We start from the raw sequence: 126,454 nt of genomic DNA, 5'->3' as shown, positions 1-126,454 counted from the left end.
TCTAGACTCAGGATAACTGAAATTGCAGTGGATCGAGGATTTTAGCCTACTACTGTATATATGAGTTTGTAATATGTAAGTGTAGATGCATACACATACACATAAATGAAAGTGAAATTTTTAAAGCCATCTGTTTAGCTCCTGCTGACTTGAAAAAACAATAAAAATACTATGCTTCCGGCAGGATGACCAGCAACACAGTTCATGCCGAGACAGATCATAAGCTTTTTTTTCTACAAAGAAAATGTTTTTCATTGAAAGCTTAAATGACTGAAGAATGAGACATTCTGCCAAGGCTAGCCAAGTGTTAAACAGCTGCTGTAGAGCTGGAAAATAGTTTATTTCAGCTGTGAACTGCATTAAGGCATGGTCTAAAGGCTCTTAGCTTTTCTATTTTTGAGACCTTGGTAGGATGTATATATAACATTCCTTACAAACCTGAGAGCATTAGTCATGTGTGGCTCAAATAAGTGAGCTCTGGCGGTATATACCTATGTATGTTTAGAAGGTATATAATATGTGAAAACCTACCCTCTGAGTGGAACCAAAATTTCATCCAGTATCTCTCCCTGTTTTTTGCTTTGTTCTCCCCCTCTCCCCAATAAGCTTTATGTAAGGCCTTCAGTAGGTATATTTTATATGAACGAAAAGGAGATGACATTACAAGAACCTTATTTGTTAGATATTGTCCGTATCAGATGATGGAAGAAAATATGAAGAGTTAAACACACAAACAGAAGAAAAAGGTTGTAAACTCTTAGCTCTGGAAAGACTAGGCAACAGATCTAAACAATCAGCAAATGGCAGTACAGTAAAAATGCAAGAATCTTTTTTAACAGGTTTGAAAAGTAAATAAAAAATCTCTAAAACTTTCAAAAAGCCACTAGATTAACATGAGCACTAATAATAGAAAAGTTTGTCACATAATGTATACTTTAATTTTAAAAGCTGAAGAACACTTTTTTCTCATTTAAAAAGTGTTTGCTTACTGCACATTTTTGGTTAGCAAAATTGTGTTTGGATATGCAAAATCACATAAAGGACCTGTGTTCCCGGAAAATTATTAACACACCATGTGGAGTTAACAAAGCAGCATGTTTTTTCATTCCTACTTGCCACTCAGTACTAGGATGGTAAGCCATTGTCTGCATCATATGTAGAATATAACTATAGTTTTCTGTAAGATGATGGGCTAGAATTTCACGGTCGCAAGGATTAGTGGCAAGGTTTGTAACAGACAAGGAAAAACAGATTCTACACTAGTTAATTAAATCATCTATGTTTTCAGATATCTAACCAAGAAACAGAATGGAAAAAAATAGAAAAATAAATAAATAATAAATGATGAAAAATCAGAAACAGCAAAGCATGGCTGTGTGAAAGTTGGAGTAAGGTTTGAAAGTAAAAAATGATAACTTCTAAGTTTGAGCCTCTTCAGATATGACGAGATATAATTTATAATTTTTAACCTTTTCAGATAAAATTTATGAACAAAACAGACCAGAGATCACTGAGGTTCTGATTGTGATTATGGACACTGTTGGCTGCAGCCATGATCTGAGAGTGAAAATGTGTACAGTTATGTGACCACTCTCCCAAAACGTGAGAAGCAGCATGTACCAAAGTTAAGACAGTGAAAGGTGACAGTATCTGTAACTTCTCTTTCACTCTGAAGTGTGTCTCTTTTACTCTGTAGTTTACAAGGTGCATTGATTCACTAGTATTCTGCAAAGATGTCATGGTTTGCCACACACCTCTATTAATCTTTCCCTTGCTCATTTCTGATTTAGTGGTTTATACCTTCCAGTTTGACAAGAAATTACATGTTCTGCACAGACTTAACACAGCTAACACAGAAGGACACTGGAGAGACTTAATTCTCTTACAATCTGGATCTTTTTTTGAGACACTGAACAGAAATCTTCAAGTTTCTTTCTGCATGATTATATTAAAGACTTAGATTGTGTAGAAATGTAAAAATCACAGGCTATGAAATGGACCTGTATTTCGAATTACAGTCCACATTAGAATAAATGAAGCACAAAAAGTAAATAGTAAAAGAGAGGATCTCATAGCACTGTTCTCCTGACTTGCAATTTTGTTTCTGCCCTTGCTGATAAAATTCAAGGTTGGAATTGTGTACCTTGCGGAAGCAAAGGATTTTGCATCCTCATTGAAGGCAAAAGCCCTTGTCATATTAAGTCTGGAATACGTAAGTTTTACATTTATCCTGTGTATAAATAAGCTTCAGAACTGTGAAATAATTCAGTTTATGAGGAAATGCATCAGAGTGGAGCAGAAAAAACTGTCAGATATAAGTAAGGCTGAAAAGATTTTAAAGGAATAGTACCCATTTTTCCCTTCTGGAAATGTGATTTGTGCTAAAGAAAATACATTTTGAATTTCTGTTAGATAAAACTCTTATGTCCCGAAGTTATAATCTGTAGCTCAGCATACTGAAGGCTTGGGAAAAAAGAAAGGCCTCAACCTCCTCCTTCAGTGCTGTAAGACTGTTTTATTGTTACATTTCAGTACAAGAGAATAGCTTACTAGAAAATGCTAATGAACAATAAAAACATACCTAGTTTGACCAGCACAGCAAATAAGTTCTCTCTAGTTATTCTAGTATTATTTTTTAGTAAGATGGATTGTTAAGGATGCCCATATAACAATCATTGTCCCAGGGTTTATTGACCTGCCTTACTATGAATTTAAATGTTTGTTAAGTTGTGTTATGTATATTAATTCATATGTTTCAGTTTAGTGGAAAACCTCATAGTTTGTAAGTAGCTACTGTAGGATTAACTACTGGATTGTTGATGTTCTCTTGAAGGTAAATATCAAGAGAATGTATTTGAGTAATGCTAGCATCTCTATTTAAAAATCAGTTTGTATGATAGGTCTCCAGCATATGAGACTTCCTGTACTCGGATACAATGATACAGCAATAGAAAAGACTTCACTGATAAGTGAAATAATGGGATTTAAACTTATCCTATGATGATGCAATTTTGTGATAAAACTCCTACTCTCCCTCCTATGCCACATAACCACAAACAGTGTGGTTTGTTCAGACCTACAAGTGTGCTGACTGACTAGTTACAAGGCCACATTGAACGACAGTGTTGAATTCCTGCTGCATCCTTTCTCTTAATGGGACGATTAGCTTTGTTCTTTCTCTTTCTCCAAGCTCAACTTGTGAAATTCAAAGGAATTAATATTTGAAAATTTTACCTTTTATTTTGGTTGAAACTGCCAAGAGATTCAATGTGTTACTGGAAAGAGAAAGCAGGAATGCAAGATAGATGCTATGGGCTCTTTGACTGCACAAGTCTCATTTCCGTAGGAAACAAGCAAGTCATAGAATCATAGAATGGTTTGGGTTGGAAGGGACAATCTAGTTCCAATCCCTTTACCGTGGGCAGGGACACCTTCCACTAGGCCAGGTTGCTCAAAGCCCCGTCCAGCCTGGCTTTAAATACTGCCAGGGATGGGGCAGCCACAGCTTCTCTGGGCAACCTGTGCCAGCATCTCACCACCCTCACAGTAAAGAATTTCTTCCTTATGTCTAATCCAAATTTACCTTCTTCCAGCTTAAAGCCATTCCCCTGTAACAGTGATAGCATAAATACCATACCTTCTCTAGCCCAGGCCTCTGAAAACGCAAGATGCATTAGGAAGCACTTTTGTATAATAGTAACTACAGAGATATTGCCTATGTAGTCAGCAAGCAGCATGATAATATGTTAAACCTAGTGAAAGACAATGGATGCTATAAATAATGATGACAACTACCAAGTAGAAATTGTAGCCACTGAAGAAAAAGAGCAGAGAGAAGTACAGACTCATGGGGGAAAGATTATAGCAGTTGACACCACCCCAAAAATCAGATTAAGAAATTATGTAATTGAGCAACATAGGATTCAATACCTTATGCTTGGCTCTGATTGTCTTCTGTCAAAAAATTCAGAGAGGGGCATTTTGAAGATGACAAAGAGGAAAAAAGAAAAATCTAATGAAAAAAGTAATTTGTCGAATAGTTTAGAAAGTGAAGACCATGATTTCATATCCTTGGTCTGCCACATATTTCATGTCTGACCACAAAAGCATTCTTCAAACTTTCTCCACTTTAATTTCCAGTCTGCAAAAGGAGAATAATTCTATAGCAAATAATATAAACAAACATTTAGATTAGATCTATTCCTACTTTCTATGCTCACTTGAAATCTGAAAATACTATTTCACAGCACTACCATCAAATGATAAGATTAAATAATTGCATCAAATTATAAAGACAGCTAAAGCAGAAAACTGACTAGAACAAGATAAATACACTAAAGATTTTATGTCACCATCAAAAGATATAAAAATATGTAAGATAACTTGATAGTTATGGACTTCAGGTTGTATCGAGCAACTGGTAGGCCAAAGTATCTCAACTAATACACACACTAATTTAGCTATTGAAGGTCTCATATTATTTTGACTTACTAGTTCTGTAGTTCTTGTGGGTTTGCAGAGACTTATTTAACTGCGTTCTATGCCATATGATAATACGAAGTGCTTCTGAAATGCGGCCAACCTTGAAAGTAGAGCAATCGCATTTATACAGAATCGCAATCTAAATTAGACCTAGTTTGGGTTATCTCCAGCCATTCAAGCTTTCTACAAACACTATAGACAAAGTGAATGGGCCATCTTCTGTATTCTCTGATAACAGAATACAACGAAAATGGAAGGCAATATGCTTAAAAATGTAGAAGGAAATGTTTGAAAGCAACACATAATGTAAGGAAATAGAGTCTTTGAGATGGTTTAATAAAATCTGAAATAATTTCTTTACATGGTTAATGAGAATCTATTGAACTACTTTGGGCATGGTGTGAAAACTACTATGCAAGCAGTCATGTTTCAGGGCTTAAGCCAGTTATTGAGACCAGAATCTGATAAATAACTAAAGCATGTTAAGAACATGTGTGGTTTCATTCAAGGTGATGGAGCTATTTATGCTTAAAGATGGTATCCACTTAAGTGCTTTACCTGGCTCAGGAGCCAATAGTTCAGTTGTAGAAAGATGATAAAACTACGGGCAGGTTCTTTGGAAAGTGTCTATTATGTCTTTCTTTTGCTTTCCCCTAAATCAAATAGTATTAAGTTACTGTCAAAGGCAGGATATTATGATAGATGGACAACTGGTCTGATCCAAGTAGCAGTTCACATTCTTATATTTTCCTGTAACTAGCAAATTTTCAATGCTAGTTTTGTTTTTCCTTTTTCTGTGATGCACAGAGGAGAAAATAATTATGAGCCCTATCTTCTGCATGATCTGTTTGATCTCTAAAAATAGGTGTATGCACTAGGAAGTGTAAATTACTAGAAATGTACATACTAGGAACAGACAATGGAGATTACCTTTTTTAAACATTATATAGCATCCAGGGTTTTTTAAGTAGATGGGAAAAACATTTAATTCTTCAGCAATGATGTCACTAAGCTTGTAGCCCAAATGCTGTTCTCGTTCTTGGCAAGTAACATTAAACAAAGAATGTATGGTTTTCAAATGCTGCTCAGATTCAGCAAAAAGCATTTAGGCAAACAAAAGCTGTTGTGTCTAGAAACTGTTGTTTATCTTTAGAATGGAGCCATGTTAATAGTTTTAGTATGCTAAAATGTGAGGTCCTAAATGCACAGAATAATCAAATTCTGATCATCTGACTAAATAGCACTGTCATACTGTGATCTAAATTAAGACTGTGCAAGAGAAAGAGAAGATTTGAATGCTGAAGCCTCAAGCTCTTTGTAAATTGAACATAAATTAGGTACTATAGAGATTTTTTATTCTTACTTTCCACGGAAAGTACGGTTGTGTTTCTAACTTTTAGCTGCATTTTCTTGGATGTGTAGAGAAAATATATGTACAATACATATAATATAGTTGTTATGCTGCATCAATATTCAAGTTTACTGATTTGATGAAACTGATGTCTGTCTTTCCTTGGATCTTGAAGGAGATGTACATTGAAGAAACATAGTGAGTTTTGGTTCAAAGTGATTAATGTCCACATCCAAAATCATTAAAGTCACTAGTGGGACCTCTGTGCTTTCAGTGTCCTCTATTTTCTGATGAGTGCTTATAATTTTATCAAAGCATATGATGGTATTGAGTATGAATAGAGTTATCTTCATGTCTATTTTATAGAGAATAAACATGGACTGAAGCTTTTAAAGTGAGTATAGTGAATATACAAAGAGATGAAGTAGATCGAGCAGAGTATTCTTGTGATGATTTACTTGACTGCCAACATGAATTTTCAGTTTTAGTTTTTCTGTTCTTAAACATATATATTTAATTATAAACTGATGTATAGTGCCATTTTTGCACAGAGCTGTCCTTTTGTAGTTGGGATGGAAGACATTCCTGTGAGGATGACAGAGCACTGGAACAGTTTGCCCAGAGCGGCAAAAACTTCAATGGAGTAAAATTCTTCTGTGCAAAACTGAAAGTTCTTATCCTTTCTGGGAAGTGTTCAGGGTTCCAAAACTTAGTAATGTTTTCAAAATCTATTCAGTAGTTTTTTTGTGGACAGAGTTAATAATTTTACTTTCATAATGAATCCACCCATATGCACACATGATGTGTAGGTTTTCTAAAGACTCAGAAACTATATGGTCTTGGTGGTTGCAGGGAATCAGAACCAATATTCTTCCAATATTCTTCATTTAAATGGGAAAAAGCACTCCAAGCTGCATAAATAGTACCAATAGACTGCAACTGAAGCAGCCCTGTAAGACAGAGAAGGAAAGGCACCATTCTTTGGAAGACAGAAAGGGTGGTTCTTTGTCCTCTGCTGCTATGAGACATTGCTCTCTCCTAGTTGAGGTAGAATATTCCAGGTTATTTTGGATATGAAGAGCAAATCTGTGACTCAGTGGATTCCCGCCTTCTCAAGATTATGGAAACCATATAACTTAAAATTCGAGAGAGTCCTGGAGTTGTGTAGATGCCACACAACTTGCCATTTAAAATTGTGGGGAAAAAAAAGAAAAAAGAAAAAAGGTAATTCCATCTTTCTTCCATCTTTTCAAATGACACATTTTTTCTTACTTAATGACATAATCCAAGACATAGTTGCTTATTTTTAGTTGTTATAGCAGGCCTATTACCTACAGAAATGTGTATTTGCCAATGTCACATTCCAGTTCACAGGCACACTCCCAGTGATTAGGGATTAATAAACTTTCCTACAGCATCATACAAAATCTCTTTATGATCCATAATGCATTCTTCCTCATATAAAACTGAAATTAAGCACCCTGTGGATTATATTTTCCGTTTCTGAGACTCTGTGTATGTGAGTCTCGTGTGATTATTTTGCAGTTTGCTATGCCAGTTACTAATTTATCATTAATACTTTCTGTAAAATTATATCTAAAATAACTAATGATGCTTGCTTCATATATATTTGCATCTCAAATTCAGAGTCTAAGAATGTCTAACTGCTAATTTAGCTTTGCCCAAGATTGAGAAATCTGTACGTACTTTTTGTTACCTGCTTCCTCCCGTGTAATAATTCCCTGGCATCTACTAGATGTAGAGGGTCATTCTTTATCCAAGTACCTATTGTCACAAGCCCTAATGGAAGTTAATAAAATTGTGCCTTTATGTGTTTATTGAATGTGGCCCAGGCTCTTAAAATAATGTACAGAAGACAGAAGTGTGAACACACTAGGAAAACAAAAGAGCAATTTAGTTTCTAAAAAGTACTTTAGACAATCTAACCTCCTTTCTGCCTCCGTTTCTTTTTTTTTTAGCCTTTGATGTTTGCCCTAGAAGACTTATTTACAAAGACTATACCGGCTCAACTAGAAATCACTTTGGAGAGTTGAATGCAAAAGGAAATTGCAATAATGCAGTTGGGGTAACACAGAGCAAGAATCAGCTGCAGGCAGGAACTTTTAACATACTGAGGTAAAAATAGTTTCACAAGTTTGCCAGTGTGCTGAATAGACCAGTCTAATACATTGCACCCTTACATTAGCTCCCTAAAATGTAACACAACCCAAGTGTACCCAGGGAAGCAGATGTTCACAGTAGGAAATATTTGCCATTCATTGGTAAGGCAAGTCATGACCATTTATGTATACTTTTTCTGTTAAGTAGAGAATAGTCTTTAATGCTGAGGTGCAGTATTTCCACACAGTTACAGAGAAAGAAGAGATTTCTATTGGGATTCTTTACTTTTACAAGGTTTCTTCTTAAAAGAGTCTTCTCTTTTGGAAAATTCTTGAATCTCACATTATATGATGCACTGAAGTGGCAGGTAAATTGAATTGCAAACGTTAATTGGAGATAAGCCTCCGTTACTACGGACAGCTAAGGATTCCTAACAGTTTGGCTAGAAGCATAACTATAGATGCAGAATTGTAGCTTACACTATACGTTCATAGAAGTGTTAAAAGCTAAGGATTGTCTTTCCACCATCCAGTTCATAAATCTAGGTATAAAAATGTTATGAGATACTGAATGTCTACTTGCTCTACAGAAGATTGGGTGGGAAACAGACATTGGCCTGGCTACTTGAATTATTTAAATGAAGCTGAATGGATGTTGGGTTTTGCAGCTATTTTACAAAAAATATTTTTGTGAAGAAGATGGTTTTTGTTTGAGATGCCCTGCAAAAAAATCAAAGCCACAACTCATTACAGTCTCAAATGACTACAGTACATTGTAATTTTAAAAAGTAAAAAAACCCAAACCACAACAAACCCACACTTCTTTTTTTCCCTTTTCAATAGTGTATAATTGTAACTATCATTATTATAACCACTGAAGGTCAAAAAGTTCTTCACTCATGCATAGCTTCTATTGCAAAAGACCCAGCAATTGCCCCTAAAATATTCTGATTTTCCTCTTGTTGCTATAGCTGCCTCTTTCAACCATGCCGGCGAAGCTTACGGTAAGAATGCTGTAATTGTAACATGCTCCTTGCTGTCTTAAGTAGTTTTCGCAGCAGTACTGTCAGACTGTTTGTGAAGCTTACCATATGGTTTCCACGCTTCAGTGCTGACTAAACTTTGGCTAGTACCAACAGACATGAACAACACATCTTCAGAAACTCACGTTCTTCACTCCTTGCAGCTTGCATCAGTTCATTTTTGCAAAAGATCTGTAATAAACTAGTCTTCATTAAAACATGAGAAACTGAAGTGAATTGTTCTCTTGTATGTAAAGCTGTTGCTCACACACAGGACACTAATCTGTGACTGCTTAGATAGCGCTGTTTCTCTTTGTACACCTCTTGAATTTATTTTACAGTGAATTTAATAAATTACTATTGATAAAAGTTAAAAAGCTGAAAATACTGAGGGTGCTAAGCAGCTCAACTATTATCACAAACAAGACAACTAATTTATGTGAACACTGACATCTTCCTATTAGCCTGTTCTCCATTTGTGTGTTCAGCTCTCACTGTAGTTTTCTGCTCTGAGTTTTAATAAGGACTATTTTGGCACACATGTGCTTTTGTTTGGCCTCTAAGAATTCTGTTTTCCATTTTGTCATACATGGTGGAGTTTTAAATATATTTAGGTGCTAGTTCATGTTATATTCATAGACAATTGAATGCCTTAACAAATATCTTTACAAATGTAGCCACCCTTAATATAAATACTAATTAGAATTGTATACACTACATGGGGAATGTCATGATCCAGACAATATTTTTTCACTCATCTTTGATTTTGCACCATTGGGAGTTTTCATAGATGAGCCTCAGAGACTAGTCATCCTCCAGACAGTAGAAAAAGAAAGTATATCTATTTAGATTCTGCTTTCTATGCATTATAAGTCAATGTGGTATATAGAGGATAGAGGTGGTGTAGCTGGCCATGGAACACTGGCTGTGGGATATCACTTAAAGTAACTTTAGTTAATATAGTTATTTTCACGGTTAAATGCTGAATTTTTCTTTGAAGATTTTCCTAGGTACTTTAAGTAACCTTTCATCTGGATAGAAAGGGTTCAAATAATAACTATATAAATTTGCTTCCCAGACAATTTTAGCCTTGCAGGTTTCTAGGTTTTCACAATTAGTTGTTTAGTTCTTTTTCTTCTCATGAATTAAAGAAAAAAGAATTAATTATCTGACTTTACATTTTTGGTAAAACCTGTGATTTGGCTTACAGAAGGGTACCTGCAATCTGATCTAGTTGAAGATGTCCCTGCTCATTGCAGGGTGTTGGACTTCATGACTTTTAGAAGTCCCTTCCAAGCCATTCTGAGGTTTTATTACTCCAGTGAAAGTAAAAGTGAGCAATCCAGTTTACCACTTATATAAATCAATACAGCTTCATCAGCTGCTGCTTTTGCATACTAACAAATCTTCTATTTTAGCAGCTTAAAGACTAGAAATAGCATAGCTATGTCCACTGCTCACATTACAGTAGTATAGACAGAAGATAGCAGAGCCATTTCTCCACCCTGAAAGATGTTAGTGTTTCTTGTTTGAGCTGACCCTGCGGGTTTCAGAAGCACAGAATGGCAGGATCTGTTTTTGTGAACCTTGCTCACTGAGTAACAAGGTCTCTTTCATGTGTTCTCAAACCTGAATGGAGGTTCAGAAGATAACAATTCAGCTACACATCTGTGCAAGAAAGTTAAGAGCAGTAAGACCATTCCACATCTTTCTCAGCTTTGGGATTTGACAGGCAAAAGAAAAAAGTGCAATGTACTCATTTGGTCTCCTTCCAGACCAGGCAGCCTGAACATAAATGAGGAGGATTAAACATAGCTTTGGTGAGCTACTTGAGGAGCTCAGTTACTATTAGCACATGACAGCATCAATTTACAGCTAGTGCAGCCATAAGTCAGCTTGTATTCCTCAGAAGTGCCAAGATAGCAAAAAGGAATTTCTTATTTTCTGGACCATAATTATTTCCCCAGCAGTCTGGCAGGACCCCATCCTTATTCCTTGGGCCACTGGAAGGATGGCAAGGATGCATCATCTGACACTCCTTAAGTCACTGCCCTACTTTCTTTGCCCTATTGCCCCTATATTTGTAAAAACATTACCTGTTTGGCTTTGGAAATACTTCATTAGCATTTATAATGTGTAGTCATCTGTTCCATGCAAAATTCTGTTATAAATTCATAATAAAGATTAAAATGAATGGAAACCTAACTAAATATGATCTACATAAGGAACTCAATATGCTTTCTATAAAGAAAATTTCTGCCTTACAGACCTCTGGGTCATCTTTCAGAGGATCAACATGTTTGTGGTTGATGTTGTTCCAGGCAATATAGTCTGTGTAAATATGTAATGCATTTAATGAAGTCCCTCACTGAAAGCTTTTAATAAAGCTACTCAGCCATACAACTAAAAGGAAGCTCCCTGCATAGCTAAACAATTGTCTAAAATTTTGACTAGGCAAGCTAAGTGTATTAAAGTCAGGTTTACAATGGACTAGCCATTTGCAAAGTTCAGCAGTGGTCTGTGGTAGGATTTACTTTATTCAGCATATTCATAAATAACCTCAAGCAGAGGTGAACATTTAGATTAAAAGTTTGTGGAAGATACTAGGTTATTCAGGGTAGAAAGCAGAAGACTGTGAAAACGAACTTCTAAAACTGAAGGACTGGGCAATAAAATGGCAGTTGAGATTCAGCATAGATAGATGTGAAGCAATACACATGGTGATATTGAATCAAATCGCATGTGAAATCGAACCAGCTGTTACCACTCAAGAGCAAGATTCTGAGGTTATGATCTTTAGTTTCATCTTTTTGATTCATTGCTCAGTGACAGTCAAAAAACCAGGTCAACTGTTAGGCATTTTCAGGATTGAAAATAATAGAGAGAACACCATTATGCCACACCATTGTGCCATCATGTACATTTCCTTCAAAACGTAGTTCAACTGTTCAAATATAGTACCAGTTCTGATCCCTTGATCTTAGAAAGGAGGTTGCAACTGGAAAATGTTCAGAGAAGTCAAAAAAGGTAATGAAAGTATGGAGTTTCTGTAGAAGGGATGGATTAGCATGCTAGGCATTTTTAACTGAGACAAGGGTAATTTAGAGGGTTGATGGCAGATCCACAGAATCCTGGCTGTCATGTGGACAGCTGATGTGGATCAGCTGTTCACTGTCTCTTCTCGTACAAAAACTAAGGACTGTCAAATGAAGCTGGCTAAGCCAACTTCAAAAAGTATAATATGGTAGTTCTTTATGTGAGGGATAGAAAACCCATGGAACTGCTCACCAAAAGGCACTGTAGATGCTCATATTTATATATATTTTAGGGGAGAGTGGACAAGCACTTAGAAAAGAAAATCGCTGAAGATTATTAAACAGAAAGACTCCATTAAGCTCAGGAAATTGTGTGAACTGAATATAACTGCAGGCTGAGGGACTATTGAAGGGAAAGTCAAGTCTGTTTTTTGTCTGTTGCTCTTTGCAGAGTAACCACTTACAGCTACTATTAGAAGAGATACTAGACTAAATGGATCCCTGGTTTGAATTAATAGATGCAGTTCTGATCTTATATGAGCCTTATTTCTTTTGCTCAACTGCTAATGCTGAGCACTCATGCTGAGAATATAAGAAGCGCAAATAATGGGTTTATGTTTTAAAAACAACAAAGACTGAAGTCACCCAGTTAGAGATTGTTGGGCATGTAGTGTTTTCTGTTATTAGGCTATTTAGATATCTAAGTGAGAATTTTCATTAAACATTAAGGGAGTCTGGCTTCCAAATCTGACTGAATTGCAGTCTGATTTAGATATTTAATTGCTTTTGTTCTTGAAAACTGGGACACAAAATGACATACAGGAAATATTAGAGAGTAATGATTCCAGTTAAAATGATGTTGACTTTTGCACTTTAGTAAGGGATCCATCTCTTATTTTTTAAGATTATGAAGCTGCTATACATACTTTCAATACATGGTGAGAAGAAACTCATGCTTCTGTTTTTTCATCTCCAAAGCCTACAAAAAAAAAAAACCCCAGAGTTCAAAATCAAGCTGATGTTAATCATGATTTTCCAGGAACATGACTGTTCCATAAATGTATTCTGTTGTTAATTCAAGCAGAATACTGCACTCTGCATTTGCCGATTCATTGAGGCTCCTATACCGCTTCAGAATGTGTAACCCTTTAGAACGTCTTTTCTGAAGAATCAACTTTTCAGCTAAGACTCAACAAAAAATTATGTGGTTCCTTAATGCATATATTTCTTAAAACCTCAAACTAAACAGTTTAAGATCTAGAAGAATATTGCTGTCCAAGATTATATTAATACTTTCATATATTTCGGCTGAGAATTTACGTATGAATGGAAGTTCCCAACGCATATGCATTAGATTAAGATTCAGTCCACCACAGCTACAATGTATAACGTTTTCTTTAATGAATTCCAGGGATTTAAGAAGAGTGTATTTTACATTATTAACTTCAGCTTAATTCTATTAATGGCAATTAATCCTGTTATTTGTTCAACTTCATGACATTTGTGCAAGTTTAAGATTTTGAAAAGAATATCATTATATTAGCATAAAACTACTAATGAAAGGATAAATAGTGAAATCACTATTTATTCACTGTCCACCCAGATGCTGCCACACTGTCCATCATTAACATGCCTACGCAGTTCACAGTTAAGTCTACTAGTTAGCACACTAGGACTCTGAATTCCACCTAAAGACTCCTGGTGACTGATTAGAAAATTAATATATTTGTGTATATATATATCCGTATATATGTGTATACAGTGTATCTAGCAATCTAGTATGTGCATACAGTATATCTAGCAATCTAATATAAGATTTCTGATAAAATTAGGACTTTTCTTCCTACATTAAAGCTTTTGCTTATATTATGTGTTGCTTGCAGTGTACATTAACCCTCAATAATTGTAACCTTCTGTAAGGTTAGCACATCACTTTAGTTCTTAATGTCAGATTGATGTGCAATAAAACATCAGGTAGTAGACATCAGCCTGTTTCTTGGTCTGCACAGCTAGTAAATATTGAAGTGCAAAAATACAAATATTTTGAGTTGGAATAAGATTGGTTTTTAAGTTTTGAATGGAAGGGGGAAAACTCATTAACAATTTTGCTACCAACATCAGCGAATCCAGGATTCAAGTCTAAAAATGCAAGCAGTGTAAATCATAATTTTGTTATTTTCAATTTTTTTTCCTCCTCTAGCTCTAATAAATAATGCTGTTAGCCAGTTTGCATGATGGCATTTAGAATTTCTAATACTTTAGCATATTACTTAAATTGTAAGACAGAGTGCATCAGTTCCTGTCTGTTGGGCCTTCATTCAGGAAGATGCTTAACATAGATTGTCACTTCAGGTACTTAACAGTTACACTGGTGTTTAAGTTCCTTGCTGCATAGGGGATTTGTTTCTTAAAGCAATGTGCCACTTTCGACCTAGTACATGATATGTGTTTGGATTTGGGCAAATTGCCAAAAAGGCTCCACTATATTATCTTTCTTATATTGTTGAAAATTGCCCTTAGTACATCAGAGGGTCTAGTATAGACAAATCTGTTTGAAATTCAGATTCTAAAGTGGTTGCAAATGGCTAGTTTAGCAGCAATGAAAATTTTAGTCTATGGCAGAAGTTACATTGCCTTGTTTTCTTTAGATCTGTAGGACAGATGTGAGACCTGTGCCCACATGGTCTGAAAGTAGTCTGAAAATTGTACTTCCAATCACTATAGTAGATTTATTTTCCCGTTCCTCAGTGGGCAGCCAAACTAGTTGTTTGAAAGGAGACACAACAGTTATGAAAAAAAATATTTGCTTTTAAATTATCTTGGGATGTTACAGTTGTTTTCTTATTCTCTTAGTACTTGTAGAAGATTGAAAGAATTGTAAAAATGCTGTTTATTTTTATTCTCATAGTAATCTTGGTGTTTGTAATTAATTTCCATAATTAATTTAATGTACAACTCAGAACTAACAGTAATTACCAGTAATGCTTTGAGCACACTATGGACATCACAAAACCAGAAATAGCATTTGTACCTTTTGCCTCCAACTACCATTTTTCATTCTGACCCCTCCAAAGTCCACTTCTGCTACTTCCTCAAGTGGGAACCCGTTAGACCCTTACAGACTTGATACAAACAATCACAGAGCAAGAAGGGAAGGCCCCAGGTTCCAGTGCAGCAGGGAAAGTACTTCTGTGAGTTGCTTCTGTCCCTTTGTATACCTTCATTACTAGTCATAAGACATCAGCCTCTGGTTATGCTGAATATGTCTCGCTATCCCTTCAAACAGCTGTACTTCATCTATTTCCAGCATTTGGTGATACTGCGTGTATGTATTTACAATCTGATGGGAACCGAGCAGTGTATGTTGGTGTTTGCCTGCTCCAGTTCATGGGGAAAAAAATATTACTGCACTCTGTAGCGATGTTGCCACCTCAGTGTTTTGTGTCATGAGGATATGCTCTAAGTCTTCGTGCGAGCTTGTTGCATGCACTGAAAATGTCTATGGCTGTGCCTTCTTCTGTCCCCGTCTTGTGTGAAGGTCTATGACTACATAACATAATATAAGGCAGATATGGTGATTCGTGTCATCTTCCTTATCTTCCCTCCACCAGCCAAAGTTGCCTCTCCTGCCATTTGTTCAGGGTGGATACTGTTTTGTTTCCTTACTGAATGTTGAAGATAGATAGGACATTGCAAGCTTGAAAGGGTAGTTTGGATGCTTCCTTCGAAATCTTGAAATATCCTGTAAGACAAATTGGTAATAATTTACCTGTGGCCTTTACTTGCCTGTTTAACACAATTGTTGTAAGAAGACGACAGTTTGCTTTTCTCCATTTCACCTACATGGATAAGCCTTCTGAGCTCTTCTGTTTGGAGACTTTATAAGAACCCACTAAAGAAACCAGGGATTAAATGAACAGAAAAACTACAGAATCTTTTTAATCTGGTAGGAAGATGACTCGGTGTTAGAATTCAGGTGTAGCTGCCAGTTGCACTAAGTGAAAAATGGACACCAATTTGCTTGTAAGTGAAAAACTAATTTTTTGTGAAATTCAATTTTCAGTTGCAACTACCCTTCTCCTGAGCTGAGGCTTCTAAAAGGGATACACCTTCCTCAATGTCCAGCAGTTGCCTGGCTCCCACCGTATAACACAGTATGTCAAAGACTACTGTAACAGGAAAGGAGGCCAGACTCTGTAGTATTGTATATCAGAATAATTATAATGAGCTATGGATCCAGCAATGAAAAGTGGTCTTGAAAAAGAAAATAGGATCTCGCTATTTAAAACCTTTCTTTTCAGAACCAGTTTATCTCAACTGCAGTATTCAAATGCAAATCTTAGTACTTACAAGACTATGAAATTTAGAGTAAAAAGAATTTACACAGTAATAAATGACATCCTAGAATAATAAATATATGGCTAATTAGTATATGTGTACTTACCAAATGCATGCTAGTTTTCATTTTTTTTGAAGGACAGAGTATGTCTAAAGTCATCTCCACAATATAAAATATTTCTCATAACAAGGATTGGATCCTATTTCTTGTGAAGTAAGGTGAATTTCGCCATAGACTTCAATGGACCAAACTCTTACCCAGATGCTTGTGATTTGAGACAAAGCAAAGAAAATGAAAGAAAAAACCCACTGTTATTCTATCTTACTCGCAAATTAGCACTTATGTTAATGACTAACATGAGACACAGGACAACGGATAATAAGGCTCACAAAATACTGCAATTTGGAGCATGCCAGAATTTATATGTTCAATTACATTGTTACACTGCATCATAGGAAAAAAGTCATATAAATACTAATTCAATTTTTTAATTGAGCACAAGTGTTAGTATCTCAGTTAAATAATTAGCAGATAGTAGGCTGTTAAGTATAGGGCAATCTCAACCAGTTGGAATGCGTTAGCAATTGTTAGTTGATTCATTAGTCTTTGGACCAAGCTTGCGTGAAAGTGTGCAAAACTGTCTTGATTATTTGCAATTAGATGTTGTTATTTTTTAAAAGACCAAATTTCAAATAAAGCATGTCCTCTTTCAATCCTCTGGGCAGTAACTATTTCCATTGATTTCTTTAGTGCAACTGTAATGTAGTTATCATGATCCTTCTGCCCTTGAAATTAATGGCAAAATTCCTGCTGATTCCAGCAGCAAAACCAAATCTACATCATAACTAACCACAATTCCCCTACTCCTCCTTCCCTCTCTAAATGTCTTGTTCATTAGAGAAAATGATCTTTAAAATGTTTTTTAATAATCTCCTGAAAGACATTTAGCTCTTTCAATTCAAATGTACTTTATAAGTGTCAGAAGCTAAGAAACAGGTTGGTTGATATGAGAAACAAAATACTTTTTGAATAATGGATTTCTTTTCTGTGCTTATGCCAAACCTATGGATAGAAAGGAGATATCTACATGGTATATAGTATATTGCAAACACTAATGGCATTTAGAAAGATCTGTATTAATGCAGTTTTCCTGCTTAAATGTATCCTTTGTGTTTTACGTGGTACTAGTTAAAGCTTGTTATTATGCAAACTAAATGAAAGAGCCTAGTGAAATAGGCTGTTGTCAGATCCCACATGATGAATTGTGACTTCAGGCATCTCTGTTTAAATCTCTCTGCTAACCTGTTCCCAATTAGTGACATCTGGGACCAGATTTTCTTTCATTTGAAGCAGAGGCTTTAAGAAGATTGAACTCTGGGGGAAAAAAAATAAAAATAAAAAAAAAAAAAAAAAATAAAAGAAGACATTAAAAAAAGGAGACAGGAAATGTAGTAACAGAAAGAACTTTAAATCCAAGTCCTGTATATGATTTTACAAGCGGTGTCAGAATATTTTTAAGTATTACAGCTAAGCGTAGTGCTTTATACCATGATGTGTTAAAGTTCTGATTTTACAGTGACTGGTATTTTTCCAAGTCTAAGTTTCAAAACTTTGGTTAGGATTTCTTAAAAGGCTTTTCTTTTTCTTTTTCTATTTTTTTTAAAATAAAGATATGAACTAGAATATCTTTGTAGAAACACTGGTAAAATTCCAATCCTACATATAGAAATACAGAAATATGTAGGATACTACACCTCCTTATTTTTCCAAGAGTTGGAAATCCTCTTCTGTTGTAAATTAACACAGTTTTGTTGAAATCAGTGGAGCCATGAGGATTTACACATTTGAGAACCTTGACATATATATATTTACTTCCTTTGCATTTTTGGTTATGATATCACTTCTGTTTTTCTTCATGCCATGGGTGACTTTTTAGACTATGTATCTGTTCAATCTTTCCCTGACATTATGGCTAGAGTGCAGGAGTCCTGAGGCAAAACATCTAACTTGCTGAAATGTGCAAATGGTCTTTTAAACAAGAATTCTTCATTTTGAGAGACACTGAACATTAACCTCCCATGCATTTCAGCTGGAACTGGGGATGTGTTGATCCAAAACCCAGGCCAGCATAAAAATGCATACATATATACATAAATACACAAACAAGCAAAGAAATACATACTCAAACTTCATATTTATGTGGTGTTTCACAAATAGTTATGGGTGCTTTTCATATGTGTTACGGTCAAAAGGTAGTGTGGTAATTTAAGTAATTTTTGTGTGTGTGTCACAGAAAATACATGTTCTATTCTTTTGCTAACTGAGAGTACCTAAACAATTAACCGTATAAATAATTATATGTGCGATAGTGATAGCTCCAATTGCAAAGGAAATGTCAGCCCACTGTCGTACGTACAATGGAAAACAGCTATTCTGTTTACTTTTATTTGAGCCCTCTGAAGTAGAGAGTAGCCTCCAAATAAAATACAGCCTGGGTGGTAAATGGGAATGCCAAAGCCAAAAGTAGCACAAGCTGTGTAAAATGTGAGCCAGACAAACTCACACTGGTTGAGCATTTTCTCGTATTCTACAAAAAAGAGTACAAATTTTGAACATTATCACATGGGACAGAGATAAGACAAATCATTCTGTGTGCGTTCTAGTTCTCAAGTGGAATATAGCCTTTGCAATCATAATATATAACTTAAAATTGCTGCAGGCTACTGTATATGTTGCTCAACTGTGTCTGTTAATAAGAAAGAGATTGTAACAAACCCTTTTGCATTACTCTAAACAGAACAAAGGAACGTTAAAGTCACTTTTTATTAATCAGTGTGCCACAGAAGTAGAGAGTAACTGTGGAATACAGTGGTTCCAGGACAGCCATAGCAATCACCAAAATGACTGTAAAGAAAAAAGAATTGAGCAAAATCCCAAAGAATAGCAGGTATGAAGTAATTAAAATGAAAGAGGTATTTTGAGGCTCCCCTGCCATCATGTGTCTGGATGTAAGGGCCATATATGATGTAAGACTGTAGGAAAACATTTAGAAAGTGCTGTGAATACTCACAGTTAGCTTGGAAGAGCCATGCTGAAGGCATATAAAGGCTGACAATTTTTTTCTGGTAAGTACTTTTTTGACCTTGCTATCCTGCTAGCTTAATAGTGAGGACTCTATACAGTCACATATGCAATGAAGTCTCACAGCTGTCCTGGCTCTGCTATTCAGAGAAGACTTGTGTTTCCAACAAGAAAGTTCTCTAGTTAATCTTCCATTTTAAAAGCCCTCAATCGGATGAGAAGATGTTAGCAACTTTGATGGCTAACTTTGATGGCTCGAGTATTTTAACTGGCATCTAAGGCAAATACTAAGTATATTGTATAAGGAGGTGCCATGGAATGTAGGAAGAAAGAACAGATGAAAGGAATTCTTTAGGTTTCTCCTTGGTTTTTATTGAAAGTACATATACCATTATTACTATTATTAGTTACTGTTTATATCAAGGCAGTATTAGGAGTCTGTCCTTCCAAATAGGATGGCACAGTGCTAATGTTTATAATCAAATAGAGGAGTAATTCTACCATGTATAGCTGTGCCTGAAACAGATTACTTTTAGCTAACACAATGAACAATAGTCGCGGTGATTTGACAGTAGATTTGCCTGTAGTCTACTGAAAGTCCCTACTACTGTGTCCTCACCCCTGATTAAAGTGAATATGGGATACGCTTTCTGAGAGGCACACACTCCTGTGCCTGTTCTTCAAAAAAGTAATTTCTGGAGAAAAATTCAATGATGACAAGCTAGCTAGCTTTCTAAAAGGAGAATAGTCGTTTCCTTGTTCACAGAAGAAATAAACTCAGAATACAGGAGAAACACACTGTTCCACCTTTTCAACAACTAAGGTTAGGTTTAGACATATAAAAGCAATGCTGACATTATTGTTCATGTCACCTTCCCCAATATTGAGTAGAACAGAAATCCAGGAGTGAAAAATGTAGGAGCTCCAGCATGATTTTTGTTACTAGAAACAGAAGAGCAAAACAAAAGAGAATTTGTGAACATTCCTAGTATGGCGGGCTTGTCTAAAAAAGGAAATAAATAGAAACATAGTAACAACATTGTAACAACATTTGTTACACAAATTAGGTTAAAAGGACCTCAAACTGTGTGAGCTGTCAGAAACTACATAAGGAGGAATGAGTAGCATGTATGTGAAAAAGATTCTTTGACCCATGATGGAGTCTGGCAAAGGTTAGCTTTTAAATAGTGCTTGAGAAATGGTAGTGAAAGACTACAGTTCCCGACACATACTTTGTAAAATGAAAAGCATGAGTGAGCTTTTCTGTTTAGGACACTATATATAACACAGTTCAGCAAAGAATTTAAGGACACTAAGGTGTGTGAGTAATCCCACCGAACTTAATAAGACTATTAAAAAATGATGAAGTGTTCTGCTATATTGAAATCAGACTACGTACCATCTCATGGGAACAAGGCTTACAGCACTCCAATAGAAATATTACCATTTACTTCAGTGGCAGTTACTTGCAAAGTTAAAGCTATTCTTAGCTTTGCTGGTTCTTTCACTTAGGAATAGAACAACAGTAGTTTAACATGTACTGCAAAATTTCCCAGAGTTCAAGAGAAAAATGCATCTAAGTAGCTAGAGACACTTACCAAGGGGACACAGAGATCTATTCAGTGACCCCTAACACGTATCTGCATTCATTATGTTTATCAAAGCACTTTAAATGTGGAAGATGCTCAATGTATCATAGAGAACTCCCCATGGTTGGATTTTTAGGGGTTTTCTTGCACTATGGCAATGTTTCTGAACTTTCTGTTACATATTGAAGGCAATTTCTTGTTATCTGGTGACAGTTCAGGACCTGGATTTCAGTCCTTTTGTAGTGGTCAGGGAATGAGCAGAATTAAGTTGCACACAATGCATCATATAAAATGTAATGCAACCAAACCAGTCATGATTGCAATGTATAGCTAAGCAGTAGAATGTGCAGTATAAGGTCAAGTTATGATTGATACTAATGAAACAAACAAAACACTGCTAGCTTTTTGTATTGCTACTGCTAGGTGGAATAGATCTGAGGAGCAAGGCCCAGTATACCGAAATGAGTGTAGAAACTTCAGTAGATTACTGAAGTAGATTGTTAAGTGTTTGATGGAAAGTGTGGAAGTGTTACCAGTGTGTCTACATACTTTGTGCGTACATCTCTTTTAAGTTTAATTGGTTTTTTTCTAATCATAAAGTCATCTATATCTTTTGATGGGAACAAGCAAGCTGAATGGTCTGGTGTAATGAATGGTCTGCTGTAAACATACCTTTAAATCATCCTTAATTCTGGTAGCATCAGGAGATACAAAATAATATACTAGTATTTCACCTAATTTTGTATATTTTACTGTATTTATAGTGAAATGCCAGATCTAAAGGCAAAACATTTAACCAGTGTTCATTTAAGAAACGTGAGTTTCTTTCTGAAACTGAGAATGAATTTTTTTAGTTTCTATAAAAGCAAAACTGTCAGTGAAAACATTGGAAGATGTAAGTCTGCATGGGTGCTTTCATTTATAAAGTGAGGAGGTTTGTTTTACTGCAGGGTAAAAGTTTGGGGCTAATTTCTGATGCTAGCTTTGTCTTAATGTTTTGGCAAATTCTCAAGAACAACAGCCTTAGTAATTGTGCAAGGTCAGTTCAACTTGTAAGCAGTCTGGACCGTGGTCATAACAGAGGCAGGCCAGTTTCTTAGGCAATCTGGATTTTCCTTGTAGGGAAGAGTTAACAGCAGTATTGGCCCCAGTGAAGTCAGTGGGACTTTTGCCAGTGATTTCCATAGAGCCAAGATTTTGCTCGTCTTTAGCAGAGCTATTAAATGAAGTATATTGCATAAACGAAGGGAAAAAGTGAAAGCCAAAATAAAAAAACTTCTTATTCTGGATTCATGTTAATGATTCTGCAAATGCTTTTCTTACTAGCTATCTGCTTTATGGGAGTTAAGACTCAATTTATATTACTCCTAAATATACAGAGTTCACCTATTTAATGGGAAATCTAAAATCTTGAAAGAATCCTGTTTTCTGACTGGGAATGAAGCTATTACTTCCATGCAAAAGTTAGTTAGATCCTCAAAATGACTGGCCTGTATGTTTGCGGAACGTTTCAGAAGTAAAGTACAAATTATGGAATAACTATCAAAACAAATGTATAGATCTACTATTCAGCTGGATATTTGCCTGTCTGTACATTTCTAAGTATAGAGAAAGGAATATGAGAGCTATTCTGAACACTAACGTTATTCTAATGTAGACGATTATATAGGATGCTGCTTTGAAATGGGGGAAATAGAAGTTGAGCTAAAATTGCCTTAAATTACTTCATGACACATTCATGAAAAGTTAATGGCTCAAGTTAATGTTATAACATTAACTTAGTTAAAAGTTAATGCTAGTTTATAACAGCTAACTCTTATGTAGCTTGTTTAATTTTATGGAGCAAAACACTTTACAAATCAGGTTATTCTTATAGATAAAATGAGGCACAGAGAGGTAAAGTATCTTGCCAAAAGACACCTCATAAGCCAGAGGGAGAGCTGAAAACAGACCCTTTCTTAAAGTCTGCTCAAACTTACTGTTTATCAGGCCCCATTTCTCGCAGATAATTAATTCCTAAATAATCAGAACTTGCATTGGGCTGAGGGGTCATTTCTGAGAGCAGACTGGATGTTTTTTCTACCTTGTGTTGGTATAAATTGCTGCTGTCTGTATGTCACATCCTCTTTTTCATATATTGCACTAGGGACCGTTCTTCCCTCTTGTAGGAATATCTCATTGACCTAATCCCAAACTCTATGACTAGACCAAAGAACAATTGTGAGATCACAGTTGAAAGAAATAAGAATGGGAGGAAAAGGTTTTCTGGAGTAAAATGGGTAGTACAGGGTGGTTGGTTTGAGGTTTTTTAGATGGAACCTAAATTCTGTTTCTAGCTCTGCTTCCAGAGCTCAACCAGGAGCTAAGAAAAGAATGGCAGAGTAGTCACTTGAAAGCAGAAAGCTAATTTTTATGCAAAACTGTAAGTACACTACAGCTTTTCTTGAAAGACTGAGCCAGTCTCCTCATCCGTGTAGGCTGTGGCTAATGATGTAGTATATGAAAATGAAAATGTCTGCCCTGAGACCTAGGAGCCACAGGCTACATGCAGCATGGAACAGTTTAACCCATTAGGTTCATTTAATAGGGCTAATCTGTTTACTTTTCTTTTTGCAGCTGTCCAAAAATATTCTGATCCATTTACCCTTCCAATTAAGAGCCAGTGTCCACCAACTTTGCATATGCCACATGTCAGCTGGTTTCTATAGAATCGTGCCAGAAAATATGGTAAGTTTGTAATGTTTTTCTTCCTAACAGTTTGCCACACTACAATGACTTTTCAATTAATTTGTATTAGGTGCCATCCCATAGCCACCACTCAGAACTGTGTAAGCATTGTGTAAATGCAAGGCTCACTCCCTGTGTATATTATTAACATGTGTTTGTAGAATCAGGCCACCAAGGATGATCTTGGGTTCCTGGGGCAAAGATATTATAGCCCAAGGCTGTAAAGTCTAAAAGATGTGGTGCATGAGTAAACAATGTTTGTGAACCTCTTTAAAAGAAACTAAGACTGAGGAAAAGAAACAGAAGTTGTCTATGAGGCTGAGGGGAAAGGAGGAAACCCAGTATACACGAATTTGTTGCAGAGCTGTATCAGTGTCCATACTCTTTCCACTGACTGTCTGCTTATATTATACTGAGTTTAAACCATAGTTTCTACTGGTAAAGATAATTTTTTTCTGGCAGGCTGGGACTGTTTGCAGATGGATAGGATGGCTTCTTTCTTTATTAGCCTTATGCAAAAACTTTTGTAAATAATACAGCAAATTCATGAAACAATTATGAAATAGCTGAATGAAGCAGATTTTAAGTCATCATGAGGGAATGTAGAAGACTGTGTGCTCCTGATTTTAAGCTGGTAGATAGAACAGACTCTGGAATTTTATTTGTGCAAATCTGAAATGTCTTATATTCACTTGTACATTTTCTGTTTCCCAAAGATCATTTGGTCACATGCTTGAATATTATTTTTATTTGACAGGGATGGAGCTCAGATTTATTAGGGATGTCAGGAATTGAAATGACCTTTTGCCAGAATTGCCATTTACTTTATTGGTGGCTTTTCCCGACCCTTTATAATGAGATTTTATATTTGTTTGAACAGTGAAAATAACCATTGCTACAGATGCTGATTGACAAATTTAAGAGTCACCCTCTGAGTGACTGCAGCTAAAGTATTGACTGATCTCTGCTGTTGTTAGATTTGTGAAGGCCTCAAGCAAAGTCTAAGGCAGATGCCATTGTCCCCTCCAACCCATGTGTGCATGGCTCGCACTGCTCTCCACCTTATCCAAATGGAGGCCAGCCTTCCTAGGCCTCAGGTCCTGGAAAATGCCTTGCCTATTCACACATAAGACTAGCTCTGCCTGCAGCAACATGAGAGAGTCTAGAAGGGGAAAGAAAATTTATGGGAAGGGGGAGATCTGAGAGACTGGGAGGATGCATCTCCAGAAGGAGAGGCAGGAAATGCCCCATGAATGTCAGATTGAGTTATTCCTGATTTCTACAAGTAATGCCACAGGGGAAATGACATGGATCATCAAAGCATTCCTTTATACCCCAATAAACTCCTTGTCTTAGAAGCAGACCCTATACATATTAATAGAAAACCAGTGTGTGTTTCGAGTGTCCAAGATGATAGCTGTATACATTTTTCTTCATCAGACAGGAAAGAAAATGTAGGCAACACTTACAGAATGGATGCAAACTCTAAAATGGGTAACAACTCAAAATGCTTAGAACCAGTGCTGTTGCAAAGGGATCAGGATTATGAGTCCCAGCCTGGAATATTTAAATTATTCATGCAAAGAGGAAAAAAAAGTATTCAGAGATTAATCTAGCAGTGAAGGAGTTTGTCTGTACAAGAAAAGCTCGATAAAGTAAGCCAAGCCTCTTCTAACAGTCTATAGGTATTTGAAACTTGGAGCCCAGGTAGATACCCTTGTTTGGATATAAGCATCTGTATTGCTACCCATATGGCGTATGTGGCTTCGGCTATTGGCATCCACATACGTATATATATGCATACATGTAATATTACTTATATAGGTACTACATATGTAAGAAGGTACTGTAGAGGTATTATATATAGTAGGTATTACTACACAGGTATATATATTATATTATTTATTTAAAGAACAGTCCAAATTTAAGATGGTTATAAATGTCATCTGACATTGCAATTATTCTGGAAGAAGTCCTGAGCCAGTCTTGCCTGGCTTTGCAGAAGCTATCATAAGCCATATGGCATAAAGGTGGTGGCTATGTCAGCCTTCTTGCTAGACTTGGATGCACAGTTTCGTACGCACTAGAGAAAAGAGGAGGCTCTCAAGTCCTCGCACCTTCCTTTGCTTTCTTAGGGCCTGGCATGACTCAGGTTGGTATCCAGTTGGTGTGGATAGTCATTAGTTTGGGATTTGAGAATGAAGATGAGCCTGTGGCTTAGGGAACAAACTGATTTATCTAAGGGGAGGATTTATTCCAAGATAATCCCTAAAAAGGATACAGTAGGTGCATATGGAGCGACCAGAACTACACTACCCTAAGGTGTTTTGATGGTCACTGATGATGCACAAAGCACTGAGGACATAGTGACTATAACTTCAACATGAACACAAGCCCAGAGATCTATTAAAAATTAAATTAGATTTTTTTAGATTCAAAATAAGCAACAAATTATTACCTGTAATGCCATTAACAGTTTCAAAAAATAACCAAGGAATACAGTCCATCCATCTCTGAAAGTTCTGACAAGTTTTTCTTTTGTAATAATTGTGTTGTAGTTCAATCAGAAAACCTGCCCATACTGGTCAGAAGGACAGGCAAGATAGTCAGGATGGTGCCCATAAACCTTAAACATCCAATCCCGATACCAAGATGCTAAACCCACAAAATTTCCAAAATTTCCAATATTAAAATGATGATGTAACACAGTTGTTGCCACGTATCTTTTGGACAGAGGTCCTCCTTATCATCCTACTTCAGAAAAGATTTGGGTAGTGTTTTCTCCAGGAAAGAAGATGAATGCCAATCATACTTTGTACATACTAGTGTTTGGAGCTCAGCTGAGTGGGTCATTTGTACTCCAATAGCCATGGATTTGCCTAGTGTACTGTTTGGGGTCTCATTTTTATGGTGGGAGATGGTAAGATTCACATGGGCTTTTTTTAAATCCTTGTGCATCTGTAGCAGTCAGTTATGTATTCTTCCTATTAAGAAAGAGGCCTTTTTATGCATCTTTGGTGTGGCACATTTCCATAACAAGAGCCAGTATATTTTTGCCATAGGGCCCAAGAAGAAAAACTTCTTGGGCTCTATGGCAATGGAAATTAAATCTAACTACAGTTAGATTTCATTTCTCTTTTCTTCCTTGCAACATTCTTCCTGAAAGCGGAGAAGACACAACAATTTCCTTTCCCTTTTGCTCAACTTCTGGGACGCATGGGTGGAGGAGAAAAAACCAAGATATATTTTATTCTGCGGTAAAACAGAGGAGCTGAAAGGCAGAACAGCTGGGACTACAGGGCACCTTTGTTCATTAGGCAGAGGTTGATGTCCTTACATAGGCTTATTCAGGCCATCTCAAAAATTCCTATTCCTATGAAACTAAGTAGCCAAATGACAACTCTGAACTTGCTACCATAGATGGTTAGATTTGTTAGAGTAATTATAAATTCTTTGTCAGTCTACTTGTATGTATCTACTCTCAACAAGCGCCTTGGAAATGACTTGCGCAATGGTTTGTTACGCTGTCATTACTCATTAATCTGAGCTTCTGGAAATGATTTTTATTCTTCTGAAGTAAAAATAAAATCCTCATTAAAGAATTTGTTTGTTTTAAAAGCTACACAAAGGATTACAGGGCTTTTGCAAACAGATGTAAGAAAAAATGTGGTTTTGCAAAATGTTCTCTCTCATAAGCCCTTACTTTCTACTGACTTCCAGGACCTTTAAATTGAGCCTGAAGTGCATGGCTTAGCTCTCTGCAAAGCCTGGGGTCAGTAATTGGAATCACATGTACTCAAGGCCACTGAGTCTGATTGTAAGTGAGAATGCCAATTTATACTGGAAACGTGTATCAATATTATGCAAAAAAAAACCCACCCCAAACCAAGGAAAAACCTACTGTCAGATCTGCAGATGACCATAGCCATGATGATTTCTAGAAATATTTCTTAAACTGTTCCTTGAACTTGCTTTATTTCTGGTAAACAGGTTGTGGTGGCAAACTAAACAGGAACAAGGAACAAACTCACTCTGGAGTAAGAATGTCCACACATGGTGTTAATCAGGGTAACTGTGGACAAGCTATTATGTGTGACTTTGCACTGTTTTTGTCAGTAGAGTTAGAAGGCACCATGAGAAGGCTGGTGAAGCCAGGTTCAAAAGCAACAAAAGGAAAATCACACAGTCGCTGATGGATCCAAAGTGTATTTTGGATGATAAAGGTTTTCAAGAGCTCATGGGGAGACAGGGTAAAGAAGTGGAATAGAAGTTCACTGGGGGCTTCTAAGTGCACAGAAGCCGTGTTCCACTGAGGAAATGCTCCAAACTCAAAGCAGCTGAAGGCTGGCAGCAGTTGGGAGAATTATCGTGTGTGTTTTCCTTGTTCATACTCTTCGTTTGGAGACCACTTAGGATCATTACTGAAGACAGGCTACTGGGATAGTTGAATGCTTGGCCATATGGCCATTTTTATCATAGAATTGTACCATGGTTTGGACCAGAAAGGACTTTAAAGATCATATAGTTCCATCCCCCTGCCACAAGCAGGGACACCTTCCACTAGACCATGTTGCTCAAAGTCCCATCCAGACCCATTTATGTTCTTGAGTAAGAAAAGGAAAGAGCAAATAATCCGGTGCTGAACAAAACATGCACACTTTCAACACTTACTGCCTTAAATACTTTTCCCAGTTGGACATTTTGAGGAGAGATATTAAAAAATTGTGTTACTGAGTAGCTACAAGGGGAATGGTCTAACCAGAGTCCATGTGGCACAAATACCAAGTAAACACAAACTGATTTCCAACTGTTTGAGTAAAACTGAGGGCAAAGTATAGAGGGGTGATGAACTCTCCATTTGTTTACATGCATGTTTGTCTGCAAATATCATCCCCCCCCCCATTATCTTAAAGATCTTGGCAACAGCATAGCCAACTGGGTGCTTTCAATTCCAGCTCTTCCTTTGACCACTGTCAGTGTTTGTGTTCCTGTTTAAATAAGATAAGGAGGTTAAAAAAAAAAAAAAGTAAAAAAGAAAAACGAAGGGGGAAGATGGGGGGAGGGAGGAGAGAGCAGAGCTGACTGCCACATTTGGGTTGAAATTCTCATCCTGACTTTTTAAGGGAAGGGGAAGAAGGGATTTCATTGAAAGATTCTAGAATATCTTTCCCTTTTAAAATCCTTTTTTATTGACAAAAGTTGTGTTGGAGTGAAATCCACGGAAAGACCAAGAACGGGGGTTGAAAACCTCCTCTCCAGAGGTTAAACCTTTCATTCTCTGTAGGTGGTTTCTTTTGTTTTGTTTTGCTTTGCCTTTGTTTGTGGCTTTCTCCTCCTTGGCACCGAGAGAAGTCGCTGCATTTCTCCTTCACAGAACCAGTCACGCCGGCCCTAGGTTCACGCTGAGGATCTGTAAAGTTTTCCGAGCTGAAGGGAGTCACTTTTACAGCGAGTGCGGGGGGTGGCGGGGAGAGAGGTAGGGTATCAGCAGCAACAGGGGCTCTGCCGCCGAGCTGTGGTGGCGGCTCTGTTGTGCTGAGCACTTGCAGGCGGTATAATTAACCAGGCAGGCAGTGAATTAAATCTTTGTAAAGCCCACCGAGTGGGGGGTTCCTGCAAGCTCTTTTCCAACCGGTCTCAGGCGGCTAGGATAACATCAGAAACAGCAGCAACAGCAGCAGCAATAAGCAAAAGGGAAGGAGCCCGCTGGACGCTGCAGGAGAGCCAAGCCAAGCTCGGTGTGAGTGCTCCCGCTGACGGGCAGCTGCGGGCAGCCGATGGACAACCTCCGCGGGGCCTGGTCGCTGCGGCTGCTCCTGCTCCTGGCGCTGGTGCCTTCGCTCCGGGGCCAAGGTAAGTGCGGGGAGCGGCACGGAGCCGAGCCGCGGGCGCTCGCCGGGCTGCGCTGCGCCGCGCTCCCCCTTCTCCTGCCGCCTCCCCGGCGCCCGTGGGCCCGGCTCTGCCCCCGGGGCGAGCGGCGGGAAGTCCCGGCCAGGAGGCTGCGGGCGGCGGGACGCCTCGCTGCCCCGGTGGTACCCGATCCCGGTGGGAGCGGGCCGCCGGGCTCCAGACAGCGAGCGGTGATCCGCGGCTGCGGGTCCGCAGGGCACTTGGCAGCGGAACCACTGAGCTTCCCCTAGTGCCCCCCCACCTTCCCCGTACCCCTGAGCGTACCGGGCAGGCTTTAAAGCGCCGCTGCCACGTTCAAGTGAGCTGAAAGGCGTGGCGTGCACCGGTTCTGCAGCAGCTGTCCACTGCCGTCGGCTCCTGCTGCTCCCCCGGGACCGCCGCCCCCCGAGCGGGTTAGCTCTGCTACGGAGGGTCGATGCGAGGCTCCGCCGGGACACTTGGCCACCGGGAGTTGGTGAGTGGGTCCTTTGCGAGGCCGAACAGTGCTGTCTGCCCGGAGAACCCCCGCCCGGGGCCGGCCGGGCCCCCGGGGGCGGCTTCAGGGCTCTTGCAAACCGATGTCCCAAGAGCGTCACAAATGTCCCATGTTGGGGCAGTCGGCGCTGCCGCCCGCTGTCGCACGGTGCCCCTCTGCAACGAAAGGTGCCCGGTGCGTGTGGATGTCGGGTTAAACTGCACACCGAGAAAGTGATGTGTCCTGAAACGGGTGGTCAGGAGATGTGTCAGGTCTGCAGGGGACCAAATTACATCCTCCCAAAAAATGGGAAACAGGAGCAGGAGTTACTTGAAATCTCAGTGGAGCAGAAGGATTAACAAAACAAAAGATGCAGGCATTTTGAAGACAAAATGTGAAACATTTATGAATTATGGTGTGTGATGTGGTTGCTTTTGAAAGCAGGGATCTGTGTCCAGGCCATGGCTCCCTTTCCATACTATACACTTTTCCCCTGTTGTCTCAATATTGTGTAAAAAGAGGATATGCATTTGATTTAATTCAGTGTACCAATCCAATGCAAATATAAGTGGTAAGATATGACAAAGAAACTGCTTCTCATATGGTGGTAATGAATTTATCACAGTTAACAGGTAAGTGACTTTTTCTATTAGAGTAACCCCAAGGGGGCCATTCAGACTTGAGGCCTGATTGTGCTGTAGTCCAGGCAAACATTTAGAAACATATGGTCTCTGGCCTAGGACTAACAATGGTAGACAAAAGCCAGAGAAGTAAATTGTTGCTATCATAGTATTTTGGCTCTTAGGTTTTCATATAGAAGAGCACTGCTCACAGATATCCTTCAGACTATTTGCTTTTTGATACAGAGATATTAGCCACTCCTTTTAAAGAAGGAGGGACAGAATAAAGGTTAGAAAAGCAACATTTAGTGCCAGAATCCTCAGATAGCTCCTACTTTCTCTCAGACAACAGTATATCAGCAAAACTGTGGCTTTGATGTATCACAGTGAACAGACAGTAATTTTAAGCATTCCACATTATGGTAAAACATGGAAGAATTTCATCTCGTAATCTCTGTACATTTATCCTTAATTACTGGACTGCTTCTTAGAAAAAGGATAAGTAATTAGATATGTAAGTTCAGGTATCCACAGTTGGGGTTTTTTTTTAACACAAAATATCGCCAAATTTGGCAGTAAAATGTATACCAGGTTTTTATTCTCCAATAAAAATCTATAATTTTACTTAGAATTTCTACATATATGGAATTCTGAATACAGTACACTAGATAAAATTAGATTTAAATGTCTAAAACCAGATGACAGTCTGCTTAGGACACTACCTTTTGAAGGGTAGATCTCACTCACGTGAAATAGTTATTAGTAATTGTAATTGCTGTAAGAAAGATATTTTTTTTCTGCATTATTTCACATGGCCATCTGTGTTTTGCAGGCAAATGAAGTAATTACCTTGTAAGATCATGTTGCTTAAGTGCAGGCTCTCTGGGAGAGAGCCTCCGTTCCCCTGTGTGACCAGAATAAGGGGGTTTGGGGCAAAGACAAGCTCCTAAGTGCTTTAGTGATATAATTGCCAAGTTACTAGGACAACATATTTCTGAAACACAGCTTCCTCCTAAGCTTCTTACCATCAGGTTTCTTAATTGCTTTTCCTTACTAACAAATCATCAAATCATCAGTATCTATTAATGAAAGTCCTCATTCTGAAAAAAAACCCCAAGGGACTGCTGCCTTCAGTGGAACTGCCCAGTGCTTGTGAATATGGATATGCACATCATTCTTTGCAAGAGTAAGGGTCTTAAAAACCTTCTAAATTTTATAATGCAATCTTATTTTATTGAAAAAATTGCAATTTTTATAAACCACTTTTTCTTTTTTTTTTTTTTTAATTCCCTTATAATAAAAACTACCATCTACTGAAGAATATGAATTGTTCACATCATTATGTCCAGTCAGTGTGTGAATAGTTCATCCTCTAGCTGTGTCTTTGGCGTGTCTTGGTACTACAGACACAGACAGTTTAACTCACTAAACATCTGGAAACATGTCTATTCAGGGTGAGCTTAGAGTTCGTAATAAAAAAAATGTTCCACTGACTTTGTGGAATGAGTTTTATTTTAAGATTATGATTTTTACATGTGCATTTACAGCAATAAATTTGTAAGAAGTATATGGGTGGAGGTAGAACTTACAAAAGGCTAAATCTGTGTTTTCTTGCCTGCTATCATAGATGAAATCTCCCCCCAAAATCACATAGTACCAAAAAATACAGTTCTAAAGTGAGTGCTATCTCTAAATTAGTTTTCAGTTGAGTTTTGTTTTAATAGTCCATTTTCAGACATGACATTTTGTTGCAGTCAGGGGAAGAGCAAGATGTTAAAACTCTTGGTTTTCATCTCTGTAATTGAAAGCAGACTTGTTAGTGAAATCCAAGATGAAAATCCATAAACTAGCTTATCAAGTTACTGCAGTATATTTATACATTCTGTCATATTTCAGGCATTATCTGATAGCAGGTCAATGCATTTTCAAAAGTAATTTATTTACTGTTGCACTTTAGCCCATTCTGCAAGTTTCGTATCAACTTTACATGTGTTTTTAATATATAGTTTTGAGTATTGAAACCAACTTGTTCTGTAATACTTTTATTAACGTTTTCTGAAAGATGGGTGTTAGCCCTCTGGGAGTTGACAGAAATAGAGTTACCTGGGACTGTGAAAGAACTTAAGCTTGGTTTTGTGAGTTATGGATAGATATAAAGAAGTAGGTGGCAAAATCAATTCAGTAAACAGAGAATATGGATTTACTAGATTTAGTAAAATATCTGTAGAGAATAAAAGGGGATGAGACAGAGAAAATCAAGAGAGAGAGAGCTGAAATCCAAATAGAAAACCATCAGAGCATAGTCAGGAATTTTAATGGTAGCATAGAGTGGTTTAGTATGAAAGAGATAAATGAACAAAAGCTTTTGAGAAAAAGGTAGCAAAAAGTGATGGTTGGCAGTGACAGGGAGTAAGGAAAATGAGCAAAGTTAAGAAAGAACAAATTAGGCGGGTCGTTTTAGCCAGAATAGGCAAAAGTTCTTGTAAAGCACTCAGGAAATATCAGGCGCATGTATTTATGTGTATATTTGATGGAAGGAAGTATGCCAGCTGTTGAGATTTTAATAGTTAAGTCATCACATACAATTAAACTGGGAGGGTGGATAACATTGCTCCAAGGTAAGATGTAGAGATGAAGGCGTAATATTGAGAAGACTGAAGGCTGAGAAAGGATGGAAAAATTGTCCCCAAAGAAGACCATGAAGGAGTTGTCAGAAGCAAAAGGGAATACAGAGGAATAGGGCACAAGAAGCAAAACCACAGAATATAAAGGAGAGAAAGAGTCATTACAGATCAGTGAAGAACCCTAGAAAAATGTAAAGAATTTCTGGCCATAATATTTTGTGAGTAAAAATTAGTTTAGAAATGCTCAGAATAATATCAAGTAAGTGGAGAAGGAGTAGTCAAAGTAGTACTTACAAAGATGATGTGCTGAGTAGTTTACAGTGACAGGGAGAGTGAGTACGGTAAGGGGAGAATTGTGACAGAAACCTGCCTGTTTATACACTTGGTGAGGATTTTTGTGCTGCTAAAATAATTTCTGGCAAGTCAGTAGAACAGTCCAGTAAAAGTTAGAAAAGTCTTCTCTGATCAACTGGATGCACCAGTGCTAATGCTCTCCTGAATACACAGATCTGTATTTGTAATAGACCGGGTTGGATGGGGCTTTGAGCAACCTGGTCTAGTGGAAGGTGTCTGTGCCTGTGGCAGGGGGTTTGGAACTAGATGATCTTTAAGGTCCATTCCAATCCAAACCATTCCATGATTATATTTGGCAATGTAGTTAATGAAGTGTCTTGCCTTCACTTATTTAAACAAATAGTGCTATTTTCCCCCCAGCACTCATGAGTACTTTGTCTCTGCTTTGTACTTAGTATAACCTACTTTATACTTAAAAGTTTTGAGAAATTGCCCTTTGGATTTCCAGTATGTACTGTTGGATCTTAAGAAGAAACTAAATTTCTGATTCTCAGGAATTCTCACAAAAATTCTTTTCAGTAAATCAAATTAGTGGAAAATCTTCCTTCAAAAGAAATTGAATGACATCTGGGATGAGGTTTTGGGTACGTACTACACAAGTCGAGGAAGTATGTTGTTTTCTGGATTATGGTAGCACCCATAAGTGACCCATGCTGGACAAGGATGTAAGATGTTCCCCACTAAAGGGTTCACTTTTGAGTCTAGTCAAAATCTGGATTGAGACCTTAAGCTTAGTAATAAAGCAATACCTAAAAAAATCTTCTGTATCAATGCCAAAGTAAGTGTATGGATATTGAAATACTTCGCTGGATATATCCCAGCTTTTTAAGGTATTTCCAAGTTTTTAGTAAGCACTGGAAGGATATATTGTACAAATGCTACCAGCAGTACATCCGTTCAAAATACTACAATCTTCCAGCTTTGAAGTTCTTATCACTGACTAAATTTCAAGTACGGAGTACTTCTAATATCAATACTTTGGCAGAAAATCTGGAACAGCTAGACACTGGTTTGCAGCTCAGTATACCTAATTTAAAAAATGAGGAAAATCTAATGTAAGAAAAAGTTTTAGTAATGTTTTCTCCGAAACAAAACCTTCCCCAAATCATTGCCATATAATTACATGCAAAAACTGGATCTTTATTTTCTTCCTGCTCTGTAAAGTCTGTGGTTCCTTCCATATTTGAACCTTGTCCCATTGAGCTATAAAGCTTTTCCCATCTACTTAGTGTTTCCAGACTATTCTTTAAATATGGCAGTAGTAGAATATGAGAATCTTTCATCATTGTCCTTTTTTCTTATATATATAGATATACATATATATATATTCAGCAATAAACATGCCTACACAGTAGATCTGTTTCACTTAAGTGGTATATAAAAGCATAGTTATTCTTGCTCATTTTCTTGCTCAGATGAAAATAGAGAAATCCCAGTGTGAAAATGTTTTTCTGTAACCATTTTTCATGAGAAAATACAAGAATGCTTGAGTGTACGTATGTTCGATACTCTTGAGACGTGCTGCTTTGTCTCAGATCCTTCCTATTTCAGTTGCTTTAATTTGAAAAAATATATATGTATATGTATATTTGGGCTTGATCCAAAGCTCTTTAACATCTATCTAAAGACTGTCATTTACTGCAGTACGTTTTGGATCAAGCTCTTTATACAAATGAACAGGACTAACAATAGCTTAATTGTTACCTCTTATATAAAACTTTCTAAACACACTTTTTTTTAAGATTTGAAATGAAAAATCAAGAAAAGATAGACAGTTTTTCTTATATGAGAAAGAAAATGCCACTTCAAGCTATCAATATTCTGTTAAGTAATTTCATTATTTGCATGATTTTTTCATACAGGGGAGAGTGAAGGACAAAATTTAGCACATGCCTGTCAGAAAGAGCAGTTGCTGTTCTTCTTCCAATTATGAGTCTTTTTCCTAGGTTCACCTTGTCATCTTGGTGAGACTGGGTTCTTCAGGCCACCTGTGTCCATCAGAGCTGTGAATGCACTCTTTTTTCATGTTTTTATGAGTATGTGAAGTCTAGGATAGCCATTACTTATACTAAGCTGTTTACGTGATGCTGACTTGGTGGACTGTTGTTATTAAGTTTCTCTCGATATCTTCATGTCTTCTAGAAATCTTCAGAACAGCCTTCAGTCTTCTACTTTTAGTATCTTTCAAACTCCAACGTCCTCACAGAAGTCCCAGAAATAACCTATCCGGAAAGATGAAGAAGTTCAAGTTAATTTGTTCACAGAAAAGTCATCCATATGAAGCAGCAATCTTCAGACACATAGAAAGTTGTTGAAGTGTGTAGGATCCTGTGTATAAGAGGTAGTAACAAAAGATTAGGTTTCAATGGACTTTTGGAGTGGACAGTGAAGTCATATATTATTAAAAATTCTCTGTCATTGCCTAGAGTGGTTGTGGGATCAGTCCCACTTGATATTGTTTTGAACAACTAGATAGGAATCTGCCTAGAACTGACCAAATTTTATCAGTTTTGCCTGAGATTAGTGGGTAGGAGAAGATAAATTCTTGAGGGCTCCTACATCCCTATCTTTTATGGTATTGTGATATATATTCAAGATGCCTTATAGTCTTCCTGCAATAGATGGAGTCATCTTCTCTAATTTTTTGGTAGCCAGTTGCCTACTTTTTTTGAAAGATTTTCTTACTAGACCTGAAACAAAATAAAAAAGCCACAGTAAAGTACTTACTTTCCCCACCAGAGAAAATAAGGCATGTTGCAACATAACATTGCCTCCCTTAGGACTGTCCTTATCACCAAACATAGCAGCTACCTCATCACCAGCTATTGCCATGAATGATTTTAAGAGCTGCTTTTATAAATTGCAAACAGACATCTCAAAATGAGGTTTAGCAATATCTGAAAAATCCCTCTAATTGTGTGATGGCCACTGCTGGTGCTACCAGAGCCACATTCCCCATAAATGAGTGTTCTCCAGACCTAAGAAAATTTCCAGTAAAATGTTGGCTGTTTTAAAACAAACCACAAAACACACTAACATACCAGGCATTTCCTTCAGGGTGCTGTTGCTTTAGGTTAGTGTGCTAACTGAGTTTCTTCAATGATTCAGCTATCCTGAAATAATCACACTCAGCTGAAAATTCATCTGAAGGTAAAGGTTCAAACTCTTTAAGCCTAATCAGGGAGAATATCATATTTCTTAGCAGCACATGAACTGTAAGTGATTGTCAGGCCTTAAAGATCCAATATGACCTCCACACTTGGAAGAGAGAAGCGCTATTGTCATAGGCCCTCTTTGAAGGCAAACAGGAGAGGGACAGCCTTGTGGGCTGCAACAGATGCATTGGAGGTTGCCTCCTGGCTTGTGCTGTTGTGGGTATTTCAAGAAAGGGCATCTTGGCTCCAAGTTTCATGTGTTCATTAGGAAGTTTAGGTTGGTATATTCTTTAAGGGAACCTGTAAGAACAACCTAGTGTGGAAGGACTAAAACCAGCTTACTGTTGAAAGGTGACTAATGCCACAGCTTAGCTGTATCTATTCATCTTACCCCACTGGTGTATTGGCATATTTGATGTGTGGTCTTGAGGTAAACAAGAATGTCTCTGCAGAAAAAGAGAAGCTCCTATTCTTTTTAATTCTTTCTCTGCATATAAAATGGAGGAGGGGTGTTTTCCTGCCAACTCCAGCCTGAAGAGCTTCAGCAAATATTCACATCATCTCAGATGGAGAATAGTAATGCTTTCCTGTATCGCCCCATTACTCCAATTCAAACCATTTGTTTCAGGGAATCATGAGGCCAGATTTTCTGTTCTATGTCTTTCTCTTTCATAGCTTCAGGTGTCCTCCACCCTTTACTCTGTGTGCCTAATCCCTACGTTTACACACAAGATCAAGATGCAACAAGGCTGTACTTATGTTAGTCTATTACCAGTTGGACTTTTGAAGTCAGCTGGCTTCCCTCTTGTCTAAACATATCTCTGGGTCTATCTGATGCTTTCAGTGACCAGCCAGAGTGTTTTTGCATTGCCAGAAACAGCATTTCTACAATTTGTTGTAAGGACAGCCAGAAACTCAAGACTACAAATCCCAGCTGCCAGCACTTGACTGCCGTCCCTGCTAGAAAAGCAACTGACTTGTCCACCTAATATTAGCCAGGTGTCATTGTTCCAAGAACAATTGCTTTGGCGTAGCAGATCAGGCCAAGCACACTTTGTTTGCCCTGAACTTATAGCACAGTGGAGCCTTGGCCAAAGTGGTGTGCAGTCACTCTGGTTTTTTTTGTCACGAGACTACAGATGTAAAGGGAGGTTGGAAGACAATGTGACTCTGAATAATACAGATGACCAATCTGTCATTTTGAGGATCAAAATCTGTATGTAGACTTTAGGGTTTTTTCAGCTGACAGTTAGATGGATGAGCATCACTAGTAAGAGATTTTCTTGAAAGGACAAGAAAAGTTTCATCAGAAAAGTATGCTGCAAAAGTTGAAAGTATTTTTCTTACTGGAAATCTAAAGAAATGCATGTCTGTTGTAATCATGAGTTCCAAAAATTCTGGATGACATCCTGTTACTGAAACATGTTGGACTAGTGCTGAGCTTTCACAGCGTCCATCTGCTGCCTGTGTCTGCATATGCTGAGGAGTGATAATCATGTTCTGTTTTCTCACATTCCATAGTGCTGAGACTCTGACAGAGTAAATTGAGCAAAGGGAAAGACCTGCACCACACTTTACAAATGTAATCAATTTATGTCCTTAAAAGATTGAAAACACCTTAATAAGGAAGTGTGACTTTGACCACTTGACCTGCACTCACTTCCAAATCCATACCCAGTTGGTTATGCGGGCTGGGAAGTCAATGAATTTGATGGTCACATCACTTATTGCACTGGAGAACTGGAAAGCTTGACTAGCACTAGCTTGATAAACCCACCTGGGCCCAGGTGTAGCTTTGGTTTGGTAATACCATTAGCTTTATAAATGTTCTATAGATCAGCACTGAGTAATGAACAGCTATCTAATCCTGGACTATACATAGGCTTTTCCATCAGCAGCAGTTGTAGAGAATAGCTGCTATTATAGATTGTTACTTAAAAAATCAGTCCCTGTTTGATCTAGCTGGAATGCTACTGCAATGAAACTTCTCCAGTCCTTTTTACTTCTGCTTATTTTTTTTGCACAATTCCCAGAAACAATTCAGGGTTTCTCATTCCAGGAATCATGCTTTTGGGTAACATTCTTAAGCTTATCTTTCTTTTGCAGAAAATATTCACTGTAGCAGCTGAATAAGCAATTATTACATCATAGAAGTCTAAGGTTATACAGATTTTAACCACATTCCTTGCTTTGAACTCCCACACAGTATGGTAATCCTGTTAAGATTAGCAGGCTACCTTTTTTTAAAACAACCATATGCCTGTACACATTTTGTTGATGTAAGCATAATTCATTGCTAGAACATGAATGCATCATCTGCATGAAATATTTGCATTTGTGTGATCTTTAATCACTTCTTATCCGATAGGTCTTTGTCACAGGTTTTGTAAATTAGAGATCGGAGTTCCAGATGTGTTTCTACTGTCCTCTTCCAGAGACTCCTGAAATCTGTCTCAGAATACTGCATGTAACACCTTGACACGAGGACAGGCATCCTCAGTTTTTACCATACAAACACAACCCAAGTTCTTTTGGATGCCCTGCTGCACATACTTATTTGCAGGGACGAAGTAGTGATAAAGCTACATTTGTTTTTACCCAGAATAGGCTTGGATTTTCTCAATTGGTCGATCATACTGCAAAATTACTGTATCTGAATGAAAAGGAAGTAAACATGCTACCATCTTAACAGATCTCTAGTTTAGCTTTGTATTTCTCTGTCTTGCGATACCAAAAAGCTGAACAATTACTTCACTGACTTACAAAATGGACCAGACAGTCTATTCCCACGTTACAACTTTCCTGTAGGGTTTCTCCCTCCAAATAAAAGGGCACATTTCAGCTGAACACAGACAATATAATCAGCCTTTCCCAGAAGTGTTTTGTCTCTCAGATGCCTGAGATTTCTCTGGCTCATTTGCATGAAACATTATGCACTTGGCAAAACAGTTGAAGGGGCACCAGGTTCAGCAGAGCAGTACTGTAATTTCTATTTGATCATCTTGGCACTCCAGCTCTGAGGGGTGCCACGAGCAGTAAGAGACACATGGTCACATTCAGAGAAAAGAAACCACATCACTTTCTGCGCAGTAAGTGACATTCTCTGAGATGTCGTAATCAGTGTAGTTTCTACCATCTGCTTCCCGCTTCCCTTTCCTTTCAGATGCCTTGCATTAGAAACCTCTAGTTATGAGAAACTGAAGAGAGGCCATGGCCCCCCATGCTGTTGGTCCCCTGAAGAGGGTGTAAGGAGGCACAAATGGCCTTGGTATGAACTGCTTGCCCAAAGGTTTCCAACTGGGAGCCACATGAATATGCACATGTACGGTTGAATACACAACACTGGAAAAATACAGTTACGAGACGATAAGTCTGTCCTGGTTCTGAATACGCATTAGCAACTCTTAATGCCAAAGTAGTCAGAATCAATTCCAGTGCAATCAGGAGCTGACACCCAAAGCGTGAGACACGCACTTTTTCAGCTTTTGAAAGAGCGGAGATTTGTCCACTAATGACCATTTTTAAAAGCAGACTGCAAAGCCAACCTAGAGAAAATGTTTTTCACTGGTTTATTGTTATGTTTTAGAAGAATGGCCTTGAGGGTGGAGTCCTTTTCTTACTGCTTGTTTTTCACTTCCCTCTATTCTCAAGAGATTTTTGGCAGAATCTTTGGAGGATATGAATTGTGATGTCACCAAAACAATGAGTCTGGACCACAGTTCTCCCTCAAAAAACTATCCGAAATCCTTTTTGCCTGGATGCACTCCTACAGGCGAGCTTGCTTAGCTTGGCCTGCTTTGATTTCTTGAGTTATTTGGTTGCAGTAGAGGTGTGTTGCCAGAGTTGGGAGGGAAGAACTGGTGTCCAGAGCCAGGGATTGTCCTTCTGGGGAGGAACTTGGCTAAAGACCCATTTGTACAAAGCCCTGCAAAAACCTGCAGCCAGCTCTACACTTGAGTTAAATGTGTATCATTTTTCAGCACAGTTAAGATTGATTGCAGACAACAGCACTAAAAATATGATTTGTAACACATTGTATGAAATTTGATGCATATAGCATTTGTTAGCAATACACTGGCAGACAGAGTACACAAGACAGGGTCCCTATTCACAGAGAAAAGATCAGACACAAATTCATGTCTTTCAGCACAGGCAGAAATTTATTTACAAGACTGATTTTCTCTGTGGCATTATGAACTGCAATTAGCTTTCAGACACTGGCATGAATTCTGGACATACCGAGGAATTCAAGAGAAATATTGCCTTGACTTTGTAATGACAGAATTTTGACCATTATTTTGGGTATGTAAGTAAGACTAGAAGGGTGACCTGGGTCATAGAGCACAGAGCTCTGTTATAAACTGACATTTAATGTAATTCTGTTTATAACTATAATGATTTTCTTATTAAAACACATTTGGTTTACTTGATCCCATAATTCTGATTATTGTTTACTACTGTAATATTTGTTGACAGGAACCACATTCTTTCATAAGCTTTACTTATCTAGGCTTCCGATGGTCTATTTCTTCCAATTTCTCCTCATATAATAGGGCTTTGATTCCTTTGAACATCCTTCTTGCCTTTCTTTACACATTTTCCATTTTAATGTAATCTTTTCTAAAGAGGGATAGCCAGAATTATGCTTAATTCTCCAGAGCTTTGCACTGTAGATCTGATAATTACCTTAAGAGTACCTACCTGAAGATGAATAATGCATTCTAAGATCTCATTTAACTCTTTTTTTTTTGCTTTGAATTGTTGGATTATAATCACTAGTCAAGATATATATATTGTTCCCTGCAAACAACTGAGTTACTGGAGGAGATTATTTCTGCTTGCTTTCAGCTGCTTTATCCTTTCCCACATATGAAGATCTGCAAGTTGAGGTACTCATGTAAACTCTGATGTGTGTCAAAGTAAATATGATCATGAACAGATTTAATTATGTTTCCACTTATTTTGATAGCTGCAACAGGTTAGTGGGAGGGTACATGAAGAGATGGAAGGAGGCTGTAAACCCCATTCTATATCATGAGCACCTAGGGAATGATAGCTTTGTAACTGGTGTAGGGAGAGCCAGAGGAGATCGATGCTTGTCGTTACTAGGCTCTGCAGGAAGTAATTTGTGAAGATGGATAGTCTTGAATATAATGCAGTTGCTTATTGAATTTTGCTCCTTTTAGATGTGCTTGGAGCAAAACTAAGAATGAGACAATCATGTGAGGCATTTTATGATCCGGTAGAGAGATGGTCTGGGAATGACCCATTGTGCACTCCCTGTTCTGCCACCAGCTTGCTGTGTAATGGGGGCAAGTCATTTCATCAATCTTTATTTCAGCTTCTCCATCAAAAAGAAGTAAATGAGATTTGCCTTCCTCTGTGCAGCACAGCAACCTACAGTAATTAGCCAAAAATCATTTAGGTTGGAAGGGACCTCTTGAGATCATCCAGTATTTGAACAATCTCACAGTAAAGAAGTATTTTCCTGTGTTCAGATGGAACTTCATATGGTATAATTTGTGTCAATTGCCTCTTTTCCTGCCAGTGGACAGGATTGAGAGGATTCTTCATCCCCTCCTGTCAGGTATTTGTAAACATCAATCAGATTCCTCCTGAACCTTCTTTTCTCCAGGCTTAACGGTTCCAGCTCTTTCAATCTCTCCTCATGTGAAAGATACTCCAGTGCATAAATCATCTTGGCGGCCCTGCACTGGACTCACGACAGTAAGTCCATGTCTTTCTTGAAATAGCGAGCCCAGGACTGGACACAGCACTCCAGATGTGGCTTCATTGATGCTGAGCAGAGGAGAAGAATCACCTCCCTCAACCCACTGCCGGTGTTCTGTCTAATGCAGCCCAAGATGGTGGCCGCCTTTGCTGCAGAAGTGTGTTGCTTTCAGTGTCCACCAGGACACCTAGGTCCTTCTTTGCAGAGCTGCTTTCCAGCTGGTCAGTCCTCAGTGTGTACTGGTGCATAGAGCTTATTCCTCCCCAGAAGCAGGACTTGCATTTCCCTTTGCTGAACTTTGTGAGGTTCCTGCCAGCCCATTTCTCCAGCCTGTTGAAGTCCCTCTGGATGGCAGCACAACCCTCTGGTGCATCAACTACTCATCACAGATTTGTATCATCTGTGAACTTGTTGAGGGTGTACTCCTTCCCAGCATCCACCTCGCTGTCCGCTTGCCTAACATTGTCAGTTTGTCTACGATGATGTTATGGAAGACAGAGTTAAAACCCATACTTATGTCAAGGTAAAAAACATCCACTGCTCTCCCCTCATCCACCAAGCTAGCCATCTCATTATAGAAAGCTGTGAGGTTAGTTAAGCATGATATACCCTTTACAAATCCAAGCTGACTTCTCCCTATTACATTCTTGTCCGTTATGTGTTTGGACATTGCTACCAGGAGGGCTTATTCTGTCACTTTCCCAGAGAGTGAGAAGAAGTTGACCAGCCTGTAGTTTCCCAGATCTTCTCTATCAAAGATGTGGGAAACGACCTCCTTCTTGAAGATGGAGGGAATTTGTTCTCTTCCATTCTTCAGAAATTTCTCTCATTCATCATGACCTCTCAAAGATAATTGTGAGTAGCCTGGCAGTGACATCAGCCAGCTCTCTCATGCAGCCTGTCAGGGCCAAAACTTGTGAAACAAAGAGAAAACATTAGAAAGCTGTCCCTCTTGATAATCAGATTTTATTTTTTTTTACACAGATTGTTTATTTGTTATACAAGGAGCTGTTCAGTATCTGCACTACAAGATAATTAATAGGAAAATGTGACTCATGTTTATTCCAAGTTCTGATACACCTGCTGTGCAGTGAACTTTTGCACTTGGAATATGAAGCAAATCTGTAGTGCTTGTCAGTTCATTAACAGTATTTAGTTTTATTAAATTAGAGACTTTTGCAAAAATATACTCTGAACAAATAATTATCTGCAGTATGCTTTTCCCCTTAGTTTCAGGGTTGTTATAAATTGGTATCTGTATTAATTTTTCTTTCACATGTTATGTGATCAAAATATTTTATATTTTTCTGTCTCTCTGTATAGTACTTCTGCATTTACAGACATGCTTTGAGTAAAACAATTGAATAATAACCTCAGGAAAAAATAGTTTTGCAAACTAACTTGTAATGAGATTAATCTATCTTCCGTATGAGACATTTATTTGATTTCATGGAATCAGAAAATGGTTTGGGTCTAAAGGGACCTTAAAGACCATCTAGTTCCAACCCCAATAGCACCATTAATGCTGTATTCTTCAGGATTTTAAAAGGTTGCTTATTGCTACTGCCATTTTTGATAATAAAGGAGTGCAATCTGACAGATCATTTTATTGTGCAGTACTCTTACCTGTATGAACTGTTTTCTCCTAGAGTATCAGTCCCTAGGCTGTGTCTTTATGTGGAAGGTTAAGGGAAACTGCAATTTGCTTCACTGAGGAAGGAATGCCTCCAGCATTTGCGCTTATTGCAAGGTGCTAACGGATGCCTCATTTGGCCATGGCTGCCTTATAGATGGGTGCACTATTCTGTGCGTAGATTAGGAAGGGAAAAATGAATGGACTCTCTTTTTGGTCTGATTGTTTAACTGGCAGATGCAGTACCATTTACTAAGGTTGTATTAAATATATTGTCTTTTTCTTTCTTTCTTCATTTCTGCAGATCTGTCAATGGAAGAATGCTGTGACAAGGGCATTGAATGGGCAAATAAAAACAGGATATGTGCTTCTCTACCCTTAATATCTGAGTCCAGAGAATGCAGGTATACAGTTATGTATTATATATTAAAATACAGTTCATATTTTCATGTAAAACCATGGAAATCGCAGGTATGAAAGCTGATTTAGAAGATGAAGCACCCAGCTCCTAAATTCAGCTTTTTCAAATCCACCTCTAGCCTTGGGGAATACCTACTGAGTACCTACTTTTTTTCCATTATGTCCTTTAAATTTTTGCTGTTGTTCCAGCATGGAGTCATCCAGCTCTAATCTGTTTGACATGTACTGTCTCTTAGGCAGAAGAGTACTATACTCACAGTCAACACATCTCAGTGTGGCTTCACTAATGTCAGCAAAGCTTCGTCAGTTTATATGGATTATGAATCTAGCCCAGCAATGGTCCTGATTCTTGAACAAAAGTTTATGAAGAAACACAACATACCCTGTACATGAATAATCTATGGATTGAATACATACATATGCATTTATGTAAGACAGCCTTTTAAAACTGTTTCTTCTGTGTAGTGCCACACAGATAATTACCCTGCAGTTCTTAGTTGAATTGCTGTGTGTGGCCACTTAAAGCTTAAGTCAAGATTACTGATTACATAGAGTGTCTGACTTTTGTCAAATGTATTTGAACATAGACAATAGTAACCTTTAGTTTATAAATAGATTTCTTAAATCTATTGACATTTAATATGATACTAATTTCTATTATGTAGTCTAGCAAATGAAATAATTGAAAGGTTACAATTATTTGCACAGTATTATTTTGTATATACTGACTCTCTTATATGGTTGGGACATTTGTATTTTTTATGTCAGTGATAGTTTGTGTTATTTTTGCTGTTAAATGCACTTGTTACATTTAATTTGTGGAGTTAACAGTTTGCAATTGGTAATTTGAGGGACAGTTTCACACAGGACTTTGTATTTAAGACATGTTGCTTCCTTCTTTTCAAATGGATTGCAAAGTGATTTAACCTCAGTAACTGTAGATGTGTTGGATTGATCTTTATTATGGAAAGAATGTGTCTTGCAGGCAAGTCTGTCCATGTTCTCTGACTTTTGCATTTATATTGGCATTGAAAGCAGGCTCTGATGCAGAATTGACAGATAGGACTTAAATCCCAGTTTAGGAAATACCTTGAAGAGTCAGAAGAGTTACAGACAAAACAGAGGCAGGAAAAACAGGAAACCGAGTTTATTGAACAATCTGGGAGTGAGAATCTCGATGATTTAATGATCATTTGATTAATGTGAGTTGTGATTTTGCTGTAAATGTCATTTATTCTTTTAAAGTCTGCCATTTTAGAGAGCCTTTAGGACTTAACAGGAACCAAAAAAAGCTTACTAATGCTTCATCTAGCTTTTGTGCATAATTGATATGTAATTAATAAAATAATAGTGATGTAATGGTAACACAGAAATGAGTAGGGGCACATGTTCTGTGAGAGGCTTGAGCACTTATTGACAAAGAAAAAAAATTGAATAAATGCAGTTCAGTTGCATTTATTCATGACTGTATAACAAATAAACATATTTATGTTTGAGTGAAGTTTAGCTTAAAACTGGCCTCTATGTGAGAGGTACAGAAAAATCCCTTTACAATGCCATTTCAGACACAAAAGTAAGGGCCAAATTCGACTTCTAATTGCTGGTGTTACTGGAGCCAGAATGAGCAGTGAGGGAGCATAATTCCTTTTGCAAACACGTGAGGGTAATGGCATTGATTTTGTACATTTATTCCTACTGCTCAGAGATGAGGGAAGAACCGGGTTCGTTGCACTTGCTGAGGTCTAAGCAGGTGAGAATATGGCACAGGATGCCTTATTGGTTACAGATTTTCCAAAGAACTTCCTTCCTATTTAAACACCTGCATTTAAATAAACACAAATAAATGCTTATTTAAACACCTGGCATTTATGTGGTTGTTTAAACTCCAGCTGGGATCTTTTGACTGTCCAGTGCAGCACAGTGTTGGACAGCATAGATCGTCTAACTTGGAGGGCTCTAAAAGAACATGGCCTCTTGAGTGTACAAACCCATATTACTTCATACCAAATAGAGCTGTTTGCCCTGCATATTTTAGCTGAGGTTTGCAAGGTTAGCAGTTGAATGCAAGGGTAAAATACATTGTGAAATGAGCAGTTTTGATTAAGAAAAAATGATTTTGTGCAGTTACTTTGCAAAGACCATGCAACACAGAACAGATTGGATGCGAGTACTTTCCCCAGCACACATTACAAGAATTTACATGCTGGTTCTGAATCCTCTGCTTAGAATAATAATAACATAATGGCATCTCAGATTCAGTCCTTCTCTCAAAGCAAGCTAGTTGCTTTTGCTTTTCTTCCATTCATGTGAGCTACAAGCTGCCTTAGTGAATTAGAATTGCACCCCCTTGATCTTTTCCCAACAATTAAAGCACATTCATAGTAATCAAGAAGGGTTTCCATATGAGCACTGAAATTCTCATACCTCCCATGTATCCTAGAAACAAACTGACAGCTCTGGGTTTCAACATCTTTTTAGGATCCTTGCCCCGAAACCTCTTGTGGTTCATGAGGGCCTTGCCATCCATGTGAGTGTCACTTGCTGAATATGGTACAGTTCAAAATGCAGATGTGCTCACTTTCTTGTCAGCACAGGTGAGCCAGGCCCTTTGTGAAGTTCACATGAATTTGTAAGATCTACTTGGCTTCTGTTACTCAGTTGCCTTTAAGTTGAAACCAGTCTCCAGGCTCAATGTCCAGTCGTGTCTGCAATCTCTTACTGTGGTTGCTTGTCCCACAAATGAGTATACCTCATCGTATTATCACTTTGGACAACAATGACATTTTTCTCTGTGTCTTCATGACTCAGTAAATATGAGTGTAGAGTTTTAATAAATAATATCTTTGGCTGTCATAACAGCAGCTTTTTGCCCAGTCGTCCATTTTCTCGTGATGTGGTTAAACTCACAACAGCTGGAAAGAGCTGCCTTTTTCTGGGGGAGGAACTCCACTGCCCAATAAATCTTCATCCTTAAAAAATGAAGAGTTTCACCTGCCCAGAGCTTTTAGCAAGTGAGCTTAATTCGTGGTCCAGAAACAGTCTATCTCCATATGAGAATTGCATGCCTTTAGCACTAAGTAAATTCTTTGGAGTTACATTGGGAATAACGTTATTTATTATTAGTGTTGCAAGAATGCATAAAAGGAGAAGCTACAGAACACTCTGCTAGGTACAGTACAAAAACAGAACAAAAAGGTCATCTGTTTTCCCAAGTAGAGATAAGTGGCAGCACTTGGATACAGACTCAGACAGGAACACAAGGAAGTAATAAGACAAGAGTGTTTGGAGTGGTAGGTACCAGATGCTTGACTGCTGATAGATGTTTATTGATTTACACCATTGTAAGTCTGGAAGAGCTTGAGATTTTGGACATCAAAGTTGTGACAGTTTTATGTATAAAAAAGCTGTTTAAAGTTACTTCTGGAGAAGTTGTCTTTATCAATTATCTCCTCTCTGTAGTCTGCTAAGTGTGCCTCACAGTCACTAAGATTTTTTGGCTTCAGAGTCAGAGGGATAGAAGAACAGTCTGCTATGATGTGGTCAGGGTTTTATTGCCACTCATTTAGGATAACTTGGTTACTTCACTTTTGTGAATAATGTCAGACTCCATCCTTCTCTGTCACATGATCAGTATTGTTTCTCTACATAATTTATAAGATAAATATAATTTTACCCTTTACCTTCAAGAAAACTTTTATTATGTAATCTACGGTTTTTTATGAATTGCAGCTGATTCATTTTGAGATTTGTTGAATCAATTATTTTTACTTGAATCCTTTGTTAATTTATAAAACATGGGCAAATGTATGTATTTTCATTGTTGAGGCACTCTTTATTATTTTCATTTGTCATACTGTGTCACTCATAATACCAGATCTTGCTCTTAATTTTCCTGAATCCATTTCTATTGCATGTTAAACTGCAAACTGAAAGGACTAAGAGTGGAAAACCCAGCTTGTCTTTGCAAAATAATTCTGGCGTGGAATCAATCTCTTTTTAATTTGAATATTTTTTGTTCAAGACCTTCCACTGTGCACATGACTAGCACTGACACAGTTTGAAGACAGGCTAATGAGTAAAAGGGTAAGAGGGGAGAGGGTAATGAGATGAAATGGACAACAGAGACATTGTTTCAGAGAAAAGTTACATTTTAATGCTTTTGAGGAAAGAAATGAAAGGAAAACCAGATGATTATGAAATCTGTGCTGATTTAAGACTGCGTCCTCTGGGAAGGAGAATAATAAATATGAAGGGATTGTGGAGGTAAATAGGCATGTAGATTTTCAGCTGGAAACTTATTCCATGAAAATGAGTAACATCAGTTAAATTTTAACAGAAAGTAAAAGTAAAAATATAAAACATGATTTCTTAACTTGATTTATGATCAAATTACCTAGTAATGAAATAAGTTTAAGTTTAGATCAGCACCTGCAACAAAGAATAAGGATTTTTTTAAACATCCAAGTGATTTCTGTTCACTAGTGAGCCATGCATAAAACTTGTCTTTCAAAGATGCATGATTTTACCTGAAATATTCTGCATGAATGTCAGTTATGAGGCCTCATGCTCCTAGATATTCCATATTTAGTGTCTTAAGATTTCAGCCATATTGTAAATACCCATTTATTTCAATAAAGTTCTGCTGCACTATTTTAACTGAAAATCAGAATATGGCAGATAAGGTAGAAGTAGCCTTTGGCTTTTTTAATTATTAGGAGTGATTAAAAAAACCCAACCAAAACCACAGGAAAGTACTCTACTTTCTCTTTTATAGAGACCAATACTGTATGCTGCCCATAGACATGAAGTTGATAGGAATGCTACACAGGAAGAGTTAAAAGTTTTTACATGATGAGGCAAATCATTAACCTCTACTGGCTGATCAGAGAATCGACTGTGTTGGAAAAGACCTTTAAGATCATCGAGTTCAACCATTACCCCAGCACTGCCAAGTCCACCACTAAGCCATGTCACTGGGGGCCTCATCTACATGGTTTTTGAACAGCTCCAGGAAAGGCGATTCCACCACTTCCCTGGGCAGCCTGTTCCAATGCCTGAGCACCCTTTCTGTGAAGAAGTGTTTCCTAATATCCAATCTAAATCTCCCCTGGTGCAGCTTGAGGCCATTACCTCTTATCCTATCGCTTGTTACTTTGGAGAAGAGACTGACCTCCACCTCAGTACAACCTCCTTTCAGGTAGTTGTAGAGAGCGATAAGAGATGGCTCCTTTACTCTGCTGTGAAGTAGAAAGTAGGTATACATTATATTAGGGTCTGAGCCAGGGAGACACACATAACTTAGCAAAGACAGGGATGGATACGCTTCATCTCAAAAGTATTGGAGTCTCAAGAGCTTGTGGTGATATGCTTTATCGACCATCAGCAAAGGGAAAAAGATAGTCAGCTGGGCAGGCTAAGCTGCAGCCAGCAGACCAGTACTGTGCAGATTTTTCTAGCATTTTTCTCTGTCATCTGTCAAGTATTTCTACCTCTGTTACAGACATACAAGTGATTACAGTCTCAAGCAATATTTGCTACCAGTGCAACTTCACTGTAGGATTTGGGCAATGAAGTGTGATTTTATTGTTGTTGTTCTGAGAATGAACAAATGGTATTTTAATCTAGTATTCAATTGGTGTTTAATTCCTTATTACAGTTGGGGTGGGCCACATGACTTATGAATACAGCTGTGGGAAACATTTTAAGAAACTTTTTTGTTTTGGTCGAAATTGCCAATTTGTCAGAGATTTCAAAGAGATTATTTGTATTGGGGAGAAAAAAAAAAAAAAGGCCACACTGGAAATCAAACAGACCTACTGAAAGACTGCTGTTGTTTGTTTGTTTATTTGTCTGTGGCTAACAAATCTAACTCCTCAACAGGACTTGGAGGGCTAAGGGAGCTGGGAAGTCTCAACTCCCACACTCTGGCACTTGAAGTTCAGGTTTTACAGACTCCCAAAGTCCTAACAGTCAGACCACCCCAGAGCTGGGCAGGGAATGGAAATTCTTCTTCAGAGAGAATTTCAGCAACAAAAAAGCTACATATTCTTCCAAACTGGAACTAAATCAAATATCAAAACCTTCAAATATTCTGCCAAATAAAGTTACTGTCCTTCTTGCTATGACTTTAGAGCCTATTTTTGAATAATTTGTTCATGACTTTATCCTGGGTTTTGTTCCTATGTATTGAAATCTCATAGCTGTTTTTGTCCAAGTGAGAACTGCACAATTGGACCATTGCAGAATCCAATAAACAAGAATTGGGAATCTTCAGGATTGTAGCTTTACAACCTTGCCTTAGGATTGTAGTTAACAACCAATATGCAAAGAGATGCAGAATCTGAGCCCAATATTGACATATCCCCTGCTTTCAGTGGGCTGGACTGGATGACCTGGCCTTAGAGCTGAGGGAGTCCCTCACACCACTTGGGAGCTGAAAGCTTGTCCTACAATCATCGAGAGCAGGGAGGCTACTCCAGAGGTGGTGCATGGGAATGCACATCTCAGGTGACGGTAGGAGAAGCCTGGAGCTCAGTGGTGCAACTAGCCCACCCTTCTTCCTTGCACTTCCAAAATATCTAACAGTGTAAATGAAGGATTTTTAGGAGTAAAGGGTAATTGTTTGCTGAATATCTATACATAATTTTATGTATTTCTAGGCAACCCTTGAATAGATTTTACTCGTAAGTTCACATAACTAGAGATGAAGGGGGAAAAAAATAGGCGAATACTCATAACAACAAAGAGAATGTGTTCAGTGTTGTCGGTCTGTAAGATATATAATATTTCCCATGCTGCTGGGTATAGAAGTGCATTTATAGGGTTTTTCTGTGCACTTCGTATAGAGCTCTAACATATCAGGGCATGACTGATTGTACTGTAAACAGAATTTATCAGCTTGGATTGCCTTTGGGATAGTTTGCTTTCCCCCTAGCAACTCACATACCATCAGTTCTTAGTGAAACTGGGTTATCACAAAACACATGGATATGTTTACATTCTTGTATGTGTAATCTGATTTGCTATTGTTCTTTTTAGCTTTCCTCTCCGTTTCCCAGTGCCTGTTACAGGAGGTAGCAGTGGAAGAGCTTTAAACAGCAAGCTCCACCCATGATGCTACCCAACAAAGCTGAGTTATGCTAAAATCAGGGTGGAGAGAGGGAAGATATCTCCTTCAGTGGTCTTTGCATTCAAGTGGCAGTAGCAACAACAGTGGAGTACTTTAGAATGATTATTTTTCCACAGGAAGGAGTTTTAGTGAATTTTTATTCAGTGAAACTGAGATAAAATAGAATGATTTTATGAGCAGTGGAAGTAACAAAGCTGAGTTTCTGCAAGTTTTTATTCTTTCTCCTCTGCACGTCTTACTGCCCTGTAATACTGTTCTCGCCCCTGTCTTTCTTCACTTCTTGCTCGCAATACACTCTTCTCACTATGATTTTCCTTGGTATCTTCACTTCTCCCCATATCTCCATTTGCCTCACAGAGCAACACTCTGAGCTTCCTTCAACGTGCTGTGTCTGTTCATTTGAGCAAGGGGCTGCAGGTGCAAGTGTAGACTGGCTGCAGGATTACAGACTGTCACTTCTCCCTTCCATCAGTGCACCGATTTGGTTCTTGCCATCCTGTCTTCAGCCATCAATTGTCACAAAACATGGAAGAATGCAAGACCTGAAGACCTTGAACCCTGTGGCAAATGTGGTTGAAGTTATTCGTTTGCATAAAAAAACCCATTAGGGCAGACTGCAAGGTAGACAGGCTGTTTAACTGTATTATACATATCACCTTGACATTCTGCCCACTCCTAAGAGCATTTTTACTTCGTAACTGAAATGTGAACCTCTTTCCATAAGACACGTGCTAATTGTCAAAACTTGCATTATCTGTTCTTGACCTGTGTATGACATTTTTCTCCTATTGCATCCATCCCTTTGTCAGTATGACTCAGGTACAGTGCTGCCGCAGTCAGTTGGAGAAGCAGTACTGTTCAGATGGGATTGAATTTGCCAACGTGCGTGAGGAGTGTGACTCAGATATTGGTGAAAATTCCACCTGTGAAGCTGACTACTTCAAGGTGAGAAATAAGAGATACTCCTGTTCATCTTTAAGAAATGGTATTGACTGTCTAGATTAGTAGTAAAGGTTGACCCTGAAGGTCACCATACTTGGTTTGATGCACATAAACAAGTTTTTACCCCTCTTACACCTCGTGTCTCTGTAAAGGCTGTCCACTTTGTGCTTCTTTTTGAGCGAAACAGTTCCTTGTTGAGTGAAGTGGACTGTTTCATTGCATTTTAGCAGAGGCAGGGGGTAGAATGCAAGAGAGTGGAAAGTCTTGAATGGGTAATTGGCTATGAGACTAATCTTGCATAAAGAGAAGACATCAACACTGTAGGAAGGGATGGGTGAGAAACTCGGCCACATTTCAGACTTTAGCTTTCATTAGAGCTTCATGGCCTAAGGTCAGACTCCGTGGTTTTCAGTATTGGTGGTCCAAAGGGGTAGGACTGAAGTTAATCCTCTTAGTGTACTTATTCTTCCAGCTTGTGTATGTGTCCTTAGTTAACACCACTTTGATTTACAATTGAATGGAGAGGTGTAAACTTGTCATAATGGTATTTGATATAAGAATAGAAATGCCTATTGTTGGCATCTTTAGTAAATCTATGCCCTGCCCTCCGCCCTTGCTACTGTCTTTGCCATTCATTTTTTGAAAGGGAGCCTATTCATCTCGCTCTGCAGAGTGCTTTTGGAAGAAAGTTCTACCAGCAAGATCTTGACCTTAATCATGACCCAATCATTAACAGCTCTGGTCGTGTTACAGCTTTCTTTCAGTGGTGAGGGGAATGAGAGTGATTTTAATTTTTCCCACTGCTCAAAAATGCTGAATGTTTGGGTCATTCAGTTAAAAAAAAATCTATATAGAAGATGGCAGATAATGTCTGACTCACAAGTTTCATCTCTCTTCAAAATGACATCTTGATCATGTTCCTGGCAGTAGGATGTCACTGGTGCCAGGGCTTTGAAGTGATCCATGTTCTCACTGTGAGCAGAAGAAAGGTAACACATGCTGATGAGGGTGGCATTGTTGGGTTGTCACAAACTTGTCTACATCTGCAGCCTGATTCTGTCCACTGTGGAGTGTGTCCCCTAAAGGGGCCATACGTCTCCTGTTGACCATGTCCAGGGTACGCCCTGTTCCTGGCTTAGAAATTCCTCTGTGCAGCCTTTGCTATTAGGAAGCATGTCTATCCCAATGTGCATGTGGCATGAAAAAATATTTAGCCCTATGTGTCAGTACTTTGAAGGGCTATGAAGAGATGAACAAGGACTGCAGTGGCAAGTATTCTGCAGATTCAAGTGCTTGCAAACAGAGGCAGGTTTATAACAGCAGCACTATTTTAAACACATGCCATTGGACAACTCTAAACCAGAATGCAATTGTTTAAGGAAATCCACTTTCCCATCAATTGACTGATATTTCCCTATGTGGGCATGTCAGCATGAGGAAGAAGAGTTAATGATGTTATTTTTCAAAATGGCCAGACTTCTTTAAAGATGGCAGGTTTTCATGTTGACAGCTATATTATTAAACAAAATGAACTTGGCCTTGATCTCTGGCCCTGAGAATAAACTGCTCAGCACAGCTCATGTCACGTAACTGACATCTTTCCCCTGCAAAACACAGTGCATGAGGGCTGTTGGGAACACTCGCTGGCCTGTGCTAACCCCAAAATATGCTTCGGCATTGTCTGAGAGGATGTTAGTTGCCATTAGAGCTTCCTAATATTTAAACATTACAGATGATTGCAGGACAATGCCAGAGCCCATATTCTGTCCCTGTTTAATTTACTTGTATAAACACAGTCAGTGTTATTTAATTGTTGTCAGCCACATTCTGCCTCCCCCTTTCCCCGTAATAGAAATATCTTACACTTAGTAACTCTACTGAATTAGCTGTAGGTGTGTCTTTGTAGAGAGTCTCTTTTCATCCATGATGGACATAGATGATTTATGATCTGATATGAGTGAACAATTCATGATTTCTTTTGTTGAATACAGTTTGAACTTGATGACCTTGACACATATGATGTATCTTGCAGTTGTGCCATGCTGTAGCAAACAAGCTTTTACACTAACACCAAGCCCATCTGACATGGGCTTGAATCTCATTTTGCCTGAATTGGTCCATTTCTGTTTAGCTTAGGTAGCATGGGAAATCTTTTGGATCTTCGTCTCCTTCAAGGAAGCAGAAAGAGTGATTTAGTAATTCAATTAGTAGGATTAATCACAGTACTTTGCAGCAAATTAGGCAGCTAATCTTTCTTTTGAATCTAAAACTTGTGTTTGGAAAGCAGATAAAAAGACCATATTTTGAAAACACTTGCCTCAGCTTTTACACACAAAGGCAGTAGGCATAGGTAATGATGGGTAAATACTCCTCTGTTTTTTTGGAAGCATAACTTCTTGAAAAAAAGGATGCAAAAATTAATCATTAATCTTTAAAATATTAATCAAAAAACAGTAATCAATTTCAGATTTGATTCTGGTACAGGCAATGTAGAAATGGATTTATAAAAGGTTATTTTTTTCCCCCAAGATCAACATAATGGCCTTATCTCCCCAGTTTTGGAAAGAATATTGTGTTTGTGTATACTGGGTGAGCATAAAAGTTTTATTGCTTTGGACTATTGAACTTATTTTTAATTTTTGTTTAGATCTTCAAAAGTCCTGAAAAATTCCACTGGCTGACTTATTTTTTTCAGCCTGTTTTTCATAGCATCTACTAGTTAGTCTGGATTTCAGCAAGTGAGAGACCTCTTGTGGACAGATAGACAAAAGCAATGTTAACACATAGTTCACACAGATTTAGTAACTTAAATAGTATGTCTCTTAAATTTTGGTAACATAAATAATAAAGAACTGTTATACATTTTAACTGGTTAAAAGAGCTTATTGATGATAGCAATTTCAGGTGCTTCCTAATTGCACCAGAATTAAATCTTCAAGCTTCTCACATGTAACTCTTCCCTTATTCCTTCCATCCTTATTCCTTTCTGTGAGAAAGCAAGGTATAAGAGCAGTCAAGGGATCATAGGACTTCAAGTAGAACACAGGTTTCTATCCAAACACAAAGGCATGGCTCTGAAGCTGCATGGGCTTTTGCTAATAGCAGGGGAGAGGCAAAGGAAAAAATGTTTGAGGTTATTATCAGGATCACTTAAGAAGCAAAGGCAGGCTTATGGACAGTGAAAGTGTGTAGTAACAACTCCATCATTAAGTTGTACTATCCATGAAGGCAGTGATGGTTCTAGCAAATGGGTAAATGGTCATTGCAATATGCCTCCAGGCTGCTGGCAACCTTTGGAAAATGGCTGTGAACACATCAAGAACTGAACTAATAGAGAGTCTAGAACTGCACTTTGAACTAAAGGATCAAAGTCTTTCAGAAAAGGCTAACAACCCTGGAAAAATTAACGTGAAAAAAGAAATGTTGAGATTAATCTTACCGGGATAGTGATAGTTATAATAATACTGGAGTGCTCTGTGAACATAAGTTAAACTAGCCTTATCACTGCTATACTGCTACCATTCCACAGTGGGAGAACTGAAAGAAAAGGTGACTTTCTAAGTTCAGAGGTGATATATGTGGAGTTCTGGGTGTGCTCTAAGCACCAAGCCATTTGTCAGCTTATCCATCTTTTTCCTTTAGTTGAGCAGGAAATGTTAGCCCTTAGGACCGCCAGTGCAGAATCTTCTAGGGTCAACATTAAAAGCTAGTTACCATAAACATCAGTTAAGAAAACTTTTGACGCTTTCCATCTTTGGATTGTTTTGGCTGTGGTATAGCAACATAAATTGTTATCAAGGTGTTAAATCAAGATGTGTCATGCACACTTAGAATAAATATAGGTTGGAACAAATGGTTCTATGCATATGATTACGGTAAATGAAGATGCAGTTTCTTATAGACATTGTGAGACGTAGCAAACTGTGTAAGTGAAGATTCACATTAGCTGGAGACAGAGGTCTTTCAAGTGGTGGCTCAACGTGGACAAAATACAGAACATAAGCCTATTCAGCACTTCAAGAATGGCAAGATTAATGGTCACTCTTTAAAAAGTCTAAAGAAACACTGTAAATCCCAATTTGAGCATTATGTGACAAGACAAAGAAATAGAGTGAGTCACTTCATATGTCTAAGGGTAGAAGACAGTGAGGATATCCAGAAGTATATGATGTCAAAATCTGGCAAGGCATCAGCTGTATCCAGTAACTTAAATAAGGTTTGTTATCAAAAATATACAAGCTTAAGTCAAACAATGGATCTGTAGTGCAGTTTTCATTTGTCTTCTAATTTATGGTCAAGAAAATTGGAAATCTTATCAAAATTATAGACAGATGTTAAAAACTTTGAGAAAGATGCCTCAGGAAAATGTTAGACATGTTAGACAGAATAAATATTCAGAAATGTTGCAATTCTTGGAAGAGACCATCAAGTATTTATTTCTAAAGTCATCCAGAAAAGCCAGAAAAGATGGAAATATCCCAGACATATTAGTGATGAAACCAGATCATCCACCACTGGATGCAAGTAGTTGGAGAACCAAGTAAAAAAAGTGAGTAGTGAGGAACCGTCCCACTAAACAGTAGTTAATAAGGGAAAACATGTATCTTAATGTTAGATTGGGCATGAAAACAACAGCACAGCACTGGCCAGGAAAGGAGAGTTCCTGCTGTACAGCAGTCTGCAGCAGGGAGAGGATTTGTCTATGTCTTTAAAGACAAAGTGCAAAATAGCATGCTTAGATACTTCAAAATGCTGTAAAGAAAAAGAAGATTGAAGAAACAAGGAAAAAATATTTTATTATTTTACTTTCACACTGCCCGAGGTTTTAGAAGAACCTTTCACTGCAGTATAGAGGGAGAAACATACATAACACCTTGTAGAATATAGGCAGGGTATACATCTGAGAGTAATGAAAGAAATGTCATAGTTGCTTTCTTTTCAGTAGTTGTGGTGCTTAAAGCGCCAAATTACAGACGTTTAGTTCAATGTTCAGTTATTTGATATTCATTTGTTCTGTTTAATGGTGCAGGCTATTTTCCTCAAGCAAAAAAAAGAGTCTGGAAGAATAATTAAAAACAAAAGCTTAAATCTGCTTTTACATGACAGTAGCAGTAGCAGACCAGTTCCAGAAAACTAAACATCTTTGCTGATTTCTAACAGCATGGAAGAGAACGGAATAAATCAGCAGTATCCCCTCAAGTTCAGCTAAAAGGAAGCCTCCATAGGACTAACTTGCTCTGTGTTCAGTTCTGCGGTGTATTCCGGGGCCATAGTTCAGCAGGTCTGGAAGAGGCAGATCATGTTTCATTGCTGGAAGCCATGTCAGGACTGTGATGCTTTTAAATAATGTTTGACTATGTAATCCGTTTTTCAGAGCAGAACAGCTTCTCTTTATGACCTGTTAACACTAACCTTGGACGAATCATGTTTGTTGGCTTGTTTGTCTGCTGGTTCAGAGAGGGGTATTTTTTGCTGGGAAGTTGACTAGGCAGTTTAGTTATAAACTGAGTCACGCACTTCATTGATCATGTCCTGTTTTAATTGAACTGGACATAAAAGGGAAGCAGAAGTGTTAAGAGGTTCCACTGTTCACTGATATGTGAAACTGGGCTATGCAGGCAAGGAGCAATGAAATTCCATATACCTATGCGAACCATTCTGGTCCTCTGCATCACCTTGCACACACATTCACACATACACAATTTTTGTGAGAACTGGATCCAGGTTCTGTGCTTGGCTGGATGTAGGCCTGATGCAAAGCTCACTGAACTCAACTATGGATCAAAATGTCTGAGATTAAGTATACCAGGGGTTCTTAAAGAGTTTGCAGAAATTTTTCCGTCAGTTTGCCAAGGAGATAACACTATTGACACTACTGACAAAATTTGCATTGATTTGTGCAGGGCTAGGATTTGACTCTCTTTAAATTATTATTTATTTATTGACAGGTATGCTGCTACTGTTGTTTGCTGGGAAAGACTGCCCAAGTTCAAGGACAGAGTTGTGAACCCAACCCAAAGATAGGATACCAGTGTGGAATTGTCTTCAGAGCTTGCTGTGTGAAGGGTCAAGAAGGCATCGATCTGTCCATCAGTGATGATGCTCCTAAAAAGGAGCAAGGTATGTTATGTTGCAAATATAAAAAGTGAGGCACAAAATGATATGAGGTACAAGGAGTGCCTGTACTTTAAATTATTTCTGTTGGAATGCTATGTGGACGTACTGACCCTTACAGACATGGTTTTGGTGGGTTTTTGCCTTTTTCATTTAGCAGACAGCCCTAAAATTGCAGAAAAGTCATGCTGTGTAGTGTTGCCTCCTTCGGGGGCAGTTGAGCACTGAAAACTTGCAGTCTGGCTTGCAGATCACCAGTGACAGATTTTAGGAGACATCATCCTAACCAAACACTTAAACTCAAGCCCAGACCCTACCACAAAAGCTCGCTTTGGTCAGCTTGGGCCAGTGTGTTATCAGATTTGTTTCAGATCTTTCAAACCTGGCTTATGCCAGTGTCTGCCCTTATCAAGTAACATTTGGAAATGCTCTTCCAGTTTCTTTGTGTGCCACTGTTTCAGCAGGGGAATTCCCCTTGTCCATTAGCTCTGGCTGAAGTGACTGGACTGGTAGATACCTGGTACTTAGGCCACTCTGCTAAGAAGAAAAATTTTTAGACTCAATGTACCTGCATGACATGAAAGATATGTCAGCACCTGAAAATCCAGATTGTGAGCACAGCGTACAGTATTTCCATACTTACCCTTGGAGGCAAGTGGTGTGCATAATAACCACTGTGCATATGGTTAGTATGGTTGTAGTATGGTTATTGTGGCAAATATTGTGCATTGCAAAGATGAGTCTATGTCAGCAAGCAGGGCAGGACAATGTTCTCATCATTAAACTAAGAAATAAGCAGGTAGTTCAACATGTCAAATATCCCTATCGACAGCAAAAGTTGCCTGTAGAAAGGCAGAGCGAGCAATACGAATAGACACTTTTGCTAGTGATAAGGGGAGATCAGTCTCCATTTTGCAAAGCAGCTCCTTGGACTAGCACCTTGTGTTTGTGTTATGCAATAGAAAGACATTCAAGGCATTCTACTGCAGAGGGTAAGGCAAGCTGATTTCTTGTATTACACTTCCTTGGTCATGTAAAGAATAGTCTTTAGTACTGTGTCCCCAGAGACCTCTATAAAATCAAACCAGATTTGGGCAAACTGATTTCCTTAGCTTCTGTATGACCAAAATGCCCCTATAGCTTGAGGACTCAGTGTACCAACTCAGCCTTGTGCCACTGCACAAATCTTGCTTTCACTTCCATGATTTGTTATTTGCTTGTAAGAGACTGCTGGTTGAATAGGCTTATGGACAATCATATGAAATGAGACCAAGTTTCTCTTTCAATAACCAGAGTATTTGGAGATTGTGTTTTCACACATCTCACTACCATTTCCCCTGTGTTCAAAGTGGAAGGATTGGAGGAAGTCCATTAGCTAGTCCTTTGGGCAAGCAATGGGTTCAGGCAGTGAACCCATTTCAGCCCTTTTATGACTTCCTTGTAGAGAGAAAGAACTCTTAGGACACATGTATGTAACAGAAATACCTCTGATCAAAACTCCAAGTTAAGGTATATGAAGTACATTTGAAAGAATGCCATAAGTAGGTGCCCAAAAATTCGGTGTGGAGTTCTTTTTGGAATGAAGTCTAAATAAATAACTGAGGTTAATCTGATTTTCATTATAACTGTGAGTACCCCAAGCTACTATAAAGTTAGTGGAAGCCAAGCATGTCTCAGCAACATGTCTTATGAAAATGAGGTTAAACACTGGTTAAAAGCCTAATGTTAAGAACCTGCATTTGAAAATCTCAGCCTAAATTTAATCTATGATCACAGCATGACTTTCATATTCAATCAGTCAGATGGAAAATGCCCCATGGCCATGTACATTTGAATGGCAAATTTAAGTATGAAATAGCTGTAAAATATGTAAATAATGTTCTTTAATTTTGTCCTGATTGATCCAAAACCCTGGTCTGAGTCCCATCCCAAGCAGGTAGCTTTTTACTGTGAGAAGAAAAGTGCTTTCTTCTCTAATGCCTATTTCTCCTCTTTTTAGTTGAAATTTCAAAGGAAGAACTAGACCAAGAAGATCCCTATCTGCATGATGGCTGCAGAGGTAAGTCAGGTGACTAGTCTTGTTAGCCAGCTCTTTTGTGATTGTCTCCAATAAAAATGTAGCGAACTTAGATCTAGAGATTAGCCAAAACCTTTTGCCCAGGCTAGTTATGGGTAAAAACAACAGAATGAAGATCCTTTCTAAGAAATAGTAGGCCATTATATGTGGTGCCTCAATAGTTCTTAAATACAAGGGAGGCATTGTCCTCCATAGTGGAGTTCATTTTACCCAGCTAAAGCTTAGACTATACATTTAACTTCTATTTAACTTCTAGTGGGTAATACCTCGGAGGTGTTACCTATTGAACCTGTGGAGTACTCTGAATTCTTCAGAATATGGTGATGCTATATTAAATATGTGCATTCTTTTGTTCTCCTCTTGGGATGATCAGGGTGATTGAATATGAAATGAAGCTTGTTTTCTATTTGATACATCATCTGAAAAAAGGAAAGAAAAGCATCTATTGTCCTCATTATTCAGACTGTTCTGCCTCCTGGGAAGAATGTGTTATTGGGATATTGTTCTGCAAAGTATTGTGATTTATTGCTTCTCACATGGGATTTACATGTCTATAAACTTAAACCAGCAGTGATTTATTATTTTCTACAAGCATTTCAGAACTAAGTAATGTATTTAGGATAAAATCAATTTAATAGACTTATGTTCCAGTTGAGAGATGATTTACTGTGTGGCAAGTTGCATAGCTATTACACTCTGGAGAGGATGGAAATGTCTACTAGGTCATTAGCTAGTCAAAGCCAACACTGGCTCTCCTTCTTGTCTCCAGCTGCTAATTATAAGAGATGACATAGAAGAATGTGTTACATATTTTCCTAGCATTATTTCTTTATGTATGCAGTTGTTGCATTTGTCAGTTAATCAGCTGCCTGCAAGAGATGGATTGGTATGACTAATTACAAATTGAAGTTTCTGTCTACAGTATGTTTTCTGATAAACTTGGCATGCCAAAATTGCTTGTGTTCTTCCGAACTTCACCAGGGGAAACTTAAATTTCCTAGGCAATGGAAGTTTCAGCAGTTTGTTTCGGAGCACCTTTGTGGTATATGAAGAAGTGAATTCTATTCTTCCAACAGCTTCAGGATAGGTTTTACTGTGGCTGACAGGAGCTCAAGTATTAGCAAAGATTAAGAAAGCAGTAGCTGTCCATCTCAACCACAAGACTATGGTTCCTTCTAATGTCATTGTCTTTGCCAGTACTGTGTACACACCTAATTTTCTGTGGTGTATTAATGGCCCTGTCCTCATTGGAAATCTTTACACTTAAAAAAAATTTTAATTCACTCAAAAGTTTAAAGTATTCCAGCTGCATTGCCCACATTGATTGTGCTTATCTCAAACCTTTTGTTATAATGCCTATCCAGCTATTCTGAAAAATGGAAGAGGACAGGTTCTATTTGTAATAAGAATATCAATACTCTTACAACAAATGGTTGGAAGTATATAACCTTTTCTCTATTGTGAGAATATGAAATGTTTTTAATATTAAAATTATCTTTTAACAAGATCAGGATAAAGTTTTCTTAATGATGAGCTAAATTTTGTGTAACTGTCCTATTATATTCTCTCTTTCTGTTTGCCAGAGTAACCTCAGCTTTCTTTCTCACCCTTTGTGACTCCTGCACACACCTCACTATGTCCTTAGCTCCTCAGTAGTAAGTCTTGGTTCTTTCAGGTTCTCTGAAGCCTTTGTCATTCACAATAGCCTCTTCTCCCTTTCATGTTTCCTGCCTACTAAGTAGGAGAAGAATGCACACTATAGCTAATTCAGGAGTATGGTCCTAATAATGATGGGCTAAAAATATAACCTAGTGCAGCTAAGGGTGAAAATATTTCATTAACTTATGCTGATGCATCTTGTCTTATTTTACAGTAATCACCATTACAAAGTTTTAACTTCCAGCCAAAATCTGAGGTGTCTGAGCTCATCAGCATTTTTCCTTCAGCTTCTAACAGTGATGGGCAATGAATGACTCCTTAATATACTTCTTTTATTCACTTTTAGAGCTAAAAGAATCCAGTGATTACAAACACTTCTTTTGTATATGTGCATGTTTAGTTATCTACTTTTCTAAATAAATCAGAAAGCATCCTGTAAATTAATGGTTTGTTTCAGTTCCTGTGAAGAGCCTGTTTATATAAGACTTATTAAAATATCCAATTAGGTGGTGGTCCATGCTCTCAGCAGTGCAGAGACACAGGATCCAGTTACGTCTGCTCCTGCTTTGTTGGGTATCAGCTTCAAGCAGATGGTGTCAACTGCGAAGGTAAAAGAAATTGCCACAGCTATCAACATCGTTGTTTTGAAAGAGCAAGACTAGATTAAAAAAGATGCAGACAGAAGAGATCAGAATATGCTTATGCCAGCTGGCAAAAGAGGTGACATCATAAAAAGTTGATATAAATGGAGGGTTGGAATGAGAGTTGTGGGAAGATGGAATTAAGAAAGAATCAGTAGAAGAGAGACAGGATTTAGAGAGAAGAGGCAGAATATACTTAATTTATTGTTATGAATAAAACCAAAATAAAATACCTGTTCTCTTTTGTAATAGTAGGTAGTAATTGATAAGGCAGATGAAGTAGAGTAGGATTCTTCACTTTGTTAAGGACACAACTGACAGAAAGGATGAAAGATTTGAATATCATGTGTGGCACGGGAATAGGCAAGGTCAAGGATTGTTAAGTGTCTTCCAGAAGAGCTAAAGGCACATCAAGTGAAATGGTCTGGGATAGGGCTCATTGCATTTGACTTCAGACATGTGCAATGTAGATATTTGCTTCTGAGCAAATATCAGCCTAGGCTCTTCTTGTTGCTAACTGGGAGAGAAGCACTTATATGGCACAGTGAATCTTGCCTGTTCTGCACAGCTATTCTAGAATGACAAGCATTACTCATCAGGAGTGCCTTTTTCTGTCATTGACTGAGAAGGGAGTCTAGGTAAGTAGGTCAGATACAAACTTCAGAATATAAAATACATATTGATGATTGGTCAGATTAACCTAGTGTGAAATATAAAAAGGAAAACTTCTACATTTGATACACGTGGATGCCGAATGATTTAATGTTTCTTATTGACTTTTCCTTCTCCCTCCCGCCCAATAATTTTGCATATTCTAGATATTAATGAGTGTATCACTGGGACACACAGTTGTGGGATTGGACAAACCTGTGTCAATACATTAGGATCCTTTCGCTGTCAGCGGGACACGAGCTGTGGAACTGGTTATGAACTAACAGATGACAGTCGTTGCAAAGGTACGTCCTGTGCAGAGAAACTGAAATTTTCCAGACTTAAGTGAAAAAATAAGTACATCGTCATGTCATGCTCTTTTACTTTTGGTAAATACATATGTTAGCTGTAGTTACACAGGGACACAGAGACAGTGCTAGTTCTTCTGGAACAGTAGTTTTCTACCTGTCACCTTGCAGATACCAGATCAGGCTGCCTGTGGACTACTACAGAGACTTCCAGGAGAGATAATTACATTTATTTTACACTAGTAATTTGTGTTGTGCAATAGGAGCTGGTCTGGGGATGGAAACAGTTGATTTTGAAGGCCCAGCACTCACATTATACACGATTTTCTAGTGTTTACTTCTGGCTAGCTCTAGTCCTGTCCTGTGAACTAGTTTCTTGTTAGCGAGTGTCTAAGTCCTGCTCCTGTAGCACGTCTAATAGTTTAGTTTCACCTGAAAGAATTAAGTTTGCACACTTTGGAGTGTGAAATGAAGTGTGGCAAGTAGAGTGACAAGGTGATTCAGTTTGAAAATGCTAAGGTAGTTGCATCTTTTAAAAAAAGTAAGCCTTTATCCTCAGGCAGTTTGAATATGTTACAAAGGGATTAATTTCTTAATCACAACATTTTTAAGGATTTAAAAATGCAAAAGAGTTACAGGTACTGTTTTGAACATGAGGGTAAGAGTCTTCTATTCTTTTTTTACTGAAGAAATGACTGATTTCAAGTTGCATCTAGCTCAAAGTATGCTGTTACGTGCATTCATAACTTCACCTGACATGTTACCTTTGCAGAAATTATTATTAAATTAGCAGCAGGTTCCATTTGATGTGGAATAGGTTTACACTATGAGAAAGTCTCTTCCCCCAGAACTTAGAACTGTTTATAAACAGACTAATTTCATTCCACTGAGTAAATTAACTCAACCAAAATTATGGGTGAGGTTATATTGTAGGAACTGATCGGTGATGAATAATAGATTGACTAAAAAAAGCTTACTCCAGTGCAAAACCTGCAGAACATACAGGCTTTGTTTTTCAAAGTATCAGGGTCTAACTTTGATCCCTTTGAAGTAAAATTTTTGCTGATTTGAATGACATCAGATTTAGGCCAACAAATAGCTTACCTGCAAGTATTAAATATCTTTCTCTTCTGGAATAAAAGGAGTACAGATAGTAAATTATGCATGCCATTATTGTTAGAAATTTCTTATCTGGAAAAGATCTGTTAAGACTGTTAATTACTGATGTTATATTAATAGCAATGAAAATAGAAAATTAATAATCTTCATGTATGATTTTTAAATACCAAGCAAAATGACTGAGTTGTGCAACATAGAATTGTAGAATAATTTAGGTCGGAAAGGACCTTTAAGATTGTTGAGTCCAACCAATAACCTGCTGAACCCAATTCAATATTAACCCATCATAAACTTAAAATGGGTTCCACAATCATTATTTAAGTCTCACAAAGCTCTAGGGATAAGCAGCGGCATCTCCTATTCTATCAGCTGCATAAATGGGAAAGCTGAGGCAACCTATTGCTGGAAAGTTTCTGTATTTTAACAGCTTTAGGAGACTTCATCCTATTGCAGGTGGCAAACATTAAATTTTAGTTGCTTCTGTGTGGATAGGGTTGCATTCATTAATGAAGCCTCATTAGCCCTTTTCTGCATTATCTGAACCATAATTTATTCACAGATATTTAATGTCAATTCTGAACTGGAATATTAAAGTGAAAATAATATTTATGTGCATTTCAAAGCACAATAGTGCAAGGATATTGCAAGCCTTAATATGGATGAGAATCAAGGCCAATTAATTCGCTTATGAGAGAAATTAACATCTGCATTGGATCTGAGGTTAAAATTTAAATTGCCCTTGGACATATAATTAAATCTTGCTGACTTAAGCTGAGCCCATGTATGAGCACACTGATGAATCAAGGCTGAGCACTGCTGTACATGATGCTTCAGGTGCTGTATAATAATTTTGAATTATTTAGTTGTGAGAACTAAACTTGTAAAGCACAATAAACACAAAGACCTCCCTATATATAATGTTAATAATGAAATAATAAAAGAAATTAGCTTATTTTACCTGTTTTTACTATGATTCTGTTTAAGGTAGTAGGTCAGATTGATCTTGGGTCACTGCATTGAATTGCATGGAGGTATGCTGAGGATAAATCTGTTTGACGTTTTTAACTACGTCTTATGTTTCAAATGTGATGAAAAAGCTTCTGTCAAACTCCTGCTAACAATTTTTTTTTGTGATGTACCAGATATTGACGAATGTGAGACTGGTACTCATAACTGCCCCCCCGATTTTATATGTCAGAATACTCCAGGATCTTTCCGTTGCCGACCCAAGCTACAGTGCATGAATGGGTTTATACAAGATGCGCTAGGCAACTGTATTGGTAAGACATATTCTTATCTTCGTGAACACTTAAGTGTTGCCTATGAGATAAGTGTAGTTTCAGCAAGTTCTGTGCTTCTCAAGTCATTCTTCATGCATGTATGCATTGCTCTGCAATGTGTTTTTTCTGCTACTTTGAAGGCAGGCTTGGTCCACGTGTAAGATTTACAGATGAAAATAATTTAAATAAAAGACTTAAGTTCTAGATCTCTATTTTTAATGAGATTTGATTACCTAAGGCACTTACCTACGCTTGAACATTTTCCTTAAGCCTTTGGGTATTTTATCTGAAACAAAAAATTTCTAATATGTTTTACCTCTCTCTATCCAAAAGGTTTTAACAAAAGCTTAGTATAAAAAGCTATAATTTCTGACATCCTCTGTAACACACTTTGTTGATACTAGTATGTGTGGTTTTACAGGTATGTAGGTCTTTCCAGACCTGTCTCCCATTAGTTACAGCCTATCAAGAACCTCACTGTGTATGAGAATAATGGGCCAGTTATGACACACTGGAGAGGAGTTTTATTTTAAAGACTGATTGCAACCTGTCAGGCTAATGTCTTGTTTCCAAGACTCCTACAAAACAGAATTATAACCCTTATATTACTGGCTTCCAGCAGACTCTAAATGGAATTGTCTAATGTTACCTACAAATCTATCAGTTATTCTCTTAAGTAGTATTTTCAAGTCTCAACTTAACTTTGAATTCCCCCATCGGCGTAGCGTGTCTTGGACTTGTGGAACTGGCTGAGCGGCAGCAGCTGCCAAATCTAGCTCATTGTCAACCCCTTGTTCTCCTGACCATATCATACCCTGTAGTGCCGAAATCTGACACTGGAAACACTGAGACTGAAAACAAAATTGCAGCCTTTAAAATGAAGTGCTTGTGCACAACAAACCCTTTGAAGAAGTATATCTTCCATAGCTAGCACCAGGTCCACAGCAGTTAGTAGTTACGTTGCCTTCACTGACGCATCAGTTTGCAGCAGCAAGAGTTATGTCTCCTAAAATGCATTTGCTCAAAATATATACCAAAACAATTTCACAGGCTGATTCAAATGTGAATCAAATGCTACCCTATGAGGTATTGAAAAAATTATGAAAACTTTCCTGTCTTTTCAGCATCTTTGTAATTTGAAAATTTTACACTTAAGTGAGCCGGGCTAAGCCTGCCTCAAGTATTTCACATTATACTATGTCCCCTTGTCCATGTTCAGGTAGCCAACATTTTGCAAGCTGGATTCTGTGCTTCATACCATACCATGCCAACTGGAAATCAGTAGTTCTTCAACAGTTACAGTACCACTGTGCAAAATGATGATAATATCCCAGTGAAACAGTTAGGAAAATTTTAGGCAGAGAAGTACTTGTATGAAGCTGGACTTTGCTGAAGGTTATGGGATGCAAGCCCAAACACTCACAAGCAGTTCTGCACCTACAAACTGTCAAGTCTTAGTTACATTAACATTTCCAGACAGCTTCAGCACCTCCTGTAGCCACTGATTCCCAACTCCAAAACTTTTTTCCCCCAAATTCATAGTACATGCTAATCTTGCATAACAATGGATTCCTTACCATCTTGGCTGGATACACCACACAGATCATACTCTAACACAGCTTTGTCTTATTACATTTTCTGAAATTTTATTTTCTGAAATTTTTATTTTTTGCCTGCGTTCTTACCCGGCAAAAGTTTTCTTTGTCACGAAGTGATACAATATCCAATTAGTAAAAATCCAGACATACATTTGAGGGATGATAGAGGGTTGCATAGTCTTGTAGTAACATAAATAAGCTATTCACATTCTTGCATTTACATGGACAACTTATCCTAAGACAAAGTAAGGTATTCATGGTGAATACCTGTGAGTAGTAGTTTATCTTTCTGTAAAAATCTAGTCAGCTACTGCCTATATGAGCACATACTACCAAATAGCTCATTCACTTTGAGCCACAACCCATAGACTGCAGTGTAACTGGTTGAGCTGATGAACTGAATTATTGGTCATCTTTTTGTATTATTTAGAGGAGACTTTCAAAGGCTTTTAAACAAATAAAAGTTCTATACCCAATTTCCACTGCATTTCAGCGGGATTTGGGCTCTCTCGTACCTCTCCTGATTTTCACCCTTATAAGGAAGCCTTATATCAGTGAAGCTAAATGACATGAATAGTTGTATTCTCCCATGGGCAGAACTTTTCAAAATCTGACGAATTACGTAAGGAAAGCATCTTAACTTAAACATCTTCAAACAGCAGACAGTTACACTAACTTGTTGTGCTCTTTTAGATATCAATGAATGCCTGAGCACCAACATGCCATGCCCAGCTGGACAGATATGTATTAACACTGATGGCTCATACACCTGCCAGCGAATGTCACCCAGCTGTGGCCGAGGTTATCATCTCAATGAAGATGGAACAAGATGCGTAGGTAAGTAACAGGAAGAAAAAACAGTTTCAAGAAAATAAATATCATCTATCATTTATGTTTGCCAGTTTCTTGAATTTTGGCCAAATTTTTCACATTCCCACAGTCAGTTCTTGGTCCGGTCCTTTCCCTCATGGCAGTCCTAACAAGTGAAGAATGACAAGTATCCACCTTCTGTCCTTCAAATAACTCATGAAACCCTATATTCTGAGGAGAAATTATGATCACCCCCCAAAAATGGCATTGTCTGCGACTATATTAGTGTATTGGAACAATGCTGTGTGGTCTTCTCAATACAGAAGTATAACACAAGGCCCACTTGATGTCTCACAGAAGCCATTCAAGTAGTGTTGAAAGGGGTATATATATGCCTCTGGGTGGCTTTTAACTAAGGTGACTTTTGCAAAGTGAGGTATTTTTGCATGTGTTTTCAATTTTTGTAAATGGCTCATATCAAAGCACTACAAGGAAAACAAATATTTGAACATGTTGCTCTCCTCTCAACTTGCATGCTCAGAAGAGTACTTTCAATCACTTCTCTCATTTTTTTAGATGTGGATGAGTGCTCATCCTCTAATCAGCCTTGTGGAGAAGGACATGTTTGTATAAATGCCCCAGGCAATTACCGTTGTGAGTGCAAAACTGGTTATTCTTTTGATGTCATCAGTAGAACTTGCATTGGTAAGTTGCACCTATCGACTTAAATAAATGCAGCCATGGTATTTTAAAAAATGATCCTGTGTAAAGAATATCGCTGCTTTCTGCATAATCTCTTTCATCTGAATGCAAAATTGACTACTATATTATTTGTATAAATCTAATTCCATATTAAAGAACTGATGATACTTCAAAGGAACGTGTATTAGTATTGTTAACATGTTATCTGTTATGCTGTTAAAAGGTAAGATTATGAGAATGTGTGTAATTGTTTTCTGTGATATTTTTATATGCACCTACAGCGAAACATTCCTTTGGAAGATCAAAGCAACTATCTTCTTTATAGATCTAATTCAATTACGCACTGGGGTGCTTCTAAATGAAATTTAGATCTGGAAAATAAAAATCAAGCTTTTATGGCCACATTCTTATCCAGACTACTACTGCAGTGAAGACAACCAATATATATATAGACCTCTCTATGTAATTATCATTGCAGATATCAATGAATGCAGACGCTATCCAGGCCGCCTTTGTGCTCACAAGTGTGAGAATACTCCTGGTTCTTATTACTGCACTTGCACCATGGGATTCAAACTTTCAGCTGATGGCAGGTCATGTGAAGGTACGGCAGTCATATGGTTTGGCTATACAGTGTGAGATACAACTTATTTCTGTCTAGCTATTTCCAAACGGTTTAGCTGGTCGAACTGCACCAGAATGGCATGAGAAATCATGTATTATCACATGATAATCAGTGTGCTATCTCCAATTACATGAATGCTGTTAATCAAGGCCACTGTAGCCCACAGTTCAAATACATTGCCCTTAGGCTGGATCATGCAGAGATGTATGGGTGTGCATTTACTGCATTTTGAAGGGTGATCCAACTAGGTTGGATTCAAGACCTTTAAAACCAGCCTTGCTGATATCCAGGTAGAAAAATGCAAATGTGGTCTTGAAGACTTCCTCCGAGTCATACACCTTGAATAGCACAGCGCAGATGAGCCTATACTGCAAGACCCTGTTGAGCATAATACACCCAAAGCCTCCTATTTCCAGCTTCCTCAGTGACATGTATCCCATCCTTTTTTAATGGAAAGAAGAAAATTGTCTTCCAAACTTTTGTCTTATTCTGGTAATAGGAGTGACGAATATAGCAAGATGTGTGCGGTTCAGGTATATAATTTTGCATTTCAGATTTAAATGAGTGTGAGAGCAGCCCCTGTAGTCAAGAGTGTGCCAATGTCTATGGCTCCTATCAGTGTTACTGCCGCCGTGGCTTTCAGCTCAGTGACATAGATGGGATTTCATGTGAAGGTAAGTATTATCATTTTGCAGATAGAGGATGAGTGACCATTTCTAATTCTAGCTATAACATACATGAACAGTTCCATGTACCTGTAATTGTTTAATTTTAACATTTGATGCTCTTTGATTTTCCTGTGAAACTATGAAACTGTATTTAATGAAGGTTTCTCACCCATGTCTTAGTTTGGAAATATTTCTGCTTGTCTGGTGTCAGTTTGTTGTTTACGCTGATTTGTAGCTTGCATAATTTTGTAACTTGACAGAAATGTGGTGTTGGGTTGTTTTTTCCTTTCCCTTAGGAACTAACAGAATTTCTAGTCTTCAGCAAGTGAAGATGCAAACACACATCTTACACATGTAACATACTGTCGTGGTTTGAGCCCAGCCGGTAACTCAGAACCACACAGCCGCTCGCTCACCCCCCCCCCCCCCTTCTTCCTCCCCCCGCTCCCGGAGGGATGGGGAGGAGAATGGGAAGAATGTAACTCCCACGGGTTGAGATAAGAGCAGTTCCGCAACTAAGGTATAACACAAAACCACTACTGCTACCACCAATGATAATAACGATTAGTGAAATAACAAGGGGAGAGGATACAATTGCTCACCACCCGCCGACCGATACCCAGCCCGACCCGAGCAGTGATCTGGGCCTTCCGGGTAACTCCCCCCGGTTTATATACTGGGCATGACGTGCTGTGGTATGGAATACCCCTTTGGCTAGTTTGGGTCAGGTGTCCTGTCTCTGCTTCCTCCCAGCTTCCCCTCCTCCCTGGCAAAGCATGAGACTGAGAAAGTCCTTGGTTGGAATAAACACTACTTAGCAACAACCAAAAACATCGGTGTTATCAGCGTTGTTCCCAGGCTGAAAGTTAAAAAAACACAGCACTGCACCAGCTACTAAGCAGGAGAAAAATGACTGCTATAGCTGAACCCAGGACACATACAATGTTACTAGGTAGTATTTTATATATCCTCTTTTTGTGGCTGGTTCTGAACTAATGTGTAAGCAGGTTCTCTTCAAATACAAGGAGGATGTGGGTGTGACCTTGTGGACAAGATCCTGAATTTGGATTTAGGTCTACAGAACTTTAACTAGACAGTAAGACCATGTGCAGAACACCTCATCTCAATTTTGTTTTTGTAAGAACAAAGATAAAACTATTCCTCTCCATCCATTTTGTTAAGTACTGTGATATATGTCATTGTGAAGTGCTTTGTTCTTATGCATTTAGTTTGCCTCTTGGGCCCTTGTATTGCTTTGAATTTTCTTCACGCTTCCATTTATTCCTGATGGCCTTATATTGACTAAAGCCACATCTATCTGATGATCTTTCTCCTTGCCCAGCAATTAGAATAATGAAATTGGTTTTGAAGCTTGCAGCAGGAACACTGTACGTGTGCACTTGGTTGAACGTCATGAACACATAGTAAAGTAGTTTTCTTCTTGCAGATATTGATGAATGTGCTTTACCTACTGGAGGGCATATCTGTTCCTATCGATGTATTAATATTCCTGGGAGCTTTCAATGTACTTGTCCCTCCACTGGTTACAGGTTGGCCCCCAATGCACGCAACTGCCAAGGTGAGTTCAGTAACTGCAGGAAGACCTAACTGGATCGCGGACTTCTGAAAAGTTCTAGGAAATTTTTATGCTTAAAAAGTTGCCTTTACCTACATCGTTATAGGTAAAGCTGTAAACATCAGCTTGAAATCTGAAGAAACCAATATTTTATAATAAATGTACTGGAAATTTCTCTTGTAAACTATAGAATGAAGTAGCGAATACTTTTTATAATAATATTATTAAAGAATTGTAAAAGATTCTGAAGATTAAGGTTCCCACTGTGAAATGGTATGAGTTAGTTCAGCTGTTAAAAGGAAGTATCATGTAAACATTTCAGCAAATATTTAGGTCTTGTCCACTTAGTGGCACTGCTGCTCTTCCTTTTCCTGTTCTTGCCAGTTGTTTGGGTTAGTTTTCTTCTTTTTTGTCCTCCTGCCCTCTTCTTCCAATCTCATAATAATGTTTAATTGCACCCCATATTCTGTAGTACCTAATGCGATACTTTCATCACCTGGCACCTGCAGGTATAGAGGAAAGTAGAGGAAAGACATGTGTTTAATTCACCTTTTTCCCTTTGCAGATATAGATGAGTGTGTTGCAGAAAGCCATAACTGCTCTTTCAACGAGACCTGCTTTAACATCCAGGGGGGCTTTCGCTGTCTGTCTTTGGAATGTCCAGAAAATTATCGCAAGTCAGGAGATACGTAAGTACTTTCTTTTTTGAGGTTGAACAGTTTTTTTGGTGACATGATCTCCTTTATGTCATGCCACTGCCGACTGAATACAGAACAGATTCTAGCAAATATGTATTTTGTTGGTAGGCTTACCCTATGTTTTGCAAACACAGCGTTGGTCCCTTTCTCATGCTCCTGTTTCAGTCTAAGAAAAAGGTATTCCCTTAAAAAAGGCTAAGTGTCGGTGGTTCGCATTAGGATGGTATCTAGAGCCGTCAGCAGATGTTCTCTTTCTGGCTACCTTGCAGACAGCCTGTTAGGAGGTGATATTCAGCTTCAAATTCTGACTCCTATTTCCTTTCACATGTAGTCTTTCTTTACTATTACACTATTTCACTAGCACACAGTGAAAGAGCTCTTTTTAAGTCCCCCTCTGAAATCTTACCAGTGCTGTTGCAAAGTATTGCAAGAATGTCTTATATTTAGTACCATTTTTCCTCAGTTAAAAGATTTGGGAACCCTAGGAAGGGTGGTATGTCAGCTTCTGCTCATGTTTGCGTCTCTTAACTAGCTCAAAGAAAGTCTATGCATTCTGGTGTTGAAAATAGGTGACAGCTTTGGGAGGAGGCACAGCTGGCAGCTCATTTATGCTTCTCAAATGCTTCTAGAAAAGTTGAGAAGTTGTTTCAGAATTTCAGTCTTCTAGCTAGAGTTTATGGCTGATGCAGATGGCTGCTTTTCCTCCCACCCTTTATGGCCACCTTGTACTCCAGTAATTCTTCTAAGGGTTGCTCCATGGTCCTCCACATGTGCCCCATATCCAGGTAAGTGTATCCTCCACCAGCCAGGGATGAAAACTGATAAATCACATTTGTCATCAGCCCACTGTTGTTTTTCACAGTCAGTGTTCATATGCTCACCATCTTTAGATAAAATTAAGTGCTCTGTTCTGCCTCTGTAGAATGAAGCTAATGCTTATCATCAGAGTGACTTTGTGGGGATTAGTTTCCATTTAAACCTTAATCTGTGAAATGCCATATAAGTGGCACAACAGATGTATTTGATCAGAATGCTACAGGAGTTCATGGTATAAAACCAGATATTTATAAAATATGCTTTACAAGTGTCAATAGTAATTAAACTTCAAATCAATTTGTCAAATCAATAAACAAGCAGTGCCTCGTGATGCAGATGTTCTCTTTATTTGTAATATTGTGTGTTCATTTGTATCCTAATTCAAAAAAAGTCATTTACTATGGGCTACTAAGCAGAATTAGCAGATTTCTACTCTTACGGACATCTCTGAATTCTAAAGTTGAGTTTATAAAATATGCATCGTACACACACATCCCATTTCATCTTCTATCTTATCTATATTTTTACGCATATGTTGAAATTAATGGCTATTTGAGATGTTAAGGCTCTTTGGGGAAGTAGTCGAATGTCTGAATTGCTTTTCTGTGTCTGGGTTGTTGGGGCCCTGTAATGGCTTACTCTGCCAAACTCAAACAGACTCATAGGGAGAGATTCTTCTGATGTGCTAGGGCTATAATTAGGCTATGAGTCAGACACAAATCCCATAGCTGCTCAGTGAAGTTCTAATTAATTTAATTCCTTGAGTTACTATCTTCTTGGTTTTATTAGGTTTTTTCCCTCTCAACGGTTACAGACACAGTTACTAAATTTATTGTAAAAAATGTGTTTGCATAAATCAAAAAGAATATGAGTTCATTATCTTTATTGCAAAATGTTCGAGTTAGTTCAATGGGGTTATGGGTACTCTCACACTTAGCCAGTATACGAGTATTATAACAACATGGTATAAACTTAAATATGGGGTTAAACTTAAACAGGGGAAGTTCAGGTCAAGTATAAGGAAGAAGTTCTTTACCATGAAGGTGCTGAGGCACTGGCACAGGTTGCCCAAAGAAGTGGTAAATGCTCCATCCCTGGCAGTGTTCAAGGCCAGGTTGGACAGAGTCTTGGGTGACATGGTCTAGGGTGAGGCGTCCCTGCCCATGGCAGAGAGATTGGAACTAGATGATCTTAAGCTCCTTTCCCATCCAAACCATTCTATGATCCTATGATTCTATGCCAGAATCAGGGTTTATGTATTGGGTTACCTTGTGCCCACTGAGGAATAGTTTGATATGACAGCTCTTTAGCACCCTTTTAACATCCAAACAAATGTACATATTCTTGAATATTTTTTTCATATAAAACCCACCATAGCTGATAGATATCATATCTTCATTAGCTTTTGCATTATAATGACTTTAAATCACTTTTTTATCCAACCTTGTGCGAGGACTCTGAAATCAAAATAGTTAGCTTCTCATAACATCGTACTTAATACAGATACCATTTTCTTCTCCTTTTTATTCAAAACACATTCCAGTTCCACCAACTTGGCACATCATAAGAAAGACAACACATTTTCCATTCCCATCCAGTTGGCACCTTATGGGATTTTTTACCCTATTCTCCAGTATATTCTTTGGAACAGCTATAATTTAATAGGCCTTTGTCCTACAAATCCAAGTTTCTTCATTCTTATGTTTCCTGAAAACTCTTACGTAGAAGCAACAGTCCTCAGTGATCCAGAAGCTTCCTTATCTAATACCTTTAAAGCAGAGATTTTTGCATGGTGGCTGTTGCAGTGGTGATTGTCATCAGGTGAAGTAATTGCAGAATCATCCCATGTCAAAGGCTGAAAACTCAGGATGCTGTATAGATACTCTGAGCTTCAGGAGGAAACAGCCTGTGTAGCCTTCCCCAGAGACCAGGAAAGTGCCTGGCATGTCCTGACCCTTAATGGTAACACTTTTCTTGAAGGTCTTACCTGTTTTGCTTAAATTCTGCCTTTTTTTTTTTTTTTGCCTTGATCAGCCTTTAGGCTTGGTATTTTTCCAAGGATAATTAAGATCTACTGCTACTCACAATAGAACTTAACTTGCTCTACTGCCTTGCCAAACACTTTTTGTTTTCAAATTGCATAACAATTAAATTCTCTTTATGCGACACTTAAGTCTAACATTTATAATATCTAAGCCAAGAAAAATAGTAGAAAAGATAAAGAAGTGGTTATGGCAGCGTGTCAGAAATGTGTGCTGCATTGAGCCAGACTGGGAAATATTTTTATATTCTAGACATGTCTGCGTATTATTAAGATTACCTGTTGCTTCTCATTATTGGGACCTGGTTTTAACTGCTTAGAATTTTGCCAAAACGTAACCAATGGTGACATTTTACATGTCAAGTATCTGATTTGAGCTCAAGTTTTGGCAAATTTCAGCAAAAGCAGTTCGCTCATTTCCAAGAACAAGCGTAGGGAGAAACACATTGTTTTGTGTGTTTAAGACAAAAGCAACAAACGATTGTCTTCTGATTTATCAGACCTGAGCTTCTTGCACCTGTTTAAAGCAGTATAAAATGTTCAGGTACCGACTTTACAGACTGGCTGAGCCTGCCACAGGAAAGGAGATTGATTTTCCCCATAATGTCAGCTCCTGTCTGACCTGGGCCAGGTACTGCCAGAGCCTTTCTTCTGTGCTTTCAAAGATCAGCCAGATCCATGGATAAGAAAGCTGTTTCTAGCATGGGTGAGAGAAGAGCCAACTTGGTAAGAAGGAAAGGCATACTTAGGGATAAGGAAGCTGAATGCAGGGAGGGAAGGATCTGAAGGTATGACCAGGTAAGGAGAATGAACCTGGGTGATGCTTGAGGAGTAGAAGGTAAAATTGGGTAAAAATTTTAGAGACAAGGGGGAAATAAATCACAGGAGTCAAGAGCTTATGATTGTCACAGGAGTCAAGAGCCAGATTTGGATGAAAACATCAGAACAAAGAATAATTTGGGATGGCTGCATAAAGATCCTGAGGGAAGGGGTGTATGCTTTGGGACTAGAGCTGTGAGCTAGAAGCTGAGAGAACCAAGTGTGAGCAAGGAGAGGGTGGAGCAAGAAAAGGAGGATTGGCTGAGAAGACAGTCCTGATGAGAAATGTTTGAGTGAGCAGGAAGGGTAGTAGGCAAGGAAGGGGGGTAAGAAGAAGGAGCCAGGCTGGGAAGGACAGATGAAGGAGACAGGGATAAAACATAAAGGCTCAGTGCTGAGGGCAAAATGAAAATGGATCTGTCTCTTGTATGGCTTGAAAACTCCTTGAGACTTTCCAGCTCCAGACTGGAGGGACACGCAGGGTTGTCCATCCTGTCTCTGTACTGCTGAATACTGTATTCCTGTGTGGGCCTGAAGTGGAACTCCAGATTCTTCTCTGCTTAAGAAATATCTGTGAAAACCAACCATCAGCTGGTTTCATTCCCTTTAAGTTCTGGTCTAAGACAAAATCCATCTTCTCTACACAGCTGCTCTATTAACATCAATGTAGAGATCCATGATGTGGTGATACAGCCTGGCTGATGGCTCACCTGGCTGATGGGCCTGAAGGTGTGGTGCAACCTACTGAAAAGAAATACAGATTAATGATAGCATGAGCAAGTGCCTTTGTAATGGAGTATATTGTAGGAGTTCTGGAAGGTTGTTATAGCTCTGGAAATCTACAGGGTTGAATTTCAGACATGCGTAGCATATAGTTTGGTAATAAGACTTGCTTAGTTGTTCAGCATGTTGAGATGGTTTCCATGTATGAAGTAAATTACAAAGCCATAAATCCTGCTAATAAAAAGTTCTTGTCTCTTCAGCACATGAGGAATTGTTGCATACCACTCAACTCTTTTGGGCACAAAGGAGTGAAAACCAGGCTCAGAAATTAGCAGGAGGGAAGGCAGAAGATATTTTGTTCTTATTTCTCCATTAGGAAATGTTGTATTCATTATCTAAAATGGAATCTCTCTAGTTTTGGTAGTTTTCCTTTATGAGTAACCGGTGTTTTGTATATGAAATTCAAACTATGAGTAATTGTTTGAAACCAGTATTTCAGCTGCAAAATCAAATGTACGAGAACAGAGTAGCGAGTGAGCTAAAATAAGCAGGAACAAATTCAGGAAGAAATGTTTAGCAGCAGCATGTGCTTACTTTTCTAGCTCATGTGCCTAGTTGCAGACGTATGCAAAGATGTATATAAATCCACCTCACTGCAAAGCAGAGCATGTTTTACTTGCGCCCTGGGTTGGGTTTCTCTGTTAGCATCTTGCTGCCTCCCCCGCACTCCCCTTCTCTCGCTGGGTCCCCTGTGCTTTCTCCCACAGCGACACGGTGTGGTGGCAGGGTATGGTGGCTGTATGGCGACCTCATCCGTCCTGAGATGCCATGGAGCTGGAGCAGCACCCCGGGTCTTGGGCTGCTCACTCACTATCAGCAGGTTGTTGGATTCCCTCGCCTTATGATTTTCTTCTGCCCACTGAAGGGAAGCATTTAAATAAGGTCTAAAGGGTACACTGGGATTTAAATGCTCATTGCTTATTGCCTTTGTGGTGCATGACCCCAGAATGAACTCCAGCTCTTGAAAGCAGTAATATTTGCTATCTCTCCTTTGTGGTTATTTGATGAAACAGTTAGTGAACAGTAACTAAACCTATAATGAAGTGTTCAGTGTGTAGTGTGCACCACCAAAGAATATGGTACAAGATGATGAATTCTGAATAATTCTAGCTTCTAGCTGCAGGCACATCTGTCTCCACAAATAACTTTTTGAATCAGGACATTCTCCTGATTCAGAAAGTTGTTATTAGGAAACTGGAAGCTTTGGGGTTCTGGTCTCTTAAAAAATCTAGCTATTATTATAAAATGTATTTTACTTTTACAAAAGAATAATTCAGGGCATCTTTATGAGCACGTAAGTACTCATGAGCAGGTACATGATTCCAAAAAGATTTACATGAAGAAAACATTTCCAACTAAGAAATTAACTGTCTTGACTTGCTTCATGATTTCAGCAAAACTAAGTAATTCTCCTTAGTGGAGTTATTGATGACATTTCAGAAAAGAATGCAGAACTTGCTATACCTGAAAATATTCCAGTATCCACACCTAATTAGCCGGTCATCCTGTGAAGACTTGTGCATGCTGTTTACATACATGAATAAAATTAAGAATGCATTTAAGTCTTCAAAGAATTGCTTTGTACTTTCATTTGCAAGTGGTATTAAAAGAAAATATAGAACACATTAACTGAAGAACTAAGGGTGCTTTCAACTACTCTTTTTGAAAGTGCTTATTTTGCATATAATGAAAAGCTTCTGGAATTCAAGTCATGATGCACTGGCAACAAAGTGGGGCTTGCTTATGAGCTACAGTTCTGTTGATACCAGATACTCCTGATAGGAGCTCAATTTCACATGTCAAAATAAAATAAATGAAATGGGCACTCACATTTCCTTGAGGTAGCAAGAAGCAAGCCAGGCTTTCATGCTGGAGCATTTGTTAGTAAAGAAGTAAGTAAATAGTTTAGGTTCTAAAGCCTCAGCCTGTGAACTTAATATTGCTTCTGAGTGGAGGCTTTTGTACATAACTTACTTGAGTCGTAGTTGTGCATGAGGCAAGTTTGGAGCTAAACGCACAACCTCATCATCCCCAAATTTTGCAAAGTCAACATCCAAGTGAGATCATCATGTCTACCTCTACTTCCACGCGCTTGTCTTGAGAGGATGTTCACCACAACTTGAATGTGGTGTTGGGCATATCTTTAATCTGAAATTCATATAAACTCTCCTTGTATGCAATTCTTCAAACACTTCTCAAACCCATCAGGTATCATGACATGTCAGATCTCCATTAATGTGCTGGTAGACTACAACATTTTTTAATAGCAGTGACTTTCATGCTCATACCTGTCTGTGCAGTAGTCTACTGGATAAACTTCACAGTTCTCAGTAATAAAAAGGGAGGAGATTGTTCTCTCCATGCAAATCATGATTTCTAGTGCTGACGTTCGTTGTTCACTTTCAGCCTGTATGGGAGATTTCTTCTTAGTTCTCTAGATTTTTCACTGTAATACAATGCCTCGTCATAAGGGAAAGAAACAGCAAAGGGCAACTTTCTTACTCACCAGCATCATTCCTGTAACTCAAGGTTGCATAAGAGTGGACTGAATGTGTAGGTCACATGATGGAGACTTCAGGCTGTCGGATCTTGCTTTCAGTGCTTTCCTAGATGGGTGTTAAGACTGATCCATGTTGTCTCTCCTGGCAGCACAGAGCAATACTGTGCCAAATCAAGAGGAGTAAGGTTTTCCTTCAAAGTCAATAAACCTTAACATACAGGTGGTGTTGGAAAAAAGTTTTACATTCCTCTGTATGCTGTCGGATGATGAACATACGTAGTGCAGTATCTAAAGTGCCTCTTCTCTCTCAGAAAGACTGACTCTTTGTATATTTGTGGTTTTCAGAATACTTTGCTCAGTCTTAAAATCCAGCCAGACATGCCAAGTAGGACACAGTCAACTCACCACTTAGGAACTATTCCTTTATTTAACGAATGTCCAATCAACAAAAGAATAAAACTGGGGGAGGAGGGAGGCAATGTTCATCCTGGGAAGAGCTTAGCCAATCTAAATGCAAATAGTCTCTCACCCACGTTGAGGTGCCAGACTAATTCCGTCTGTGCGTGCAAATAAAAGGCAGCACTTCTGAAAATGGCAATGCTTCTCCAAAAGCACCTGCTACAGACAAGTTCATCCTTATTTAACAAATGCCCATTTACAATATGACTGAGGTGCGAGGCTGAAGAATGGATACAGTATGCAAATCAAGATATCTTTTCCCACCCCCACTGCCCTTGCTCTCCTATCACGCTTGCTAAATGTACGCTAATCTTCCTCTTGTCTTGTGTTCTCACTTTTCTTGCAGTCGCTGTGAGCGCTTGTCTTGTAATGAAAATAAGGAGTGCCAGAGCCTGCCTCTGAGAATAACCTACTATCACCTCTCTTTTCCTACCAACATTCAAGTACCCACCGACATTTTCCGCATGGGCCCTTCCAATGCTGTCCCTGGGGATAAAATTCTGCTGTCCATCATCAGCGGGAACCAGGAGGGGTTTTTCACCACAAAAAAAGTGAACAACCACAGTGGCATTGTGGTCATGCAGCGGCAAATCACAGAGCCCAGAGACCTTCTTCTGACAATTCAAATGCAACTTTTCCGCCATGGAACTGTCAACACATTTATTGCCAAACTTTTTATCTTTGTCTCTGCACAGCTTTGATCCCTAACTTACAAGCATCAGTGGCTACATTTTCTCTTTTAAGAGTAGCTTTTATTTCCCAATTTTAATAAAGTTTTAGTTCATCTGTTGCATGCTGCACTTGCATTTTATTTGCCATCATCATTATAGTTCTTCGCTTTCCCTCATAACTGAACATCTCAATTTGAGGAGATTCTTACAGGTACTCTGCATCATTATAAAAAGCAGAAACAGGTGTCCAAGAGCTTATTGCCTGAGTATACTGAGGACTGAAAACCATTCATTTACTTCACACGGTAGTGGAGTTGGTCTCATTTGATGATACACAGCTGCATATGTTTAGGTCTAAATTTTTGAAATAAAATGGGTACATAATTTGAGCTGTCTCAACTGAGACATCTTTAGAGAGTTTCATCATTTCTGAGGCAAATTTTTGGTGCATTTTCTGAAAATCTATTAAAAGGATGTAACTTCGGCCCTTAGGACCTCAGAGGTGCCCCAGCACACAAGTGGCTTTGAAAATGAGGAGCCAGATTCTTAAGCTGCAGTAGTTATCATTGCTCTGTTGTAGCCAGTGAGCTTGTGCTGATTCCCGCCAGGTAGAGATCCCAGTTCTAACTTTTAAAGATGGTACAAAAGAGAATCTCTTCTAAAGAACATTTATTTTTGAGATTTTTCAGCTTCTTTTCTGTGGAATTTCCACTGAATTGAAAAACCAGTGATGGGAAAACAGCAATGAAATTCCTAACAGCATTCAGCTACCAGCTGAGAGCTCCTTTTTATTTCACAGGCAATATCCTGAGACGTGAAAAAGATATTTAGTTCGTCTCTCTCCAACTTCTGTACCAAAGCTGATAAATATTTAATATTAAAGACTTTACCCACCACCACTACCCGAAAAATCTCAACCAAACCCTAGCAGCCCTAAAAGACCTGCCAGAATTCTGATATCCAAATCTTTCTTCCTTTACTTCTACAACTTTCTTCATTCACCTCTGTGCAATCAAGAATACAACTGGAATTTCTTCCGAGTTCTTTTGTTTTGTGAGCTGGAAAAGGTTTTATTTTACTTTTCAGTCCTTGTATTAACAAATATTAAAAGCTCAGTCCCAGAGGTATGATCTAAAAATCAGTATTCTTTGCACAATCCTGGGCTCAGATATCTCTGCTGCCTGGTACATAGGCAGAATAGTCAGTCCATAGATGAAGAATAATCCACATATGAAAACAAAAATGCTTCACCAAATAAATACAGAAGACACAGGCAAGGTACAAGGTTAGAAACTGCAAACATTCTAAGCCAAGATCACAAGCCTTAATCACCTGAACACAAGGAATTACTCTATTAGCTGTAAGCTGCGGGCTCTTGGGCTCATCATCAGCCAAGGACTAGATTGGGGCATGATCGCAGCACTCTGCCAGAGTATTACATGTTCCCTAAGGCAAAGTTTATCCCAGCTGGCTGACAGGAGTACAAGTCTCACCAGGAATGCCAATGTTTAATAAGTCTGTTGACACATACTTATGAAGCTGCCAGAAGTTGCCAGTGGGGATAGAGTCCCAGTTTTAAATATTGAAAGCACAAGCCCGTGCTACTTGAACTAATGGGGTTTCTTACCGCCACAGAAGATGCTCGTATATAAACGCCTTCTGGCTACCAGTTCATTATGAGGCCGTAATTAAGTAGGATAAAGATTCAAAAATAAACTTAATTTTTGCAAGCATTAATATATATTTGTTTGGCAGGAAAAGAAGGGAGTGTGAGAATTTGGCCCTCAGTATTGTAAAATGTTACCATATTTATTGTATTTAGCAAGTAATTCAAGAACATGAAGCTCAGATTCTCCTGTATTAGGTGCTTTAATGCTGCAGTGTGGCTGGAACTTTCAAGAACATGTATGCAATTATGCAGTGTCATTTTTGTGCATGGTTCTTTCCAAATGAAAATGAAATCACAGCTCCTGGTCCAAAGAACTTACTAATTGAATCCAAGAGAGAATATGAAAAGAAATTACACCGGGACCCAAGAAAAAAGAAAAACTTATGTTCAGGAGAGGATTATTTGCAAAATAATTAGAGCAACTGAACTGTTTCTTAACTTTTTTCTCTTTTAAATGAAAAAGGCCTGGAAGAGGCACCAGCTCCAGAGCTGCAATTTTTGTTGGAGGAGGAAAACTTGAAGGAAAGATTTGAATAAAGACATTTCTCAGCACTTAGGAAGAAACTTTTGTCACTCACAGTCCCTACTATAGAAGCACATGAGCAGAAAGGAAAACGTCAGCTAATCAGAAGATCAAATGTAAAGATGATGTGTAAAGATAAAATTTAAAAGTATTTTGACATCAGAGCACATCATTAATAGCAAATAAGAGGATTTGAAATAGATGCTAGTAGTCAAAGAAATTGCTCCAGAAGATGTCTAAAAATGGGACATCAAAGCAGTGAGAGAACAAAGTGTTACCCAACTGTACTTTGGATATGCTGAAGCAATTAGAAGGGATATCAAAAGAAAGGTGATCAGAGAACAAATATTTAGGCAGAGGAAAATGAAAGCACAAACTCAAATTTAGTAGTATGGACAGAGCATGCAAAAAAGAAAAAGGTTGTGGGATCTGTAAGAGCAGAGAGAAACGGTGCAAAAAAAAATAGAGCTGACAAACATTTGTCTGTAACATGTATGGTTACAAGCTGGATGGATCTAGAAATTAGTTTTAGTAAAGAACTAACACAAATCACTTGTGATCATTGTGATCCTCCCTTTCAGTATGCAGGGCACCTAATTCATGTCAGAATGCTTTACTCCAGTGAATCAGAAGGGAGAATTATAAATGTAAGTCTTAGAACTTCATCTTAAATTCCTGGCTCTGTTGGATGAGAGTTTCAGAAATGTTTGTATTTGCCAAATTTTGTTCCAGCTGAAGGCAAGAGTAAAGCTCCCTTTTTTTCCTGGGAAGGAGCAAAGGCAGACCAATGCTGAGTGCTTCAGACACTCCCACCAGTGTTTCTGCATATAAATTCTATTATCTAAATACAGCTATGAAAATTTAGGATGCTGTGTGTATTGTACCAGTAGTACTTCATTAGTAATAACTTTCCAACGTGAGTTATGCAAGCTACTGTTTATTGGTGTCCCTAAAATCTTTAGATGATGCTATAGTTATTTGTTATGTAATGCAAAGAGAAAAAATTTTGCAGACCTTTTCCAGAATTTGTAAACATGTTATTGGAAGTAAAATCAGTCTGACTTGGCTCTTGTGACCCCAGCTCAGCAGGATCCTGAGGAAAGATGCAGTGGTTTTTTGTATGGCTGTATAGATGTAAATGTCTCCTAAAGTCCTTGATATGCAGCCAGGGGAAAAAAAAAAAGGGGTAGAGAGGGAAACAAACATGAGTGATGCACATTTTACCTCAATTCTATTTGTTATGTATTTTGAAATAGACTATATTGTGCTGAAACTAGACCATGTAATTTCGCTGACCCTTATTTCACAAACATGAGGGTCAGCTAGCTGGAAGTCATTTCTTAATTTGGCAGCTGAGGTCTAAAATAAGGGAATGGAATCTGTTACTGTAAGTCAGACTATTATGTCCATATATCCATAATTAATTTGTTCTGAAATGACCAGCATGAAGCATTTCAGCAGAAAGCCCTATTCTGTTCTCTGTGAGATGTCTAGGAAATGATGAAATTTTGTACCCAGGTAACAGTGGGAAGTAAAATGTCTCTCCTGGCCTCTATCTCCTGGCCAGTCTCAAAACATCAACTACAGAGTGAGAATAACAAGCCAGACTCAGCTGGTGTAAATTAAGGCAGTTTCATTGCCTTCCTGTGGACTACGCAAGTTCACATCTGTTGACGCATGATTTCCTTAATGTTGATTCATGTTTTCTCTTTTATTTTAGCTTCATACAATATCAGCTTGTTTGGCTTTGTTTTCTTTCATGAGCAAATGTGGGTAGCATGTAATAAGAAGTTACTGATGTATTTATTGTTAATAGAGCCATAAAGTCCCTTTGAACATCTGAAAAAAGATGGCTTGTAGGTGTGGACTTGGGTGACACATTTTGAAAAGAGCAAGAACCATTTGTTTCTAGATGTATCTGACAAACTAAAGCTTCCATTTTTGTTTCCCTTTTACTCAGTGAATTTTTCTTCCTTTTAATCTTTTAATTCCCCCCCTCTGACACTGCAGTCTTTTCTTTTTTCCACTTAGAAATATGAAGAAATGGGCAGGTCAAAGTTGAGATCATTTGTGGGGCTTAGTCACATTGTAAGTCCCAGCATAGCCCTTTCATCTCTCATGAACACAGACCGAGTATTGTGTGAAGTTCTTGAACTGTAAGTGACTTTAAATTCACTCTAGTGGACAAGGGTGAGAAGTCGTCATTTAACTTTTAATAGACTTTCAAGGACGAATGAGCAGCTGGTTGAGATGGAATATGAAATGACCCTTACCATTTCCCCAAACCCAGAATTCAATCTTTGAGGTTTTAAATAATGTGGTTAACTTTTTTCCACTCCCAGTTTCCGTTCCTCTCTGTTTTCTCAGTTGAGATGGAAAGGGGGCATGTGAAAAAAAAAAAAAATTACTACCTAGAGGCTTTTCTAGCTCTTTTTGCACTGGAAATTGTGAAAGAAAGTTGGCCCTTCAGGTATATCCTGCCAGATTGCCAGAGTGGGAATTGTTTCTTCTTTATATGGCTGATACCACATGGAGTGCAAAAAGGCTTGTGCAAGTAAGTGCAGCTCCACTGAAATTGGTGAGACCATGCCAGTACACTGCAGCTGAAGATCTGGGCCTAGTTGTTTGGTCCTGTTTGTACTTGGGAAGAGATTTTGCATGGCATCTTATGCTCTACAGTTCTCCCTGTTTTCTCATGTCCGACTTGAAGAACTAGGTTTGAGGGAGTTTTGACCGCAACTCCTAGCCAAGCCAAGTTTTTCAGTGATCCAGCAGTTCCAGCTTTTGAGGTGAAGAATGGACACTTCTATCGATTATAGTTTCTAGCTCCCCAGGTGACAAAACACAAAGAAGTAATTCATTTTCAGAATATACATGCATATCTCTCTCTCGTTTCTCTTAGCGTCAGACTTGAAAAGACAGATACTATTCGTTGCATTAAGTCTTGTCGACCTAATGATGTCAACTGTGTGTTGGATCCAGTCCACACAATTTCCCACACTGTCATTTCACTGCCCACGTTCAGAGAATTTACAAGACCTGAAGGTAAGTGGTTTGTTCCTTGTTCCATTTAGTAGACTACAACATATAAAACTTCCACCAGAAATCGTTGCCTAAAGCCAGACAAGCTACCGGTGCAGTAAAATGTTTGCACAGTTCCAAATTACAATGTACTATTCATTTAATTAAAACCTTCGATATCCAGGAGTTTTAATTTTACAGGACCGAGAAAGTAATTCAGAGCTCTAACTCATATAGCTTCCCAGGAAACGAAATAGTGAGTCTGAATTCCCAGGTACCACATTTACTCACGTAATAGCTGTGTGCCCCATGACTTGTTTTTTTCCTTTTTGCAGATTTTGCATAGGAGGTAGGTACTTATTATATTCCTCTCATCTGTTTATGGTCTGTTGTTCGCTGTCGGCAGGTGACTTGTTCCAAAAATATAGCCTTTATCTATCTGCAAACATTAATCACAAAGTATATTCTATTGAATATACTAATACTGTAGTTTGCTAATTGCTGACCTATCAAATAAATGTTGTTTTCTAAAATATAGAATAAAGGAAGGGAAATTTCAAGGACTGGACAGGAAGTTTCTAAGCTAGGATTCTCAAAAAGTATCCAAGTGAGTACCTGTCCAGTCATCTGAAGTGAATTTTCCAGCCCCAGATGCGGCACTCTTATGGCCACTCATGTATTTCTTTAGTTCCTTCAGCCTCTGCAGCACCTACAAGTTTTTAAGTCAAGTCAAGTCCTGCAGTTTCATAAGAATCACATTCACTTTGCTTAGTTCACATACATACATACACACAGATCAAGAGCCAATTTTTGCTGCTTGGCATTTGTATTCACTTTCTGGCAGCTTCGCTGGGGATTGCGTACACATCCATAGGTGGGATGACTGCTTTCAGCCCTGCTTCTCTGTAGGATGAACCACTCGGCAACTTGCTGTGTGGCACAGACAGAGGGAGAAGAAGTGGCAGAGGAAAGGAGGATTGTTTTGGAAGGGGTTTTAAAGAGCTTAAATCTCTATTTCTGATGCATGCAGAGTCTCAGCCTTGCTATGTCATAAAGTTGTCCTAAATGAAAGCCAAAGTTGATTCTTCACTTCTGTACCAGGCAAAAGGAGAAGGGCAAGAGACGTCTCAATCCTTGTTCATATAGGAACAATTTAACCACCAATAACTTAGCCTTGTAGAGCTGGTATAGATTGCGTCAGGCCTGTTTCAGGGCTCGGCTGGCCCTACTTCACAGGGAGCGGAGGAATGCCCCATAGCCACTTCTACTCCCATACACACCCCTTCAGCTTCACCAGGTGTACTGGCAGCTGAGCTAAGGATTTGGCCCAGGATGCTTCCCAAACTGTTCCCTCATTAGTCCATCCTTACGATTTAATAAAAAGAGATGAGACCTAGCAATCTGAGAGTACTACTGAAGCCCAGGAGACATTCCTAAACTGTAATACAGTGCATGGCCTTGGGTGAATTCTTACAGCCCCATGCTCTACATCATCTGTAGAGCAAGGATAATAACGAGAATAATAATACTTACCCCCCTCACAAAGGGCTAAGATACTCTTACTTTTTTTTTTCTTTTTTTTTTAAACCTAAAACTCTTTTCGAATACTCAAAAGGGCTCTAATTTATAATGGGAATACTTTAACTGCATAATGGAATCAGAGTTCAGGGGTTTATACTTTTGGCCCCCCTTCCCTGACCACCCTGTGGATCCTCAGTGTTGTCCTATTTGGGACTTTCGAAGTCTGCCTGGTTTCCAAGAGTTGTCTTTCTGGACTCTAAAAGTAATAGTGTTTTGGCTTCAGGGATTCTTGGATGGTGCAGGAGAAGAAAATAAATCTGTCTGAACCCGCCCTTCCCCCAGATCTTCTTTCTTTCTATTTTAAAGGACAAACTGAGAGTGGTGGGGGAGGGGGTTGTCGTCCATCAGCTTTGAGGACCAGTCATTTTGGATCAAATTCTGTCGAGTTCTTCAGTGATGTTTTCAAATACTTCTCAGTACATTCTATGATATTCTTTCTTTCTTTGCAGAGATTATTTTTCTTCGTGCCATCACACCTACATATCCGGCCAACCAGGCAGATATCATATTTGACATAACAGAAGGAAATTTAAGAGATTCCTTTGATATCATCAAGCGTTACATGGATGGTATGACAGTGGGTGAGTAGTGTTTTCTGTTTACTTTCTTGTCTCAATAATATTGTAGAACAAGGTCAAAGAAATTAACACAAGTGATTAATTCCCACCTTGATTTCCAAACCTGTATTGATTTGTTATTTACCAGTCCAATCTATGTAATTTGAACTAGTATCACAATTAATTTTTTATTCAAAATAAGAGAGGCCTAAACTTTAACTTCAGAAATGTTCTAACTTCTTTCAGAATTTGTGCTAATTACAAATGCAAATGGTTTCATTTTAAAATTATGAGCTTTTCCCATTATAATCAAACCAAATATCATAATACAGCATGTCAGCAAAGAGACTGTAAATTTAATTAAGTGTTCTTGTTTAAACAGCATTGCCCCAATTTTTGCGTAGTAGTAAATCTTTTAAAGCAGGACTGAATTTACTGAAACTGTTACCTGTTTCAATATTTGATGACAGGCTGGTTCAGTTTTAAATAAATACCTTTGTTAAAGGTAAAAGGGATCTGACGAATGTTGTGGTTTAGAAGAAACTTCAAAATGGAACATACACATTTGATTTACAGTCTCACCTTTGCAGGAAGGAGACATGGCAGGAGGTATACCTGTGTATACGGGTCATGTTGTAGACCTGCATCTATTCATATAGCAAGGAGGGGCTGCAACACAACCTGAGGTCATTCTTTCTGGTAGGCTACTCTCAGAGCAGGGTCCTTTTGGGGGATATAGTGCATACTGTGTGGAGCATGTAATGTGTATAGTGTATCTAGCATATATACATGCACACAGCTACATGTTTACAGTGTTATGCTGCTTGGCTTTCACTCTGGGACCCAGCAGACTCAGGAGAAGGTGGCAAATTATGTGAAGGTTGCAGAGCAGGAGCAAGTCCCAGCTGATGTGCTACTCTGTCTGATGCAAGTTGATACTGCCGTGGCAGGGGAATATGCTGTGATTCTCATGCTTAGAGAATGAATATGCCAGGTATTAAAAGGTAGTATTTGCTCTTTATTAATGTTTATTATGTTTATTTAATGTTTATTATGAAAATAAAGGACCACTGTTCCCACTGAACGTTTATGCTTCAGTATGTGAATGTGCAGGTTCTACTCAGGTTTATACATGTGAGACTTTTACTTTGTCAGTTTTCAGGAGCCAAAAGCGCAGCAGAAACTGGGCAGAAATATTTTACAGTGAAAATGGTGGATTCCTCTGTTATTATTTGTAGTGCTCTACTAGAGAAACACAAGGCACAATGCAAGGTTTGATTAGGGTTTTTTTCTTTTAATCCATTTCATATCATACAGTTAATAATCCAGACCGTGTTACTAGGTAGTAAGTTATCTGGAAGTACTTGTCTTTCTCAGTTTAAAAGATGTGTAGATGTAGCACCTAGGGTCATGGGTTAGTGGTGGGCTTGGCAGTACTGGTCAGACTTGATGATCTTAAAGGCCTTTTTCAGCTAAAACAATTCTATAATTCTATGTGCTTCTGCGGTTTCTAAGAGGACTTTGGATGAATAGAAAAATCGCTGCTGTGCATCTTCCATACTGATCGTTTGTGAAAAAGTCATATTTAGCATGATCTGAAGGTGGCACTGTTGCATTTCAGAAGCATGATACTACAGCCTGAGTTGTGCAAAGGTTTTATGAACTGTAGATAAAAATCATCAGTCATTAGGTTTATATTTCTTTCTTTATCAAACAGAAGTATACATGTGAATGCTGAGAAAGAGGGAGAGTCTGTTAAAGTGGGATGATAAGATTACAGATTTCAGGTATTGGGTTGATTCTTTAGAAGAGTATAAATGTTATCAGATCCCACAGTAGTTACAGTAGTTTGCTTTTCGTGATGCGTGCTTCTTTCTGTCTGAAATAAGAAAGAAGGATGTGTTTAGAAATTTGGCTGGCCAAGGTATTCGCCTGAGGGAAGCTTTTCCATTTTGAATAACAGGCCTGCGTGTTGATGGTATTTTACTTGGTAAATTGGATATCTGCCTCACAGCGTTAGGAGAAAAAGGATATTCTTATACACCAGGTTGAGAGGATATGATATATGCCTAAGTACATTCCCGGTTCTGCAAAAGAATTGAGCAACTCTTTCTTCACCTCAGTTCCCCCATCTGCAACATGGAGATGATAAAACATGCCTACTACTGTCTTAATTAATTCTTGTATGTAAGATTCTTAATTAATTCCTCTATGTAAAACTACTTTGAGATTAATGGATGGAAGCTGCAAAGTAAACTGCCTGCAGCAGAATTGGAAAAGGGAAAACAAAACAAAATCCCAGCTGATACTTACCTGGAGGGGCAGAGGTTCAGGACAGCATGTCGTATGTGTGAAATCAGGATTGCAAATGATTCTGCCAGCAGCAGTTCTGCTGCTCTCATCAGAATATCTTTTTTTCTCTTGTTGTTAATAATCAGAATGTTAGGTGTTTCCATGAAAGTGCTGGGTAGTTTTCAAGACAATAAATAAGATAGGATCCTAGTCTACATGAGTTCACAAAGTGAGTCCCTCTCATAAAGGAAGGAGAAGGGCTTGTATAAGGGTGGAATAAGACAAAGGGCATAAACAATACCAGAAAGGTTTGTTGGTTATCCCATTAAGTTACATGAACATAAGAACTGTAGGGATGTAACACAGGGACTTTAGCAGAGCAAATGCCCAATTAACCCAGTAACCATTGTCCAACATATGAGCAGGTAACAGACAGGTATACAGGAATCTTTCTGCAAATATAATGTTCCAACTTGCTTCAATTATCAGTTTATATGCTTCTGGGAAAGTGCACCTGGATTACCATGCTTGATGACCACTGATGGTCATATGTCTCTTAAATCTGTGTAGCCTATTTTTAATTATTATTAATTTTTGCTGCTTACATTGTAGAGGAAAGAATACATTTACCCTGAAATCATAGATGCATGGGTAAAAGGAATAATAAGCATGTCTCATTCAGTGTAATATTTCAGGAGAAATGACCAGAGTATGAAAGCTATTTAATCTGCTAATGGAAATTAGGTCACCAAATATCTTTGTCTACAAGACAAATTTGCTCTGTAAGAGAAAAGATAGAAAACCTCTACAGGAGTTCTGTGGGTTTATTTTCTTTAAAGAAAAGACATGGACTAGCTCAGAGAGAGATTAAATGCATAACAGCATATAAAAAAAAAGGCAGGAAAATAATTACTAGTGTTACTGAAAGGGCTGAGTGTAATAAACCTTGACTTCATGTCAGAGCAGAGGAAACTGATGAAGGCATTCAAAGAAAGGAGGGAGCAGTGGGAAAAGAGGGGAAGAAAGAACAGATCAATGAAGACACTCCTGCAGGAAGTCCTTCATTAGTAAGACAGGTTTTTGCTCGGTTGTCAGAAATGAGAGAGATGACACCTTAAGAAGGACCTGTGTTTGTGTGAATGGAAAGGAATAAGATGCTCTCAAAAGCGTAGCACTAAAAAAAAGTGAAAAGGTACAGGTTCCTTTTGGTAAAGGTTTAGAGAGGGGGAGAAGCTGTTAGAGAAAGAGTTACAGCAGAAAAGTGAGGACTTCACTACTGACAAAGAATTGTGGATTGAAGAATCCAGTCATCAGTTGTAGCCATTATCTGTTTAAGTTGACACTGAGACATCAAGGAGAAGATGTTAGCGAAGCTGAGAAATATGTAGGATTGGATGAAGAGTGGTTTGTCAGGCTGTTTTGTGACTTGTTAATGTAAAGACAGAAGCTGAGGTCATAGGAGGAGATGAAAGTGTATGGGAGCAGGTTGTGACGAAGGAGAGAGAAGACACTAGAAACAGAGGAAACAGTTGTTCTGGGAAATGTTAGAAAAAGAAAGAACACAGTCTCCCAAAGGAGATGTAGGAGAAGCAGGCACAAATGTGGAGAAGAAAGAGATAAGGACAGTATTGCAAGACCAAGGAAAGAAAATATATCAAATGGGAATCAGTGATCAGCAGTATCAGACATGGAGGAGCCAAAAGAAGTAAGAACAGACTCCAGAACTAGCTATGCTGACCTACAGGAAGTATCTTCCAGTGGAAGAGAAGGAACAGAAGCCAGCCTGCTGGAGTTGCAGTGTGTAGACTTCATGCAAGCTGAAGGAAAAAAGTTGTATAAAAATTTGCCTCCAATATTTCTACCCTATTGTATTAAAAAGAGATGTGAAACCCCATTCTTTCCTGGTTCAAGAAGCGCTGTAGAGTCTTTGCTGCTTGCTGTGGTTACAGCCCAATGTGGCACTGAATCCAAAAGATACTGTTAACTGCACATTGCTTATTAGCATGGGTGGGAGGAAAACAGAAGTGCAGTTTTACTCAGTTGTGGATTTTTTTAAAAAAGCTTTTATAGACTTTTCACTACATTCCTCCTTTAACCAGCTGTCAGTGAAAAATGAAGAATGCATTTTCAACCTGTACAAAAATGTCCTATCAATGCCTGAGGTATTATCAGATACTATAAAACATTTCCCCCTCAGCTATGCATTCATTTCCTTAGGTGACTGTAATACCACCTTGTAGTCTGGTAAATTTCAGGAAGATTGTAAATTCTTGTCATACAGCTAAAAGTAGTTTTGATAGGCTGAAATCTTCCGTATTTGCATTTGATAATAACTTAAGCAGATATTCTTGTCTATTAAGCAGAATTGTACTATTCTGATCAAAAACATCCAGAGCCAATACAATTATAATATTTCACTTGTACTTATAGAGCTTCTCAGGGGTGTTGTGCTGGTGCTAGAATACACTGATATCAATGGTTACTTATAATTTTACAGATATGTACTACTGTTCTCCATTGTTATTTGCAAGGATTTCACTGCTATCTCTGTCCTGGCTTTCCAGCCACATGTACAAGTGTGAGAGTTCATGATAGTACCTTTGAACCATCACTGAAAGTGTTTCAACTACTGATATCACAACAGTAGATTTAGTAGTAGTTTAATTTCTACTTTGGTATCATGATTGTTTAGTATGTTCTGGAGGCTGGTAAGAGACATTTAAAACATGATCAGAACGTAAACAAAAACAGATACCATAAGAAAGTGTGTTTGTGGGATCCCGTATTGGTTGGGGGCAGGAGAAGGAGACTGAGGTTTATTTGACTTTTGAGGAAACCTTTCCTTAGCACAGGGGTAGTAGTTCTGTGTCTTGTAAGTAGTTTGGCCATTCCCAGTGTGGCAAGGTCTTTTCACAGTTCACCATGCAAACATTTGTAAGGTCTGACATTGCATTCAGAGGCACTGGATTGCAAAAGATTTGGTTCTGAACTTTGTGCCTGGACCCACTTTGCAGTGCTGGGCAAGTACTTTCACATTGCTCTCTGCTTTTCCCCTATTCTTTGTTGCTTTAGAATCTTTATCTTTGGGCCAGAGGCTGGCTGGCTCTTACCGTGCGTTTGTTACCATGTTCAGCATAATGAGAACCCCGGACTGATTTGGGCTTCCTGGCACAGCTCTAATGCTGAAGGTAGCAGTTCACCTGCAATTGCTTTTCTGTGGGGAAATGGAGGCTAGGTGTAGGCAGAGCCAGGGTGTCCAGGAGAGCTCTGTTGTTCATGGGCAAGGATTTCAGCACATACGTTATCTCCCCTTGTGGGTACTCTTACTAGAAAGAGAGCAACAATAGCCACCTTTTGTCATGACTATAATGTCATTAGCATGAAATGACAATGGTGTCTGGCAATACAAAACCAATGCTGTCCAGTCATTCACAGTAAGCACACAGAGCAGGGACATAATTCAGCAGGTTTTTCGACAGGCTCTTGCAGCCTTACATTAAAAAAGATGCAGTCCCTTTCAGTATCTTTGTTCTGGTTTCATCTAGGCTTGCCCCTTTCACAAGAGGACCCCCTCAGCAAAGAATATTTTGTGAGTTTTTCTCTGTGCCAGGATGCCCTGTTGAAATTAGTAGCTACGCATTTGAGATGAGGGTGCCCAGAAGCCATTTGGTAAACGGGATCCTAGATTTATTGCCCGAACCTGCCCTTTCGGGATGCTGATGACTGCACTGTTCAGTAGCCAAATCTCTCAACACCCTCCCTTCCCTCCAGAAAAAATGTCAGGCTGGAGAGCTCTTCTGGAGGCAAACAGGCAATTTGAGCAGGAGGTGAATTTTCATTTCATACCTGAAAAATGCTGAAGGTGCTTTTCTGGTGAGAATGAGTCTCGTGCTCAAGTAGAACAACCTTCCTAATAACAAATTTCACTCTAGCACATTGCAAGTATCTGGTTAATCAAACGCTCCTCCTTGACCAATGTTCATCTCACCCCTGGGGTAGGAAGGTATAATATATCACAAAAACATTCATACAGACCACCTTTGGTTACAGCTTCCATAAAGCCAGCAGACAAATAAATCACACTGCAACTCTGACGGAGTTTTGTGAACGGTGACATGAAGTATAAAACCTGCCAACTTGGGAAAGAAATAGACTGAGTCAGGGAACAGCTAAGGGGACTGCCGAAGGTCCTTGGTTCAGATTACATAGCATGCATTTTTTGGTATGAATTTTAAACACTGGGCTGAGATATTACATAACTGAGCCAATAAAGGCAGATTTGGAGTTCGGTACACTGAGAAACATCCTACAGTAATTCCTCTGAGGGAGTTCTGTGTGAATTCAGCTTTCTGAGGTTCTTTGCCCTGATTTAGAGTAGTCAGAGACCTACTTTTCTGAGGAACTCCAAGTGTGAAATATTTGTGTGACTGATTCAGGGGCTTCTGCTGCTCCTCCCAAGTTTGTGTGCTGATAGCAAGCATCTCATTCCTGCAGTAGCACCTATGCACCCTATCAAAATGGAGACAGAAGATGAGACTCAAAGCGTCTCAAATCTTTCCCAGTATGGGAAAGCACAGATGCATAGCTTACTTAAAAATAAAACACCCAAACTTTTAAAGGGGTCAAATGTGGTGAAGTGACCCCTTATTTTAGCATTATTGTGAGAATTTGGTCAGGGATTAACACAGATTAAGATTCAGAGATCTTCCCTCATCAGAAGTCCTGCTAACAATACCAGCAGAGCTGTCGCCTATAGGTGATGACTGAGCAGCTACAGAGGGGCTTTCATGTCAAATCCTCAGGATTAGATACTTTTCTTCCATGGTAAATTGAATTACAGAGCCATATAGTGCTGTGTGCCACAGTCTGGCTCTTTGCCAAGAAATGCTTAGGGTGACAATAATTAATTGCCCAGGTGTCATGGATATGCTACAGTATCCAAGCTTGGCTGAAACAGAATAATGTGGTTGCAGGACAGGTAGGGTAAACAAAGCCACTCTTGCTAAATGGAGAGATTGCATGTATATGATGATGTACCATGGTGGACACTAAACCCACTGTAATAAGGTAGTGGGGATAAAGTATCAGGAGGCTGACATATATGATTTTTGCCTCTTTTGGATATCCAGCCTTTAAGTTTTTTCCACCTGTTTTTGTAATATGTAAGATTCTTGTACTACATAAAGCGTGCCACATTCTCAAAGGTGGAAAAAGAAGGATTAAAAAATGTATGGTGGAAACTGTTTTTTAATGAGGCTACTTCAAGTACAGTTATTGCACTTTAGGCATGAGTGATTTCGCAGCATTGTCAACATTAAAACCCATTGCGAGGTTTGGCTGGAAGGCAAACCAGAGATCTGAAAGCACTTCAAGTTTGCCAAACCAAGATAAGAGCACATCTCTCTGAAGTTATTTGGTATCCTTAATAAAGATCATAGTATTTGTAAACTAGCCAAACCTCAGTAAAATCAAAGGTTGTTTTTAATTCTTTCATAATACCAAGGCTCCATATGATCCAACATGACAGATAATAGCTTTGAAAATATTTACCATTTGTTTCTGGCCAAAAAATGTATTAATACCATGAGGCCTCTTTATTGCCTCTTTATTTGATGCATTTCAGCAATCAAAGCTTTCTAGAGAAGCCTAGGTGTTAATGAAATCAAACTTCATTGAGTGGTTAAAGGGTAGCATTTCTAATAAATTGAATCTCAAATTTCTGATCTGTTGAATAAGGCAGAAAGATGCCTTTTCATGCTGAAATGCAATTCCTGTACTGTAATTTCCTTTTTTCTTAAGAGGTAAAATGAAAGGCAAAAAGAGAAGCAGATTCAGTTTTAGTTTAATTTAAACTGAGATCTGTACTGTAGGTGGAATCTTCAAAGACCATGAGTACCTGGAGAGTTTCACACACAATTGTTTGGACAGTCTTTAAAGGGAGAGCTTTGTCTTTATATGGCTTAAAAATGATTACCGTAGTCAATAGATACTCTGACCATGGGAGACATATGAGCAATAGGGGTTGCTTATGGTTGCAGGCTTGGACCCACCTTGTTAAACTACACTTTTTTTTTTGAGGGGTGTCTTGCCCTTCCCCTGATCCTCTTTTACACCTCTCAGAGAAGGAACAGTACAGCTTTGAGCTGCGCTGTTGGGTAGCGATTACTGAATTGCTCTAGGGACACAGGCATTTTTGCCTGTTCCTGAGATAACATGGTCAGCACTGGACCAACTGGCCAAAGTCATTGGGAGTTCTGTTTATGTCACTGGTGCAATACTCACCGTTACAGTACCTAAACCACCATTGCCTTTCTGTTCCCTAGTAGGGAACACTGGGGTTGCATTAAGCAATCTGGAGCTTTGTGGGTGCTCAAAAGGGACACACACTCCCCTCCCCCGTCTATCTCTGAGCAAGCACTCCAGCCCTTTTACTGTTGTCAGCATTAGTGCTTGTGTGGCAAGCTACATCTTTGGTTCTTTTCTTTCAGGTGTCAGTCCAAGGGAAGGGGCGGAGGATGTAGCAGGGCCACGATTTTTGGTCAGCTTAAACCAACAGTGAAATTACCCTGAGCGTATGTACTTTATGAAAATGTGATTTTATGTTCAGACAGACTTCTGAAGCAGTTTATAAGGAATTGGTTTCTCAACAGTTGAAAATTAGGCCATTCTCTTAGGAATTTGAATAAAGATCTGGGAGATCCATGTTTGAAAGGATATGTTTTTGAAGATCTTGTCCCCAGATAGTTTAGCAAAGATGTATATAGCCAGCCACATTCCTGTGAAGCAGTTCTCCACCAGCGTGGAAACCTTGTTAACATCCAACTCTAACTTGATACTCCAAATCTATTATTTTGTGAAGTGTTCACCATCAAGCTTGAATGAAGGTCTAATTCTCAATGTTACGAGGGCAATATACTTCAAAGCAAAAGGAAATCTTTTTCAGTACTTGTATTTTGATTAATGAGTTTTCTGAATCCTTTAACCATATTTATGTTTGTCAGGTGTGGCAGCTCAAGGATTAATGATATCTTCAGAGCTATATTTCTCTATATGATTTGATGTCTGCAGTGATGATTACCAAAAAATATTTCATTTTCCAAAGAGCAGGCACTTATTAATAAAAACAGATTATATCAGAAACTATCAGAGCACCACATAGCAGAAGCCTACATTGTTATTGTCACAAATAATTGAGAGAAATATAGATAGCTTTCAGGAAAAATTGAAAAAAAAAAAGAGAAAATGAAAAGGACTATTTAGGTTTTGGGAGATGGAGGAATCTAAGGTGTACATTAACTGTCTGAAGTCAGCAGACATCTGGTGGTCTGGGAAATGCCTGTCGTTTGACAGCTAGACTGTGCCTTTAGGCACAGTCATGAACTAGGGAGGACTGGAGGAACATAATGCCTGTGAGACTGCTTACAGAGGCACAGCCCACTGCTGCGAAGCACAAGAAGAAGAGCTTCTGCAAGTACATCAACAGAAGGAGGAAGACTAGGAAAAATATGGCCCTGCCTCTGAATGGGGCAGGAGACCTGGTGACTAAAGACATAGAGAAAGCTGAATTGAATGCCGCCTTTGCCTCATTCTTCACTGGTAAGACTGGCCTTCAGGAGTCCCAGAGCCCTCAGAGCAATAGGAGAGTCTGGAGCAAGAAATACTGACACTCGGTGGAGGAGGATCAGGTTAGAGAACATTTCATAGAGTCATAGAATCATAGAATGACCTAGATCATCAAATCCAGCCTTTATCCCAGCACTGCCAAGTCCACCACTAAACCATGTCACTAAGTGCCACATCTGCAGACCTTTTAACTATCTCCAGGGATGGTGGCTCAACCACTTCCCTGGGCAGCCTGTTCCAGTGCTTGACAACCCTTTTGATGAAGACATATTTCCTAATATCTAATCTAAACCTCCCCTGGCACAGCTTGAAGCTGTTTCCTCTTGTCCTATCACTTATTACCTGAGAGAAGAGACCGACCCCCACCTCACTACAACCTCCTTTCAGGTAGTTGTAGAGAGTGATGAGGTCTCCCCTGAGCCTTCTCTTCCCCAGACTAAACAACCCCAGTTCCCTCAGCCGTTCCTCATCAGACTTGTGCTCCAGACCCTTCACCAGCTTTGTTGCGCTTCTCTGGACCTGCTCCAGCACCTCAGTGTCTTGTAGTGAGGGGCACAGAGCAAGCACAGTGTTCAAGGTGCGGCCTCACCAGTGCTGAGCACAGGGGGATGGTCACTGCCCTGGCCCTGCTGGCAACACTAGTGCTGATACAGGCCAGTATGCCATTGGCCTTCTTGGCTGCCTGGGCACAAGCTGGCTCATGTTCAGTGGCCATCAATCAGCACCCTCAAAAAAAACCCTGGGCATATCCATGTCAATGAGAGGTAATGGAGTTCCCCCACAAGTGCTGAAGGAACTGGCCAATGTCATTTCAAGGCCACTCTCAATTATTTTTGAAAGATTGTGGTGATCAGAAGTTCCTGTGGACTGGAAGAAGGCAAATGTCACTGCAATCTTCAAGAAGGAGGATCTGTGGAACTACAGACCTGTCAGCCTCACTTCAGTCCCTGGGAAGGTGATCCACCTGGAAAATATTTCCAAATGTACTAAGGACAACAAGGTGACTGGGAGTAGTCAACAAGGGTTTATGAAGGGGAAATCATGCCTGACCAACCTGACAGCCTCCTATAAAAAGGTGACTGGATTAGCAGATGAAAGAAGAAGACTGCATGTTGCTAATCTTGACTTTAGTAGGGTTTTCAACACCGTCTCCCTTAATATCCTCGTAGGCAACTTGAAGAAATGTAGGCTAGATAAGTGGACAGTGAGGCAGATGATTGAAAAACATCTGAACTGCCAGACTCAAAGGGTTGTGATCAGCAGCACAGCTAGCAGCCAGTCACCAATGGTATAAGTGAAGGTTCAGTACTGGGGCCAATTTCTTCATTAGCGGCCTAGATGATGGAACTGAGTAATGGGCTGACAGGAACCTCATGAAGTTCAGCAAAGGGAAATGCAGAGTCCTACCCCAGGGGAGCAATATCCCTGTGTACTAATACACACTGGGGCTTACCAACTGGAAAACAATTTTGCAGAGAAAGACCTGAGGGTCCTGGTGGACACCAAGCTGATTATGAGCTAATGACGTGCCCTTGTGCCTAAAGCAGCCAAAGGGCTGTGTGAGGAAAAGCGTGGCCAGTGGCCTGAAGGAGGTCATCCTTCCCCACTACTCAGCACTGGTGAGGTCACCACTGGAGTGCTGTGTCCAGTTCTGGTCTTCCTGGTAGAAAAAGAAGTGGACATATTGGAGAGAGTCCAGAAGATGATTAAGGCACTGGAGCATCTGTAATATGAGTAGAGGCTGAGAGAGATGGGACTGTTCAGCCTGGAGGAAAGGAGGAGGGAATCTGATCAGTGTAATGGTAGGAAATAAAGAAGACAGAGACAGACTCTTCTCAGTGGTGTGGAAAGGACAAGAGTCAATGGGCACAAATTGAAATACAGGACATTTCATTTAAACATATGAAAACACTTCTTTACTGTAAAGGTGGTTGAACACTGGAACAGGTTGCCTAGAGCTGTGGAGTTTCCATCCATGGAGATATTCAAAACCAGGCTGAACACAGCCCAGAGCAACATGCTCTAGTGACTGTGGTTTGAGCAAGGGGTTGGTCTTCAGAGGTGCTTCCTGCCTCAACTGTTCCATGATTCTGATTCTGGACTGTAGTGATGCTGAAAACACGACACGACTGGGCTTTGCAGCTTTCAGTCTACCAAAGGCAGTAGAACATTCCCTAATGTGCAATGGTTGAAGCATTATATTTTCAAAGCTAGGACACATTAAGCAATTAACCAACAGCTGATTCACTTCCCTTCTCCACTGGGTCAGTAAGGACTCTAGTAATTATGTTGGCAGAGCAATTTAAGCACCAAAACTCATTACATTGGCATAACCTTTTGGAATAAAGAGCAGCCTTTAGGAAAGGAATTTAATTAAACTTTCATGTATGCAGAGCCCCAAAGCTTTTTGCAGAAAAAAACCCCAACCCTGGATAAAATACCCTAAAAATAAATATTTTCTGTTTGTGACCAGGGTGTGAATTATTTTTCTACCTTATTGATGAACTTCATATATTTGTAATGAATACTGAATAAGAAATAACTTTTTTCTTACAAATCTTAACATGACTTCTTTAAGTTGTCTACAGAGCCAAAAAACAATTTGGCTATATAGTTTTGGCTCCACACTATAGATATGTATTTACATGTTTCAGGTTGAGATAGTCTGGTATTCAAGTCTAACCTGCAACTCATTGTCTATGGTTTGATCCAAGGAAGCATCCAGCATGGCTGGAATTTTTTTCTTTTTTGCTCATTTCTGGAATGATCCTATCAACTTTGCCTTTTAAAATAGCCACTGCAATGATCATTTCTCTAGTCCTAAACTTCCTAATTGCCTGAACATCTTTTTTGAAACCATAAATAGGCTCTTAAGGAACACTGATGCATCTGAGACGTTTACTTTTAATTTTGAAAATCTTGGCCAGCAGTATAAAGCAAGAGGCCTAGAGGAGAAAAGCAAACTTGAAATTATAGTCCAGGATCTTGCATTAACATGAGGAGATTGGTCTTGTATTGCTTAAGGGAAACTCATAAACATGCTTTTCCCCTACAAAAAGTTGTTCTCCGCACGTTACACTAGTATGCTGGTGTTCAGGGCTGTTTTTCTTTCAATAGCTACGCACTGGCTTTAGGTTCCAGAAGGCTGAGACAATCACCTCTCTGCTTCATTACTGCAACATCTACATGGGATTAAAGAAGGTCGCTAACATTAGGGGAGAGCCTATGTCCATCCTTTGTACATTATCATACATACCTGTGGCCTGATGCAGACTAGCAGACTATTTAAAAGCTATTTTTGTGATTCCAAAAGATCCACAGTTTAAAAAAGCACAGTTACTGTTCCATTGTGGCAGCTAGGACTGTTCATCTCTGACAGGGATGTAAAAAGCACCAGAGTGGTTTTTGTGGGGAAACAGATCCAGGAACAGACAAATGTAGGACTTCAGAACATAGGCTGAGATTAATTGGAAGTTAATATAAAGTCCAATAAATTACCTAAGTTTCAGTTGAGTTTAGGCTCCAGCTTCACAGCTCTCACCACGTTCTCTGGTGGTTCGATTTTTCCAAATTAATCATTTCATGTTCCAAATATCCATTTAAAGCACAAGGAAAATAGCTAGAGGAGAATTTATAAGGTGCCTTTTTGTGTCATTGAAATATTTCTCTTGTAGTTTTCACTAGCAGCTCATCCTGTAAGTTCCATCCGAAAAGAGGCAGCACTATCTCTCACCATGTAATAGCACATTCTCTTGACAAGACTTTCTGTGTTGGTTTTTTTTTTAAACGGGGCGCATTTTCTGACGGATATTTTTTAGCTTTCCTCATCCCTTAGACCTGTTGCTGTCTATGACTGTATTTTACAGTGGAGCTGATATTAACATTCTTATGCAGCCATATTCCACGCAATAATTCATATATTTCACATACTGAGTTGCTGTTAATTCTACCTAATGCAAAATATTCTTTTTATATATATATAGTCAGTAGTTCCACTTTCAGTAGAGTGAATGAAGACTAATTCTCACTCGTCCTATTAGTTTCTTTTAATATTGCATGGCCGGGATGCAAACACAAAAAACCCGCCTCAATGCAGTGTGTGCTTATTTTGAAGGAAAAGCAAACAATGATCTATGCTCAGACTTGTTTGTCTGCCTGTGGTATTTCAAATATATATCCTGTTCTTATTCTTTTAGATACTTTTTACAGAGTGTATAATTTAAAAGAGATCTCTGGATGAATAAAAAGATGTGTTTTGTTCTATTTAAGACTGGATTAATATGTTAACTATAGATTAATGATTCAGAAAAGTGGATTGTTCTTCTTTTCACCACCTCATGCTCTTTTCATCACTTCATAACTCCTTACTATCCATCTCAAGTCGAGTCAGTTTGTGGTCAGTTTTTGTCGGATCACAGTTCGTGCAATAAAAGAATATAAAAAAGAAAGGAAAAAAAAAGAGCAAATTTTCCTAAATAAATTGTTTGTTCCTAGAAAAACTGGCCAAATTAGTACTTGCCTGTAAAGGTAAGTGTGAAGTCTTGCACTAATGAAAATGGGGCAATACTTATGGATTCAACTGATAGTAAAAAGCCACGTCTCTTTGTTAACTTGCCACCAGAGAAGAATCACAGAAAGGAGACTGTGTGCTTGCTGTGAGCAAAAAAGAAAACAAAAAAAGTGGTTTTGTTACTCTCCTTTGGCACGTGATGACCGGAACAAAACAATATAGCTGTAACCCTATGTATGGGGTAAAAGATGTGTAGGTGGTAAGAGAAAAAGGTCTCTTGTGCTTGTTACTTAACACAAAACTTGAAATGTGGTTGAGGGAATTGGTCACATTTTTGATAACTGTGTTTATTATATTTTCCTGAGCACAGCCCATGGGCTATCTGGAAGAACAACTTTTGATTTGGCAGTAGTTTGGATTGTTTATATATCCACAAAGGCATATGCCTGCATATGCAGGTGAGGCAAGAGGAGGTTTACTTCAGCACATCCCGTCTTCCAGCAATCATCAGATACAGGTCTGCAATAATCAGCTGTCCTTGCTGACCCTCCCTTAAGCCTCTGATTCCTTGCCTGCTCTGCTAATACTGCTCAGATTTTTTGGGGGCGGTCCTTAGAATTTAGGTTTATCTGAGTCTCTCTTTTTGAGGAATGCATGCAATTTGTGTCTGTACTGTGTTCTTATGATGATACAGATTTAAATACTTGACTAGACTCAAGAATCAATCCGTGTGGAAAATATTGTCACCTTCACCTGTGGAACAGAAAACATAAAATCACATATCCCCACTACCAACCCAAAACAGCCTTTTCTAGCGGCAGTGTGGAAATAAGCTTCTTTAGTTCTGCTTTGCTTTCAGGCAAACTGTGGCGATCCCTGTTAGAGGAACTTTCTCTAGAGAAAATGCAAATGCAATATTCAGCAAGAGGTGTAAGGAACACAATGACCCAGATTCATTGCAAGTGTAATTGCTGCAGATTTTGTGATTAGCAGTGGGGAAAAAAAAAAAGAAAAAAAAAGGAAGAAAAAAGAAGAAGAAAAGAAAATTGTTTACGGGGGTTTAAGTACTTTAATGAGCTTTGCAAGTGCTCCTTCACTGTACTGAGCACTGAGCTTAGCACAGAAGTCAAAATTAGGAGTCTGGATTTCTGGAAACAAGATATTAATGAATGATAATGCGAGGACTTGTCATCCAGAATGGATTAATATGGTAACAAAATAGCAGTGTTTCTCCTAAATTCAAAATAGAGCTTCTTAGCAAATCAACTGCCTAACGCAAAAATACAAGCAGAAACCAGACACAGAGGTGAATTGCCCGAGGGTCTGACATATTTCAAAGCAGAGAAATGTAATGATATCTTGAAGAGGTATAGACAAGCCAAGGAATACCTGTGGCATATAAAGAACAAGTCTTATGAGGAATGGCTGAGGGAACTCAAGTTGTTCAGCCTGGAGAAAAGGAGGCTCAAGGGAGGACCTTATTGCTCTCTACAGCTACCTGAAAGGACATTGCAGTGAGGTGGGTGTCAATCTCTTCTCCCAAATAACAAGTAATAGGACAAGAGGAAATGGCCTCAAGTCGCACCAGGGGAGGTGTAGATTGGATGTTAGGAAAATTTCTTCACCAAAAGAGCTGTCAAGCATTGGAACAGGCTGCCCAGGGAAGTGGTTGAGTCCCCTTCCCTGGAGGTACTTAAAAGGCATGTAGATCTGGCTCTTAGGGACATGGTTTAGTGGTGGACTTGGCAGTGCCACGTTAACGGTTGAGGCTGATGATCTTAAAGGTCTTTCTCACCCTAAACTGTTCTATGATTCTATCTGATTACAACAACAGAAATTCTGCTGAAAGGCTTGGGAAGATTAACAATATTAGCCTTGCTATCTTATTTATCTCATCTCCTTTGATAAGCAAAGCCTCAGTAATCCAGTGACAGCAACTCTAAGATTGTTGGCTGTTGTTATTATTCTCACTTGTAAATGAGTATTATATATTATTTAGGTTAATGTCTTCACCTTGCATGGTACATACTTTTACCTTAGACAAAATCAAAATATGAAACATGAAAGAAGAAACGGAGCAAGAGGGTAGCTCAGTGTATTCATTACAGAGCTCTAAAAGTTCCAGGCCGTGGTCTGACTATCACTGCAGAAATAACTGTGACATCCAAAAACTTACTGCTTCTCAAGCCAAGGCTCTTTGCTTACACAGATCAGCAGATGGAAAGGATTGGTGTAGATCCTGTTTACAATAAGGGCAAAGTGTGCAAGAAAAAGAAGCCTTATCACTGTTTTCTGAAAGGAGGTCAGCAAACCATGAAGATACCCAAGCAGATTTGGGACGTGTAATAACATCTGCGCTCAGTTAACAAAAAGCAAAACCAAACAAAGGTGTGCTGATGGAAAGTAGTCTGTGACACATAGGGTTTTCTGTAGGTTAAGTCTGTGTTTGGGTCACAGATTATGAACTGAAGAGTATAAACAGCAACAGCAGCACATGAAACTGGAGGGTAAAAGCACTTGCTTGCATAGATGTGCCTGTAGGCAAGACAACAGAGAAGCTCAGTATTGCCTGGCACATGGGATTCAGCAGCAGTACGAATTTCCTTGTTCAGTTATTATCAGTGATTCACCCTGCTTTAATATAGATAAATATTCCCCTGTTTGTTTTGGGATTATTTTGTGTGTGTGTGTGTGCAATATGCTAACCTAGCTGAAATCTAATTTTGTTGGAAAAGGATTTAGGTGAACTTGCTTAAATAAACTTACCCCATTTACCAACTGCAGAGTCTGGAGCTCTGGTACCAGAGAGGACTAGCTGATGGCAGTATTTGAGAGCCCTGTATTTTAAGGTCATTTAATGACCAACACCATTGTTCTCCTGGCATCTTACAGAGACTGACTCACAGGACAGCGTGTACTGCTACAGTGATCCAGGACCAGGTCCCAACCTGCAGTTTTCCCCATGTCAAATCTGAGTGGCTCCATCCAGCTAGTTTGGATTCAGACTGGTATAATAGAGATCAAAAAGCAGTCAGTGATTCTGACTATTCAGTGCATTTAAAAATGGTAACCTTCCTATTACTATAAAGTATCCTTTTATACTTAATATTCAGCTATAAATGCTGAAGGATGCCAGACCACAAATCTGGGCCCAGCAGTAGTCTGCCAAAAGGCATAGTGGAACAACATGCTTAGGAAAACGTTGCAGTAACTGATAAATCCACATTGCTTAAAAACATCCAGAATTATTCCACATGGCATCTTCAAATGTGTCCTGTGCTAAATGCTCTTGAGATATTGGCTGATGCGTTGAGCCATGTATGTGAATTACACGTACCAGGCATGAGTCTCAAGCTTTTTTTAAAGAAGACATCTGTTTGTGGAAGTAGGCATGAGGTACTGCTGGCTTTGCCTGGGTCTAGAATAGCTGCACTTCGCTCATACCTGACATGAAAGGCACGAGACATTAGAGAATTAGACACAGGTAGCATCAAAAGGCAGTGACACATTATAGCAGGAAGTCTTTGACACTGTTCCTGGGACAAATCCTAGGACTACTGCAGCAGGATCTCTGGGAACTGGATAAACATGTAGCCACGTTTCAAGCTCTGAGCAGCTTTGCTATTGCACTGTTTCCACCCTCACTTATCCTTGAGTTTGGTGGAGAAAAACTCAGGTTTTCCATTTTAGCCCTTTTCATTAAATGGAAAAAAGCAGCTTGCAGTGAGTAAATCTGCCAGGAACTGAAAACCTGCCATATGCTTTTGTCCAGTAGAACATATCATGGTTTTATTCTTACTCTTTTTTTTTTTTTCTGTGCATTTAGAATGACTGCATTCTTATACACATGTATAAGTGCAAACCCATCTGAGTTATCTTATTTATTTAGTAGGAGAGGAAGGAAAGTAGTTCTTTTGCACTGGTGGTCATTTCAGCACTGTCTAGGACATTGGTGCAACACACTGGATAAATAAGTATCGTGAGAGTATAGCTTTATTGTTTCTTTGTGCATTCATTCAATTTCTTGCTTTGATGTATCTGTCTTAACATGTGCAGCATTCACTTCTCAGACCATTATTAGGCTAGATTTTAAAACTGCAGCAAGAGAACTGTGTGGAAAAGTACTGCCACATGGATCATAGTGTGTTTGCCTCTTCCACCTTGAAAATAAATGTTATATTAGCAGAATGCATCCAAACAAGAATAAGAAAGTTACTAATTTCTTTAAATGCTGTGTCAATAATGTATAGATAGATGCCACACTATGGCATAAACTACCTTCAGTAGAATGGCATCACGTCTGAAAAAAACATGATTTGCAATCCCACTTCTAGGCTAGAGTAGACTCTAGCAGGGTAGAGCAAGAAAGTGTAGAGCGCTATAAAAAGATTGCTAAATGGAAACAGCAACCTTTGCCATCAGAGGCTTGGTGATCAATGCATGAGCCGCTAACAGGGTGGGTTAAACAGCTTGCCAGTACCAAGTGATTCCAATGCTGTGTGTTTCCATGGTTGTCAGTTAAAGCAGTGCCTGCAATAATGTGATGTGCTGTTAGCAAAATGCTTTAAATGCTACCCTAAAGGGAGGGCAATTTTAGCTAGGCTTTTCTTTTTCAGTATATCATCTGCCAAGCTGGATCATTTTTATAATGTGCAGGAGAGTAGCCAAGAAAACTACGATAAAATAAATAAATAAGTACATATATATGTATGTATGTACATATAAATTGTAGGGGGAAGGATGCTAAAAAATGTATTCCCCAAACATGGCAAGCAAAGCGAATGTGGTGAAAAGTTTGCAATTTTACTGCATGCTGAAGACATTAGTTAGTATTTAACCAGGAAAAAACTGAAATGTCATCATTGCCTTAGAAGAAGGTGCTGACAGCCTGCATAAGCAAACATTTATCTCTCCCATCAGATCTCAAGCCAATGTGTTTGTAGGGCACTGCTGTAGGAGTTCATCTGGGACTCTGGGAAGGCACTGGTGTGCTGCCTGTTTGTGAAGCATGCAGAAGAAATACATCTTAAATAATCCTTTCTTAAACTGTGTATTTCCTTCTGAATCAAACACCCTGCCAGATAAGTCAGTTGTCAGAAGGAGGTGCCTGAGGAAGGGGGTTTCCACCAGACTGCCTGCGCCTGCTGGCTGACCTCAGGTTTATGTGATTTTGACTTTTGGGATACATGCTTTCAGACGAGAGATGTTTGGTAGCTCCCTGCTCTGTGACACCAGACCTAGAAAACGACCATGAAGTGAGAACATGTTTATGATCTGATCTTGATCCTTTGGAGTCAATGGCAAAGCTCCTGTGGACTTTCTCTTGCACAGGTCTGAAACTTTAACAGTATTCTGTTTAGCCACATTGTGTGAAGGCACCTGTAAGACCTCATGGCTCAGATGGACCTTCCCCGGATCCTTTCCCTCACGCTGCCCAGAGACCAGGAGCCCCATTTCAGCTTCAGCCCCTCCCTGAGCAGTGCTGGAAGAGGGCTTGTCTCCAGCTCTATCACAGCCATATGTCCTCTTGTTCTGGACCCTGACCCACACATTGCCTCCACAGTTTGACTTTGGCCCAGCATCATCACTATGAACTTGGCCAGTGATCTGGGCCCTTGGATAAACCTGTCTGCCCCTTGGCATGCCCTGCTGCCTGGCTGGAGTGGTGGGACAAGCCCTGGCTGGAGAAGCCCTGCCTTGCCACCTCCCTGAGGACCTCACCACTCTCAGCCCCCAGCAGTCCTCATCCTGCTGCATCCCGGCACTGGGGCTCCTCTGTATAAAGCAAATAAAAGGACTAGAGCCCTAAAAGACAGAGCTCACTTCTCCCTTGCTACTCCTTCCTCATTATCAAGCCCTGATGTTGGTGAGGGAATGCCCACCATCCATGTGAGGAATGACACAGGAACAGATGCTGTGATAGTCCGCCTTTCCTCATTAAACTTCTGGGATTGTCCACGCTAACAATTCACAGATGAGTGTCATCTGATGTTCATAGGGAAAATGTTCGGTTTACTGCTGCATTACAACTAATTTCTACTGTTCCAAATGACATGTGGTTTTCAACACGGTCCAAGGTGTGCGTGCATATGTAGTCCTCAGGGCTATGTGTGTGCTGCCTTACCTAGGGAAAGTCTTCTTACATCCTACTTAAAAGCAGACTGCTTACAGAATTTCTGTCTCTAAATAAAAGGTAAAAATAAATACTACTAATTTCAGAATATATAGTTTTTCTGCATTAGCAGCATTTCAGTGTTCTTTCTAGATCTTCTTCAAGGTGTTTTGATTTAAAAATTGTATTTTATTCTTATTTTGCAAGCTTTCTTGCAAGCTCTTTGTGGATCCAACTTTTCATCAGCTATACCGAAAACAAAAGGGAGTGTAGCTCATCCAAACCCATCTGATTCTCCTACTAATCTCAGAAACCTATTTCTATCCCAACAGGTGTAGTTCGCCAGGTAAGGCCCATTGTTGGACCTTTCCATGCCATCCTGAAGCTGGAGATGAACTACGTCATGGGTGGAGTGGTATCTCATCGTAACATCGTCAATGTTCACATCTTTGTCTCTGAGTACTGGTTCTGAGAGAGTGTTTAAATTCCCAGACAAGTGAGCCGCTCCATCCTAAATCATTACCACAAACTATTATGTCATATACTTGTTTGTAAAACCCCATAGCATTTTGTTTTGTTTTGTTTTGTTTTAAATATTTGGTTTATAGTTTAAGACAAATAACAAGCTATTATGTTGATTAGACTTAAGGTGGAGAAATTTAAGTGAGCCTGATGTAGTTGTCTGTATAAATAAGTAGTGTGTAAAAGTGCTCGGCTGCCTAGTGAAATTTTAAACTTTTCTAAATGTTCAGGCAGATCTTAACTATTGCTTCTTGGCCAGAAAACTAGAGTGACTGAAGATGTGGAACAAAACAGATATCAGAGTTCATTGGAATGAATATATGGTGTCTTTGGATGGAAGAAGTTTGGTAAGGATTAGTAATTTCACCTCAGTATTAACTACCTTGAAGGAGTCAGGTTGTTAGAAAGTGCTAAATATTGGCTTTCGGTCCCCAATAGGATAACTCTGAATAGGTACACAGAATTACTAATAGTTTCTGAAAAGTTTAGCCAAGATATTTAAAAAATGCCACCCAGCTACGGCTACAGGAGGAAATGCAAAAAGAATCAGAAATAGTAAGAGACTAACAAGCTATTGCACATATTAAAAAAATACTCCTTTTTTTACATATTATTTGATTGTAAGATTATGTTTGATTCTAATTAAACAAGTACCTCTCACTGAAAGTAACCTGTTACAAGGATAAAGCATATTGCTTAAATTCCAATCTCATCTGTACTAAGCAATACATGGGAAACTCAGACCTGTACCTCCTGTCTATTATAGAGTAAAGCTCCATACCTTTTTAAAATTGGTAAGAAAATTAGCATGTTAAACTGCACAGTTCCTATGCACCAAACTAAGGCATATGTAATAATATAATGAAATTCTCACAAATAAATGAATGTTTAATGTATTTTCTGGGCATCAAAGAAATGTATCTTTTTTATCACAGAACAGAAAATAAATAGCTCCATGTTTCAGTTTGTTATGTTTGTTAAGATATAAGGAAATAAAGAAAGTCAGATGGGAAATACTCAGAAGTATGTTATGGTTTCTGCTTACCAGAAAAAATATATGATATATCTCCTGTAAGCAAAATAAGTCAATGTATATATACACATTCCCCATGCAAAAGAGTCCTCTATTTCATTGGTCATTACTGGCACTAGGCATTTGTCTCTTCCTTTTATATAAAAGCCCCTGAAGCTGAAGCTTAAGGGAATCTTTCCATTAACCTGAATGATCTTTGAAGAAGAATAATAAAGATCATCCCCTCTGATCCATTGCAAATAAAAGACCATAGCAACTTTGCTGCATACATACAGAAGTCTTCATTCCATTATCTGTGTCAGGGAAGCTTCTCTGCTTGCAGGATTCTTACTCTGTAAAATAAGATTTTAGAACACATTTTCATAAATCAAATTTGTCTGAAGGATACCTTCTTGACGGTGTTTGTTCCCCTCATACTTACAGAGCATCCTGACCCCATACATAGCCTGGGTTTTAGGATGCCATCAGTTTAAAATGTGTTCAGTGTTGTATGTGGCTACCTCTACAGTCCTTATGATTTCAATAAATAGTTGACATATTTCTGTAGACAAATGATGCAAAGCAGATATATTTGTAGCATGTGGCCATCATTCAGCTGATGGAGATTTTGGAGAACTCCAGATTCCAAGAGCTTCTGTCAACTTCAGGGATTACTAGCCAATGTAATTCTGATTTAGATTGGAAAGTAAAATGTTCTATTATGCTAACAGAGTCCTAAAAAAGAAGAATGAAAAACTTCCTTCATATCATCAACTCATTTTTCTTGCCGATGTAAGAAAATTAAGTAGCCTTAGTACCAAAAATACAAAAACTGTTTCCATCTGATTTTCTAGACTTTGATTTTTGATCCTTTATTTCCTCTGTAAATGCTATTTAATTGCAGTGGAAAGAACTTTGGGACAGAAATCTAACTTTAGGATCAAACTGATGAACAAACTAATTTACAAATTTCTCCTTTCTGCAAAGGAGAAACCACACACCAGACACACTCCTCTCCCCTTATTCTGTCTGCATTTTTGAGTAAAAATAGGATAGATGAAGGATTACCACTACTTCCTGGAAACCTGCTTTCCTACATTGTCCCAAGTAATTGAAAATTGCAAACAGCTTTTTAAATAGTCCTGATGTCATATGAGAACACTGATCTGGTAAATGATTTAATGTTTCGTGTATAATAAAATTAAAGAGTGTTTAGTGCCATGGTCACTGTGACATGGCTTAGCTTTTAATAGATCAGCATAGAAAAACTAGCTAATTCAGTAATGATAGGAAAGATTAAATATTTCTCTCATCCAAACCTGTAACAATAAAGTTTGATTTGTTGTAAATGGAGCAAAGTACAACTATTTGTAGTTTTTATTGGCAAATCATTAAAGCTGTTCAAGTGGGAGAATGTGCTTATGAAACTGTCACTGAGATGCATTCACTTTGAGGGCTTTTCTTTTGCTGTTCTCTCTTTGGATTGATTAGATCTAAGTTCAAATCAGTTGTAGAGAAACAGAATCACTAGTGAATGAGTATTTAGAAGAAAACAATGAGAACAAGTACAGGCTACTGTGTGTTCATTAGTCTGCTTTTTAAGAGTCATCTGCTCAGTCATACACAGAACAATATCACGTGCCTTGGAAATAAAATTGCACACCATTAAAAGAATGAATAATAATAACACACAATTACAGATACTACATAGGCTCAATTTACCTGATAAACTATCTCATTCGACACTAGATGAGTATGGAGGGACAAAAATTGAATGAGCAAAGGCTCATAGGTGCCAGCGAGATTCCCAATGGGAGGAGCAACAGCTCTCAAGTTGTTCTGCCAAAAGTCAGGCACCCTGCATAGACGGGAAAATTTCTTGTGTGTCTAGGGGCTGCTTTTAGGACAGGTCTTCTGGCACGAAAAATTGCCTCAGAGTTATTTCTAGTGGGATTAGGACAGTTTGCCTGAGTAAGCATTCAGTGTACATATACGGTTCTGAATAATTTAGTTAAATGAAATAATAACAAGCCAGGAATATTTCAGATCAATTTGCTGATAGACTGAACTACTTCTTCAGATTAAAAACACTTCTTGATGGATCTGTAATGTATTAGCAGATTGAGAAGGCGAAATAACATAGTGTATGTAATCCTAGCATATTTACTCCTTTTACAGAGGGAGGGCACAGCAGCCAAGGACAATAGTAATGAAGAACAAACATGTTTCATAACAGTGTTCGAATCAGTACATTCCACACATGATAAGCTGGTGCAGTGATGACAAATGTTATTTCATGATTTGGAAAGAAATGCTGTGTGCCTTTCCAGGGTAGCTGTCCTAACTAGTGTATGATAAGTCTTGGAAGCTGCTGGAGACTGAGTGTAACACCCCAACATGGCAAATTGCTTGTCAGCACTGTGAGTACTTCCATTATTTGGAGCTTTTGCAGCACTAATGTGTTCCTGTCTCAACCACAAAATCACACTATGCCTGAGTTTGGCCAGTGAAAAATACAGCATCTGCTTTGCCATCCAGTTCATGACTGCTTCTGTGCCTCAACACATGCAATCCGTGAGTGCTGTGAACCTGGCCCTGATGAAATCTCCTGCCTTGTACAGTGTGGGATGGAGTGAAAAGCATGGCCCCAGGTGGCTTCTGGAGCACAGCAAACTACAACCAGTGTCCCCAACATGTGACAGACTTCACTTCTGGAAGCAGGCTCAATGCCTGTGTCCTTACATCCATGCCGGTATAATGGAATTAAAACAGTTTCTAGATTGAATACAGTAATTCTTTGTAATGATATGTAAATGAATTAGCAAGTGTATGTGGATGGCAGCCCATATTTCAAGCCAGCTAAAAACATGCATACTGGTAACTGAAGTGAATGCAGTTATTATTTAATATCTAATTCTGGAGAGTGGTACAAAGTCACCAATTGAACACCACCTGCTTTACATCAGGTGGTATGTAGGTGTCACTGTGAAGAAAACTCCTTCCAGGAGTGAGTGTTGGTAGAAATACACTGTTTGTTCCACTGAACACAGAGAATATGCTCTGCTGAACAGTCAATGTGATCTTGATGTCTTTATTTTCTAAGGGAGCATTTCTGTTTTTGGTCTGTTTGTGAAACTGTTGTTGATGTAGAAAATAGTAGGTGCCAGCTGTGGCAGAAAAAGAGAGCATGGGCTTTTAAAAACATTCCCTGTGAATGATAGCCTCTGGCGATCCTCTTGCAATGTTTCAGCAGCTTGGATTTAGTATTCCATGAAAGGCTTTTACAGGGGTGCTGACGTGACTTTTCTGTATTCTGAAGTGGTGTTAATCCATATTGCATAAGAAAATTGTGTATACATATGTATTAGGTGTGGCTTGCTACATAGGCCCTTTAGAATAAGAAATCCTGATGCCTGAGGAGCAATTCACACCTGCTGGAATGGGGAAGGTGTTCATGCCATAACCATATTGCCTTTACCTTACTCGTCTGAGCTTGACAGCTCATCTCCCAAGTCTCTTGCTCTTCATACTAGCGAGATCACTAATACAACCGGACAAGAAACACACCACAGGGATGCTGTGGGATAGCCTTTCCCAGGTAGGTAGTCCTTCACAGAAGTTAAACAAAGGATCAGTTCCCTTTGCAATAGGTGTGTTGCATATAGAGCCATTTTTATGTCATGTATACCTCAAACTTCTCATTAAATTGCTGCAAAGTCTAGACTGTGTCCAGTCAGGAGTAATTGCTTGTAACAGATAAGCCAGGGGAAGCTGAGTTTTTCCTGTTAAATTCCAGGTTTAGGTGTCCAGTCAGGAGTAATTGCTTGTAACAGATAAGCCAGGGGAAGCTGAGTTTTTCCTGTTAAATTCCAGGTTTAGAGGAAATTGGGTAAAGTTTATTTCATCAGAAAGTAAGGGTGACACACTTAGTACTGTCCCTGTTTAATACGCTGCCAGGTGATACCCTTTTTGAACAAGACACTAATCTTCATTGACAGTTTGATGCATTCACTGGCCAGCTGAATCCAAGACATTAAAACCTGGCCTGGAAAACCCCACACTGCTGCTCCAAGCCCAGGCTGTGGAGAGTGGCAGTTGGCCATGGTTTACATGGTTGGGCACAGCACACATGGAGCACAGCTCAGGTAAGGACCAAGGCTGAGGGCCGCAGTGCAGCTCCAAAATCGATGTGTGCAGGGCACAGCTGAGGCTTCTGGCAGCCCTTCCTCGCACCACTTTCTCACAGTGACCAGCTCCGCATCACTGAGCCAACTCACATCAGAGCTGGCCTGGAGCAGTGATGGCCAAGTCCTCAGGAGGAGCGTAGGGAAGTGGCTGCAGGAGACGGTTCCAGAGAATGGACATTACAGGTTAGATGTGATAATTAGAGGTTATGGGTGCATTCAGGGCTGTGACAGGACTAGGTACTCTCTCAGGTGCCATTATGAGCAAATAAATCTGATGGTAGTGAAGAAATTGAAGAGTGGAAGAGGGAAGAGATGAGGCAAGTCAGAGAAACTGCTTTTACAGGTTGCTGAGGCAAGAGTGACTTGCACAGTGGCAATAATTCGTTTATAAATCCCCTGTAAGCAACCGCTCAATAGCACCATAAGGACTTTGAGAGGGAAACATCAACCACTTTAGCTTAATTCCAAGTGAAGTCAAAAGCCAAGTGTCCTGTGGGGATGCCCCTTGCTTTTTCTCTGCAAAAAGAGAAAAGCATGCCGTGTCACACGGCATGAGATGCTTTGGCCTTTGAGAGCCCACACGCAAGTGGGCAATGCACACCAGGTTTGGTGGCCAGATGTGCCCTGTTTAGCTCCCTGTAGGCCCTTCATGCCTTGACAGCCGGGCTCTCTGAAGGATACCTCTTTGGGAAGTCCCACACTCTCTGCTTGCAGCAGCCTGCGTATGTACCAGGCTCAGGGTCTGGCCATGCTGTATGTGTCAGATGAACACAGATTCATCCACATCCCCTTACATCATGTCACGGTGACTTATTTCAGAGAGCTTTTGTGAACGTAAAATGTTGCTTGCTCTTCTTCCACAGAAATGGCAGAATGACTGACGGATGTCAGCTTGCTTGAAGTAAGTGCCTTGTCTGCGTTTTGTCTTGTCTAAAGGAGATGAGATAGTAAAGCACCTGGAAAATGATCTTGCCTTTTGTATACGATCCATGTGCTATATCAGTACAAAAGTAAGAGTTAATGTAGAATCCTTCCCCCTCCCCCCATATCCTTTCCATTTAACTTTTTTTGCTAGTGAATTGTGAGGATACTATTTTAAAAAACAGCAGGAAAAATATCCACATGGTGGAAAACCTGTACTTTTATCTACTTTTTGTGTAATGATCTAGTGCATCTCAAAAATAAGCGAATGATGCTAAGGACAGCAAAGTAACTTATTTTGAGGCATTCAAACTGAATCCATGGTATTTCCAAGCAGAATTTGAGACAGACCTGTTGGAATTCAGTAGAATTGGAGTAAATAAATGTGATCCTTAGCATTAGACATTCAAGGCCAGGCTGGATATGGTTCTGGGCAACTTGGTCTCGTGGAAGGTGTCACTGCCCATGGCAGAGGGTTGGAACTAGATGATCTTTAAGATCCCTTCTAACCCAAACCATTCTATGCTTCTATTATTTATTTATTTATTTATAATTTTTGAGAAAATAAAAATCCTTGTTCAACAGCATTCTGCAATCTTTTCCTACTGTGGGCATACCTACTGTCCTGATACTCTGTCTTCTTCTTTGAAAGGTATTTGTGTTTTATAGCAAGGTTCAAGTCTGGGTGCATTGGCTGCTGCTTTGCTTTTGGTTTTTAGTATGTTTAGCACCCAGCCAGAACTAATTAAACATATTCCTTTGGATTTGTGAAAAGGCATTTTTTCTGAAAAGAAAAAAGGAATCTTTCCCTTCCCTTACTTGGGATTTTTGCTGGCTCTTTAAAAGATGCCAGCTGAGGTCTCCTAGACATGCTCATTCCAAGGGCTTGCAGTCAGTCACGCTCAAAAATAGCACTTGATTGTCCTCTCTTGGCTAAGTCCGAAGTGAACAGTTTTAATAAAAATGCTGGAGCCGCTTCTGTTTGTCCAGCATGTGCTTAGCCATTCGTTAAGCAATACCGTTTCTCCTAAGGAAAGCGAGAGGGACCAGAATCTGATTTACACCTCAGGACCCCGAGTTTGGCTGAGATTCCAAACCTGCCTGCGGGCAGTCCCATACCCTCTCTTGCCCTCTGCACACCTCGGCTCCTGCCCATCCTGCCGGGGCTCCCCGCCTGCCTATGGAGGACGCCCTTCCCTCAAATTACCCATCTGGTCTGATTCAAGTGGTCCTCCCTGCTCTGCAACAGCAAGGAATGCCAAAGCCCTTCCCAACAGCACTCCTGCTTTCTGAGCGTCTTTGTTCCCTGCTGCCTGTGGTGAGCACAGGAGGTGTGAGGCTGCGTGGAAATTGCTGCTACTAGACAAGAGAGACATAACGTACACCCACCAAGTCTCCAAAGCCATTGATCTGATGAAAGATTTTTCATTCTGGCTGTGGCTAAGAATGCGCTATCTGTTCTGTAATGAGCCCTTTTTTTTTTGCTTTCACCTTATCCTATTTCATCCTTTTTTTTCCTCTCCCTTTACTTTTATTGGATTCTCTTCTCCCTCTCCTTATTTTCACTCTCTGTGTCCATCTTTTTATTTTCTTCTACCACTGAGTGTTTACTTCTTAACTGAGCAACTGGAGTTAAACACATCCACTAGACCCAAAAGAGACGTCTTGAAGAGCTTGCAGAAAGAAAACCTATCCTGGACTCACTGCAGACAGAGTCACACCATGCATTCACACCCCAAATGTTTTACCATGGCACTCTGAATCACATGTAGAGCAAACCAGGATGGACACCTGCATGGGACACTTTATGGCCACCCTCTTTTAAACTTATTTTGTACAACTAAATCCAGGTACCTCATCACTTCAAAGTGCAATAGCCAATGTGAAGCATAGGGCAATAGAGAAGACTCAAACCCCTTCTTTTGTAAGATATTCCCATTTGGGATGGTACTTTGTCAGTCCCTATGGGAAAAGAGGCCACACAGGGGGTCCACAAACTCATGTCACGATCAGGTTCTTGGTGCATTACAAGACATTTAGGGTCTGCCTGTGGTAAAAGGCAACTGGCTGACTTGTCCCATCAGAAGACCTGGGCCTTTGAACCAAAGCAAGCTGGGACTTTCCTTTCCCTCCTGCAAGGGAGATCCCACAAGTGCAAAGCATGGCTATTTTATGATCACACCTAGCTTAAGTCCAGCGTTGGTATTTCTTTGATGGAAATTGATTCCCTCACATCATTTAAATTAAAAAAACAATTAAAAAATCAAATTACATGAAAGAAAGCCAGTTGTATCATATCTGACACCACAGATGATAAATATCTTGACCCAGCAATTCTTGCAGAGTGACCTTTGCAGGTTAATTGCTGAGATGGTGATTAGCTCTTTTGTTTTGCCATTAGCTGACGGTTCTCACCTGAGTGAGATCTGGTGCAGGTCATGCAGTGATGGTGGGGGAGAGCTGATAAAAGAGAAATGCTCTTGGGTTTCTTTAGTCAGGCTGACCCTGGTAAAGGCAAGAGCAACTTTCTCTGAACCTGTCCCATCAGTGACCTGATCAGAGGGACCACCCTCAAGTCTGGATGTGAGGTAAGTTAAATTACATGCTGCTGAATTGTCCTAATACTGCCAACATTTTGGGCAGAAGTTGTAATAATGATAAAAAAGCACCAGTGTAATGGATACCATCATAACTCCATAACTACAGTTTAGGTTTTGAAAATTACAAATATGTGTTTAACTAAGGCTAACCAGAAAGTACGAGATGGTGCTTTAACTGTGGCCAGCTGTCTAGTACTTAGAAATTAGAAGAGAATGTTTTTTTCCCTTCCAAAGTGGAAAAATTGCTGTACATTTGTACATATCGAGCTGGTGACCATTTGTCCAGCTCTACCAGGAAGCATCAGGTTATCTGTGGTATCAACAGAATACAAAGTACTTTGTAAAACAACTGCCCAAAACATAAGGAAAAAAGGACTCTGTAGCCTTCAACTTATGATGAGCTTCACTTTTGATGGAGACCTCCTCTGCAGCCACTAAATTTCATATTTTTTTTTAATTCGGACCCCATTAGTTAACAGGTCATAGTAAACTTTGCTTCTTCAGTAAAAGTGAGTTTTATTTTGTCTTTAATTATACATGTGAGACTTAGTGATATTTCTTCAACACATGCAGGCAAATCTGTTCTTTCCAAACTCATGTACCTTTGGCTGCTGATCTCTCTGTAAATGTTTGGGAATACAATTCTTTTTTACCCTTAAGCTGAGCAAGCTTCATACCTGACCTCCCCCTCTGTAAGTTTCTCAGATGTGAACAGCTGGGAACATGGAAAGTGTATTTCAGCTCTTGATGCCTCAGTTAAACAGAAGTGAGGTGTTTTGCCCCCATAAGCCTCCATGTTTGTAGAGCTGCTGCCTCCATGTCAGACAGATACCCTGTGAAGGTTATATTGATGAGATGGGCAGATAGAGGCAGGAAAGCATCTGTGTTAGCAAGCCAAGAAGCAGGCATTAATGCAATCTGAAAACATGTGGGCTTTCTTGAGCTCCTCCTAGGCAAAGGTTATACCAAAATTGTCAGTGGTTCAGGCTTGACTTTCTGATGTCTGGCCAAGCACAGTTAGCTGATAGGCGTGGGTGGCTGCAAGATTTCTCTCATTGAACGGCATTGACAAAATGAGCTGCTTTTTTTTTCCCCAAAACCCACAAGCTTTCCCAGATCTGCAGATGAATGGCTTACTAAGGCAGGGTTAGATGGTTCCCAGCTTACTGTGGCAGGGTTAGAGAGGAGCTGAAACAGAGCTCCACGTCTAGGTTAGAGATGGGCTTACCTAGGCAGCGGCAGAAGGACTCTGAACAGGGACAAGGGGTCAATTGAGGTGGGATCCAGAGATCGTCCTCTTCAGTGGTGGTTTTGTAGCCAATACTTGGTCTAGTAACTGCCTCTGCAGGACCCTTTCTGTAAGGAGAGCAGAGTGAGAAGAGCAGATCTCTGCAGCAAAATTCATGCCCCCTTTCTCTGGAACCCCATCTCCTCTGAAACATGGAGGCAGTGGGTTGGCAAGATGGACTGGAAACCACCTGGTTCATCCTCTTTTCCATGGCGGTCAGTTATGTTCTAGCAAAATGGAGAAAAAATGCTCCTACTGATGATAGGACGGAAAATACAAGCCAACAGGATTGGTCTCCCAGCTGGGATGTGCTGGGTAGAGCTGCATGGACAGATGTGCACTGTTGAGAGCCTGGGGTGGGGCGGAGGTCCAGCAGCAGGTGAGGGTAGCTGCATGAGCCCATGGAGGGGAGGAATGCAACTGTAATAGAGAGAAGAGCTTGTTGTGCCTTTACTCTCTACATAACACCAGGCACACAGGGAAACCACACTGGCTCCACACTGTCCCCTCTGTACCAGACATGGCTCCTTGTCTACTTGGCTGCTCTGGCAGGGGTCTGGATGGCTTCTCCATAGCAAGCCAAGTAGGACCAGTGGGGGGTTCCCAAGCTATCTAAAGCGATATTAACCAATTGCTGCTTCTGCAGTCCTGAGCTCTGCAGAGAACACAGCTCAGCACCCATGTTGCTGAGGGGGGTGGTTTTTGTCTGTAGTGGGATATCCTGAGCAGGGAGGGTCCCGAACGGGTGGTTTGATCCTGCAGAGCCACTCTAAGGGCTCAATACCCTGTGGCACAGAGCTCCCACCTGCAGATCTTGGTCCCTGGGTCCTTCTTTTCTTGAACTGATAGAAGCCTTTAAAAGGACATAAATACCCGTTTTTGGGTTGGGAGAGGTAGTTTCCTGCAGGTGAATGGATGGGAAGCAAAGGACTACTAAGCAGCAGAGCCATCTGGAGGGAGAAGAGGCAGCGGCAGCCAGGGAGACCAGAGACCATGTTGTGAAGCCACCTCATAAGGAAACAGTGGCTCCCTGGAACAGCTCTTCAGTCTGAAACACCCACTGATGGAGGTGCAGGTCTACCTGAAACATGACTATGAAATGAAAGTAAGGCAGAGCTGTTAATCTGTAAGGAGTTGTCTGGGGTCTCCAGGGAATTTGGTGAGTTGGTCGCTCATAGTGCTCAGCTGCAGTGGCTCGTCCCCAGCGTACCAGCCCCTGTGAATTAGCCCCCCATAGCCTTCAGCTAGCCCACCTAGTCCTGCCACGATGACCCCAGGCAGACTGGTAATCAAAAGTCTTGTTTAAATTTGTCCTGTTTGTCTCCACGTGAGCCCAAGACCACATGTTGTGAAGGTGGACATTCAGTCAGAAATACCACTCTCAGCAAGGACCTGATAAGTGGGATTCAGTTGCTTAACCATGGGCTTCTAGTGCCATTTTAGATGTTTCAGGGTGTCAGAGACAACTGTGTGTTGCTCAGGATATGACAGAGGACTTCTAGGAGACCCACACCATTCTGGAAGAGGGTGGAGATCAGGGAGCATCTTGGCTGTCACTAACTGCCTGATTTCAGCATCTGAACCCCATCTCCAGGGCACCCTGGAGCACTGAGCCCTCCTGGGCCCTGTCCTGGTAGGACAACACAGGTTAGGCACAGCTGATATGGCCATATCTAAACTGGTGGTGCTCTTCTGTTTCCAGTAGTCAAGAGCTGGCTTTATTTATGTGGGGCTGGATCCAGTAGTTTCTGCCAACAGGAATTTCACCACTGAATTCAGCAGAATAAAAGCTGTCACAGCTGCATGCTGATAGGCTTTCACAACCATTTGTTGACAAGCTATTGTAAAAGGGAAAATGAGGTTTAATCTAATGGAGATAACAGGAAAATAGAGTTGTGTAGACAAAAAAAAAAAAAGCTGTTTTCCATCATCTCGCCATGCTCCTCAGAAAGGATACGCAAAAGCAGGTGTTGTCTGTAGAGGAAGGTCTCTATAAACAATGAAGCACATCTGGAAGAGAAGATTTTTCAGTATTATCTTACCTAGCTGGGAAATGGAAGATGCAGACTGACAAGTGACTGGGCAGAGAAGCTGAAAATGTTCAACTGACCAAAATGGAAGAGTAATGTAGGTAGAAAGAAAGATTCAACAAGGAGCTGGGGAGAGTTGGCAGCTTATGGGTTTGCTTTTCCCTTTTTCATCTGATTAAAGAAATATCAGCCCAGTGGGTTTACATCTAAGTGGTTGAGTGGCTGCCAGGTAATATTAGTGCAACTGCTCGGATGATAGGCACATTTGATAGCTACCTGTATGTAAATCAGACGAGTTATTTATAGACCACAGACTCCAGTATATGAATGAGAGGTGCTATCACTTGGCTGGTTCTTGACAGAAGAAAACCAACAGGACCTCCCAGTCTGCCAAAGCTATGCTCAGGGAGACCTCTGTGTGAAGTACTTCTGAGGGTCTTTGGGATCCATCTTTGTGGGTCTATCAGTGGGAGCTACTAACAGCAGGCTAGGAAGCTCAAATCCTCTTATTTTTCTGATATGTATGAAAAAGCAGAGTTAAATGAATATTTCTTTTTACCCCATTCACAGAAAGCACATCAAGATTATGGTTCAGGATGAATGAAACTTATCTCATCATCTTTTAAGTCATTCTATTAGTCTCAGTTAGCATTCATCTTTTTTATAAGAATATTTTAAAAAATATAAAATACACATAGACACATTTTAGAAAAATTAATAAATAGAACAATACAGGAAACAACATAAACTGCTTGCCATAAATAAAGACCATTAATGTGTTGTCAGAAGAAACTCTCACTGAAGGAAGGCAATTTGATCTGCAATCTCTGTTGCTCAGTGAATCTAAGCAGATAGCCAGCAAGGGTTTGTAACTGAAAAGGCTGTTGAACAGAACTCATTCTGATATCAGGGTCTTTATGGAAACTGGTGCGAGCTTTATTTGCAAAAATCTAGATCATCCTGTTCTGCTCCATTTGACTGGAATTTGAGGACTTCAGTCAAAAAGAGGAGTCTGAATAAGAAATCTTATTTTACTGACAGATCCCCAGACTGGGAAGAGAGCATGCAGGCTTGCTTTGACAGAAAAACAGGGAGTTTAACACGTTTGTTTTCCTTCACTTCTGCTCCTGATCATGAACATTTGGAAAAGTAAACACAGATGAGGTAACTGCAGTGAGGATAGTGCTTGTTCTGAGAGACGATGTCATGACAAAAAGAGATAAAACATAGCTATAACCAAATTAGCCATGTCTAATTTACAATGCTGTGTCAGGGACTATCAGATACAGATGAGTTCAACAAATCAGCTGCAAACCACAGGTGCCTCACTCAAGATTAAGTCCCATATGTGAGATTAAAGGAAATCCAAGAATATAATTATTTGCAGTATATTAAGGAGTTTACATCAGATTTCTTGAAGGAGGGGTTTGTAAAAGCAGGTATATTATAGCCTGTTTATAGGCTAAATACCAACCTGGCAATGATGTTCTGCCTATTTAATTTCCTTTGCAATTTAATTGCGTACACAAGTCTTATTCCTCCCTGCTCTCTACAGCTGTTCAGGACCTGCCACGCTCTTTGGAATATTGTGTAAGTCCTAGTGTCGATGTAAACAAGCACTGCTCTGTTCTGCAGCTAGTAAAAGTTATATGAAACCTAATTCATGCTCAAATATGGAGCACTTGGGTAACTGCAGCCCCGGGTCTGGCTCAAATGCAACATGCTAAAATAACTGAGTAGCATCCATCTCTGAATTTACACTGCACATGTCTCGCGCAGACAATATGCTTTTATTCTCTTCTAGCTGTGGTAGTTGTGGTTCATGGCCTGAATTTGCTTTCCTGAAGCCAATGGAGCATTGCCATTAGTTGTGACCAGAGAATTTCATTGATGACTAAATTGCTTTGTCTTTCTCCCCACCCCCTGTTTTCTTTCTTTTTAATTCTTCCACAATGCTAAATGCATTAGACCATCTATAATATATCAACCTTATTTTTTATTTCCAAAAAAAAACCAACTCTTGGGGTGAGGAGTGGGGGGGTAAAATGGATAAACCAGCAAATATCTGACAGATCTGTGGATCTGCAAACCATTTTCCACATGGCCAGATTTCCGAAGATCTGCAGATGCCTAGTGAGATTGTCATAAGAGTCAAGACAGATTAGCTATCTGTGATATTTAGGTATGTCAATATTTCTTTTTTTTAATCTAGGCCTTAATCTCCTCAAAATTTGGCTGTGTAACAAATAAGTAAGTATGTACTAAGGTATTTACAGAAAGGCATTTCTAAAAATACCGTTCTTTCCTGATAGAACATGAAAATAAAGTATATTGAACTTGCTAGAAAGTAATGCTGTACTTTCCCAAAGTCCCCCTTAAACTAAAACCAGAGACTACATATGTAAAACTTGAAGCCAACTGACAGTGCTATAAGCCCTCCAACTGGCACTAAGGAATTGAAATGCTGATATTCTGTAAGATACTAAGATGATATGATTCAACTAACTGTAAACCACTTACACAGCAGAGCAAATAATCACTTGTTAAACAGTGGAAGAAAGTCTACTGATGGAATGACTTGCATCCTCTTCACATTCAGCTTATGGTCAATAAATCTCATTTGAAAAGTAATACTGCCCACTTATCCTTTCAGCACGAAGAGACTGTCATCACCATGCCATATTATTTCTGACCTCACAGTATTTGCACTGCTGACCTATTATTCGTCAAATTATATCATCATCCATGACTAAGTTGGTTTGTCAGAAGCCAGCGGGTGGAATTGTCCCAGGTCACTGTGGAACTCATTGATAGAAATAAAAGCACTTTTTCTGTGGGAAAGAAGGAAAGATCAGAGGAACAGGTCCATGTGATAGGGAGAGGGATGGGGGGTGAGGGAGGGAATCTTGTCTGACTTCAGCTTCTGATAGGTCGGATGTGCACCCTGGTATGAGGCTACATGTAGCCTGAAATGTTTGGATGTGGTTGTAGGTTGTAACTGGGCACTTAATTGTGTTACATGCCTCAAAGAAGTAAGCAGCAGCTCAGGAGGGCTGAGCTTTATTTTCATGCTGCCCTTGATGTTTTCTATAGCCTTGTGCAAGTTGTGTAGGCTTTGTCTACACTAGCAAGCAGTGAAGTGTAAAAGGATCAGATCTGGAGACTGAAAGTTGAAGGTAAGGAGCTGATGTTCACCCTCCACAAACACACAGACCCTATAGGTTGTTTTTTTTCCCCCAAAAAAGTCTCATCTGATCCATAGTACTGAACATAGAATCATAGAATGGTTTGGGTTGGAAAGGACCTTAAGGTCACACAGTTCCAAAGCCCTGCCATGGGCAGGGACACCTCACCCTAGACCATGTCACCCACGTCTCTGTCCAGCCTGGCTTTGAACACTGCCAGGGATGGAGAGTTCACCACTTCTTTGGGCATCAATGAACCTTGAGCATATTAGGAGCCCTCTTGGTATGTCTCTTAATTTAGTTTCATCTAGGGTGAATCCAGCTGTTACTGTGACCCCTCCACAGTATAAACTAAAGCATAGTAGGTGGGGACAACCGGGAGATTAACTTCAGAAGTGCACTAATGGTGCAAACTGAAATGCCAATGCAGATAACCTTTTTACTCCTGCTGCTTCATAGGGATGTTGCTATACTAGATTCATTTGTGTGTGATGTATTTGGCTCCTATGATAATGATAGTAGATGTAATAGCATATTTTATTTCAGCATTCACTTGACAATATGTAAGCAAAGATTAAATCATGTTTAGTAAGTGCATAATTAGCAGAGGTTAGACTGAAAAGGAGAAAGGAGGGGTTTCTTCACATGATGGGGAATTAAGCTGTGAGGTTCCTTGCTACAGGATATTGTAGACAGTAAAACTTCACAACTTTACAAAAGTGGCTGCACAGATTCCTGGAAGTAAAATTCATGGAGGGGCATTTTTGTCAAAGACTTTTCCTCTGTGTTGGGAAGGCTGAGCTGCAAATCGCTGGAGGATTGGAGTTTCCTTTGGGGCGATTGCTGTGTTTGCCCAAGCACACAGTATTGGCTGCTGCCAGAGACATGGTAATGGAGCAAGGTAGACCTCTGATGTAACATGTTGTAACAATTCTTGAATTGACCACTTCTTTCTTTAAAAAGCTTTAGATTTTTCAAACTCAGTAATTCAGATAATTTCAATTATTCAGGTTTTGAATTATTTTTATTTTAAATATATCTTTTTGGAAATTACATTGTGGTTCACCGGGGAGAAGGGAACTGGATAGTCCTTCTGACAAAATAGTTGAGGTCCTTTTACTGACTCAGTCTCACTGTAATGCCACAAGTCTTCCTCCAAAGTTGGGCAGGGGTCCATGATGGGAAAGGACACAAACTCTGTCTCAGTGATGCTGTAGTAGAGTACTGAAAACAACATTGCTACTTCAGCCTCAAGTAGCTGGGGATGGGACATTCACATTTTCACACAGAACTGTGATCTCCTCAGAAGTCCAATGCTTTTTACGAAAACGAATCTGTTCAGTCCAAATCTCAGCATCCCACCAAACAACAGGCAAAAAAGAAAAACTCCCTTACTGCCTCACTCTGAAGCTTTTAATTTACCATTTGTGGAAAGCCTCAGTGCACACATATGATGCAGTATAAATCTACAGCTTATACGGACACAAG

At 39.1% G+C, this 126,454-nt stretch overlaps 1 protein-coding gene across 3 annotated transcripts; it reads left to right on the top strand.

The window, feature by feature from the left end:
* Window positions 1–28,799: 28,799 nt before the first annotated feature.
* Window positions 28,800–112,106, top strand: FBLN1 (fibulin 1). Of its 3 annotated transcripts, none has more exons than XM_030479881.1 (17): window positions 28,801–29,599; window positions 44,532–44,631; window positions 52,586–52,721; window positions 58,667–58,838; window positions 60,832–60,891; window positions 63,075–63,176; window positions 64,028–64,165; window positions 66,430–66,567; window positions 68,859–69,002; window positions 69,552–69,680; window positions 70,156–70,281; window positions 70,857–70,976; window positions 72,418–72,549; window positions 73,112–73,235; window positions 86,428–86,570; window positions 88,577–88,708; window positions 97,465–97,554. In XM_030479881.1, the coding sequence occupies exons 1-17, from the start codon at window positions 29,524–29,526 to the stop codon at window positions 97,533–97,535; spliced, it is 2,043 nt and encodes a 680-aa protein (XP_030335741.1). In that variant the 5' UTR covers window positions 28,801–29,523; the 3' UTR covers window positions 97,536–97,554. The 3 variants fall into 3 exon arrangements, with proteins under 3 accessions (XP_030335740.1, XP_030335741.1, XP_030335739.1); XM_030479879.1 differs by lacking the exon at window positions 97,465–97,554 and adding an exon at window positions 109,554–112,106 and having other exon boundaries at window positions 28,802–29,599; XM_030479880.1 differs by lacking the exons at window positions 86,428–86,570; window positions 88,577–88,708; window positions 97,465–97,554 and adding an exon at window positions 81,009–81,452 and having other exon boundaries at window positions 28,800–29,599.
* The last annotated feature ends 14,348 nt before the right edge of the window (window positions 112,107–126,454 follow it).

The sequence above is a fragment of the Strigops habroptila genome, chromosome 3 (assembly GCF_004027225.2).
Source record: "Strigops habroptila isolate Jane chromosome 3, bStrHab1.2.pri, whole genome shotgun sequence".
Taxonomy (NCBI): domain Eukaryota; kingdom Metazoa; phylum Chordata; class Aves; order Psittaciformes; family Psittacidae; genus Strigops; species Strigops habroptila.
Note: the sequence above shows the minus strand (reverse complement) of the source record. Positions and strands in the feature narration are given on the sequence as shown.

Excerpts from the sequence above, each read along its gene's own strand:
- FBLN1 (XM_030479879.1), top strand. The coding sequence starts at position 29,524 with ATGGACAACCTCCGCGGGGCCTGGTCGCTGCGGCTGCTCCTGCTCCTG. Across the intron at positions 64,166-66,429 it reads AGATGACAGTCGTTGCAAAG|ATATTGACGAATGTGAGACT; the intron begins GTACGTCCTGTG and ends GTGATGTACCAG. Across the intron at positions 66,568-68,858 it reads TGCGCTAGGCAACTGTATTG|ATATCAATGAATGCCTGAGC; the intron begins GTAAGACATATT and ends GTGCTCTTTTAG.